The 125,543-nt window shown below is 49.8% G+C and overlaps 6 protein-coding genes across 7 annotated transcripts in view; 3 read left to right on the top strand and 3 right to left on the bottom strand.

Moving 5' to 3' along the window:
* STXBP1 (syntaxin binding protein 1) overlaps positions 1–37,472 on the top strand; it is an 84,310-nt gene extending 46,838 nt beyond the window's left edge. Inside the window, exons 3-19 of the mRNA XM_023730762.1 lie at positions 1,291–1,372; positions 4,478–4,554; positions 6,225–6,303; positions 7,571–7,674; positions 9,455–9,603; positions 11,546–11,630; positions 12,460–12,590; positions 14,719–14,826; positions 15,904–15,964; positions 17,332–17,397; positions 18,137–18,217; positions 20,193–20,331; positions 21,206–21,315; positions 24,078–24,179; positions 25,972–26,057; positions 29,393–29,547; positions 37,169–37,472. Coding sequence (XP_023586530.1) covers positions 1,291–1,372; positions 4,478–4,554; positions 6,225–6,303; positions 7,571–7,674; positions 9,455–9,603; positions 11,546–11,630; positions 12,460–12,590; positions 14,719–14,826; positions 15,904–15,964; positions 17,332–17,397; positions 18,137–18,217; positions 20,193–20,331; positions 21,206–21,315; positions 24,078–24,179; positions 25,972–26,057; positions 29,393–29,547; positions 37,169–37,251 — 1,698 coding nt within the window. The 3' untranslated portion in view covers positions 37,252–37,472. The remainder of the gene's footprint in view (positions 1–1,290; positions 1,373–4,477; positions 4,555–6,224; positions 6,304–7,570; positions 7,675–9,454; positions 9,604–11,545; positions 11,631–12,459; positions 12,591–14,718; positions 14,827–15,903; positions 15,965–17,331; positions 17,398–18,136; positions 18,218–20,192; positions 20,332–21,205; positions 21,316–24,077; positions 24,180–25,971; positions 26,058–29,392; positions 29,548–37,168) is intronic.
* A 19,057-nt stretch (positions 37,473–56,529) lies between these two features.
* CFAP157 (cilia and flagella associated protein 157) lies at positions 56,530–61,178 on the top strand. Its single transcript, XM_012555406.1, is given in 8 exon segments — positions 56,530–56,696; positions 58,220–58,491; positions 59,066–59,219; positions 59,690–59,957; positions 60,361–60,491; positions 60,702–60,852; positions 61,103–61,149; positions 61,151–61,178. Coding segments are annotated over 8 exon segments (1,218 nt in total).
* A 662-nt stretch (positions 61,179–61,840) lies between these two features.
* Positions 61,841–63,915, bottom strand: PTRH1 (peptidyl-tRNA hydrolase 1 homolog). Its single transcript, XM_004375824.2, has 5 exons — positions 63,786–63,915; positions 63,184–63,403; positions 62,838–62,937; positions 62,630–62,675; positions 61,841–62,522 (listed from the first exon to the last, which is right to left on the bottom strand). The coding sequence occupies exons 1-5, from the start codon at positions 63,879–63,881 to the stop codon at positions 62,337–62,339; spliced, it is 648 nt and encodes a 215-aa protein (XP_004375881.1). The 5' UTR covers positions 63,882–63,915; the 3' UTR covers positions 61,841–62,336.
* Positions 63,916–64,412: 497 nt separating this feature from the next.
* Positions 64,413–79,925, top strand: TTC16 (tetratricopeptide repeat domain 16). The gene is made up of 14 exons (XM_004375825.1): positions 64,413–64,430; positions 65,198–65,370; positions 65,674–65,764; positions 65,967–66,110; positions 67,452–67,552; positions 67,658–67,787; positions 70,070–70,284; positions 70,967–71,211; positions 72,251–72,392; positions 75,024–75,189; positions 75,729–75,871; positions 76,030–76,189; positions 77,740–77,827; positions 78,886–79,925. The coding sequence occupies exons 1-14, from the start codon at positions 64,413–64,415 to the stop codon at positions 79,923–79,925; spliced, it is 2,856 nt and encodes a 951-aa protein (XP_004375882.1).
* A 534-nt stretch (positions 79,926–80,459) lies between these two features.
* TOR2A (torsin family 2 member A) lies at positions 80,460–84,786 on the bottom strand. Its single transcript, XM_004375692.2, has 5 exons — positions 84,557–84,786; positions 83,655–83,920; positions 82,737–82,912; positions 81,160–81,287; positions 80,460–80,831 (listed from the first exon to the last, which is right to left on the bottom strand). The coding sequence occupies exons 1-5, from the start codon at positions 84,705–84,707 to the stop codon at positions 80,587–80,589; spliced, it is 966 nt and encodes a 321-aa protein (XP_004375749.1). The 5' UTR covers positions 84,708–84,786; the 3' UTR covers positions 80,460–80,586.
* A 2,131-nt stretch (positions 84,787–86,917) lies between these two features.
* Positions 86,918–120,068, bottom strand: SH2D3C (SH2 domain containing 3C). Of its 2 annotated transcripts, XM_004375694.1 has the most exons (12): positions 119,883–120,068; positions 117,334–117,811; positions 105,591–105,630; positions 97,961–98,089; positions 96,330–96,784; positions 94,553–94,677; positions 92,548–93,083; positions 91,536–91,651; positions 90,825–90,996; positions 89,897–90,008; positions 88,743–88,949; positions 86,918–87,531 (listed from the first exon to the last, which is right to left on the bottom strand). In XM_004375694.1, the coding sequence occupies exons 1-12, from the start codon at positions 119,917–119,919 to the stop codon at positions 87,356–87,358; spliced, it is 2,583 nt and encodes an 860-aa protein (XP_004375751.1). In that variant the 5' UTR covers positions 119,920–120,068; the 3' UTR covers positions 86,918–87,355. The 2 variants fall into 2 exon arrangements, with proteins under 2 accessions (XP_004375751.1, XP_004375753.1); XM_004375696.2 differs by lacking the exons at positions 105,591–105,630; positions 117,334–117,811; positions 119,883–120,068 and adding an exon at positions 102,316–102,536.
* Between the last annotated feature and the right edge of the window lie 5,475 nt (positions 120,069–125,543).

A 125,543-nucleotide genomic window follows, 5' to 3' on the forward strand; every position in this document is an offset into this window, starting at 1 on the left:
TCTGAGCAAGGCAGGGGCCTAACAGCCGCCCCCGAGTGTCCAGGAGGAAGGCGTGTCACTGTTCCCTAGAGCGCGTAGGTGGGTGGGTTTTGCAGCCGGACTATGAGCACCTAATGCTGTTGGCTGTAAGGACTGGGGGGCACCTCTTATTTATGGGCCGCTATCACAGGTGGCTAGGTGGCATGGGTGGAGCCACCAGTCCTCTGGCCCCTGATGTGGGTAGGTGAAGACCCTTCTTAATGGGTAGAGCAGTGTCAAATGTCAAGACACTTCACAGCTGAAGCAGTTGAAGTTAGAGTTCCAGTATATACCCTGTTGCACTGCGGTAATGAGGGCCTATGCTGTTGAGATGGGCCCACACAAGTCTATGCAGGGGGAAATGTACTCAAAGTCAGTGGACCCCTTATACCTGTGCCTAGGAAAAGGAGCTGTGCCTACCCTGGGTTCCTGGCTTAGGGGAGCCAGCCATTTATTTTTTCCCCTGTTTGTTAATTTGTTCACTCTCCAAGGTAGGGAGAATGGCTCAGAGTGTGTGACGGATCCTACTTCTGGCCCAGGGGACTCGGCAATTGCTGAAGCCATTCCGGGACCTGGTGCAGAGCGGGGAGCAGGGTGGTAAATGGGAGAGAGGTTTTTCCCTAGGGAGGATGTTTTTGATCCATACGGTAAGCCGTATGCAAGTACTTATCTTTCGTGGAGAGCTGCTTCTCACTGGTTCTGGGTGGCCGTGTAGAGTCTCTGGTGCTGGGTCTCTCCCGGTGCGGAAAATGTGCCTCCTGAGCATGGCTGCTTGCCTTCCTCACTGCTCACCCCCGAGCTGATCAGGCCTGAAGGGCTCAGGCTCTCACTAGGTCAGGTCTGATAACTCCTTGCTGCTTCTGAACCATCTCTCCCTCCCTCTGCCACTCAGTCTGGCTCCTCAACTCTGCCTTTGATGTTCAGGGCTCCTAGATTGCCATATATAATCGAATCACTTGTTTTTTCGGGTCTTTGTTGTAAGAGGGTCCACCGGAAGCATCTGACTTCTCCGCCATCTTGGCCCTGCCTCTAATTTTTTTTTAAGTTTATACAATTAAGTCAATGAGAGTAAATTCTAACTCCTAGAAGGTTAGGTTTGGGTGTGGGAGATAAAAGCTAGCAAGTATCTCAGCAAACTTCTTACCCATAGGAAATATTGTTCTCTCCATATTCTGCATTTCTGGGGCTCTTTTTGAAGTCTAGTGAAGTCAGCTCATGAGAGAATCTGTAGCAGGTGCCATACAGCCTGTAAGCAGGTCTCTTTCCTTCCAGGTGTTGGTGGTCGATCAGCTAAGCATGAGGATGCTGTCCTCCTGCTGCAAGATGACGGACATCATGACCGAGGGGATAACAAGTGAGCACAATCTTCTCTCTGTGTTTGAGTAATACTCATGCCTTCTCTTTATAGAGTGCTTTACTCTCCAGAGTACTTTCCTATTCATTATTATCTCTTTGACTTTAGATTCTTTCAGCACCCTGTGTGGAGGACTGTAAGCTCCTTGAGAGAGACCCAAGGCTATCTTGTTAATAGCTGAATCCCTACCACCTACAATAGTGCTAGATGCTCATTATATATTTGTTAAAGGATGAGACTGGAGGATCCCCAGAAAGCATGGCCCCCGGACTCTCTGTCAACCCAGAACTAAAACTATTCCTGAGGCCATCTCTTCAGACAAAGATTAAACTGGAATGTGGGAAATAAAATGATATTCGTGAAGAGTGTGCTTCTTAGCTCAAAAAGGTACATGAGACCAAGTGGGCAGCTCCTTTCCGGAGGTGAGATGAGAAGGCAGAGAGGGTCAGGAGCTGGTTGAATGGACACGGGAAATCCGGGGTAGAAAGGAGGAGTGTGCTGTCACAGTATAGGGAGAGCAACTAGGGTCACATAACAATGTATGTATAAATTTTTGCATGAGAGACTGACTTGAATTGTAAACTTTCACTAAAAGTACAATTAAAAAAAAAGAAAACAGCAACAACAGAAATGTATTTGTTAAAGGAATGCATGAAGAAAGGTTAAATTAGTAAGGAAAAGACAGGCCACCTGAGAGAAAAAATGGGCAAAAGACTTTAACAGACACTTAACAAGGGAAGAAATCCAAATGAAAATAAATATATGAAAAATACCCACCCTCATTAGTAGTCAGGGAGATGCAAATTAAAACCAGAGTGAGATACCACCAAACATTCATCAAATTTAAATATTTAAAGTCTGATAAGGCCAAGTGACTGTGAGGATGTGGAACTATGGGAATTCCTATCTGATGTAGTGTCCGTTGGCACAGCTACTTTGAAAGACACTTGGCAGTATCTAATAAAGTTGAAGGTATGCATGTCCTGTGAGCCAGCAAGCCTCTGGTTGGATGTGTGTCCTAGAGAACCTCAGACATGTGCCCAGGATACATGTGCAGGAATGTTCACAGAGCATTCATTGTTCATAGTAGCCCCAAATTGGAAGCAACCAAAATGTCCATCAAGAGTAGAGTGGTTAAATAAATTCTGGTATAGTCGCACAGTGGACTGCTGTACAGCAGTGAAAATGAACGAACTCTGACTACTCACACTAATACGAACAAATCTGATAAATGTAGTGTTGTGCAAAAGAAGCAAGAGACAGTATGCCTTCATTTAAAAATGTTCAAAACATTTAAGATTCAAAACCAGGCAGAACTAAACTATTTTGTTTTGGAATGCTGATACAGATGATGAAATCATAAAGAGAAGTAAGGATGCGATCAGGTCAGGATGTTTGTTACCTCGGAAGGGAGGAAGGAAGGAAATTGTGATTGGGGACGGATAGGCAGGGTAGGGTGAGAGCACTTCTGCAGTGCTTGCTGGAGTCTGTTTCTTAACTGGGGTAGTGGTTATACAGGCATTTGCTTGATAATTATTTGTATGTTTATGTTTTAGGTTCTTTTGAATGTATCTGTCCTTTACTCGAAAGTTATGCCCTCACTATTCTTTGGTGTTAAAATGTTGTTAAATTGTGAAATTATGGTGATAGTATATTATGGATTTTTTTTTTTAACTGATTAAATTCTATGTGAAGTATGTATATATCACAGCTTGGGTGTGATTCCTTCTTTTTTCTTTTTTTTTTATTCCTTAATTTTTAAAAATAAATTTCCAAATCCAGTTTATCTACTACCAGAAGCATAATTCTTTAAACTGAAGTACAGAATTTTTAGTGTGACTTCTTTGTGATCCAAGTCAGCTTTTAAGACCAGGCTTGCCCCTGTTTTGAGCTTTCAAAATTATTTTTGTTATTGAATTTTAAAACTATTTTTTCTTTATCAAAGCAACAAATGAACAAAAGTTAAGGGAAAAGAAAGCCAAATGGGGCTCACTAGCTTATAGCAGAGGAACAGCAATGTCCTGCCCCTTCCCCTTCTTCCCTAACCCCCACAGTCCATCATCCCAGAGACAGCTACTTTGCTCTTTCTTCTGATTATAGTTTCACTGTTTCATAAATGCTTATACTATTATCTCTTGATTCATCAGTATTAGACATTATCTATTGACTTCCTGTGGTAGATGAGGACTTAGCTCTGCCCCACCACACACACACTCTCACTCTCTCTCTCTCCCCCCCTCTCTCCTTCTCCCTCTCCCCCCTCTCTCTCCCTCTCTATCTCTCCCTCCTTCTCTCTCTCCGTCTCTCTCTCCCCCCCACCTCCCTCTCTCCCTCCACCCCATTTGGAGTAAAATATAAATATTGCAAGGGATACTTTTAAAGTGATGCTTTTATTTGCTTAAATCCTCTGCATAGGAGCAGTGGCACATGCAGTTGTATTGCTCTCTCCATACCCGAGGACAGTGCAGCATAGGTTAAGCATCCTAAGCTTTCTCAGATGGTGATTAAGATGATGATTATCCCCAAAGCTGTTCCTGCCAGGTAAAGTAACTGGCATAACCTAAGAGAAACAAGCAAACCAAAGCCCGTGATTTGCTTTAAAAAAATATAATGTTTAATCTTAACAAAGTATAATGTTTAAACTATTCCAAGAAGCAGTATTATGTAGAGGGTGTATTTGGAATGACTTCATTTGCTATCCAGAGAAAAATGATAAAACTATCCAGCTGTTGACAAACCCAACAAGGAAACTTGAAATGCATTGAGTTTACTTAGCACAGATGAAAAAAGCTGAAGGAAGAGGCAAAAGAATTGTCCTTGACAGAATGGGGTAGCATTTTCCGTTTTTGCTTAGAGGAGATCAAGGGATTTACTTAGACTGAAGTGGCAAATGGGAAGTATTTAGGGTGATAAGATTTCAGGTTTTCCAGTATCATGAACATGGTGAGTTCACGCCCAAGGAATGTTGTATCTTTAAGAAAGTTTTTCCCCCCACTGTAGATTTTTATCCATGCTAGTCTGAAGGTGGCCTGTCTATATTGCTTCTAGCTTTATGATCACTGTTACCTTTTCTTATTCACTATGGGCTAATATTCTGTTGTCTAGTTGTAGAAGATATCAACAAGCGCAGAGAACCGCTCCCCAGCCTGGAAGCTGTGTACCTCATCACTCCTTCTGAGAAGGTAAACCCTCCACCAGACAAGAACATTGGCTCAGGTTAGCGTGCCAGCGTGGTATCTGTGTGGCAGAGTGCTTGATATTTTTAGGTTAAGCACGCATTTAACACACTACTCTGTTTAAGCATACAATCCACAAATGGGGAGGGGAGGGGAAGGCAGGGCACAGAGAGGAGTGACACGTGTACTAAACTTCCTGAAAAATAACAGCTTTGCAGAAAGCCAATGTTGGCTTTCTATGGCACTGGGTCGTTCTAGTTCTTCGCCTTGCACTCCCCTCCCCAGACAGGAGATCCACTTTACCTAATTAGCGGTTCACCTCCAGAACTTTGATAAGGTAGTCCCTGGGTTACAAACGAGATCCGAGATCCATTACTGATTGTGTCTTTAAGAATTTGGTAGGTAAGTCAGAACAGGTGCATACCTTCAGTGCAAAAGGAAGCTGAAGCCTTTTCAGTCATTTAAAAGCTGCACGTGCAGCAAGTGAAGGTGATTGTGATGAAGCTTTGTTTCAGCAGGGGTTGGTTTAGTGGTTTCAAAATGAGGGCACATTTACATAACATTAAAGGGCGAGTATGAGTAACTCACACTTTATAGTATGTTGGACGTTTGTAACCCGGGGAGTACCTGTATTTTGTGCTTTCAGATTTATTTCTCCAGCATCCAGTTAGTGTTTAAATTTACCTAATTGTCTCATAATTTTTTATTGAGGTAAATTCACATAACATAAAACTATCTGTCTATCTGTCTACCTGTCTATATGTACTTTAACCATTGATTGGTTCAAATCAGCATCCAAACAAGGTTCCTCCTTGCTTTTGGTCGGTAGATATTTTCAGTCTCCTTTAATCTATATAAATTCCCTCAGTTTTCACACTTTTTCGCTTTTGAAAACTGGCTCACATATGAGTTCTTGCAGCTGCATCTAAGTTGCTGGAATTCATCATTATGAATCTCCTAGAAGATTTCTGACAAGTTTTCTCTTTTGTGGATCTCTTCTTAGGGAACCCGAGGTATAGTGGCTCTAGAGAACTGACATTATTATCCTGGGTGAGCAAAGCAGGCCTTGGTTCATCGGAACTCTTCAAGAGTCCTGTCAGTCCTCAGAACTAAGTTATGGTGGAACATGAATATTATAATTACACATCATTTCTGGAGCCATGGAGGCTGGATGAACCCCTGAAACTATTGCCCTGAGATAAATCTTTAAATCTTAAACCAAAAATGTCCCCTGAAGTTATCTTAAAACCAAACAGTAGGTTAGCTTAACTAGTAAAAAAAGGTCTGCCTTGAGCATTATGCTCTTTTAAGAACTATCTATATGGGATCAGATTGAACCCGAAAGACTAGATAGGAACCTTAGGGGGCCGGTGAATTTATGTTAATGAGGGAGGAACAACTCAGAAAAGGGTGAGAATGGTTGCACAACTCAAAGAATGTAATCAATGTCACTAAATTGTACATGTAGAAACTGTTGAATTGGTATATGTTTTCCTCTGTATATTCTCAACAACAAAATAAATAAAATTCAGGAGAAAAAAAAAATTGCACATCAAAAATCCCCTGCTATTTTGTGCAAGTAGCTTGCAGCCAGCTTGTAATTAGTTCAGCTCAGGAATAGGTCCCATTTGCCACTAGAATTGGATTCAGTCCCTCTTTTTTTCCCCTTCCTACAGTCTGTCCACTCTCTTATCAGTGACTTTAAAGATGCACCGACTGCTAAATACCGGGCTGCTCACGTCTTCTTCACGGACTGTAAGTATGGCCTAGGTTTTCTCCTCTGCCATTCTAAGTTAGCGTTCTGCACAGCAAGCCTGAACCCAAACCAAGTCAGATCAATAGGGAAGAAACAGGTTGTTGCCATGTTTGTCCTGATGGGTTATTTTTTCTTCAGAAGATAAATTACATGAGATGAAAATAAACACAAATACAAATCTACCAGGTCATGTAGTCCTTCCTGATGAACAGTAGCACACCAAGCACCTCTTTTAAGGACTAAAAGGTTTAATGCTGAGAAAAATGCTAGCCTTGGTATTTCATTGAATAGACTTCCAGTTATCACTATGAACTGTAGTGTTCTTCTTTCTTTGTGTGCGTTTCATCCTTGCTCACAGTGTCCACTCCTATCGGCTGACTCCTTGAATATTACCAAAAAGAAGTAGTAGTTTTTCAGCTACAAATAAAAAAGTCTGGTGGTCTTTGTATCAGATAGAACCTGCATGCTTGTCCTGGAATTAGTTTTCTTCTTTCGTGGGGATTTTGTGCATGGAGCCTAGTGGAGGAGCATCTTGGTCAATCTTGGTTAATAACAAAGAGGTGAATAGACCTGGATAGCTAAGGTGTATACAACAGTAACAGTTCTAGAGCGTTGTCTCTCTAGAAAAAAACCCCACAAAACTCACCTCTGAGAAAATGAAAAATTATAACAAAAAAATGATTTCATAGTCTTTGAATATGGGTAACAAAGACATCAGTTACATAGTATTACTAATAATAAACTGACAACACATTTCTGGAGCCTGAAGCCATTTGTTGGGCCCAGGAGAGTCATTATAAATTGTGGACACCACCACCAAGTGGGCCTCCTGGCTGCTGGATTCCTTAGAGGTTCTGGGGGAAATGCCTGCATCACATTTCCCAGTGGTTTTATTTTTCTTATTTTACTTATTATAAACACATTAGAGGTGTGGTGTTGGTTTATATTACAGGCCTTTTCCTTTCTCTATCTCTTCTGTTTTTTGTTGTTTTTTTTTAGTTCCCTTGGTATCAGAAAATGAATTTTATTAGCTCTCAGTATCTAAATTTTTATCTGTTGCCGTTTGTTCCTCTGTTACATGTTTAAGGTCTTGTGGTAGTTTCACATTCCTTTTATTCCCTGGAGGTAGTGGATATTTTATGATGGGATGGACTTTCTAGTTGCGTTTTAAAAAGCCTAATAAAATAGAGTCCACTGGACGTGCGTAGCCTTGAAATGAACCAGCAAGTGGACAGGAAAGCCTGCTGTCTTTTGTCATTCTTGCAGCTTGTCCAGATGCCCTGTTCAATGAGCTGGTAAAATCTCGAGCAGCCAAGGTCATCAAAACTCTGACCGAAATCAACATTGCATTTCTCCCATATGAATCCCAGGTGAGTCTGAGTAAGGAGTACATAGAAAGTCTGCATCCTAGTTATTCTATCAAGAATGCTGGCAAATTATCAGAGGTGGTGGGAGGAGGGTAGGGATTTAGTAAGGAGAGTAGACGAGGGAGAGTATCCTATTCCAAGTGGGCTGAATGACGTGTTGTGAGTGAATGTTTATGTAATGGAAACAGTATTCCTTAGGGATCTGCCCCATGTTCCCATCTCACTCTCCGATTATTTCCGAATTTTTTGTCAGCCATTGTGCCTTTCTTTGTGTGCATTTCATCCTTGCTTACAGTGTCCACTCTTATCAGCTGACCCCTTGAATATTACCAAAAACAAGGCAATCAGAAAAGAACATCAAAGGAGTTGAGGGGAAGGGATCGGACAACACCCATCTGCTGCAAAGAAGACTGTTTTTTTGTAGAGATAACCTCAGCTTGTCATGTGCTTAGAGAACAGATGGTAGCCTTCGTCATTAGCCATTAACACTTCCAGTGCCAAATGCAGCAAGAGCAAACCTCTCTCCCTGGAAAAAAACAAAGTTCTTAAACTGGTAAAGGTGAAGCCAGTTGTGTGAGAATATATAAAATTTATCTTATTATTTTAAGACTTGTTAAAATGTCTCCCCCCAGCAAACAAAGAAACAAAAACAAAAGCACTTTAATGCATTTTGTGGGGATAAAAGATGACTGTGGTATATTGGATCTTTATACATCAGCTTCTAGGCATCAGAAAGTGACCTATTCTTAGATAAGGAGGGATGGAAAAAAAATAGTGTTTAAAGGCTGTCTCTTTCCTTTCTCATTTGGCCTAAAGCCTATTCCCTGCTAGGAGGCAGGACATTTTTGTCTCTCTGTGTGAGCCCTGTCAATTCCTGGACTGAACAAAATCCAGCTTTAGCATATTCAACCCTATTATGTATCAGATATTTTTAAACAGTAATAAACATGTTGTTTAAAAAAAAAAAAAAAAACTTCAGGTTTTCTGAAAGATCAAGGTAGTTTATGTAAATAAGATTCTGAGAGAATACTGACAGTTGGTAGACTAAGTAGTTTAAGAGGGCATATTAAATTTCCAAACAACACCCCCACCCCCCGCCAAAGAAAGAAAGAAAAAGAAAAACACTTAGCACATACTACTGAGGAGAAGATATTGTTAAATCCATAAAAAGCGTCTTTATTTGCCCTTAGTCACAGCACAATTCTAATTTATCCTTTCTTTGTTAAAACTAAACGTACATGGCCTAGCAGGTCTTACTAACCTCTACTACTGTTTTCCTGGCCACTTCATTGTTCCTCAGACACTGTAGGCACCTCCCACCTGAGGCCTTGGCTGTAGCCGTTTTCTCCACATTAAAGGCCCCCTACTGGTAATAAACTCCTCACCTCCTTCAAGTCCTTGCTAAAAATGTCACCGTCTAAATGAGGCCTAGCATCCTCCCTCCCCTGCCCTCCTGGGCCTTTTTTCCCTGCTCTGTCATTTCCTCATACACTTAACCAGTTTCTCATACCATAAAATTACTTTTTCATTATGTTTATTGTCCGCTTTCCCCTACTAGATTGCAAGCTGCTGGAGGACAGGGATGTGATGTATGTATGTATGTTTTGGTTATTAATACTCCCAAGTGTTTATTTAGCACAGTGCCTAGCACATAGTAGACACTCAGCATGTATTTGTAGAATAAAGGACAACATGTTCTGTAGACTCACTACCAGGGTTAAAAAAACTCCAACAGCCTACCATTCTGGATGTAAACACCGTGTATACTTTTTCCTCTCCTCAGGTGTATTCTCTGGACTCTGCTGACTCTTTCCAAAGCTTCTACAGTCCCCATAAGGCTCAGATGAAGAATCCTATACTGGAGCGCCTGGCAGAGCAGATCGCAACTCTGTGCGCCACCCTGAAGGAGTACCCAGCTGTGCGGTATCGGGGGTAAGGCAGCACACCAGTGTGCCTTGAAGGGCATTCCATGTGTCTGTCCCTGCCACTTCCTCTGGGCTTACGGTCCCTCTGAAAGCTGTCTCAAGAGGGTCAAGAGCTGAACTTCTCTCACTTAAAATTATTCTTCCAATGTTTTTGTTATTTTTAAAATTTTATTGTGAAATATAATACACATATAGAAAAGAGCATAAAATATGTATGTTCAGTTACTGAGTATCGATCTCTTTTTAACCTTGTTTGAAAAACAGTCTTTGCAGCAGGAGATATTTCAAAATAAAACACAAAATCGGAATAATTCTACAAAGGACATATTCCTCAGATCTTATGAAGTCATTCGTTCATCACTTACTTGCTCTTGGCAAAGTACTGGGGAGGACATAAAGCTCAAGACACAGTCCTTGCCCTTCCTTAGAAGGTCCCTGATCTGGGAGGGTAGGTACGATATGCAAACAAGCAGCTGTGATATAGACCCCATGAGACCAGTGCCATAGGACAATGCAAGGTAAGCCTTTGGGGATCCAGAGTAGGGAGAGGGCCCTTTGAGCTGGCAGGATCAAGAACAGCTTCAGTCTAGAGGTAACATTTGAGTTGGGTCTTGAAGGATAGGATTTCAATAGATCAATGAGTAGAGGAGGGCATTTTGTGTGGATACTTTGCTCTTGCTATTGGTTTGAGCAAAAGTATGGAGTTGGGAAAAACATAGGGCAAGTGTATGGGGATCAGTAGTACAGCGTAGTGTTTGTGTAGAGCAATAGTATGAGATGAGGTCATTTCTGGAGGCCCTGGAATGCCAGATTTGGAATTATGTCCTTCATTTGGTTATCATTGGGAAACCTTTGGGGGTTTGGACAGGGGAGTGAAAGCAGTGCTCTGGGAGCATGAAGATGGGAGTGGTGAGCAGCAATCAGAGCAAGGAGAAACCAGACGTGGGGAGGCTAAGCAGGAGGCCACTGCCAGAGGAAGTGGGGCCTGAAGTTGGAGTAATGGGAATGGGGTAGGCAGCCAGGACCTAGCAGAGAGAGTGCAGAGGTAGACTTGGTGGAACTCAGAAACTGCTGAGAGATTAGAGGTAGGTCAGGAAGGAGTGACGTTCAGAGCATGGTGGTGCCAAGGACCATTTGCTGCACTTGTCCTTATTGCCTTATTGTCTACTGGAGCTTTTAGCCTTAGACAAACTGCTCCCTCATTGTTTCAACAGTGTCTGGCCTCACTCAATTATTAGTATTCACTAAAAACAACCTGGTAGAAGTTAAGAAATGGGGGCCGAGGCTCTCTCTTCTGACAGAGTAATGGAAGCTTGGAGCACATACGTGGGAGGGATAGGGCTGGGTATGGAGCTGCTTCAGCATTGAGGTTGGCAGGGTGGTGGGCAGCAGCCACACAGTGTAAAGTCAGATGGAGCCCCAGGACATGTTGTCAGGCTTAACTCCAGGAGAAGGTCAAAGGTTCTCACTTTTATCTTTCTGACTATGCTGGCAGAAATGTCACTTACCAACAAAACGAAACAAGACCCAAGGGAATTTGAATTGAGAGAAGTGAGAATCAGGAGGGTTAGGCTCAGGCAGCCTGATTATGGGAAAGGATGAACGGTTGGGGCCCTCTGCTGAAGTGTCGTTGCTTATGTTTAGCTGAGGCTGCTTGGAAAGACATTCTGTTTCCATTGAAATAGTTCAAGAAAAAAAAAAAAACTACAAACTCACTTTTTATGTTCCAGGCACTGAGCTAAGTATTTTATTTTCCCCCTTTTAATTATACGTGTAATATATAAATATATTCTCATTGTTAAAAAAAAACACAAGCACACACACACACAACGGATAAAGCTCTCGTCTCCCTTGACCCTCTGCATTGTCCTGCCTTCCTTCCTGGGGGCAATCAGTGTCATCATTTGGGTGCATCGGCGGCTCACTCTTTGTCGCTTCTCCTTTGCCAGGGAATACAAAGACAATGCCTTGCTGGCTCAGCTAATCCAGGACAAGCTTGATGCCTATAAAGCTGATGACCCAACAATGGGGGAGGTAAGCGTGGACTTAGACCACGTGTTTCTCTTGCCAGCTGACCCTAGTGTTTGTGTGACAGCCCCAAGGACAGCTCGGGTCTGCTGCTCACAGAGTGCATGTGGGTGCTGCTTTTCTTGCGTGTTGGCCTCCAGTGAAATGCTCAAAGTCCTTGCGGCAGTGACATGGACTCTCTTCAGTGTAACTAGGGTGACTGACTCATCTGCATTTGCCGGAAACTTTCCCAGTTTTAGTATGGCAAGTCCTGTGTCCCAGGAAACCCCTCAGTGTACTACAAAACCAGAAAATTGACAGGGATACAATCTACAGACCTTATTCAGATTTCCCCAGTGTTTACACGCATTCATTTGTGTGTATGTTTGTGTGGGTTGGTGGGGGGGGGCGTTTCCTATGCAATTTTATCATGCATTTTATGAATTCTATATATGTATGGATTCGCGTAACCACCACTACAATCAAGATACAGAGCTGTTCCATCACTATCTTGGTTTTAAAACTGAATGTCTGGGTCCTGGGACCCCCCTCAGCCTCAGGCAAATTAGGATGATTGGTTACCTTTTTGTAGCTGAACCTAGGCAGTGCTCTCCTACTCACTTTGGACCCTAGCCACAGTTTCCTGTCTGCTCCAAAGGACGCTTCTTATAAAATAGAAACATTGGATTCTAGTGTGGTTTTCATTGTCGTTCTTGTTTAGCCATAAATTTGGTGCCATTTTGGTAGGATTGTGCCTCAGAGCTCTCTTCCTGTTCCCCTGTCTTACAAGAAGAGTTGGAGGAGCTGGAGCTATGCACTGTGGCTTGTGAAAGTGTCTCCGCTCTTTCCTTCCCAGGGCCCAGACAAGGCGCGCTCCCAGCTCCTGATTCTGGATCGGGGCTTTGACCCCAGCTCCCCTGTACTTCATGAACTGACTTTCCAGGCAATGAGTTATGACCTGCTGCCTATTGAAAATGATGTGTACAAGTAAGTATAGTGTTACAGACCCTAGAGACGCTGCAGCTTTGTAAACGGACCAAAAATATCTCTAACTCAAATAGGACGTTTTTAATCCCAGGAAAAGGAGATGTATTAATACAGTCTTCATGATTAATCTGCAAATGTTTCTGTGAGTTCCCAAAATCCACATATTTCTAGCCAGATATTCTTGCCCCTTTCGGGGGAGGAGCAAGAACTTCAGATCTTTGGTTCACACTTCAGGTCACATCAGTTCCTGGCCTGCTTGGATGTGTTACTATGTTGATTCCCCCCTTTGATTTCTTACTTACAGTTCATACTTCTTAATTACAGCTCATGAAATATGATGCTGATAAAATGTATCCACAGGAGTTTCTGAACTTTCTTCGCAGAGGAGCTTTTTTTTCTTCACTATAAAGGACATTTTTCTTGGTAGCGATCAGCAGAAACCCGATTTCTAAAAACTAATTTTCCTTTTTATGGAAACAGTATTTGTTCCCATGTCATTTTATATTATTGACCATAAAGATAGTGGTTTCAAAGTGAAGTTTTTAAAAATATGAGTGAATCTCAGCTCTTCTCCTTTTCACTACTTTTAATTCTTGCTTTCCTCTAGATGTAAAGATTTCACATGTAAAAATATACTGAGAGTCTGTTGCAGCTAGCTGCCGAAGCTACAGTAAAACCTCCACAGGACTGCCTTGTTTTTCTGGGTCTGGCAAGCTTTCCACCTTTGACAGGGTGTGGTCTTACCACTTTTCTGTCACTCTCTATTAGTGTAAAATATTTGAGTTTTCCTTCTCTGACAGTTTCCCACCTTACACAGGTTCTGGCTTTTGCAGGTTTTACTGTATTTAGGTGTCAGACATTTGAGGATAGTACCCAGTCCCCTTCCCAGAGGGGGAGAAATATGATCTTTGCCTTTCCCCTTTAACTATAAGCCCATGTGTAACCTGACTTCATGCCCTGCACCATATGGCTGGCGGAGCTCATATTCACCAACCCTGAAAGTTTTAAAACAAAATTTCAAGTTAGTTGACTTTGATTAGAGCTTTGAGTCTCTTGCTGCCCAAGGAATTGCAGCCCATCTGTGCTGATACAGCTGACCTGAGTGACATCAAAGGGTCAGGTGGCTTAATATGAAATCATTCATGTGAACATCATCTGCTGAGGGTATGAGCTTCCTCTTCATAAACCGAAGAGGAGTGGGTGAATTTTTTAAAATTTTTTTTATAGTACTTTAGGTGAAGGTTTACAGAACAAATATTGTCTCATTGAACAGTCAGTACACATATTGTTTTTTACGACATTGGTTAACAATCCCACGACATGTCAACATGCTCCCTTCTCGGCCTTGGAGGACCTTTTTTTTTAGTAAAAATATACATAGCCAAAGATACACTGTTTCAAAAATTTCTGCATGTACAATTCAGTGACCTCGATTACATTCTTCCAGTTGTGCTGCTATTCTCACTTTAGATGAAGGTTTACAGAACAAAATAGTTTCTCATTAAACAGTATACATTTTGCCCTATGACAATGGTTAAGAACTGCACTACATGTCAGCACTGTCTTTACTCAACCTTGAGTTCCCTATCACCAGCTTTCCTGTCCCCTTCTGCTGTCTAGTCCTTGTCCCTGGACTGCTGTGTCTCATTAGTCCCGTTTTGTTTTACGGGGCTGTCCAATCCCCAGCTGAACGTTGCACCCTGGGAGTGACTTCACCACTGAGCTAAAAGGCTGTCCAGGGGCCATACTCTCAGGGTTTCTCCAGTCTCTGGCAGGCCAGTAAATCTGGTCTTTTTTTTGTGTATTAGAATTTTGTTCTACATCCTTCTCCAGCTCTGTCCAGAACCCTCTGTTGTGATCCCGTCAGAGCAGTCAGTGGTGGTAGCCAGGCACCGTCTAGCTGTACTGGACTCAGTCTGGTGGAGGCCGTAGTAACTGTGGTCCATTAGTCTTTTGGACTGATCTTTTGCTTGTTTTCTGTTCTCTTCGTTCTCCTTGCTTCCGAAGGGGTAAGACCAATGGAGTATCTTAGATGGCTGCTCCCAGGCTTTTAAGACCCCAGACGCTAGAGGAGTGGGTGAATTTTGTGGGGATAGCACGCTATACCTGAGTCACGTGTCCTCTCCAGGTACGAGACGAGCGGCATTGGAGAGGCGCGGGTGAAGGAAGTGCTGCTAGACGAGGACGATGACCTCTGGATAGCACTGCGTCACAAGCACATCGCCGAGGTGTCCCAGTAAGAGCACCCTTTCCCCCCGTTCTTCTGGGGTTAGACCTTTCTCCCCAGTCCCTGTTGATGATATGCATACTCTGGGCAGCTTAGGTGGTGCTGATCAGTGGATGAATTTATTGCTTTCGTGGAGCTGCCAACATGCTAGCCAATACTGATGCATCCCTCTGTTCTCTGAGCTTGAGTTACATACGCCAACTCAGCAAAGTTAGAAAATCCATTCTGTATTAAGGGTTGCTTTCAGGATTCTTGGAAAGCATTTGTAGGTCTCTCAGCAAAATGCTTTATAAACATGAAACACTTAAAGCCAATTTATTACCTTGAAAGATCCAGACCCCACTACATACAATGAGACTTTCTTTCATATAGCTGGTGTTTCTTCCTTACCTACTGTCATACCTAAAATTTCTGAGCAAAAAGTGATAGCTATCATACCTAAAATTTTGGAGCAAAAGGCAATACCTATATACTGAACTGTACCTTACTTTGATAATGTTTCCAAATGTTTCTAATACCAAGACATTGTTATAAAACTTTCAAACTATAGATGAGAATTCTGCTATCCCGGAAGGACACATTCTACTGCATGGAGTTGGTGATACCCTCAGGATATCCGCAAGGAAGAGTGAGAGCCTTGGATGGTTCTGTTGTTTAGAAAAGTGGTCTCCAAACCTACTCGATCGCTCAACTTTAAAAACCGTTGACCCACGTTTCCAGTATTTAAATTGATTTAGGAATTAAATGTATGCTTTAGTGTACTAGTGCATATATTTTATATCATACACCAAAAACATAAATGTGAAAAAGATAAGGTAAAATAAACACGAGTAGAATGTGCTAATATTTTCTTCTCTCTTCTTCACGAATCATATCGGGCACGCACTCTGGAGACCACTGGTTTAGAATATTAGAAAAACTACGTAGATCTTTCTCTTTTCTTAGAAAATCACTTTAAACGCATACCTGACTGGCAGGAAAGTTGCCACGTATTCCTAAAGGAAGAATATTGCATTGCTTATGTAGCGTCCACGTAGAGTCACTTGATACTGCTTTGAAACTTAGCTGCCTCCTTCTGTTTTATAGGGAGGTCACCCGTTCTCTGAAGGATTTTTCTTCTAGCAAGAGAATGAATACTGGAGAGAAGGTAAACCAATACTCATGCTCAAATGCCCTTTAAGTTAATTGCTCCTTTCTCCCTAGGAGCAGGGAGGATGCCCCCTCAGGACAGGACTAGGGAGTTAGGGAGATGATACCCCTCTCTTCATTTAATGTCATTTTTGTCTTATTCTGATGCAAGATTCAGATCTGGAGCCCCCATCTTTTGATATTATAGAGAGCTTCTTTTTGTTATTCTGAGGATTAATATTTACTCTTTGAATCATGATTCTTTTAAGCCAGAAGGGCTATGAAACCTTTTTTTTTTAGCTTACAGTAGGATTAAAATTGTTAACTTACCTAAGCGTCTCCTTTTGAGTTTTTATCAGAGGTTGCATACCCATCTTATCCAAGGGCAGTGAACTTTCCAAAATGCAGCTCTGATTGGGTTATTTCCCTGCTTAAAACCATTTAGTGACTTCCCATTTCCCTAGAATGAAGTCCCACTCATAGACATCCCTTGCAAGACCTAGGCCATCAGGCCCCACAGCCCTCTCTGTCTCACCTCTGCCTCACTCCTTCTTGCCCCCACTTCCCTGTACCCCAGCCGTGCCCAGTTTCTCTTGCTTCTGGCCGTTGCCTTGTTATGTCCTGGTTCTTTGGCTTAGACATCATTTCCTCACCTTCCCTGACCCCCTCCGTAGACTAATTTCAGTGCCTTTGCTATGTGTACCCGACAACCTCGTGACTCCCCTTGCATAGTACCAACGCCACTGTACTGTTGGCTCTTCTGCTTAATGTGAAGCTCCATGAAGGCAGAAATTCTTTTTTTTTTTTTTTTTCATTTTGCCCCTGTATTTTCAGTGCCTAAAGGTGCCTGGCATGTAGTGGTAATTCAATAAATTTTGTTGATAAATGAATAGGATTAGGTAGATCTCACAGGTGGAAAGTAAACAGATTCATTCCATCAGGCAGCATTCAGATTCCAGCCTTCTCTGACCATCTCTCTACAGAACCTAACACAACCTTTCTGCCTGGATGAAATGGGAGCTTCATGCTCAGATCGCTTGAGCTGAGCATGCGGAAAAGCGGTGTATAGAAGAAAAACCTTTTTTCCTGGCCAGTGTTATGCTGTCAGTAACTTTATAGTCCAATAAGTAAAACATATTTGTGAGATTTCAGAGTTCAGTTCCCCACCTATAATACGATTATGGTATTTGAATGAATAATTTTTTGAGCCAGGGACCTGGAAATCTACACACACATGATCTTGTGTTCAGCAGATTCATTTAGTTACACAGCTTGCAGTTGGGATGTCTGGTGCTAGCTGTTACCCTGTCTGCTCCCACCACCCTTGCACAGCCGTGTTAGAGCAGAGCCATTGGAGTCAGACCATACGCTTTCATTTCCTTGTAGACCACCATGCGGGACCTGTCCCAGATGCTGAAGAAGATGCCTCAGTACCAGAAAGAGCTCAGCAAGGTATGGTGATCCAAAGTGATCAATTTGGAGCTGTGAGTATAAACATCTTCAAAAAGACTTCTCAAAAGTCTCACTACACTCATTTATTCATTGAAATCCACAGGTTTTTAGTCATCTTTAATTTTTATTAGGAAAAAATGAAAGGCTGGGGTAGGCAGCTTATTTCTTCTCACTTTCTTTTCTCCTGTTCATCTTTCTCTCTCTTTATCCTTCCTAATCTCCTGCTGTTGGCAGGAGGCCTCAGGTCCTCAGCACATGACCTCTCCACAGGACTGCTTGAGTGTCCTCGCGACAGGGTCTGAGTGAGTGCTGAGAGAGAGAGCACGCACCAGGAGGAAGTCACAGTGTTTTTCATGTCCTCATCTCAGAGGTCACACCTACCACTTCCTCCCCACTAAGTCCAGCCCACATTCAAGGGCAGGGAATTAAGCTCCACCTCCTAAAGGGGAGGAGCATCTAAGAATTTGTTGGCATATTATAAAACCGTCATACCACCCTACCCCATAAATGACTTCTTCCTCTTAACTCTTTTAGAATGTGATTTTTATTCTCTTCTGGCATAACATTTTCTACCTTGTGATGTTTGTGCATCTGCTTGTACACACGTTTTATCTCCTTTAGGAGATTAGAGACTCCTTCGTGTCTACCACGGTGTTTTGTACATAGTAGGTGCTCAGTAGATGGTGTATGAATCGGTGACTAATTCCTTGCTCATAAACTTTCTCATTCTTTTTCCTAGTATTCCACCCACCTGCACCTTGCTGAGGACTGTATGAAGCATTACCAAGGCACTGTAGATAAACTCTGCCGAGTGGAGCAGGTAAGACATTTTCCTTTCATGGCAAGGCTTCTGCCATGTCCATTTACTCTGCTGAATTTAACCATCTGACCTTGAACATCCTGCAGAATCATAGGAAGTAGAGATGGGAAAGCCTACTAGTTCACGTTGTCTCACCTCTCTGGAGCCAGTGCAGTTCCGCTCTCAATGGTAGGGACTAGATTGGTCTGGAATGCTGTGCTGTTTGTATTTTGCATGTCTTACTTTTTCCAAAGGCTCCATTTTCCCTGGAATGGCCGAAGACAGATTTGTGGAGTTCTGAGCCCTACATTGGCAGGGTTGGCTAGATTTTATATTCTGAATGTGTTTTCATCCTGCCATGGCCACATCAGCTTTGGAGACCTAGAGGCTGAAAGAGGATAATGTGGTAGTGATCAGAAAACCTCAAGACTTCATAGATCACGATTAAGACTAAAAGTTGAGAGTTTGGGATTTGAGTTCTGTCTCTGTCACTGATTTATTTGATGTGCTTATTTCTTTCTGCTTTATTTCCCTCGTCTGCAAAATGCAAATAACAGCGCTGACACATTTTTCAGAGGTGTTGTGTGGAGTCACTAATCCTGGCAGTACATTCTTCAAGTGTGACAACATTATTAAACTGTTGGTCAGTTTCTAAGGGAAGGGGGCATTAAAATATTCTGAAGCTTTTGCTATAGCTCTCTTTTCACAGAAAAAGAAACTCAAGTTTTTGGTATGAAGCTAAGATTTAAATCATCTGGTTTGATGTAATAGCCTTAGCTTGGGTTTATAAGACCAGTCTATTTTATAAGAGAAAGTAGCTCTGCTAAGATCCATCAGTTTCACAGGTGATCTTGGCAAACACAAAGTGTCCAAAAGAACTTAGCCATCCAGTAAGTAGGCTATACTTAGATCAGTTAATATGCAGAGTCTGGGATTGATCCTTGGATGTTTAAACTTTTTTAGAGGTGCTCAAAAGTATTTGTTGAACTAGTTACGTTTCATTTGGTGTATAGAGAGTATTAGAATCAGGTCCTGCTGACCAAATGTCTGTTAAGGCTGGCAGTAGGACTGAGAGGTGAACGGCCTAAAAGAGGCCTCCAGCCTTTCTCTGACCTAGACTGGGAAGAGACCGTGAACATGAGATCATAATTTTTATGGACTCCTGGGATCTTGAGAGAAAAAAAGGGAGCCTTTAGGCAACCTCCATAAAAACTACAAAGGAAGTAGTAGCTGTGTGTCTCTGAGAATAAGACCACATGGTTTCTCGGTTTGCTGAAACTAGTGTGCTGCTTTCTCCGGCCTGTCGAGAATAGATCTCACCCTTGTTGACTCAGAAAATGGTGGCAAATAAGATTGGGCTTACTTCACTCTTTTATCTTCAGTTCTTTTGTCAGCCCTCTTCCCTTCCTTCAAATCCCTGGGTTTACATTTGCAGGTTTGGGAGCACTTTTTTTTTTCCTCCTTATCCTAAAAAAATGGTAGGAAGATTAAAAAGAGAGACTGTTCCTAGAGTAATTAAAACTCAAAAAGCATGTCCTTCGAAACTCAAAAAGCAGAGTGGAAAGAATCTAACCAGGCCGAGGCACCTTAAAATATCAAAGCTTTTCATATGTGGGAAGCAAATCCCTTTAAACCTGATCCCTCAGCAGGGCTTTGTGCTTCTGGAGGATTTACCAAGGTTAAACTTTTACCTGAGGAACTGCAGGGCGCAGGTACACTCACCTGAAAGGAACAGCCTACCTTTAAACAAAACAGCAAATCATTGTAGTTTCTGTTTTTGGAAAGCGAAACTCTGGAGCTTTCATCAATTCTCACTAATACTTTAGAAAATAATGTTAATTGCAGTAATCCTAATTACAGAACTAGAAGTACCTGTTTAAAGACCTTCCCCAAGCAAGCTACAAATCCCAGACGTTTATGGGTCACCAATTTTCTGATAGTTCCAAATATCCAGACTGTCCCCAGAAATGGGGCCAACAAGGTGTGTTGTCTGCAGGACCTGGCAATGGGCACAGATGCTGAAGGGGAGAAGATCAAGGACCCCATGAGAGCCATCGTCCCCATTCTGCTGGATGCAAATGTCACCACTTACGACAAAATCCGTATCATCCTTCTCTACATCTTTTTGAAAAATGGTAAGAATGGTGGGATTGTAGAGAATAGACCCTTTCTTGGGGAAAATGAGGCAGCTGGGAAAGAGAGAAACAAAGTGGAAAAGTAGTTTGAAAGATGTGGAAAGGGGAAGAAAGAGGGCATTATGTTAGAAAACCCTAGGGGTTCTTTACATTCTGGGAAATGTGATGTAGGCAAACCAGTCTCAATCCGAGGCTGAATATCTCCCAGTAATTCTAGAGTTACTAGATTGTATGGAAAATATAGAAGAGGGCAGGGCTGGGGAGAAAAGGAAGAGCTGACTGACCATAGAAATTTCTTAGAGCTGTACCTGCTAGATATTTTTAACTTGCATCTTGTTTGTAATCTGTGCCTTTAAATAATTGATTTTGACCCATATCATAGTTTCCCATAAGTGTCCATTGTGCAAAAGCTGGGTACTAAGACTCTCTTGGTCCAATTTGACTTGGGTGGGTGGGGGACTGATGGTATAGACCATGAGGGGGCTGTTGCTAATGGTCACAGCTTAGGAAAGAGTGGCTAGAGTCGGGGACAGATAGTATAGACCACAAGGGGCAGTTGCTGATGGTCATAGCTTAGGACAGAGTGGCTAGAGTGGATGGTGGGACCTGGGGGTTCCCAAGTTGTGTTGCCTCTGTTGATTTTCCAACTTCAGACAAGCCTTTTCTGCCTTAGTTTCTTCACTTTTATGCTTAAAAAATGAATCTCAATCTGTGTTTTATATTCACTTACAGTAAAGTTGATGTGGTAAACAGAATAATTTCCACTGATCCTGAAGAGGAGAAGGGGCATCATGAAGCCCAAAGCTCACCCTGCCTCTGATGCTCCCGTGTGCTGTGGTTGGGTTTTGATGATTGGGTTTTTCTGTCCTCTCAGGCATCACTGAGGAAAACCTGAACAAACTGATCCAGCATGCCCAGATTCCCCCCGAGGACAGTGAGATCATCACCAACATGGCCCACCTTGGTGTGCCCATCGTCACTGACGTAAGGGCTTCCTCTCAGCCCGCGGGCCAGCTTTCTGTATGGGAGAGGCAGAGGAGAAGCTGGCGTGTTTTATCTGTTTATGCTCTGACTTATTTAAGGCAGTTTATGATGCATACATATACCCACACTCAGCATCGAGAAATGAAAACAGGAAAAAATTAGAGTTCAGCCCCATCAGTATAACCTCATCACAGTGATAGAATTTACAACACATGAGGAGAGCACATATAATCTCATCATAGTGGTAGAGTTTACAACACATAAGGAAATCATATCAGGTAACACAATCATACAATACTGGGAATCATGACCTAGCCAAGTTGCTACACACATTTTTTGGGGGACACAATTCAATCCATGACATTCCACCCTTTGGCCCCCAAAAAATCACATCCTTGCAACATGCAAAACATATTCATCTCATCATATCACAGCAAAAGTCTTAACTCCAAGTCCAAAATCCAAAAATTCCTCTTCATCTGTGAAATCTAGAATACAAGCTATCTGCTTCCAAATGTACAATGGCAGAACAGCCCAAGCTAGACATTTCCATTACAAATGGGAGAAACTGGAGGAGAAGAAGGGATAACAGGCACCAAGCAAGTCAGCAGAACACATTACATTCGCCCTCAAGGCTTTGAAAATAATCCTCTGTTCTCTGAGACAATTTACACAATATCCTTGCCCTCCAGACTCTAGGTATTGGCCACAGTCTCCGGATTCTGAGTGGAGGCCCCTCAGCCCTGGGCTTCAGCTCCGCCTTCCAGGCCCACTGGGACAGCAACTCTGCTCCCTCGGCTTCAGGCGCACCATTCTCCTAGTCCATCGGAGTGACAACTCCACCCTTAGAAACACCAGGGGCCATGGCTCCACCCTTTGAAACCCCAGAGGTCTCGGCCATACCTTTTGAGACTGGGGCAGCTCGGCTTCTTGTGTTCCTTGTCTCTTCAGCTTCTGCTTCCTATGGCCTCTTGGCCCTCGGGCCTCATGCCCACATCTGCCCTACTGGGGCAAGTGTTCCAGAGCTCAGTAGCTCCACTGATTAAATGCCAGGAGGCACCCCACTCCGCCAGGAAGCCTGTGCACAGGCAGTCAGCTCTCTCGCTCCGTGTGTCGGCTCCGGTGCCATCTCACACTGGTCTCCTCATTCTGCTGCTGTTGGTTTTCTACCACTGCCCCTTCTCTGCTGCTGCAGGTTCTCTGCTGTTGCTGGTCCTCTGCCACTGCCGCTCCTCTATCCATTCACATTTTCAAAACCGTTTCCACATTTTAGGTATCTGTTAGAGCAGCACCCCACTCCCAGTGCCAAATTCTGTCTCAGTCATCTGGTGCTGCTCTAACAGGAATACCACAAGTGGATGGATTTAACAAAGAGAAGTTTATTCTCTCACAGTCCAGTAGGCTACAAGTCCAAATTCAGGGCTTCAGCTCCAGGAGAATTCTTTCACCATCGGCTCTGGAGGAAGGTCCATGTCATCAGTCTTCCCTTGGTCTGGGAGCTTCTCGGCGCAGGAACCTCAGGTCCAAAGGATGCACTCTGCTCCCGGCACTGCTTTCTTGGTGGTACAAGGTTCCTGTGTGTCTCTGCTCGCTGCTCTCTTTTATATTTCAAAAGAGATTGCATTAAGACACTAATCTTGTCAACCTCATCAGTATAACCTCATCACAGTGATAGAATTTACAACACATGAGGAGATCACGTATAATCTCATCATAGTGGTAGAGTTTACAACACATAAGGAAATCACATCAGATAACACAGTCATACAATACTAGGAATCATGACCTAGCCAAGTTGCTACACACATTTTTGAGGGGACATAATTCAATCCATGACATTCATGAAGATAGAAGTCAAGAAGCTAGACTTGCACATTCAGGAATTGTGCATGATCATTAAAGCTGAGCTGTGCTCTGAACCAAACCAAAGTAGGATCGCAGTCAGCTTCATTCTTCACATCCTTAGGTTATGCTGGCTTTGCCTTTGGGGACCTGAGACACAGCATCTTCTGTGAAGATGAGACTAGAACACTCAGAGTCAAGCAGTTGTGCCACTTCTCAGTCTTCTGCACTGTTGGTGATTCAGAACGAAGTCAGGACAGATTCTCTGGAGGTCAGACCACGCAGAGTTCTCTAGAAAAGGGTTGGTGACTCCAGGTCTCGAGGAAGAGACCTAAGCAGTCTTTCAGAGCATTCTGCTATGGACCTCACTTGTAGGAACCCCCACTGTGAGCCGGCTTTCTATAAGGAGTTAGTTCGCAGAACGGTGCTAATAAAGCTCAAGTTGCAAATGTACTCTTTTTAGAGTCTTAAAAGCTTTGTTCCAGAGCCACCAGACTGTAGACCTGGACCTGGCAATGGTAGTTTAGTATTTTAGATCCTTGTTCACAAGAAGGATCAAAAGGAGAATGGAGATGATTCATTCAATATAGACCAGGCTGTTGAGACTAAATCAAAGAATTCATCACACCCAAAGTAATGTTTTCTCCTATAATAGGAAGCAAACCACTTTTCTTTTTTTTAATTAAATGACACTTACACATCTGACCTACACTTGTCATTTTTCATGATTTTAAAGACCAGGTTTGTTCCAGGTTCCTAAAAGGGGTACATTTTGGGCTATTCTAGAGGAAACCTTCTTTACTTTTGGCCATTACTGACTCTGGAGAGAGTCCATGGGAGACAATTTCCTGGCAGCAGCAGGTTGTCTATTTCCCAAGTGGTCCCTGACTCAGACTAATATTTTGTGTGTTTGCATCCAGTCCACTTTGCGCCGCAGGAGCAAGCCGGAACGGAAGGAACGCATTAGTGAGCAGACCTATCAGCTCTCACGATGGACCCCGATTATTAAAGATATCATGGAGGTCAGTGAGGGGAGGGGTGTGGTGGGGGCATGGTGTCGGAGAGCCATGGCACAGGCTCTTGATGACCTAGATGATTCTCATGCCCCTGCTGTAAGGTGGCGGTGACCCCCCAGGGTTTTCTTTTTTGAGGATTTGCATCTAGTCTCCGAGCATCTTTCAGCTTTCATATGAATGCACACCTTGTCCTGAAGTGTTTTATGCAGAGCAGTTTCAAGAGACTGCCAGGCGCAGACCCCAAAACCCATGTCCGTGGCTCATGTCTTTGAGGATTTAGCTCTATATTATAGAGACCCCTTTATGAAGACCCCATCTCCAAAGGAGCCAGCACATCCCAGCATCACAAGGATCAGATGAGTAACATGCTCACGCCTCCAAATAGAGAGGATGTGAGTGTGCAGTTGGTGCTGTAGCTTTGAGTGATGCAGCACTCCCCCACCCCCAGTGGTGTGGCAGGGCTTCTGAAATGGACCCCGCCCCCCCTTCTCTTGCTGCTCCCCACCTCCCTCAGCCCTCCAAGCCAGCCAGACCGGGCCTGCCAAGCATCTTTTTTCATCTGCTCTTTGTTTCAAACTTAGTCTCTCCCCTGGAATATTCTTGCCCTTCCCTTTCACTTCCCGCGTCCTGCTTTCCTTCAAAATCACCGTCAGTGCTCATCATTTCCATCCACTGCCCCTCCTGTCTGACGACCCAGCACCACAGCAGCCCTCCTCTGAACTCCTGCGGCATTTGTCAGGGAGACTCTTTACGTGGATGTGTGCCGCGTATATCCCATCCCCTCAACTGATGTGTCCTCTGGCACAGTGCCCTGTGCACAGCCGGATTCAGTGTGTGTTGAGTGTAGCGTTGTGTCTCACAGCAACCCTGTAGTGTCACGCTCTTCCTCTCCTTGTAGCGTGAGGGATCACTGCATTGAGTCCTGTACTGCTCCATCTCTGCGGCTGGACTTGGAGATAATCTGTCCAAATCCCTCACTCGATGGTGAACAAACCTGAGGCCCAGAGAATGAAGGGACTTGCTGACAATCCCTTAGTTAATTTGTGGCAGGCGAGGGTGAGAACCCAGGTGTTCCTATTGAATTGTACACATATATAGAGTCAGCTTCCTATTTTTAAAACCCACAAACCAAAAGAATGGGTGAACATGAGACATCTAGCAACCAATTACATGTCTTTACTTGGTGGAATAGATAAAGCCAACCCCTCTGTCTCACCCCCTCCTTTAATCTCTGCTCCACTTTTCTACTTCCTCCCCCAGCCCCCTAAAGAGACATGAGTAGGCTTCACATGGTAGCTGTTAAGAGGAGTGTAGATTTCTAGGCAGTAAGGAGGTGGATAGCTGGAATCCACCCACCAGATAATGAGACCCTTGAAAAACAGGGTGTAAGGCTTTCTCTGCATCAGATATTGTGCCCATGCCCAGTTCCTGCAATGCTGACGGCAAGTGTCAGGAACTTATTAGACAGAATGCAACATTTATAACCTCACGTAGGATGTAAAAGAGAAAAAAAAGACTAAATTGGAAGAGAAGCAAGAAAATTAATGTGATTTTTTTTACTTCTCTTAAAGAGCAGACTACACACGCATTTCAGTGTAACAAGCGATTATTGAGCACCTCGTCCAGGCCAAGCACTGCACTAGGCACCTGGCAGCAGGCAGCAGGGGCACAGGAGCGCTGGCTGCTGCAAACCTGGCCGTGTTTTTTGCTGACTTGTTCTTTGAATGATCTCGTGTCAGTTCCCGTCAGCCCTTTCCAAACAGATGGCAGGCCTAATACCTGTTTCTTTGCTTTCCAGGACACTATTGAGGACAAACTTGATACCAAGCACTACCCTTATATCTCCACCCGCTCCTCGGCCTCTTTTAGTACCACCGCTGTCAGGTAGGTGAAAATCCCTGAGCAAAGAAGGGGCTAGTAAGTGAGGCCATCTCTGGTTGCATTTCAGCTGGGCAGAAGTCCTGTTGTTAAGTGGCATGGTCTGTCAGAACACTCCCATGGCATTTCATTGCACCCAGAGCGCAGGCCAAGTCTCCACAGCGGCCCATGAGACCCCTCACCCTCTGGCTTCCCATTACCCCTCTGCCTTAGTCCTTGCGTTCCTTCCTTCACTCACTCCACCTCAGCCACACCCATCTCCTCTCTCTTCTGTGAACATCCCAGGCACACTCTGCCTCAGGACCTTTGCACTTGCTTTTCCTGCTGCCTTAAATTACTTGTCCGCAGGCATATCTGCATGGCTCACTTCTTCATCTCCTTCAGGTCTGTAATCAAGCGTCATCTTCTCAGACCTTCACTAACCGCCCTTTTGAAAATTGCAGTACACAAATGTTCATAGCAACGTTATTCATAGTAGTTGAAAGGTGGAAACAACCCAAATGTCCCTCAACCAATGAATGGATAAACACAATGTGGTATTTCCAAACAATGGCATACTATTTGGCCATGAAAAAGAATGAAGTTCTGATCCATGCTACAACATGGATGAACCTTGAAAACATTATGCTCAGTGAAAGAAGCCAGACACAAAGGACAAATATTGTATGATTTCAGTTATGTGAAATGTCCAGAATAGGCAAATCAATAGAGACAGAAGGTAGATTCGTGATTGCCAGAGGCTGGGGGGAATGAGGGAATGGGGAGTGACTGATAAAGCATATGGGGTTCCTTTTTGGGGTGGTAGAACTGTTTTAAAATCGATTGTGGTGATGGTTGCACAGCTCTATACTGAAAACCATTGAACTGTGCACTTTAAACGAGTGAATTGTATGGTGTGTGAATTATGTCTCATTAAAGCTGTTACCAAAAAAAAAGAAAGAGAAAGAAACAAAACTGCAACCTCCCTCTCCCGCACTCCTCTCTCTCTTTGCTTTACTCTTCTCCTTAGAATGCACCACCATCTAGTGTCCGTTTGTATTTCTCTTGTTTATTCTCAGTCTCCCCCAACTAGAATGTCAGCTCCCTGAGGGCAGGGGCTTGGGTTTGTTTTGTTTGCTGCCGTGTCCTCAGAGCCTGGAACAGACCTGGGCACATAGTAGGTGCTCGGTATATACGTATTTTTATTAATTAAATGAGAAGAGGATGAATACATTATCTGCACAGAATCACATTCTCAGATTCATTCTTAATGGAAGTATAGATGAAAATGTGGATGCCTTGAATTTATTGGGTTTCTGCCATGTACCAGGTAATACTCAGGCATTTTGCAGTTTGGAGACATAAGTACACAAGGATCCATTACTTCTGTCCCCGGATTCCCCAACATGTGTGTTTTCTTGATCTTCATGGTGGTGACTTGCAGGGATGTGTTTTGGAAGCACTTCCTCTCGTTCTCCTTGCTGCACCCATCCAGAAACCTTCCCTGTGGTGCCCTCTACATGACGTCTCCGTGTGCCAGTCCCCGGGACTCCGTCATGCACATAATACATTTTGTTTCCAGGTGCTTTTCTCTGCCTCCCTTGCCTTCCTGGCCCCCAGTAGCATCTGTTACCTTTCCTGAGCTGGGGCTGCTGTACCTCAGCAGCCTCGGAGCCAGGGTGCTGCTCTGTTTTTCTTTGACAGTGAGAGCTTTTCTTGGTTCCTGAGGACAGTCAAGGCTGAACACATGAGCTTGGAACAGTAGGGTGGCCGGCTGCAGAGAGGGCGGCCTGTGACAGTGGTGTGACATGCGGCTCCTGGAGCTGATGCTGTGTGTGACGTGCGCCTCCCTTCCCCCCTCCTCATACTCTCTCCGCCCTTCTCTCATGCCCCTTCTTTGTGTCTTCACTTTCAGACCTTCCCCAGGCCTGGGCCTGAGGCCTGCCAGTGGCATCTGTGGCATTGTGCAGCCTTTCTGATGGCCGTGGAGGCTGTTTATTGCCAACCTTGCAGTAAAGTACAAAATCCCAAGTAATACCACAGCCAGGCTGGCTGATGAGACAAGAATGTCAAATGCTTGTACAGGGAAAGAAAGTGACAGAAAACCTCTTTGTTGGTCCAGTAATCCCCACAGTGCCTTCTAGATTTGGAAAGGGACTTTAATAACCTCAAACTCAGGAGGAAGGATAAAACCTTTCACCATCCAGAGGCGACTTGCTCTAGACTGACCAGCTCCCTTTGTTTTGGTTTGGTTGTCATTTTTATTTTTCCCATTTTCTTAGCCTGGAAGCAACCCATCTCGCATGGTTTCTGAGTCAAAGTAAAGACCTATTGTGGGAAGCCCAGGCCGGAGAGTGGCATCTCTGGGGAACTGTCCCCAGCACTGCCATGCCTTTCTTAAGTGGCTATTCCTGTGTATCTTTCAGGCGGCAGCTCGCTGTCACCACTTCTGGGAAGCCTTCCCCAGTGATGCCTGGACAGGGTTCGATGGTCCTTCCCTGTGTTTGTCCCCATGGCACTGTGTTCTTCTCCATCATAGCACTGATTCGGAGCAATTTCCTTCTCCCCACCCCCACCTGCCCCCACCTGCTCCAGTTAAACAGTGTGCTCTTGGGGGGCATCGGCAGACTCTCCTTCGAGTCTGCCCCCTTGTTGTAGCAGGACCTGGCCCGCATGTGGCACCCAGTACGTGTATCTTCAGTGAATCAATGTATCATCCTGAAGACAGATCTTAGACTCTGTCATCACTGCTCCCTGCCAGCAAAGTGTCCCAGACAAGCTTAGAAGCATGCACATGTGGGGTAGACTCTCTAAGATTGACATGCGGAGCACGCTGTTGAACTCAGCATCTTGAACTCTGAAGCTGGGTGGAGCTTGTCAGCTGCCTCCATGTGTCTTAGAGAGTGACAAGGTCACAACACAGACACTCATGGTGATTCTTTTCCTGGCAGCCATCCAAAAAACCAAACCCATTGCTATCAAGTCAATTCTAACTCATAGCAACCCTAAAGGACAGAGTAGAGCTGCCCCATAGGGTTTCCCAGGCTATAAATCTTTATGGAAGGAGAGTGCCACAACTTTCTCCCATGGAGCAACTGGCAGGTTCAAACCACCAACCTTATGGTTAGTAGCCGAGTGCTTTAACCACCGCGTCACCAGGGCTCCTCACCTGGCATTCATATGATTTGATAATTTGCATTGCCGTTCAATTCAACCAACACTTTCCAAGCATCTATTCTGCTTTGGGCAAATCACTGAGGTATAAAGTGATAAATGCTATCAGTGCTGATAAACATAGTTAATCAGTCTCTCTCTCTCTCTCTCCCTCTCCCCCTCCCCCTCCCCATTCTGCTCTCTCTCAGTGCCCGCTATGGACACTGGCATAAGAATAAGGCCCCAGGGGAGTACCGAAGTGGCCCCCGCCTCATTATTTTCATCCTTGGGGGTGTGAGCCTGAATGAGATGCGTTGTGCTTACGAGGTGACTCAAGCCAATGGAAAGTGGGAAGTGCTGATAGGTGAGTAGAGGGGTGTTTTCTAGAGGGAAGGGGCTGCTTCCTTGCACTTTGACTCCATTCCATGCTTTGGTGTTTTATTCTGTCTTCGATTCTCCGTGACCCTGCAAAATTTAGTCTCTAGGTAGATGTTTGTAGACGGCAGAAGCTAAGGGGCACAGGGTTCCTTCCTCATGTCTGCTTCATGTCTCTTGTTGAGAAGCAGCATCATGAGGGGGTACCTGATCATAGAGTCCATCAGGCCCGTGCTCGAGTTCGTGCTCTGCCACTGCCAAGCGGCGTCACCTGAGCAAGTGGTGCAACCTCTCCAAGCTGCAATTTCAACAAAATAGGGTTAATAATACCTACTTACAGCCTTGAGATAGGCCTTAGATGGGAGATGTCCAATTCCCAGCATTGGGCCTCATGTCCAGAGATGCTCAGTGAACGGGAGGTAAATTATTAGCCTCCTCCTTCACCTGTCAGTTGGAGATGGACAGACACAGTATGCGAGTAGATATGGCCCGAAACACATGGGCCTGACTACTGGACTCTGTTCAGGGTTTCCCCTGACCATTTCCTACCACTTTCTGTCATACCCTTTCTGGTGTTTCCTGTTGGTTTTCCAAAAGACTAGAGGAAGCAGCTCCTAGGAGTGGTTTAATGGAGGAGGGGAAGTTTTTTGTTTTTTTTCTTCAGGAGCTTCCACAATTTCTAGGGCTGGAAGAGGAAGAGTGAGTGGAGAAAAATCTTCCTTTCTGTCCCATCTTGTGCTTAACAAAGTGGAGTTGCACCTGCCCTGGATACGTCTTAACATTGATTGACAGAAGGCTGTCGACGTATATGGTGCTGGCCATGCTCTGTCCTTTCCCCTCCTGCCCTCAGTGGGAATGCATTCACACAGAGTTAGGTGGGAGGCCAGGATTCTTGGTCTCCCTTTGGAAGAGGGTGTGCTCTGCACCCAGGGGGAGATTATACACTCCATTGCCTCAGGATTGCTTCACAGGCCGTTTGCACATGAACCTCTACAGTGGGAAGGCCCTGAGCTGACCCAGCTGGGAACACTTCTCTGACACCGTGCCCCCCCCGCCCCCCATCCCTCCCTGCAGTAGGTACCTACTGCTGGTCATAGTCCCAGGCACAGTCTTCATCTCAATAAGAACCGTCAGTTTTATATACTCTGATTGGGGGTAACCGAGTCACAGTGCCCCCCCAAGCTATCAGAGTGAGCAGGTTCTACAGACCAGTCCGTATGGCTGATCTTGGGTACATCAAAATGGACCTGACGCTGCCAGCCCCACCTTCTTGGTACCACAAGCCAGTGGGGAGATTGTGCATCCCTCCTCCTCCCTCTCCAGACCTCCTGAAGCTTCCCCTGTCTGGCCACCATTCCTCCTTGTAATCAGTTTTTCCTTTGGTTACGTAGGCCCTGATGATAAAGCTCTCTGCTCCCTGCTTGCATACGTGTTGCATGAATGTTCTTGGATAACTGTGAGCTCAAACACAGCTTTCCTGGACAGACGCTGTCACAGTGAGGCTTTTAGTTTAATTGTTCCTCTCCATCTTTGGGCCTGACTTGAGATTCCCCATTGGGAGGTGGACACCTCAGGATATAAAATTGCCCATGCAGATTCATGGAGAGGCCTCGCCCAGACAGCCAACGTCCACTGTGTGTCCTCACCTGTCTCCTGCATGCCAGCCATCCGTGCCGCCTCTGTGAGTGTGAGTGTGTGTGTGCACGCACGTGTGCACCTCGCTTTCTCATTCCTCATTGGCTGCGCAAAATGTAGGCCTAAGTTGGCATGTTCCTGTAACGTACCTTTGTTCAAGCAGTCAGCTGGCCTCTGTTCTCCCACAGGTTCTACTCATATTCTTACTCCCACCAAATTTCTCATGGACCTGAGACACCCCGACTTCAGGGAGTCCTCTAGGGTATCTTTTGAGGATCAGGCTCCAACAATGGAGTGAGAGCCAAAGAAACAAAGTAAAAGCAGCTTATTACAGAAAAGAAACTCTTCCACTCTGAAGGGTTTTCTTTGATTATTCCGTCACTCTTTTTCTTTATTTTTCCCTTTTTAGTTTATTATTTATTTGATTTTCTTTCAACAAGAAAATGCTTGCAGTTCTTAACGCCGATTGAAAATGTGTCCAATGCTGCCTTCACAAACCCTGCCACGAAACTGTCTGGGCTCCGACTTGCCAGCTCACTCATGCCTTGGGTTACCCACTGCTCAGTCAGACAGCTGCAGGCCCCTGGGTTTTAAACTGAAAATGATAACTGCTGTAAACAGTCCTCAGAGAGGGAGCTGGAAGCTGAGGGATGACTGAGGCATGGTGCCCAAGCCTACCAGCCCTGAATTTGTGGACACCGAGTAGGCAACATGTAGCGTCCTGGTTGTGATGGTGTGGGAACTTGAGAGTGAGACCAGGGAGTGTTCAGGGGTGGTCCTGTCCAAGAAGGCAGAAATCCAGTGGAGGTGTCCATCAGAGCCTGATCGGAAGGACATCTTGCAGGGGGCTGGCTGCGCTACTGAAGTCAGGGCACCAGAATAGAGTCCAAGTCAATGGTAGTTAAGACATGCAAATACCTTTTTTCTAGGACAGGCCCTTATCTCAGGGAACAGTTTCTAAGGAGCGCCTGGGTCACAAGCCACCATGTACTTGGTGAACTTGAGTCATCCATGGAATGAGCTTTTGTCTTATGTTTCTCTGGGGAAATGGCGCTTAATGGTTATTTGTTCTTTTAGTAATTGCTTTTATTTTAATTCTCCCGTGAGATCCTTTCAAGAGTTAAATAATCACACCCCTCTCTCCGACTGCAGTCTCTGGGTAAGATCTGAGAACCTGTGGGTAGAAATCTGTTCTTAATTCTCTGTGTGGTTTTAACGAGTGTCTTCTCCTCTCCCCACCCAGTGTGTGCCTTTACCAAGCTCTGTTACCAAGAACCTGTTGTCTGTCTGGTAGATTATCTAGATTCTGTTCTTTTCCTTGTTCCTTCTTTTTCCGTCCTCATTTGTGTTGGGAACCTCATTGAATGGGTTTAAATGGCAGACTTATGCTGAACAACTTCGTCATAGCATTAGAAATTCCTTAGCTTCTTTACGCATCCTGTGATCTGAGGCCACATTTTATACTCCTGACTTTGTATACTCCATCGATGATGGGCCCTGAGAATGCCTCTCACACTGGGCTGAAACATGGCCCAGCAAGTCATAGTTTGCTGTTGGCAGTGAAGAGAGACTCGGGCTTGGAGCCAAGAGACTGGGACTGGCCTCCAGCACAGCCATGAGCACCCCGTGTGACTCTAGGAGGTCATTTCCACCTCCCGGCCACAGTACCTAGAAGGCAGGGAGGCTGGGTCTAGGCCCTGAGGCTCCTGCAAGCTCTGACAGTCTGTAATCCAATAATTCAGATTTGTGACTCAAACCATGGAATCTTGCCCACTCTCTCTCACTTTCTGATGAACCTCAGACAACGGTCCATCAGACCCTTGGCCAGGTACCATCAGAAGTATGCTTGTATATAAAGAGAATGGTGCTTCATCCAAAAAGGGCCTGTTCTAAAGGTAGGAGGAGGAGGTAAGCCTTTATCTCTCCTCCTCTTTTCTTTCCTTGGCAGAGGTAAGGAAAAGCAAGTGATTGTGGTCCAGGAAGGTGGAGCTGGTTATGGCCCAGGCTGTAGTTCTCACCCTGCCCAGGCTCGCCTTCCGCTAGAAAACAGGGCAAATAGGTGGTGAATGAAAGCAATTGTTTTAAAAAGCATTCCTTAGAAGCACCTTGAGAGGTTGTTCATCAGAGGCATCTGGTTCTGTGTGCAGATGGCAGGTAGGTGGACGGCATTTGTATCGAGGAGTATTTTAGGACTTCTAGAATGGCAGGTGTTCAGGAGAGACAGCGCTATGGCAGACTACCCGCAGGATCTTACAGAGTTACAAACCCAGGCCCATGGGCTCCTGTGAGGATGAATTCTGGAGCTCCTTGCTTCAGAAGATGTCCCTCCTTGGCAGAGTGTTTTTCTTTGTTTTGTATTCAGTCAGCAGAGAGAGTCTGGGCTGCCATCAGAGCAAAGAAAGACCAAATAGACTCTGGTTGTACATTCTTGGTTTCTGAAATGATTTGTTGACAGTATTGGATTTTAGAGAGTTTAGTTAAGAAGAACCAAGACACAGAGCCCTAAGGCCAGTGAGGTCAGAAAACAGATTAGAATCTGACTAGCGCCTTCTGTCTAGATTGTCCAGGTCACCAGCGAGCAGGATGGTGCAGAAAGTAAGGGAGCCTGGTGTTTCTCCTCCTAAGTGTCACTATTTGCAGTAACTTCCCTTTTAAGAGACGTTTTCCTGCTGGGCAGTGAATGAAAAGCCCTGCAGGCACTGTGCATGGGTGGAGCACGGTCTCCTCACCCTGCACCCGTCTTCTCTGTACTTAAGGCAGCTCCTCCGAGCTGGCAGGAACAGCTTAAGAGCACAGACATCACCGAGACTCACTGGGATCCCACTACTCATCTTTTGACATTTTCTAGGAAATGAAACTATCTGGTTAGATTTTTACCTCTGTGTGCTGGGTGGTTTATGTTAAAAGTACTAACCATTAGGGAATCATCCAAGAGACTGTCAGAGGCAAATGAAGGAGAAATCAAAGGCTGGATTAGACCTATAATACTTGTACTTACCTCTTGGGAGAATTTTTTTTTTTTTTTTTTGGTTTTTTATGTTAAACATTTTGCTTGATCTTAGATTAGGGTCAAGTAAATTTCATTTTTCAGTGAGACTGAAAATTGGCACTGTGTCCAGCAGTTGAAATGTAAGTAAAGTGTCCACTTGCACATCCTCTCCCATGACCCGGAGGCCATAGGGTGCCCTGAGTTGGGAGACTACAGGCACAGCTTCTGGACCTGGCTCTGCTGCCAACCCACTGTGACCCTCGGGACTTCATTTTCCTATCTGTGAGGTGAGAGCGTGGGCCAGGTCACTGTTTTCCAGACCTGGCTGATCACCAGACTCACCTGGGTTGCACTTAAGTGTACACATTCCCTTGTGCTACCTTGGATATTCCAAGTCAATAGGTCTGTTTCAGCCAAGTTCAAGAACTACTAGACCAGCTGAGCTGTAAAAACTTTTTTGATTTTCAGATTCTGTCAGTATAGAAAGAAGGATTTTGTCCTACCAGAGCTTGCTGGGCCTGGCCACAGCTTTGAAAACATGGAAACCTTCATTTGAATAGAACTCAACTTTGTTTTTGGTGACCACTGCTCACATTTCATAACCTTCCAGTTATGCAGAATAAGCGGGACCCCTCAGAGCAGTAGAACCCACTTGCTGCTCTGTGCCGGAGGGTCAGCCACCTGTAGGTTCAAAAGGAGAACATTTGCAAAATGTGGATCTTCAGTGTTTGTAACGATGAAAAGCTTGACCAAAGGTATTAGAACAGTACAGATTAGTGGATGGCAAGACTTGGCTTTCAGGTAATTTGGATTAACACCAGCTGGTCTGGTTCCTTTAAAGACACCAGGTAAGTTAAGGCCCAGGAACTTGCTGTTGCTGAGAGTCTGAGAGTCCTCACTGATTATCCCCAGTACTCTTGGTTCTGGAATTTTTCTTCTTTTAACCAGGACTGGGAACAACAGATGGTCAATGATCAGATCATAGAAAATTCTAGAGCATGGATACTGTCACCTCCTTTTGGCCTCCTTCGAATCCTGAGCTGCATGTAAGCAAGTGTGGGGAGCACTTTAGGATAGGCATCTGATCAGAGGAACTCCTCTTGATTTTTCCTTTAGACCGAGTCTGCCTTCTTGTTTCCTGGAACTCAGTCCAGGTGGCTGGAGAGGAGGGGGTGTTAGGACTGTTTTCTCAGGCATGTGCAGTTGTTGTTGCCTTGATTAGGAAGCCCCAGGGGACTCCCTGCACTGTGTATCCGGAGTCTGTTGTTCCGTGTGTAGACACACGGACTGCACAGAGCTGAGATTTGGAAGGCCCTCATTCTGGCAGTGGTTCACCGTTCAGAATGTGGGGCAGGTCTCATAACATTTATATCCTGTTTCCTCATTTGTAAAGCAGACTTTGACCTCTTTTAGGACTAGTAGGAAGACTGATAACCAGTTGCTGTTGACTGCAACTCACGGTGACCCCATCCATGTGTGTCAGAGTAGAACTGTGTTCCATAGGGTTTTCAGTGGCTGATTTTTAAGAAGTAGATTGCCAGGCCTTTCTTCTGAGGCACTTCTGGGTGGACTTGAACCTCCAGCCTTTCAGTTAGCATCCAAGTGTGTTAACCATTTGCACCACCCACAGACTCCAGGAAGATTGATAGGGCCATTGAAATGAGTGTACCTCTGGGGAAAAGACATACTCTTGAAACCTGAGTCACATTGGCTTAAGGAGCCTCGGGTCTCAGACCTTACGATCGGCATCTTTGGGAAGTAGCCAGGACTGTTTCCTCACTCAGAGCAGGGGCTGGTGGCTGGGGCATAGACCACGAAAACGGGCTTTACAGAAAAGGGCTTTACGAGTTTTCTGCCTCATCTCGACTGACCAGAAAGGTTAACACAGGAGCCTTCTGGCCCCAGGCCCGCAGTTCATCTCAGTCATGGGTCAGCTGAGCAAGTAGCCATCAAAGGCATAGGGACCCTGGTATTTGAGATCATGCCCAACAAGCCAGCCAAAGTGTTCTTTTGCCCACCCGGGGGTGGAAATCTGGCATCCGATGGGTCCCGCTCCCCTCCCCACGAAGGCCCCACTCCCTCGCCCACATCTCCAGGGAGGCACATTTTCAAGTACGGACGTCTGTTGTTGAGTTCTTCTCTCCCACCAGGATCTTTCTTTGACATGCGCACTGCTGCATGTGTGCAGTCCTCATGGTCACACACCGCCTGGTCACCCCTGTTCTGTTTGACAGTCCATGTCCAGACCACACGCCCCATGCATCGTTTGTTTACTGCACTTGTGGAGTTCTCTCTCCTTACGAAAAAGGCCTTCATTTTTTTTAATTTTTTAATTTTTTTGTTTTTGCTGTGGAAGTATATCTAATTCCATTAGCTTGAATTTTTGCAAGCATTTCTGATCTCTTATAATGTGTGGTCTCTGCAAGGTAAGGCCTCAGGTACCCCAGCCCTTTCCCTTTCACACCTGAGGTCCCACCCACCACGGCAGTACAAATCAGCTGGCTCCCAGAGGTCAGTGGACTCCCCTAGGGTGTTCTGTCCATCCTCTTCCTCCCTACTGGGCACCTTTCTTTCCACACACACACCCCCTACCAAGCCCTGCCCCATTCCCAATTGTTTCTCCCACCATATTGTTTGGAATTTCTCTCCCTGGCTTCACCTTGAGGTTCAAGAGAGAATTAGCAATGCAGCTGTCTTGGTACCTGGCAGATGGCGCTGAGCCCTGACCGAGAGGCCAACTCATCCCTCCATACAGCCTGGGACCCTGCCTGAGCCAAGGATGTGTGTTGTTGATCCACAATCCCTAAATATCTTCCAGGCCTATACTGACACAGCCCCCAGCCCCAACCCCCTCGGCTTCCACTAGACCAAGACCGGGGTGGGGGAGGGGGACAGATGCAGGTCTGGGGACCGAGAAGAGCAAGAAAGGAAAAAAAATGTTTGAAACTAGAACCCCCAAGCTCACTCTCTTTTCTGCCTCCCCCAGGATCCACGCACATTCTCACCCCACAGAAACTGCTGGACACGCTGAAGAAACTGAATAAAACAGATGAAGAAATAAGCAGTTAAAAAAATAACCCGCCCCAGCAAACAGTGCGCCCTCTCCCACCACGCTCCACAGCTCCCCCTCTGGCCGCCTTGTTACTTTGCTGCCCTCTCTCCTTCCATTGCCTTCTCCCTGGCTCTGCACGCCCTAGCCGCCCTAGCCCGGCACTGTCGCCACTGCATTCTCGTGTTTGATGATGCCCTCTTCTTGTCTGAAACAAAGAAAATAACGCATTGTGTTTTTTTAAAAGAGTATCTTATATATGTATCTCAAAACGAGAAATTCATGCGTAAGTGACGCGCTGCTGGAGACATTTTTGAACTGTTTAGAATGAATGAATACCTTCTCGCTATGATTTGTGGCTCTGTGACCTTGTACATAACCCAATGCAACATGTGGAAATTGCTTGAGTATAGAAAGCTAGAAGTTTGGATGTTAAAAACTTGTTTGGGGTTGTCCCTGTTCTTGTTGGGAATCATAGAGGTGTCTGTGTTCTTGGAGTATTTCAAACTGAGGATTAATGTGTTATCTTCACTCCAGTTCCTGTCCCTCAGTGCCTGCTTTCATCCACATAAGCCTGGACGTGAAGTTTAGGTGACATCTCATGAGGTTTGAAGTGGAATAGACCTTTGCTTTCCCCGGTGACTCATACTCCAGATGGTGTGGCTGTGGGTGGGGGCTGGGGTGTTGGGTACTGGCTGCCACCCTCTCCTTCTGCGGCCTGTCATGCTCTCTCCCTGGCCCCTTGCCACAGTAGTGTCATCCTGAAGGAAGTCATTCTCAGGTCTGCTTGAGTCATGATGCCCAGACAAGTGGAAAGCGAGCTCCCAGCCAGAGACCTTAATCTCTTGGAGAAGCAGTTCATCTTCATCCTATTGACCAGACTCCTTCCTTCCCCAGGCTCACCCCTAACAGGGCTCTTTTTTCTTAGTAGGTTCAGCTGGGTAGAGCTCAAGGGTCAGGAATGGACTAGAACAGAATGGGTTCTGGGGGCCCCTGGTCAAAGGGCCCTTTCCTATAGAGAAGGGTTCTTGGCCCTAAGACATCAAACCACCTGAAGACTAGTCCATTGGATTTATATAGACGCGACCCACCCAGCAAGCAACTTTTTGTCAGATTATCCCCAGTTTAAGATACTTCATAGTACTTTATTTTGTGTAGTTTGGGGTCATATGTCTTTGTGCTTGTAAGAGAAAAGGATCGTTTTACACTCTGTATAAAAAATTTGCTGTATAAAACTTAGCTCTAAAGCAAAAATTAAAGACGCCTATGCAGGAAGGATGTCTTGTCATCCTCAAGACTCAGCAGTTCTCCGTTTTCCGATAGTGAGCGCACCATTTGTTCTGCTGCGGTAGTCGTGAAATATGACAGTGGAAGTCACAAAAAATGTCCCACACCCAGCCCCCTTCCTGCCCTTTAACTCCTGCAAACCGAGTGTATATTACTGTCTCGTGATGTTATTGCAGACGTGGTGTATGCTAGTTCAATGCAGCCTTCTGCCTTCCTTTCAGATCACATTTCTTCCCTCCCCGTTAGGTGCATTGCGGTGTTCTCAAGGCTTTGAAATCTCCCCTTGGCACTCAGATTAGTTTTCGGGTCTCTTCTCTCTGTCTCCCTTCTCCCCCTTAAGATATCTTATTCCGCTAGGACAGAACTGTAGGTACTTGCATTGGTTTTGTTTCTTACTGTTACTGCCTGTTTTGTCCCCTCCCTTTGACCCAACGATGCTCATGCTTCAGGACCTTGTTTGTTGAACATGTTGGTTTTCCTTTCTCTGTTATTTATATAAAAATAATTTATCAAAAGGATATTTTAAAAAAGCTAGTCTGTCTTGAAACTTGTTTACCTTGAAATTATCAGATTCTCTATGTTTGAACGTATTGAAGCACAAACATGTATCATCTCTGTACCGTTCTGTACTAAAGCACTGGAGTCTAATAAATAAATCAGTCAGCGCCATCCACAGTGTCCAAGATGACTCCTGGTCTGGTTTTACTTGGGGGAGTGGAAGGAGAAAGGCACCTGTGGTCCACGGCAGAGGAGTCCAGCCACCTCCGGCCATGGTTCGGAATCTTCTTGATCCAAGTCACCAGTATTAGCATTAAGATCTACAGCTGTCTCACATTTGGGGATAATCCACAAAGCTTGTCTTGCGCCTCCAGCAGCAACAGATCATTTCCTGTAGATGCGGTAGTTCCTCCACTGCCCTGTTTTTCCTTATCTAGAATGTCTCTCTCCATTTCAGAGACTGCTCTGTCTTTGCAGATGCTCTGTACTCGGGCATGTGGTGACAGTGTATTAGATCATGCTGTTGGGTCACTTTATCAGTGTTCACTGCTCGCCTTCTCTGTTCCCTGTTGCCACAACATCCAGCCCCCATGCAGTGAAATTTCCACATTGGAAGCTGGTGGATGTCCTGCTGGTCTGAAGCCTATTCGTGACCTGGAGAAACTGCAATGAAGTTGGTCCAGCTTGGGGAGTAGCCCTTGAGTTAAGGCTGGGGTCACATTGGAAACCTAGAATGATGGGCACAGGGGAGTGGGGTTCTTTGAAGGAACTTCTGTTTCTACTTTTTTGTCCCCAGTCACTTTATCATTCAAATCCTGACCTCCTGCATAGTATTAAGAAATCCAACAACTCAAAGCCAGTTGGTAGAATATGCACCACCACAACTCTGCTACAGTCTTGTGAGACTTGTCTTGACAATGACTATTTATTGAGCTCCTGCTCCATGCCAGGCCCCTCAAGTACCTTGTCTATTATGTGGGGGCTCTTCCCATTTTACAGACGAAGAAGCTGAGGCTCAGAAAAGTGCAGTAACTCAAGAAGATCGCTCTAGCTGGGAAGGATCAGACACTGATTCTCTTGTATCAGTAATTACTTCACCAGTAAGAAAAATGTCCTGGAATGGGATCAAAATTGGAATTTTTAAATTCTAAATTGTTTTAAACCAAATTTACATTAAATAAAGCTAAGTAAATACTGTTTTCTCCTTCTTCCCAGCATCATCTGTGTCCCTCCAGGCCCTGTGGTAGTGGCTTTCTTTCCTCTCCCTGGTTGTTTCTATCATTCATGCAGCAAACAAGCCTTTACGCTCCCGGCAGGAGTCCTGGCTTTCCTGTGTTACACAGCACAGGTGGGGTCTGCAGGCCATTTCCCCAAAAAGTCTGCAATGGTGTTAAATATTCTTGGAGGGACAGAGGGTTCCCAAACAAACCAAAGGTATGGTGTTGAATCAAAAAGTAAGGAATCCTAAGATCAAGACAGGTCTATGAAATGAAAAAAAATTTTAGTACTGAGCAACAGTAATCAAGACAGTACAAGGATAGACATAAAGATTAATGGAAGAATTGAAAGTCCAGAAATAAACTCTTATATTTCCAATCAATCAATTTTCTGTAAGAGTGATAAGACAATTAAATGGAGAAAAAATAGTCTTTTCAACAGTCAGTCTATACAACAAGTCTGTATGTACGTGCAAAATAATGAAGTTAGACTCTGACCTCACAACATGTACAAAAATTAACTCAAAGTGGATCAAAGGTCTAAATGTAAGAGTTAAAGAGTAAGATTTAAAAGTAAGAGTTAAATATAAAACTCTTAGAAGAACCTGGTGAAGAGCCAGATGGTATCTGGTGGAAAACCAGCACTGTGAGTTTAAAGAGCCTGCAATGGCTGCCATCTAGGAGCTTGACTAGGTCCAGGTATTGATCATCGATGTGTTACTACCTCCAATCTCCAATCAAAAGGAGGGAATGATTTAGGAAATAATATTGGAGTTATTATTCCCTCTCCTTGAGCATAGAGAATGTGACCCAGCTGGAGCTGGGCTCACAAGGACTCACAAGGACACATCAACTGGGCCCTGAGGTATTAAGACAATAGCTAAGATAATGTTGGAAAATATGTTGCATTTAGTGAATAGAAATTTGTTGGACCAATGACGACCCTCCTGACTGTCATTACTGAAACCTGTACCAACGATTGTTAAGAAAGACAATTCAAAATGTAGGATCACAGTTTCTAGCCAATCTGAAAAGGCTAAGCTTTCAATGGTTTTGCCCATTTGTAATGTTAGTATATACTGATGATTCTGTAATGGTCTTTAGACTCAGGCAGACATGGCTGTGGCAGCATGCTTGTCTGTTTTCCCACTCTTGCCTATGCTGTCATATTTTTTGGACTCGTGCAGACATGGCTGTGGCAGCATGCTTGTCCATTTTCCCATTCTTGCCTGTTCTATAATATTGTTTGGACTCAGTAGACATGGCTGTGGCAGCAGGCATGTCCGTTTTCCTAGTTTTATCTGTTCTGTGTTATTTCCTTGGACTTGGGCAAACATGGCTGTGGCAGCATGGTTATCCGGTTCCCACTTTTGCCTTTTTGAATATATGCCAAATAAAACCTTCTTTTTGTTTCAAAAAAAACTCTTAGAAGAAAATATAGGTGTAAATCTTCATGGCCTTGAGTTATACAATGGTTTATTAGATATGACACCAAAAGCACAAGCAACAAAATAAAAATAGGTAAACTGGGCATCATCAAAATTAAAAACTTTTGTGCTTCAAACGACACCATAAAGTTAGAAGATAACCAAAAAAATGGGAGGACTATTTGGGAATCATATATCTGATTAGGGATTTTTATCTAGAATATATAAAGAACACTTACAAACCAAACCCATTGCTGTCAAGTTGATTCTGACTCGTAGCGACCCTATAGGACAGAGTAGAACTGCCCCATAGGGTTTCCAAGGCTGTAATCTTTACAGCAGCAGAGTGCCACACCTTTCTCCTGCAGAGTGGCTGGTGGGTTTGAACCTATGGCCTTTCAGTTAGCAGTCTAGCATTTAACCACTATGTCACCAGGGATCCTATAAAAATGGCGAGGAGGTGTCGTCATCTGACCTCCTCTAACTTCACCAGAGGAAAGAAGAATCAAGATCATCAGCCCAAGGCTGATTCCTGTGAGGTGGAGGTTAGACATGTCTCCTCTCTCCACCACTTTACTAATTCTGACACCAACCATCCCTCCCACGGCACTCAACTTCTCTGCTGGGTTCTATAATTCATTGCAATGGCCACACAGAACTCGCAGACAATACTCATGGTAACAGTTTATTAGGAAAGTAACAGGTTACAATCCAGGTTCAAGAATGCTCAGGATACAGTTCTTCCATCAGGACAGTCTTTTCCCAGCCATGCTGGCAGGCACGCCTCTCTCTGACCCTAGGCCTCTGCCCGACTCCAGCAAGTGTTACAAAGCTCTTTTAGCTCTGCCAATAAGTGTCCTGAGGCATCCCACTCCACCAGTAAGCCTCCTGCCCAAAGACTCAGCTTTCTTGCTGTCTCCTGTTGGTCTGTCCTGCTGGTCTCTCCTGCTGGTCTCTCCTGCCTCCATTTCTCTGCCACCACTTCTTGCTGTTTTCAGTGTTACAACTCTCTCTCTCTCTCTCTCTCTCTCTCTCGGTCTCCTGGTTCCATGCAGGAGCTTCTCAGCTCAGGGATCCCAGGTCCAAAGGACGCTCTCCACTCTTTGCTGTTCATCCTTGGTGGTAGTGAGATCCTCTTTCTGCTCTGGAATTGGCTCTCTTTTAAGCCTAGTGGGATGGCAAAACTGACCCTTCCCCTTGGTAGGCCATATTACCTTATTTGCACAGTCCTACCCAATCACTTGGGTGGGAGTTACAAGACCATGGTGAGAAAGTCCGTACAAAAGCGATTCATCGTACCACAGCTCCTTAAAGAAAGCTTGCAACTCAATAATAATAAAAACTCAATAAAAAAATGGGCAAAGGACTTGAGTAGACATTCCTCCAAAGAAAATATGCAAATGGTAAATAAGCACATAAAAAGATACTCAACATCATTAGCCATCAGGGAAATGCAAATCAAAACCACTTCCTACCCACTAAGATGGCTATAATAGAAAAAAGGCAGATAAGTATTGACAAGGATGTGAAGAAATTGGAACCTTTATACACTGCTGGTGGGAATATAAAATGGTGCAGCCACTTTGAAAAATAGTCTGACAGTTCAGTTGAACATACCATATGACCCAGCAATTCCACTTCTAGGTATATACCCAAGAGAAATGACAACATGTCCACACAAAAACTTGTACATGAATGTTCATAGCAACATTATTCACAATAGCCAGATGGTGGAAACAACCTTAGTGTCCATCCACAGATGAATGGATAAACAAATTGTGGTATATACATGCAATGGAGTTATAAATGGAGTTCAGTTACAAAAATAAATGAAGTTCCAATACATGCTACAACATGGATGAACTTTGAAAACTTTATGCTTAGTGAATAAGCCAAACACAAAAGGACACAAATTGTATGATCCCACTTATTGAAATATCTAGAATAGGCAAATTTATAGGCAGAAAGTAGATTAGTGGTTACCAGGGGCTGCAGGTAGTGGGGGGAATGGGGATTTATTGCTTAATGTGTATAGAATTTCTGATTGGGGTGATGAAAAGTTTTGGAAGCAAATAGTGATGATGGTCTTACAACATTGTGATTATGATTGTCCTTGTCCAGTTGCCATCAACGCAATTCCATCTTAGGGCAACCCCACATGTGTCAGCATAGAACTGTGCTCCACAGGGTTTTCAGTGGCTGATTTTTCAGATGTAGATCACCAGGCCTCTCTTCTTAGGCACCTCTGGATGGACTGAAACCTCCAACCTTTTGGTTGGCAGCAGAGTGTGTTAACCATTTGACCACCCAGGGACTCCTGTGATTATAATTAGTGCCAGTGAACTGTACACTTAAAAATGGTTAAAATGACCCATTTTATGTTGTATGTATTTTACCACAATGATAATAATAAAAAGCTGCATGGAGGAAACAAAACTCAGAACAGGCCTTGAAGGGTGGGAAGATTAGGATAGTGACAGGGAGATAAGTGAGCATCTCTAGGGGGTCGCTGTTAACCTCCAGCATCGCTTGAGCAAATGGCACTGTTGGCTGATGGGAACTGTCAGGGGCAAACGATGTGGATGGACAATTGTCAACACAGATGTGCAGACCAGCAGGTGCTTCCCTTTTACAACTGGACCTAACAGTGATGAGCAGTTTGAATCACCTCTTGGCAAGTGGGCTGCCTCAGTGAAGTGAAAGTGCTCGGAATGCTTGTTCTGTTTATCATTAAAATCCCCTGCCCAGAAGGAATGATCTTCCAGTTACTTGATGCTTATTTTGTGAGCCAAGGTCCACTGGGGCCAGAGCAGCAATAGCCCTGATTGTGTGCGCTATGAGGATGGGTTTTGGTACGTGAATGAGGGGCGCTCCTCTGAATACCAGGCTCCTTGACCGTGTGCTCCCAGAGACCAGTTGGCTGCGGACGGTTTGCTTCCTGATCTTATCAGTGTTGAAAGGCATCTATTCCTTTCATATTGTGCGTGTGGTCAAATTGCAACCCCTGGGTGTGAGAATATTCTCAGCATGCTGGGGAAGGCGCTCGACTGGAAATACGGGGAACACAAAGCTGAAAACTTTTCTTCCCAACACTGAAAATGCTACTTCTCTGTTTTCAAGGGCTTGTTCAACTGGTTTATCTTCAGGATCTTGAGTAGCCTGACCCTATCACTCTAGAGCCAAAATATTATGATTTCTAAGTCATATTTTAAAACTACATCAAATCCTGGAACAAAAACTGAAGAAACTCTTTTCAGAGCTGAAAGCAGCGGGAGAGCAGATTAGGATTGTGGGAGATTGCCCAAAGGCCACCGTACTTTGCTGCTGCTCCCCTTTCTCTGGGTTGCTTTGTGACTTGTTTTGACCACTAGAATGTGACGAGAGTGACTTTGTGCCAGTCCAGGCTTGGGCTTCAATAGGTCTAGTAGCTTCTGCTCTTGTGCTCTTGGGACCCTAAGACGGCTATATGAACAAGCTGGGCTAGTTTGCTGGGTGAAGACAGGCAGTCCCCGCCATCACCCCAGCCAACAACCAGCTACATCAGACATGTGAGTGAGGAACTTTGGGACGAGCTGGCCCCAGCTGAGCCGCCGGCTGACTGCAGACACAGGGGTGACCCCACTCGAGATCACACGAGCTGGCCCAGATCAGCTCATATTTAGCTCAGAATCATGAGCTAAATAAATGGTGGATGTCTTAAACCACTAAGTTTGGAGATGGTTTGTTACAAAGCAAAAGTGACTGTTAACAAGGATTTAATTTGCTGCTATCTCCCAAGTCAAACATTCTACCCTCCAGCTTTTGAGTGTGTGATATGCTTATTGACCTAGTGTGTGACAGAGCAAAGGATATTTCATTAAGGAACTGAATAGCCATGCTTGATCTGAATATCAAAAACTACCTGGCACATGCTGCCATTTCCCATGAATTAGAATGTTCCAATTCTGCAGAAATAAAGAGAAAAACAAAGCAAGATGATCTGACCCGCTTACTCAAGTCATTGATCCAGATGAATACCCTGCCCTGAGTGGAGAGTTGCAAACAATGCCTTTCCTCTCCTTGGTGGGAAACTATTCTAATTTAGTTTTATGTGAACTTTTAAATTATTTAAAATTTATTTTTCTTTTTTTAATTCTGTTGTTGTTGAGAATATACACAGCAAAACACACCAATTCAACTGTTTCTACATGTACAATTCAATGTCATTGATTCCATTGTTTGACTTGTGCAACCATTCTCATCCTCCTTTTCTGAGTCTGAGTTGTTCCTCCCGCATTAACATAAACTCACTGCCCTCTAAGGTTCCTGTCTAATCTTTCGAGTTGCTGTTGTCACTTTGATCCCATACAGATAGTTCTTAAAAGAGCATAATGCTCAAGGCAGACCTTTTTTACTAGTTAAGGTAAACTATTGTTTGGTTTTAAGAAGACTTCTGGGGATATTTTTGGTTTAAGGTTTAAAGACTATCTCAGGGCAATAGTTTCAGGGATTTATCCAGCCCCCTAAATTATTTAAAATTTTTTGGTGAATCTGAGCTTTTCCAAATTCTGATAAAGTTGGTGGACTGTGTGCATTCATTACCCATTACAGTAGACTCTCTAATTACCAGTAAAAGAGGCTTTTCTGATTCCCCACCCAACAGCCATTCTCCACCCCATTTTTCTTGTTAGCAGATCCTGATGCTGTTTAGACAATCCACCTCCCGGTAACATGGCTGCAGTCCCTTCCACCCATGCCCCCTGCCAGTGACTGGCTTAGGCACCAGCGTGGGCAATTTCCCAGACATAGGAGCCCTGGTGGCGCACTGGTTAAGAGCTATGGCTGCTAACCAAAAGGTTGGCAGTTTGAATCCACCAGCCGTTCCTTAGAAAATGGGGCAGTTCTACTCTGTCCTGCAGGGTCGCTATGAGTGAGAATCAAATCAATGGCAACAGGTTTGGTGTATTTGGTTTAGGGATTTCTGGAAGTGCTCCTTGCTGATAACAAGTGACCCGGGAAGGATGGGAGAGATGGCCCCTCACCTTCTCCAGGGCGTAGCCCAGGCAGCCTGGGATGCCTGGAGCTAAGCAGGCTTCTTGGACCCTGAGGAGAAGCACCAGCACATGAGCTGACAGAAGGAATGGGTTAAAGAACCCAGCTTCTCGGTGGTCATGCGCTTGCACTGCTGAATTAGCCAACTCTGGAGCTGCCGTAACTCCCAGCGGCTGCTTCCCCCAAGATCAACTAATTAACTGTCCCACAGAAGCCAAAAAGTCTGAGAAATGCATCGATAGGTGGGGCAGTCCCTAAGGAGGGTGGCTCTGGCGACGGGCAGAGTTTCTGCTTTGCTAAGTGGAGGTTGGCCGGAGCTGCCACCAGAGCGGCTTCCTGGCCGGCCGCACGTTCATGTCAAGCCATGTGGAAGCCATATTTAAGGACCTAGGTCTGCAGGCATCCACAGGTTTCCGCAGGAGACGGTTATGTGTGTTTAATATCGACACTTAGCAAGGTGATGAAGAAAAAGGCCACCGCTAATATCTGAAACCAAAAAAAAAAAAAGCTGTATTTGTTTCATGCTCGGCCAGGCTTTGGGACTTGTAAGACACAGTTTCCCTGATAGGGTTTGGGAAAGCTGGAATTTCAGGGATTGGTGGGCTTCTGCAGCCGGAGCGTTTAGGGATTGGTTGCCTTCGGCTGTGGGGGTGTGGTTACTGGAGTGAGGCAGTTGATCGGCTGACTTTCCGAAGTGTGGTTGCTGAAATGATTACTCATTGATTAACCACATTTAGAACTGGTTCTGGTGGTTACTTGTTACTTTGGCCACAGAGTAGTGTTTTCCTAAGAGGGTGGGCACTTTATATTCTCAGTATTTATCGTGTAATGGTTATGAGCACAGGCTTCAGAGTTGAGCCTGGCTTTGACTCCTGACTTCCCTGTGTGACCTTGACAAGTTAGCCCTGCTTGTCCAGTTTTCACATCGATCTAATGGGGATGATATAAGTGTCTCCCATATAGGACTTCTGTGTGAATTAAATGCAATAATCTATGTAAAGCCCTTACGATGTGCTTAAAAACCCAAAAAACCAAACCCCTTGTGGTCCAGTTGATCTGACTCATAGCAACCCTGAAGGACAGAGTAGAACTGCCCCAAAGGATTTCCAAGGAGCGGCTGGTGGATTCCAACTGCCAGCCTTTTGGTTATCGGCCAAGCTCTTAACCACTGCACCAACAGGGCTCTGATTAAAATCCAATTTGGAAACTGTACTCCTGTTGTTGATTAGATAAAAGGCAAGCTCTTTCTCTTGCCTAGGAGACTTGTGTGGTCAGGCCTGGCTGCCTCTCTCAGCTGCAGCCTCCCTGGCCTTACCAAGCTTGAGGTGTTTCCCCTGCCTCAGGGCCTTTGCACCCTCTCCCCACCTCCCTGGTGGCCCAGTGGTTAAGGGCTTGGCTGCTAACCAAAAGTCAGCAGTTTGAATCCATCTATCAGCTGCTCCTTGGAAACCCTATGGGGCAGTTCTCCTCTGTCCTATGGGGCTGCTATGAGTTGAAATTGACTCGAAGACAGTGGGTTTGGCTTTTGGGTTATATGGGATCAAAACAACAACAGCAACTCAAAAGAGTAGATAGAAAACCTAGGAGACAGTGAGTTTATGTTAATGGAGGAGGAACAATTCAGAAAAAGAGGGTGAGAATGGTCACACAACTTGAAGACTGTAATCAGTGTCACTGAATTATACATGTAGAAATTGTTGAATTGGTGTGTATGTGTATGCTCTGCTGTGTGTATTCTCAACAACAAAATGAATCAATTTAAAAAACAAGAGGAGAGTGCTGACACGTTGCAGGAATGGCAACTAATGTCACAAAACACTTTGTGTATGAATTTTTGAATGAAAAACTAATTTGTGCTGTAAACTTTCACCTAAAACACAATTAAAAAAAAAAAAAAAAAGAGTTGGGTATAAGCAGGGCAGTGTCCTGCCCAGGAATTGGGAGTGTCAGCTGGGTTCCCCCAGGGGGCTTGGTCTCTTTATTTCAGAATTGATGAACTATTTTAGTTCTTCAAAAATTTGTTTGCTTACATCTTTATTTAAATTGTCAAATCATTGTCATGTTTATCGTCACAGCAACCATTTTTTTTAAATTGTGCTTTAGGTGAAGATTTACAGAACACATTAGTTTCTCATTAAACAATGAATACACATACTGTTTTGTGACGTTGGTTGCCAACCCCACGATGCGTCAACTCTCTCCCCTCCTTGACCTTGGTCCCCATTTCCATTCATCCAGCTTTCCTGTCTCCTCCTGCCTTCTTGTCTTGCCCCTGGGCTAGTGTGCCCATTTAGTCTCATATACATGATTGAGCTACGTGCATTATTGTTTGTTTTACGAACCCGTCTAATCTTCGGCTGAAGGGTGAACCTCTGGAGTGACTTTAGTACTGAGTTACAAGGGTGTCCAGGGGCCATACTCAGAGTTTCTCCAGTCTTTGTCAGACTAGGAAGTCTGGTCTTTTTTGGTGAGTTAGAATTGTGTTCTACATTTTTCTCCAGCTCTGTTGAGGCCCCTGTATTGTAATCCCTGTCAGAGCAGTGGGTGGTAGTTACTGGGCACCGTCTAGTTGTGACCACAGCAACCATTTATTGTGAACTCATCAGGTGCTAAGTACTAGGCTTTTCACACGGGCCCTTTACATGCTTTCTTTTCTCTCAGGCTCCTCATAATCACCTGTGAACCTGCACTCTTAAAGCCCCCATTTTTCAGATGGAAAAATCTAGGCTGACAGATGTGAAGCCACCTGCCCAAGGTTCCAGTACTGGTTAAGGGGTGGAGTGAGATTCAAACCCAGTCCACATACTGCCTCCATTCTTTTTTTTTTTTTAAGAGCTTCATTGAGATACAATTTATATACCATATAATTCACCCATTTAAAGTGTGCAACTCACTATCTTTCAGTATATTCACAGGGTTGTGCAACCATCAGCACCATCTAATCTTAGAATATTTTCATCAACCCCAAAAGAAACCCTGTACCCATTAGCTATCATTCCCCATTCCTTCTGCCACTCACACCTCCTCCCAGCCTCTGGCAATCACTAATCTACTTTTTGTCTCTGTAGATTTGCCTTTCTGGACATTTCATACAGATGGAATCATACAGTATGTGGTTGTTTTGTAACTGGCTTCTTTCACTTAGTGTAATGTTTTCAAGGTTTATTCCAAATTGTGGCATGTATCGATACTTTATTCCTTTTTATTGCCAAACAGTATTCTATTGTATGGATATACTACATTGTGTTTATCCGTTCATTAGTTGATGGACATTTGGGTTGTTCCCACTTTTTGGCTGTTGTGAATAATGCTGTTGTATGGATATGTGTGTTCATTTCTCTTGGCTATATACCCATCAGCAGTGAGGGTTCCAGTTTCTCCATATTCTTGCCAGCACTTGTTAATATCTTTTTGTTATTACAGCCATTCTAGTTGGTGTCAAGTAGTATTTCATTGTAGTTTTGATTTGCATTTATCAGAGGATAAGTAAGGATGTTGAGCATCTTTTCATGTGCTTATTGGCCACTTGTATATCTTCTTCGGAGAAATGTCTATTCAGATCCTTTGCCCATTTTTGATTTGGATTTTTTTTTTTTGAAGCCCTGGTGGCACAGTGGTTAAGAGTTCGGCTGCTAACCAAAAGGTCACAGTTCAGATCCACCAGCCGCTCCTTAGAGACCCTATGGGGCGTTTCTACTCTGTCCTATAGGGTCGCTATGAGTCGACTTGAGGGCAACGGGTTTTATGTACTTATACATACATACATACAAACATACATACATACATATATATACTTCACTGGTTTTGCTTCTCTAGAGAACCCAGCCTAAGACAACATCCCTTATCAGATATATGATTTGCAACTATTTTCTCCCACTTTGCGGGTTGTCTTGTTACTTTCCTGACGCTATCGTTTGATGCATGAAGTTTTTAATTTTTAAGTCCAATTTGTCTATTTTTACCAACAACCTGGTTTGCTCAGTTGCTTATTTGTCTAGTTACTTGGCTGAACAAATTCTGTGAAGCCTAGTTCCTTCAGTGCACAGGCTCTGATGTCCCAGCTCAGATTTTTTCCTCTACAGGTCACTTCTGGGTCAGCATAAGCCACTAAATGGTCAAAGATTGTGATTAAGCCCCTTATACATACTGTTAGATTTTTACCCTTTCCCATTGGGGGTGTGTGGCTTGGAGGCTGCTGTCACAGTTCAGGTCGTTTATGTGTTTTGTCCCATGTTCAGCCAGGGGCTAGTAGCTTGGAGATCCCTTCTCTGATCCTTCTGGAAAGGGTGCGGCCTTGGGCATACACACAGACTTCCTGTCTCCCAGGGACAGCTGTGACATTATCTTTAAGTCTGGATGCCTAGGAGTCACCCCGGGTCAGAGTAAGCTTATTGTTCAGTGTTTGCTCAGTGTTTGAGCCCCCTGTGCCAGTGGGGTTTCAGCTCTGTGTTGATGGGTTTGCATGTGGCTTGGAAATGCTTTCAAGTCAGCCCCTGTCCTGTTCTGATTGCTTCTGAGTGGGTGCAGCCTAGTGCACAGCCTTCCTGACCCTCAGAGTTGACTACGATCCCAGGAGTGCTCCTCTTGGCTGTCACTTTCCTTGGTTTTCTCTGTTAAACGTCTGCTGCTCTGCCATTCATTTCATGAAGCTACCAAAAATCTGTTGCCCTCAAGTCGATTCCGACTCATGATAACTGGAAAGGACAGAGTAGTAGGGTTTCCAAGGCTATAAGAACCACTGCGCCACTGGGGCTCCAAGTCTTTAAGGAAGCTGACTGCCATATCTTCCTCCCATGGAGCAGCTGGTGGGTTTGAACCACCAACCTTTTGGTCAGCAGCCGAGCTCTAAGCCACTGCGACATCAGGGCTCCAGCCTCCTCTTAACTGCTTTCCACAAAGATCTCCACTGTTTTTTTGTTGTTGTTGTTTTGTTTTTATTTCTTTATTGTGCTTTAGGTGAAAGTTTACAGCTGAATTTCTCATTCAAAAATTTATACACATATTGTTTTGTGACATTGGTTGCAATCCCCACAATGTGAGAGCACGCGCCTCCTTTCCACCCCGAGTTCCCTATGTCCACTCATCCAGTTCCTGTCCCTTCCTGCCTTCTCGTCCTGGTTTTGGACAGGAGTTGTCCATTTGGTCTCGTATATTTGATTGAACTGAGAAGCACGTTCCTCACGTGTTATTATTTTTTTTATAGGCCTGTCTAATCTTTGCCTGAAAAGTGGTCTTTGGGAGTGGTTTCACTGAGATAGCAGGGGTCGGGGGGGTGACACACACATAGACTGGCTAGGTCCTCCATTGTTTTTGACCATGCCCTTAGGCATGGAGTTTCCCAAGCTCAGATCCAAATAAAATCAGTCACCACAGATGGAGCTGTGGAGCTCTTTGTCCTCATGGCCTGCCTTTCCCCAGGGCAAAAATCCCTGTGCCATTGCACCAGAGCTGGGGACAGGACTTACTTTTCCTGGAGTGACACCCACTCTACCAGAGGGCACTGGTGGGTGGCAGCACCTGGTCTTCTCGGCTTGCCCCTCTCAGTGTGGCACCTCCATATTCTCAACCTGTCACCCTAGAGTAGTTTCTGCCCTAAGAGTGTGGGGCTGGGTGGGGCAAGGGAGACTGGTCGTCTCTGCTGCAGCTGCTGGGAATAGAGCTTCTGCAACGTAGGGCTTGGGGGTGGGGAGAAGGAGAAATGGCAGCAGCCTGCCCCTTCCCAGAGTGAAACCGTAGCCCCAGACTGGGAGCTGGGAGCAGAGACAACCCTGTCTTCTTGGCCACACCTACCTAGAGTAGAACACCCCATGTAAAGCTTCTGTACCACAGAGCTGGGGGTGGGGGTGGGGGGTGGTAAGGGAACTGGTTGTAACTCCAACGCCACTGACTCTCACTGTTCTTATGGAAATTTAGTAGATTTCTTAAATGAACGTTTCTCCATTTGCTGTACACCTCAGGACAATTTTCAGAGACTCCAAATGATTGTTTATTTGTTTTATAATTCTCACCAGTTAAATTGTTGTTTTGCTGCGGAGAGGGTCCACCGATCTCCTTGTTTAGCCATTCTAGAAATCCCACCCTTTGCTATGTTATTCAATCAGTTAACAGATGTTTACTGAGCACCTACTATGTGCCAAGCTTCGTTTTAGGCTCTGGGGATGAGACAGATGAATGAGACAGACTGGGCCCTCATGAGTTCACAATAGTGGAGGGCAGATATCATCACACACACATACACACACACACACACACACACACACACTGAATTAATCCCTGCCATGTCACGTGCCCTGGTAACGCAGTGGTTAAAGTGCTTAGCTGCTAACCGAAAAGTCAGTGGTTTGAACCCACCGGCCGCTGCATAGGAGAAAGATGCGGCAGTCTGCCCCCATAAAGATTTACAGCCTTGGAAACCCTATGGGGCAGTTCGACTCTGTCCTATAGGGTTGCGATGAGTCGGAATCAACTTGGTGGTAATGGGTTTGTTTTTTGGTTTAGGTAACATGCTCTATAGAGGCCTGGCCTCCCTGTCTCCCTGCGGCCTAGGCTTCCTTCCCCCCAGAACCTGACACTCTTTCAGAGGTGGCAGCGCCCCGGCCCGACTGGCCACCGTGGGCCAATGCTGCACTCTGGTGAGCTGTGGGTGCTGCAGCAAAGACCCGGCTGCTGGAGGGGCTGCTGGCCTTAGTGGTCCAGCAGCTGGTCCAGTAGCTCCAGGCGCACCATCTCCAGTCCCAAAAGGAGGACACAGAAGGCAGTTCAAGATGGCCTGTGGCCCCAGAAAAGGGAGCTTTGTTGAGGATCCCCAAGAAAATCCCAGAAAAGGATATCCCTCCAACCTATCCCCACCACAGGGAGACTGGCCTAGTAGTCCCACTTGTCACTAGTGCCATATGACTCAGCCACACTAATAAGCCTGTCCCTGCCCCGAGGAGCAAGCCTGGTGCTCAGAAATGAGCAGAGTACAGGTCTCAGAGCTGACAACACCTGTGAGCTCCAGGCTGCCTGAGGGGGCTGCTGGCCACACCGCCCAGTCAGGCTGGGAATTGAGAACTACCCTCTGAGATGGGTAAAAGAAAGTAGAAGTTGGGGAAGAATGGGGAGAGAGAAAGGGCAGCTGGGGGACACTGTGGGGAGCCCTTGCTGAGCTAGACTCCTATTGGAAGAGCTGCCCGCAGAGGAGTTGGGGGTGCGGATCCAAGGAGCATTTCTTTGGGCTGGAGGGGCAGTCCCACTGCCAGCTCCTGGGTCTTGGTCACTGGGCCAGGCCTCTCTCCTCTGGGGCCTCAGTGTCGCCACTCGGCAGTCCTGGGAAGGCAGAGCTCACTGTACTGCTGTGGGGCTCCACCAAAAAATGTTCATGCAAAGGCTCAAGCCCGTGCACAAGTGTGGGGGACTGTTCCGCTCTGCCAGTCATGTTTCTGCCCTCCCAGTCTGCTCTAGTCTGCAGGGAACAACAGACACGCTGGGAAAAAGACCTCCACAGGCACAGGGTACCGGGGTGCTGGGAATTCCAGAGGCTGCCCAGCCCACAAAGCAGGCTGAAGCTTCACTTACTTGCTCTGCCAATGGCAACATTGGCTACCACTTATTGAACGCCTACTGCACCCCTGGGCTATGCCATGAACGTTACAGACAAGGTCTCACTCAGTCCACAGAACAGTCTTTGAGTGGTGGGTACTGTTACTCTCCCCATCTTATAGCTCAGAGGTTAGGCCACTGGCCCAAGGTCACACTGGATATAAGAGACGGTGCCCTAACTTGAGCCCCCTTTAACCAACCACTGCTCCAATCAGCCTCATTGGCCAATAGTGAACACCCACCCTCACCATCTCCCAAAAGCTCTCATCCTCCTGCCGCCACCCAAGGATCCTACCATTCACAAGATCTAGCTCCTCAAACAGGCTACATCTGCTGAGGTACGGATGAGCTTCCCTTTTTCTATTCACCAGACTTTCAGGACAGAGCTATAACCAAGCACTAGGACAATATGTTCAATGAGGACCTGGCCGCTGTCCCAGTGAGCACCTGGGCCAGTGGTGGACAAGCAGGCTAACAGGCAGCTGGCAGAGAGCTGAGGGCTAAGGGACAGAGAGGTGTGATGGATCCCTTTTGTGTGGACTTTCTCGCCATGGTCTTCTAACTCCCACCCAAGTGATCGGGCAGGACTGTGCAGATCGGGTAATTGTGGCCTACCAAAGGGATTGGTCAATTTTGCCATCCCACTGGACTTGAAATGAGCCACCCCAGAAGTGGGAGAAAAAGGATCCCACCACCACCAAGGAAGAACAACCAGGAGCAGAGAGCATGTCATTTGGACTGGGGATCCCTGAGCTGGGAAGCTCCTGGAAACAGGAGACAGAGAGAGAGCTTTAACACTGAAGGCAGCAACAAGCAGCAGCAGAGACCTGGCAGCAGGAGGCATGGTGGGCTTCCCAGCCCACAGAGAGAGAAAGCTGAGTGCCTTTGGGCAGAGGCCTAGGGCCAGGGAGAGGGCGTGCCTGTGAGCATGGTCGGGAAGAGGCTGTTCTGATGGAAGAACTCTATCCTGAGTTTACCTGAACCTGAACTGTAACTGTTACTTCCCTAATAAACCACATAATCATGAGTATTGTCTGTGAGTTCTGTGTGGCCACTGCAATAAATTATTGAACCGAGCAGAAAAGTAGAGAGTAACGTGGGAGGGATGATTGGTGTCAGAAATGGTAAAGATGGCAGAGAGAGGAGGCGTGTCTGACCTCGGCCTCACAGGAATCAGCCTTGGGCTGTTGATTTTGATTCTCCTTACCCCTCGTGAAGTTAGAGGGAGTCAGACACCGCCCCCCACGCCATTTTTACAGACAGAGATGGAGAAGCAGAACTGGTTGGGGCACACAGCTGCCAACCAGGGCATCTGGCCAGCGGACATCTCCCACCTTCACTTCCCCCAACCCCCCAGGCTGTTGCCACCCAGCCCAAAGCCACAGAATGGGCCTTGGTTTGCCCAGGGTGAGTGCTGGGCAGATGCACCACTTGCACCAAGTTTTGTGAAAACCTGAACTAGCCACTGGACAGGGATGTGCTAGGTCCTGGGACTCCAGCACAGAAGCCTCTGCTGGTAAATGTCCATTTCTTACCATACTGCTCCCCACACCCTCTGCTTTGGGTGAAGTGGACAGAATGATGTGCCTGCATCACCAAATTGTTAGCCAGATGGTCTGAGGCCTCAGGGGAGGCGCTCTTTGGCCTGGGGCCAGGTGACTGGTTTCCGGTCCTGGGTGGCTTAAGGAAGGCCCCACACTTCTCTGAGCCTCCATCTTCTAATCTGCACAAAGAGAATGGACAGTAATTTCTAGGGCCTAATACTCCCCAAGGAAGCCCTGATGGTACAGTGGTTAAGTGCTCAGCTGCTAACCGAAAGGTCAGCAATTTGAACCCACCAGCCACTCCAAGAGAGAAAGATGTGGCAGTCTGCTTCCGTAAAGATTTACAGCCTTGGAAACTGCATGGGGCAGTTATACTCCATCCTACAGGTTCACTATGAGTCGGAATCGACTTGAGGGTAGTGGGTTTGGATGATTAATATTCCCCCTGTCTCTTATTTCCACTTAGGGGAAGAAGGGGTTACCTCAGAGCCCAAAAGAGTGCCCCCAAGAGCCTAGCATCCTGGTCTCAGACATGGTCAGTTGTCTGCCTTGGAGGGGGAGGCTGGTCACCAGTGCACAGCCCAGCTAGGAAGAGGGCAGGGTCCCTTTAAGCCCAGCCTCACGCCCTCAGCTTGTTGCTATGTATGGAATCAACTTCCTTAGCAACCATCTAGCCTTTTAAAGGGGCCCTCCAGCAGTGGTTGCTACCAGCCATGGCTCCCAAAAAGAAGACAACCAAGGGGGGCAAGGAGCTCGAGATCAAGAAGAAGAAAGGGGGGAAGAAGGACCCCAACACAGCCAACATGGAAACAATTTTCGACGCGGAGACACGGGAGTTCTACCATATCCAGATCCGAGACCTGGAGGATAGGCTGGCCCGGTGGGTGGATGGGTGGGCAGGGAAGGGAAGCTAGTTCTGCTGTGGCAGTGCCAGGTCCTGGTGGGGGTCAGGAACCTCCTCAGAGGTGGCCGCTGTGCAGCCTTGGCCAGGAGTCCCTAGGCCTATGTTCTGACCTGGGCTCTGCCACTGGTCTTTCATGTGATGCCCAGGACCCGCCCTACCCCCAGCCTCAGTTTCCCCATAGGTAACATCAGGAGGCTTCGAGATTTTGAGGGAAAATGGATTCCTCATCCCATTTCTGCTCCCAGAACCCTCATAGCAATCCCACAAAAGGACCTGAGGTCATCCCCATTGCACAGGTGGGACTGAGGCTCAGCAGAGAAGGGAAGTCACCCCCAGAAAGAGGAGGCTCCAGGACTGAAACACTGGCCTCCCTGACTCCCCCAGGCCAGGCTGCTTCCTAAGTGAGCTGAGGCTCATCACACAGTATCAGGCCAGGTCTGCACTCCACAAAGCAGCTCATTCATCTCCCTACCTCCACAGTGCTCTGCATGCAGTAGCCATAAGTAAATTATAAAACATCTTGCAAATAACTTCTATCAATGATTCCACTGAAAACCAGTAAATCGATTATGTGATGCTCTTAAAACTTCACAAGCTTCCCTCGAGTTGAAAGAACAGATAGAATGTATTTGAGGGAAATCCATTTGGCAGACAGTTACTGGGTACATACTATCTGCCAAGCCCTCGGCCCCGAGAACACAGAGGTAGAGGAGGAACACGTCTGCCAAGTGGAGGACACACATACGTCAGATCCCAGTGGGATAGGGCCATTCTAGAGGAGGGCATACAAGAGAGGGCCACAAATGTGCAACACCAGGGTTCATTTGATGGAAAAGGGTAAGGAAAGGTCACAGTAGAGGGGAATGCAGGTGCAAAGGCTTGCAAATGGGAAGTGCTAAAGTGTTAGGAAAGGGTGCAGAGCTGGCCAACCATGGCAGCTGGCACTGTGGTTAAGAGCCTTGGCTTTGGGGTCACACTGACTTGGGTTCAAGTTCTTGTTTTGCTACTTACTAAGTACGGGTTCCCTTCACCTCTCTGAGCCTCAGTTTCCTTGTCTGTAAAATGGGCATAAGCATCATAATACCTGCTTCTTACCAGTTGTTGTGAGGACTCAGCAAAAATACTGAGCACCTACTATGTGCCAGGCACCATCCTAGGTGTTGGGGACACAGCTGTGAGCATAAAAGACAAAGGCTCTGTCCTCAAAAGCTTACATTCTAGTAATGTAATGAACATAAAGTGCTTAGCACAGCACCTGGCACACGGTGAGGACTTCATAAAGTGTTGGCTGTTTCAGGCGGCATGGTGGGAGAAGAGGCTGGGTTCAGATGGGGAGGAGCCTCGAATGCTCCCTTAAAGAGGGAGGGGGCGTGTGTGGGGCGGGGGGGGAAGGTCCGGATGGGTGGACCCAGCTGTACTGGAGGCCTGGCTTGCCTGGCCCCACCCTGGGGACCACCCCCTCATTGCAGACCCCAGGACCTGTGCCCCACCCACCCCAGGTACCAGAGGAAGTGGGATGAGCTGTCCGTGCAGGAGAAGCTGTTCCGCCAGGAGTTTGAGCAGCTGGCCAACAATAAAAAGGAGATTGTAGCCTTCCTCAAGCGCACACTCAACCAGCGGGTAGATGAGATCACCGACCTCAATGAGCAGCTCCAAAGCCTGCAGCTGGCCAAGGAGATGGAGAAGGATGCCTTCGAGGCACAGCTTGCCCAGGTGCGCCACGAGTTCCAGGAGACCAAGGACCAGCTCACCACGGAGAACATCATCCTTGGTGAGGGGGGCCTGGCGGGCCAGCCTGTGGGAAGGCACACACCACGACTCTTTGGGCTCAACTCCCAGCCTTACCACAATCTCTGTGGCTTTGGGCAAGTACTTCTCCTCTCTGACCCTTAGTTTTGAGTAACAACAGCTCATGCTGCTTTGCACACATTCTCTTCCTTAATTGTCCCAGCAATCCTACAAGGCAAGGAATACTATCACCCCATTTGTAGATGAGGAAACACCTCAAAAAGGTGAAGTGTCTTGCCCAATATCATCCAGCTGCAAGGCCTGTTGTGAAGCTCAAATGATGTCATGCATGCCTGGCCCAGAGGTGTTCATATGCTTTTCGTGAGGGGGGCACAGTGTTGAGGGAGGCTTCTTGGAGGGGATAGAACCTGAACGAGTCTCCGTAAGATTAGTGGAGGGGAGCATTCCAGATAACAGTGGGCACAGGCATGGGGGCAGGCCAGGGCTCCAGCCCCCCTGGATCAGGAAGCACAGGGAGGACGGGAGGACTTGGAGGAAGTAGAGGGAGGGGCAGAGACTCCAGAGGCATCACCAGGCCTTGTACCCTGCGGCGGCAGTGGGGAAGTTGGCAGCCTTGGAGGAGTTCCGGCTGCAGAAAGAGGAGCTCACGGACAAGTTCATGACACTGGAGGACCAGCTGCAGAAGCAGGAAAACAACTACAAGGACTACGTGTACAACCTGGAGAAGAAGTCCGTGCTGGACAAGGACAGGTGGGCAGGCCAGGTGCTGGGCCAGCACCCTGCGGGGCCTTTATCACTGCAGCCAAGCACATCCTAGACCTCCGGCCTCAGCTTCCCCTGGCTTCTAACTGGGGGGATTGGATTAGGTCACTGGCTCCCCAACCTGGCTGACTGCTCCCCAGAATTGTGACTGGTGATTTATGGAGAAGTGGGAAAAAAGTGAATAAGCTCCCCAGCCTCACGCTGGCATTGGAGAACCTCTGGACTTCGTTTCGCCACTTTTTGTGATTTAAATTATATTTAATAGGTAATAATACATTGATATGGTTCAAAATTCAAAAGATACAAAAGGGTCTAGAGTGAAACAACTCCCGCCCGTGGCCCCGCGCCCTCCCAAGGCCCTGCCTGCTAGGTGCTCTGGGGCTGCACAGGAGGTGAGGGGTGCTGGGGCCTGCACCCACACTGCCTGGTTCCCCCTTACTCCCTCCCGTCCTGACCAGACTGAAGAAGGAGATCATCCAACGTGTGAACCTGGTGGCCAGTGAGTTCCGCAAGGTGGCCAGTAACCAGATGTGGGAGACCACAAAGCGGGCCATCCAGGAGAACAGCACCGTGTCCATGCAGCTGGCCAAGCTGTCCCGGCAAGGCGTGCAGCTGCTGCAGGAGAACGAGCAGCTCCAGAGCACCCACGGCAACCTGTGCAAACAGGTGGAGCTGCTGGAGGACACCCAGAAGGTCATGGCCAGGCACAGCAGAGGTCACCAGAAGGTGCGCCTGCCCGGCCCTTGTCGCAGGGTGTTTGGCACACAAAGCAGGAGGGGACCCTAGGGGCCCTGCTCTGTTGGGGGAAGGGAACAGCCTGGCAGTGTAGACCTCGGGCTGGAAAAATGGGGAGAGGCAGCAGTGAGGGGAGGGGCCCCCCTTGTGGGGCTGCAGGATGTTGGGCCCAGCTCTGGTTTTTCTTCATTTGCTTTAGAGCCCCCATAACTTGCTGGAGTGGAGCCTACCCCTCGGAAGCTTGAGGCTCTGCCCAGCAGGGGTGCTGGGCCCCCCAGCTGGTTATTCCCTCTCCTGGGGTCTCGGCTGGCCTCTGTACAATAGGGCAAGGAGCTCTGACTGGGTCTGATGCTGGGGAAGCAAGGCTGGCTGAAGACCCCTGCTTCACCTGCAGATCATCCTCATGCTGACCGAGAAGTGCCGTCAGCAGCAGCAGGGCACAGTGGAGGTGGAGAAGCTGTGCCGACTGCTGGGCCACCTGGAGCAGAAGGTCCAGCAACTGCAGAAGGACAACCAGACACTGAGGTGGGGCCCAGGGGGGGGGGCTGGGGGGCAAGCTTGAGCTCAGTCCCTTGTTCATCACATGATACGGGTCAGTGACTTTCCCTCTTAAGAGGAGCCTCATCTGTCAGACACTCTGAGGCCTGGGGCTGGATGTTGGCCCCGGTGGGCTGCAGAGAAATGGCAGGGCCCAAGGAGGCAGGAGGGCTGCTGACAGTCCCATCCTGGACCCAGAAGCCAGAAAGAGCAGCTGAATCTGCAGATGGAGCAGCAGCAGGCCAAGACACAGCAGCTGCAGCAGGAGCTAACCAAAGAGCAGAAGGTTCGGGCCAGCCTGGAGACGACCCTGACCCGGGCCACCTCCTTCCTACAGGACATTCTGCACGTGAGCAGGAAGTGGTGAAAGTGGGAGGCTGGCCAAGGGCAGAGGCTACTGAGAGAACAGCTTGGGAGCTCTTGGAGGAGGCTGGGCCAGGTCAGAGGCCCCTTCTTCCCGAGAGACCCCTGGCAAGCCCATCCTCTTCTGTTTCTGGATGACCCCTTCAGTGTCTCACAAGAGCTGGGTTCCTTCTCTCAGGAACCCGAAGGCCTTGGGCCTCAGTCCTCCCATTTAAAGGATGGGTCTCACACCACAGTCAGGGAGCACTTTGAGAAAATGGGCACTGGGGTTGCAGTTTCCTGGAGTGGGTGTCGGGACCACTATGGGCCTGACTCCACGGGCTCACCCCTGACCCTGCCGGCAGATGCACTCAGAAGATCAGGAGGATGGGGACTTCAATGTGGTTTTCCAGCTGCAGCGTAAAGAGATGCTACAGCAGCTGCTGGCCATGCTCAGCTCAGCCATAGCCCTGAGTCCCCAGATGGCTGTGTGTCCCCACTGGCAGACCCATCCCCAAGGCCCACCCAAGGACAGGTGAGCAGGTGGCCCTGTGTAGCCTCGGAGAATGCAGTCATGGGGAGCAGGGCAAAGGGAAACAGCCATGGGACATGTCCAAGGACTGTCCCCAGCCAATCACAGGCCAGAAGCCTGGTTCTCCAAAGCCTCTCTGAGCCTTAGCCTCTTCATCTGTGAAATGGAGGTGATGACATCAGCCCCCTCCCTACAGCCTGCCCAGCACCCAACTGCCCAAGATGGGGTCTCCGCTGCAGCAGCTGTCTGGCATCACACCCTACCAGCCGGGGGACCTGGGCCTGGTGCCACACCGGGCCCACATCCCACCCAACCCCCAGGACCTCAGGCTGCTCTCACACACCACCCGCGTGGGAACCCTCCGGGCATACAGCAGCCCTGAGGTGAGGGTGCCAGGGGCCCCAGGGGCAACAAGGTGGCAGCCAGCCCTGAGTGTGAATCAGGGCTCTGCCACACTGCAGCTGTGTGACCTTGGGGATGTGGCTGGACTACTCTGAGCCTCCATTTCCCCTGTCTGTAAAATGGGCTGAAGAAAGGTGTGCCAAGGCCTCAATCCACGAAGGCATACTTGGGCGTCCCCTGGGAGGGGGCCTGCTGGACCTTGTTATCTCCTCCCTCACAGGGAGGGGAAGGGTGGGAGCCCCAGAGGAGACCTCAGCTTCCAAGCCTGCATCTTTAATCTTACAGGTCCACGGCTTCAGTTATCCAAAAAGGCTCAAAAAATTCAGTCTTCCTGAAGTTTGCTTGCATCCTAAGTAGGATAGTGAGAGAAGACTAACCCCTTACCCCAGAAATGGACCATTGCGGCCACAGTCCCCCCTTTATTCCATAGGCTGCCGGGAGCAGCCCAGAGGAAAAGAGTTATATAAAGAGTGGATACCACAGGTTGGCATGGCAGCTCTGTGGACATGGCTGAGTATACGGGCATTGCAGTCAGGCTGGCAGCCATGTCCACGGCATCAGATGCCCAGCATGGGTCGCCCCTGGCTTCGCTCACGGATATGATCTAGGAGCAAGTCGGTGGCGCGCTCCAGCAGTGGAGGCAGCAGTTCCTGCTCAGCCGGGGAGAAGCAGCCCAGCACATGAGCCTGTACCGCGTCAGGGTGTGTTGGGCGTCCAATGCCCACCCGTAGCCGCGGCATTGCCTGTGGGGGAGACAGAGAGGCAGAGGGAGCTTTGGTGAACTCAGAGTGTCGGGGGACCCAAGCTGACACACCAGCCCCAGTGCAGGACAGAGTGGGGGCAGACTCACGCTGGAGTTGAGGCAGCTAATGCAGGAACGGACTCCATTGTGGCCCCTTCAAGAGATAGGGAAAGGGCAATTAGTGCCTCCTGGGGGTCAGTGCCCTTCCACCCCTCCCTGCCCCTATCCCCTGCCCAGACTGAGGTCAGCACCCCTACTCTCACCTGAACTGGCAGGCCAGGGTCCCTACCCCACCCTGACTGATTCAGGGCCTCACCTGGCACTGCCCCCCAGCTTCAGAGCCAGTTTCCCCAGAGGCTTGTCCAGCTCATCGTGCACCAGGTAGACCTCCTCGGCAGTCAGCCCGAACAGCTCCGCTTGGCACAGGGAAACAGTGGCCCTGGTTACTTCAGGATCTGTCATAGGGGCCCTGTCGCCACTTTTGGCTCCCATAAAGTGGGGCTGGAAATAAACCCCACTTCACATATAAAGAAACTGAGGCCCCTACAAGTACCCAAGGCCATGCGACACTTGGAGGGCAATAGGGAGGTCTGGCAGCCCAGATCCCCCTCTGGCCCCTGAGCCCTCGCGGCGGCTCGCCCACCCCCGGTAACCTCACTCACCGGCTCGGGCCACGCTGCGTCCGTTGGCGTTCATAAGCCGCCGCGGCCGGAGCAGAACCACCTGGGCATCCCCGAGCGGAGCCAGGGCGAGGTCGGCGGCGCAACGCCGGTCGCGCGCCCAGCTCTCCGCCACACCCAGCCGCCGCGCCAGCTGCCCCAGCACTGCTATGCCCACGCTGTGCCGCGTGCCAGGCAGTCCGGGGTTCCCCAGGCCGGCCACCTGCAGGCGGCACCGGGGGAACTGAGGACTGTTAACTCTCCCCACCGCCGATCTCACAGCTCTCGCTGGGACCCAAGGCAGAGGAGGGGAAACTGAGAGCAAGGGCTGGGATGGGGAAGGGGAGCGAGGAGAGAGGCCCCAGCACCCCCCGGAGACTCGAGAAGGCTGAATGGAAACTGGTGCCCCGCGGACTGGGCTGGCAGGGCGCTCTGATACAGGAGCAGAGTTTCTGAAGAGTTTGAAGCCCGTGGTGGTATTGGACCCATTTTCCAGATTCAAAAAACAAAAACTGAGACAAGGAATTTGGGGGACTTTGTAGGGGAGACAATGGCAGAACTGGAGCCCCAGGAGTTCCTACGTCACCACCCCCGACTCCACTCACCAGCCACCGCTTCCCCGGGGGTCGAGGCTCCAAAACACACCAGCTCATGGCCCTACTCATCCACAGCCCAGAGCCCAAGAGGCCGGGCGGCGGCATGGTGCCCCCATTCACGGACTGGACCCCGCCCTCTGACGTCAGCCAGCCCACGGCCAATCGCCGTCACCACCTGTCCAGAGGCGGCCGCCGGTGCCCAATCCGGGGCAAGCTAGGCGGCCGCCATGCTTCTGAGGGGCGGAAGCGGCTGGGCGGGTGGCGTGTCCGGGCCCCCCTGCGCACTCCGTTACCGCGGCCCTGTGCGGTTTGTTGTGAGATTCGCAGAGCCCTTGTTTGACCTCCAGCGTGGGAGGCGGGAGCCTTGTCCTGGCCCCCATTGTGGCCCTGCCTCTGTGTGGAAACCGGGCAAGTCCTTTTCCCCTCTTTAGGCCTCAGCCTTTCTAATAAAAGTTTTCTAACCTTCTTCCGGCTCAGACAGCTCTTGGATTCCCGGGGGCGTGGCCAAATAGGCGGAGCCTGTGGGCGTCTTGGAGATGGCACCTAGCAACATCAGAGGTGGGAGCTGCGCTACCGTAGCGGGCCGCGAGGAAGCTGGCGCGGCGCCCCGAGGTCCTGGAAGGGACATCATGAGTCATGACTGACTCCAGCGAGGTGCGGGCTGAGAGAAGGCCAAAGCAAGGCCAGAGGGCCAGAGTAGAAGAGACCAAGACTGGGTCCGCAGGGAAGGTTTTAAGTACAGTAGAGGCAGCCTCAGTGTGCAAATTAGAAAGTCCCTGGCTGCGGAGCAGAGAATGGAGGAGTTGGGACGTGAGACAAGGAGAGGTGGCCGGAGCAGACATCCTGGAGGAGATGGCATTGGCCCAGACGAGGAGATTATACAGGAGAAGAGGAGGGATCTGAGAGATTTTAGGAAGTGAAACAGACAGGACTCCAGGACTGATGGGACATAGGTTTCTGGCTTGGGTGGCTGGCAGGGAACGAGTCTTCACTGAGGTGGGAGAGCCTGGGGCAGAAGTGGGTGAGGTGGTCAGTCTGGGCCTGCTAGGGGTGAGGTTCTGCAGGACCCGGAGGCCTGTGGCTTGGGATGGGCCTGAGCTGGAGTGTCAGCAGCTGGAGGTGGGAGCTGAGGAGGATCAGGAGAGCAGAGGGTTACTGTGAGCAGGAGGGCCCCGACCCTGGCAGTAGGAAAGGGACAGAGACAGAAGCAGGACTAAAGAGGCTTGCCTGGGTTGTGTGAAGAGAGAGATAGGCTGGATCATCCCTAAGGGGAATGATGCTACCGGATCCCAGATGGCATCTCCTACCTAGTCTCAGTCTCCACTCTCTCCCCCGTAAAATACCTGGGGAGAGTGTGTGAGTGGGGTGGGGATCTGGTTGTCTCTGAGGCCTGCTCCAGCCTCACTGTCCCTTGGCTTTAGGATGCTCTGGAGCTTGACGAGGATCCCTCACAGCGCATCTTAAAGCCACGGGTGATTTCAGTCCCAAAAGGGACCCTGAAGCAGATCTTTGGGACCAGCCAAGTGTTCCAGGACTTCGATGAACCCAAACCAAAGCCCAAGGGGATAACGGTGCCCCTCAAAGTCAGGCAGTAGTGAGTGACTACCTTGCCCAAGGGTCCAGGTTCCTGCCCTGCACAGCCATTGACCTGCTGTGCAGTCTTGGGCCAGTTACTCTCCCTCTCTGGGCCTCAGTGAAATCAACTATGTAATGGGGCTCTCCCACCTCAGCTGATAAAAGGCTGCCAGCTTGGGTGACCTCCAAGAATGCCAGCCTGCCCTCCCTGGGTCTCTGTCTATCCCCCCTGACTCTCCACCCAAAACCCCCGTCCCCATATGCCCTGGGTTCTTCCAGAGTTAAAGCCAGCCCCTCTGCCTGTATTCCCCTTCCCTGGCAGCTACTTCCAAGGCCAGACGTGCTTAGAGCAAGAAGACTGGGAGATGGCCGTGCTGTTCTTCTCCCGTGCCCTCCACCTGGATCCCAAGCTGGTGAGGGAGAGGGCCTGATGGGCACGGGCAGGTGCTGGCACACACTTCCCCTCACTGTAGCACCTGCCCATGCTACTCCTCTCAGGGCCACCAAGTCCCTGACAGTAACTGGGTGTCAGGGCTCAGGGAGATAGATTCCTCCCTCTCCCTTGAGGGGTGGGTCGTGGGGAGGGGACAGCAGCCTGGGTCCTATCGTCCTCAGGTAGACTTCTATGCCTTGCGGGCCGAGGCCTACATCCAGCTCTGCGACTTCTCCTCAGCTGCCCAGAACTTGCGAAGGGCTTATTCCTTCGAGCCAGAGAACACCAAGTACCAGGAGCGGCTCACCTTGGTGCTTTACCTGCAGGTGCCTGGAGCTGCCCCAGGCCCATTTGAGGTCTCCACCTCACCCCTGGGCCTCGTGGCTCTCCCTCTAGTTGTGTGTGTGGCGGGGGGTCCCTTGCGCCTGGAACCAGCTCTGTCTCTGTGGGGACCTCTTCGCCCCTGTGTCCGCGTCCCACCAGCTGAACTCTCTCACCACCTCTCCCACCTCCTGAGTTGGTTTCCCAGCAGGGCTGGATAGAGTCTTGCAGCATTGTGCAACAGAACTTTCTGTGACGATGGAAATTATCTACTCGGCACTGTCCCATATGGTAGTCACTGTTGTTGTTCTTGTGTTCCATCAAGTTGATTCCAACTCATAGCAACCCTATAGGACAGAATAGAACTGCCCCATAGGGTTTCCTAGGCTATAATCTTTACGGGAGGAGATCTCTAGGTTGTTCTCTCCCATGGAGCAGCTGGTGGGTTCGAACCTCTGACCTTTTGGTTAGCAGCTGAGCACTTAACCATTGCGCCACCAGGGCTCCTTATGGTAACCACTAGCCACATAGAACTAGTGAGCCCTTGAAACATGGCGAGTGTGACTGAGGAACTGCATTTTAAATTATGTTTAATTTTAATTAGATTAGATGCAAATTTATATAGCCATATGGAGCTGGTGCCTGTCGTATTGGACAGCACAGATCTAGAGTCTAGAGGCCCCAAGGACTAAAAAAGTTAACAGCGCTCCCAATTTACGATTAAAAATAAAAACAATATTACACCATAAAACACCAACAAAATCTTGGTTTTTTTCTCATTTTGACAAATTTGATGTCTTTTAAAAAAAGTCAGCTATCCAATTCTTAAAAAAAAAAGTCCAGAAGGGGGCCCTAACCACTTGCTTAATCTGTCCATTGGGGGCCCTGAGTCCTGCACTGCTACTTCCTGTGTGACCTTGAAGAAGTCTCTTCACCTCTCTGAGCCTCAGATCCTTCATTTTAAATGGGCATAATAGCTCATAGCAGTGAGATAGCGAGTACAAGCTTCTCAGCACAGCGCTCGGCAGCCGAGAGCATCAGTCTAAGCTGGAACCTACTACTGTTGGCTCTACCATTCTCGTCTCATCTCCCATTTTTCCTCTTTTTCTCTGTGTGTCTCTGTATTGCTGTCTGTCTCCCATCAACTGTGTATTACTCACTGTCTCTTGCTGTCTCTCCCCAGCTCTGTATCTCTCTCCAACTTTGTCTGTGTCCCTCGAAGTCTCTTCCCAGGTCTAAGTCTCTATCCCTGTCCCTTGCCTCTCTCCCCTTCCTCCACAATGTTGTCCCACAACTGGTGGTTGTAGCTGGGCTGGGGTCACAAGCAGAAGTGACTGTGTCCCCAGGGCCAGTGCCTGTTTGAGCAATGTGCCTACCAGGATGCCCTGAACGTCTTCTCCCAAGCCTCTGAGCTCCAGCCCCAGAAACCCTGCTTCCGCTACCGATGGTGAGTGCCCAGCTGTGTCCCTGCTGGCCCTCATTCTCCCAGCTAACCCTTCCTGCCTCCCCTTCCCCGGGCAGACAGAGTGGACACTCTACCCTCTACCCTCAGTATGGCCTGTCTCCTGGCCCTCAAACGGCATCGTGACTGCCTCACACTTGTCACCAAGGAGCTGAAGCATGACACGACCAATGCCGATGTCTACATCCTCCGGGCCAGGCTCTACAACTTCTTCCAGAAGGTAGCTCTGGGAGGGCAGGCCAGCGTGAGGCCTTCACCCTAGCCTGGGAGCCCCCAGCACCCTCTGAGATTACAGGAGGCTGCGTGGCCATCCATCAGCACAGAGGTCACATCCCCACAGAGCAATGGGGCACTGCCACCCCTGGGCAGAGGCCCCCAGCCGGTCCTGACCATTTGGTGTCCAGTCGGGCAATTACTCCAGCTTTACTCAGCCCTGGTTCTGTGTTAGGCCTGTGCCGGGCCCTGTGGAAACCACAAGGTGAGAGACAGGTGCATCCCGGCCCTCGAGCAGTTCACAGTCCAGGGGAGGTGTCCCTGGGCAGACAATTACACAAAGAATGATTGAAGCACAATTGTGTCACCATATGGGGTCACCATGTGGGACATACCCAGAGAACTATTAGATGAGGCAGCCCATCCTGCTCCCCTTCCTCCTCTCCTCTCATTCCTTTTCTCCTCCTTCCTCCTCCCCTCCCTTCCTTACTCGCCTCAGTAAACATTTCCTAAGCACCCTCCACTGCCCAGGCCTGGGCTGTGCATGGGGACTGAGAGTATAGGAAAGGACCTGGGGGCCAGGGAGACTTGACACCACAGGGGAGGAGGCGGGGAGCGCAGGCAGGAAGGAGACTGCAGATGTGAGAGGACATCAGCTCACCTGAGAGGTTCGAAGAGCCCCAGGGGCAGTGGGAGCCTTGAAAGAGTGCTCTTCAGTGTAGGGAGCTTTAGAAAGACCCCTCAGCTGCCGTGGATTGTGTGGGTTGGACAGGGCAAGACAGGAAGCTGGGAGCCTGGGAGGAGGCTGGGCAGTGGGAGAAGTCCAGTGGGAGAGGAGGGGTCTGGTGGGGAGGGCTGGAGGATGGCCACAAGGGATCAAGGTCCACAGTCCTTTAGAAGTCAGGACCAGAGATGACTGGGTGTGGGTGTGAGCGAGAGGGAGGCATTGAGAACACCACTCAACAACAACACCCAACTTTCAGGAGGGGGAGGAACAGGTGTGGACAAAGTAGGGCAGAGTTTGCCTCAGTTCACCAGGTGGGGGCATCCTGTGGGTGGTTGGAGACTTGAGCCTGTAATTCCAGAGGGAGGGGTCCACTGCCCTTCAGGAGTGGCCTCAGGGGTGAGGTCCACCCAGATGCTGAGGGGCTGGGCTTCTGTGTCCCGCAAGTGACTCAAAGGGCGTCTCCTTCAAAGGTATGAGACTAGTAATTGTTGATAATTATTGTTGACTGTTGTGACTTCAAGAAGCCCTGGTGGCACAATGGTTAAGCACTTGGCTGCTAACAGAAAGGTTGGTGGTTTGAATCTACCAGCCGCTCTGCGGGAGAAAGATGTGGCAGCCTGGTTCCATAAAGATTTACAGCCTTGGAAACCGTATGGGGCAGTTCTACTCTGTCCTGTACGGTCACTATGAGTCGGAATTGACACGACGGCAACGGATTTTGGGTTGTGATCTTAGCTGTCCCCTGTGAGCGCCTACTATGTGTCCTAAGCATTTTACCACGTTTATCTTGAAGGCTCGCGGTAGCCCTCTGAGGTAGATATGACCCACTGTTCTCTTCACAGATGAAGAAACAGGCCCAGCGGGGTTGGATGATTTACCTAAGCTCACACAGCCAGTTCACAGTGGTGCTGGCCTTGAACCCAAGTGTGCCTACTCCAAAGCCCAGCTCTCAGGCTCTCCCTGTCCTGATTTCCACTCACACCTCATGGCCACACTCTTTGTTCTCCTCGCCCTCCATCCAATAACCCTACAGGACACAGGGTAGTTCCTAAAACTGTTTGTTGACTGACTGACTGACCTGCGCTCCAGAAGAAGGCATTTGCCTGGGGATGTTTTCTGGGTCTGTTCTTGGTCTGAGTTGTCTTGTGCTTAAAGGTCAGGGGTGAGGGGAAGAGTGAGTGGGGAGGATAGTGAGGATACAGCCATCTAGTCAGGAGGCCACATACTCCCATTTCGTGTAAGCCTCACAGAATCCTCTGAGGAGGTGGCATCTGCAACCCCATCCTGCAGCAGAAACTACCAAGGCTGAGCAGGGACCTGGCTCACCTGAGGTCACATCTGGGAAGGGGCCGGCAGATGGGGTCGGATTTTCCCACAATGCTCCCTTGCCTCCTTCAAGAGGCAGAAAAGGTGGAACAGTGGTGTGGGGGCACTGAGGAGCGGTGGTATGGTGCCAGCCTGCCCAGAGAGAGGCACCTGCAGCCCGGATCCAGATCTTTCCCCCCTCGCCCATTAGGCCTGCACCCCTGATGCCACCCCACCCCCCACCCTCATCCCCATAGCCCAAACTCTGCTACCAGGACCTGCACAACAGCTTGCTGCTGGAGCCCAAGCACCCACAGGCCAAGGCACTGCTGAAGACGATGGTGAACCAGGCCCAGCAGGCACGCCAAGATGCGGGGATGTTTGCTGTGCAGGGCGACATGCAGCATGCGGTTCAGTGCATTAACTGCGCCATCGAGAACAGCCCTCTGGACCCCAGCCTCTTCCTCTTCCGGTACTGGGTGGGGAAGTACTGGTCTCAGGTTCCAGGCCCTGCCCTGCCACAGACTTGCTCTGTGGTTTCAGGAGAGCGCCTGACCTCAGTCTTCAGTTTCCCCATCTGGCCTCTCATAATCCCATGCTACCTGACACAGGGGTGGAGGCATTGTGGGAGGTGGTCTTTGCTACTGTCCTTGGAGGAGGAGCAGGCAGCAGCCTTCCAGTTAACCAGGAGTCTAGAAACCCAGGCCTGCTGAGCCCCCAGGAGGATCAGTCCAGCTCAGTGGCAAGGCTTGGGCTTGAATTCCGACCCTTCCAGGGTCTTACTGTGTGATCGGGGCAATTTAACGTCTTTGAACCTGGGTTTTCTCATCTAAACAGTGGGGGTAAAAACATTTGCTCATGTATATCAAGGTCTTAGCATAGAGGCAAGCACACATATGGTTCCCACAAAGAAAGAGGGAGGCTATCTTGGAGAAACATAAAATTACCAGTGATAGCAGGTTATCTGAGCACCAAGCCAGGGCCACCCACCCAGGCCAAACCTAGTGCATGAGGCAGGCACCCTCACCACCTCCATGGGTCAGAAGGAGAAAGTGAGCCCAAGCAGGCAGCGACTTGCTCGGCCACTTAGCCAGTTGGTGGAGTGCCTTTGGCCTTGATGTCCCTCCTCCTGCCCACCATGCCCTCCCCGATAGGGGCACCATGTACCGACGGCTCCGGGAGTTTGATAGCGCTATAGGGGACTTCCTGAAGGCACTGGACATGGCGCCTGAGAACCAGGAGGACATGGTACGGCAGATGCAGCGTCAGCTGCTGCTGGCCTACAACGACTTTGCTGTGCACTGCTACATGCAGGGGGCCTACCAGGAGAGCGTGCTGCTGCTGAACAAGGTCCTCAAGGACGAGCAGCAGGAGAAAGGCCTCTACATCAACCGTGGTGGTGAGTTGAGGCTGGGCCCGGGGCCAGGTAAGCGCCCTTCGCTAAGGCCCAGGCTTGGCATTTGAGGCCCCCTGGCTCTAACTATTCCTCTGTCCTCATCTCCCACTGCTCCGTTTCATGAGCTTGCAAAATCCCGGCCATTCCATCCTCCATGCCTTGGCCAAGGCTGTGCCTCTCTCTGGGATGCCCTCCTCCCCCTTCTCCCTCCCTCTACAACCTCACCTTGTTCCCCTCTCTCTCTTCCTCCCTGCTCAGCGGCGCTGACCCGTTGCCTGTGCCCTTCATACACTCACACTGTCACTCCTGCTCAGGACTCCTCCCCCTCCACCACATGCACACACACCCCTGGCTCATTCCTATCCTGGTTCCAGCACACACTTCCCTGTGGAAGTCCTCCCTGCTGCCTCCTGCCTCCTGACCTAAAGCACACACCTTGTCATTTTCCTTTGGTGCACTTACCCAGTTGCAATCATGGGGCTTTGGGGTGATTATTGCTTTAATGTTTATCTCCCCAACTAAGAGCTGAGATCCTTGGGGTTGGGCTTGGGCTCCCAGCTGTGCCCCACCACTCTGAGTGTCGTCAAAAGCTGGAAGGAAGAAAGGAAGGAAGGAGGAAGAAGAAAGGAAAAGAGGGAACACTTAATAGGCTCAGTGTCCCAGGGGCACACTTTGGGAAACATTGCCATAGACAAACTGGTCACCAAAAGAAATCCAAACCTGTCGAGTTGATTCCAACTCATAGCGACTGTATAGGACAGAGTAGAACTGCCCCATAGTTTCTGAGGATCAGCTGGTGGATTGGAACTGCCGACCTTTTGGTTAGCAGCCAAGCTCTTAACCACTGCGCCTCAAAATGCTCAGAATTGGACAGCTAGGGAAAGGTGCCCAAATGCACAGAAAACTTTTTGAGGGGCCTGCGACTGCCCATGGTGTTATCAGCCACCAGTTTCAGACTCTGCACCACCCTCCCTGGGAGTGGGCTGAGGTTCCTGGGCACTGGGAGTTGGGGGCCGACTCACTCCCTGCCCTTGGGCTCCAGATTGCTTCTTCCAGCTGGGCAACCTGGCCTTTGCTGAGGCGGACTATCAGCAGGCGCTGGCGCTAAGCCCGAAGGACCAGGGCGCCAACCTACGCATGAGCCTGCTGCAGGAGAAGATGGGCTTCTGCGAGCAGAGGCGCAGGTGCGGAGGGGTCCTCTACTCCTCCACCCCCGGGCCCCCGACCCAGTCCCTGAAGTGGGCGGAGCTGGAAGGGGGGGAGGGCTGGAAGGAGAGCGGAGACTGGAAGGGATGGGGCTGGGGGGGCGGGGCCTGGCATGAAGACTTCTGCTGGGGTCCCTGGGCCAAGAGGCTTTTGCTCTCCCGGTTATGTGTCCTAAATATCGATTTTATTTGCCAAGTTCGGTAAAAATCTTTCATTTTTTTCCCGATTATTATAGTAATGCATGCTTTTTATAAAAAGGTAAGGATTCGGTAATATAAAACTTGGAACGTGAAAGTTTCTTCTTATACCTGCCTCCAACCCCCATCAACATAAGTTCGGTAAAGATTCCTCCAAACTTTTCTCTATGCACACGTTAACAATTACTCTCATTTTACAAAAGTGGGATCATGATCTACTGTTCTTTACTGAACTTTCCAGGGCATTGCACGTAGGACTGCCTCATTCTCTTATTGTTTGCATTCTATGGATGTACCACAATTGATTTCTTTGGACAATTATCTACTGATGAATATTTGGGCTGTTTCCACTTTTTTATTGCAAATAATGCTGTAATGGGCATCCAGGACATGCATTCTTATGCATTATGCTGTAGGTTAGATGGCTGGAAGTAAAATTGTTGGGTTAGTGAATGTTACCAATTTAATAGATAATATCAAATTGTTCTCCAAAAAAAGTGAACCCATATAAACTTCCTTCAGGAGAGGAGAGCCTCAACTTCCCCAAATGTTGTACAGGATGTTAGAAATCTTAGGAAATTAGTAGAGAGATACTCGGGTTTGACACGCAAAACTCATTTAGTTTGTTGCAAGGTAGTCATGGCAAGCCGTGCAAGTAAGATCTCACAACGTTCGTTTAGAACCAGAGAATCAGTATTAACAATTACAGTATTAGTTCAATGGTTAGAGTTCCAATCTTTAGACTTCAAGCTTTTACCTTTAACCAGAGGTCTCAGGAGGAAGGCTTAACCACGGCTTGAACTTGGTGGAAGTCCCTTGTAGACAGATAGGGTCCAAGGTCAGCAGCTGCGGACAGAATCTCAGTTCTGTCTCTTCCTTCTCTCAGTAAGTGAGCAGAAATTTAAGGTTCATATGTGAATCTGTCACCTTGACTGCACCCAACAAGAGCCAGTGAGACGTCAGAGACTAGTCTGTCTTTTCTCCAGGGTTAGAGAGTAACCAAATGACACATCTTCTCTTCAAGGGTAGAGATTAAAGAGGTTGTTTAGATTTCTGTTATGTTTTCCTGTGTCACAGCATGCTGGGTCAAAGTGAACTTACAGGTTGTTTACATTCTTTACATACATCACATGCTTCTATGTCTCAGTCCAGAAATTTTCTAAGTAACTTTCTTAGAACTTATAGGTTTCTAATGATGTATAATTAATGTGAGCCTCGTAAGTGTAGACATTCTAAGTTCATATTATGAGTGTTTATACATTTGTATTTTGAAAGCATAACAGTGACTTATACCTTATGGGATTTGAGACCATTATAGAAACACACGGAACACCAAACCTCCCCAGCATGGGGTGTGATGACTATTTTTCAACTCTGCTAACCTAATAGACCAAAAAATGCTCTCTTGGCTGATTTAATTTACATGTTTAAATTGTTAGCACGTGAAAAGGGCAACATTTGCCCAAAAGCAAAGATGAGAAGGCATAAAGGGGTAGAAAATCAGGATGAAAGGAATTGGGGACCCTAGGGCGGAAATTGGTGGAGTGCTGACACATTATAGGGAATGAAACCAATGTCATGGGACACTTTATGTACAAACTATCAAATGAGAAACTAATTTGCTCTGTAAACTTTCACCCAATGCACAGTAAAAAATAAATAATGAATAAATTGTTAGCATAGCCCAGCATCTTCCATGTGCTTTAGTGCCCACTATGGCCTACGCAAGCAGCCCTGGTGGCATAGTGGTTAAGTGCTCAGCTGCTAACCAAAAGGTTGGCAGTTCCAACTCACAAGCTGCTCTGTGGGAGAAAGATGTGGCAGTCTGCTTCTATAAAGATTACAGCCTTGGAAACCCTATGGGGCAGTTCCATCCTGTCCTATAGTGTTGCTACGAGTCAGACTCGAGGGCAATGGGTTTGGTTTTGCTTTATGGCCTACCCAAATCTTTTGCTCATTTTGCTATTGAGTTGCTCATTTAAAAAAAAAATGGTTATAATAATTTTTTGTAGGCTAGGAAAATTAGCCTGTTGTCTGCTATCTATGCAAAATATATTTTCCCTATTTATTGCTTTTCTTTGGGGTGTTTTTGCTAGTCTATAACTTGGAATTTGACTGTTGAGTAGTCAAATTATTAATTTTTTTCATTTTTAGTTGCTGGGTTTATGACATTCTCAGAAAGGCCTTCCCAACCCCAAGATCATAAAAATATTCACACATGTTGTGGTTTCATTCTAGCATTTAAGTTCTGGGTCCATCAAGAGCATAGCTCATGGAAGGCCAGCAGTAGGCATGGTGGAGAAGGGGGAACAGGGACCAGCGTGATTTTCTCCAAAACTCCCGGGGGTCCAACACTGCCCCCCACTCAGGTGGGCCAGCTCACGGCAACCTGGGGCCCGCTGTGTTCTGCAGGCAGTTCCACAAGGCGGAGAACCACTTCTCAGTGGCCATCCAGCACAACCCCCAGAAGGCCCGGTACTACCTGCAGCGGGCCAAGAGCCGACAGCTACTGCAAAACTTTTTTGGGGCCCGCCAGGATGTTGCCACTGTCCTACTTCTTGAACCTAAACAACCACAGGTGGGTTCCTGCAGGGCCAGGAGGGTGGGCTCCAGAATCTATACTCCTGGCCACCTAAAGATACACCCTGTCCCTAAAAGAAATCTGGTCTTATTATTATAATAACAGTTGAACCGTTACTGTGTGCCAGACACTGTTCTAACCACTTCAACTTGTATCACCCTGTTAAACCCTCCTCACCATCCAAAGGACAGGCAATACTATTTATTATCACCTGCAATTTACAGATGAGGAAAGCAAGGCTCAGAGAAGTCAGCTCCCTTGCCCCAGGTCCCACAGTTTAGAAGTCAAACCGTCATCTGTCTGGCTTCAGAACCTGAGGTTGGACTCACCCTCAAGCCTCCCTCCTGGAATAGTTCCTTTCCCATGGTCTCCTGCTACTTCTGGGGCAAGAGGGTTCAGTCCTTTAAAAACAATTTGCAAAACCCTTCCCTCTTTGGCCCTAAGAAGGGCCAACTAGGAATCTGGGAGGGTGGGGCAGTACCACACCAGCTGCCCTCTGCCCATACCTGGCTCTGGGTCACCCCCTTTCCTGACAGCTGCTCCCGCTGATGACCAACCTCTTCCCGGGCATGTCGGTGGACGATGTGCTTAGCAGCCATGTGGCCCGCCTGGCCAAGCTGCAGCTGGAGCGGGCAGTGGAGAGCAGTCCACAGTCCAGCATCCCAAAAGGCATTGTGGGGTAAGCTCCCTGGGCAGGGGCCATAGGCCAGGGGTGGGAACCAGCTGAGCCCTAAGGCTCCTCTGGCCCCACTGCTTCTTTGGGCCACTGTCCACTCCCTTGGGATGGCACAATGAGTCAGAGAGACTGACCCAGCACTCCGGGCCATCGCTTGGCAGATTGCTCAGGGAGCGGGAATTAGAGCGCCAGAAGGCCCGTGCCCTGCATCGTGAGTGGAAGGTGGAGCAGCCTTACTCCGAAGAGCTGCAGGCCACCCACCAGGACCTGCAGGAGGGCCCAGAGGAAGAAGCTGAGGCCCCGGAGGAGGAGAAGGAAAAGGTGAGTGGGCCACATGCCCTTGAGGTCCAGGGCATAGTGCACTCAGGCCGAGGGCTGAGGGATGCCGGCCTGGTACAGGCTGGCTTCCAGGCCCAGCTCTGCCCCCTCTCAGATGTGTGACTCGGGCTGGGGACATCTTGCTGTGAGATGGGGATGGGAACATCAAGGGGTGCCCCTGGGGGAGGGTGCATGAGGAGGTGGACACCTTGCAGAGAAAGGCCTTCCCACACTTTGCTCACGCTTACCTTCACATGTTCTGTTGTCTGCACTGGCCACTTGTGCCAGAATTTTCTTCTTAAATTCATTTCTAAAAACTTTTTGTTGAATGTAACATAAATCAGAAAAGTGCATAAATTCTAAGTGCACAGCCTGATGAAGTTTCACAAACTGAATATAGCAAGGCACCTTTATCCAGATCAAGAAAGGGCACATTCCTAGATCCCAAGAACCCCCTCATGCCACCTTTTAGACCTCTCCCCCAACCCTGCCCTACCCCACAAGGCTAATCACTGCCCTGATTACTAACTACACACACGAGTTTTGCCTGATCCTCACATAAATGGACAAATACAGTGTGCCCTCTTGTCTCTGGCTGCTCCACCAAACATTATGTTCGTGGTTATGAGTAGCAGCCGATTGCTCATTCTCATTGCTGTACAATATTCCATTGTGTGATTACCCCACGATTTATCTATCCACTCTACTGCTAAGGACAGCTAGTAAATTTATGTTAAAGAACACTTTTCATAACTGAAGTAAATGGAATATGCTAGCTGTACCTTTTCCTAGCTCACATTAGAATAGACACTCAACTATAAATCTTTCATCTCTGTGCCCCTTGAAATCATTGTTGGCCCCCTCACTCAGGGAGATATTGAAGGGAAGCATGCAGAATCCAGAGGACAGGGCTCAACATGAAGCAGACACCTGGTGTCCTAGCACTCAGCAGCTCAGTCCACCCGCCCCTCTAGCTCTTGGGCATCCCTCACTGTCCCACGCATAAGACTAGGCCAAGGAGACGAGCAGCCAAGAGTGACTGTGGAGTCCAGCAGACCTGGATTCAAATCCCAGCTTCTCTACTTCTTAGCCGAGTGGCCTTGGGCAAGTTGCTTAAGCGCTCAGAGCCTTGGTTTCCTGATCTGTGAAATGGCAATTGTTCTCTCCCAGATGTGTTGGATAAAATGGGAAAAGGCACGTAAAGCATGTAGAAACTCTCCAATTTCTCCTAACCATTCACCAGGACACAGCATTTTACAGTATACATAAGCCTGCCCACATTTAGTGAACGGGTTGAGACTCTAATTTTCATTCTGCAGATAGGGAAACTGAGGTCCAATCAGCCCCTTGAACCGTTCCTGTTTTGCCTGGCCACTCCTTTCCTATGTGGTCTTCACCTCTCCATGGCCCCATCCAACCCTAACCCTTGAGGAGCACTAAGCTTGAGGAATGACTACTAAAGGGTCGCAGGGCCTGCTGGCCTTCCAGAGCTGTGACCGCTGGTCCAGGGATCTCCCAGTGCGTGCGACTACCCAGCCTGTCTCCTGTCGCAGGAGGAGGAACCTGAGCAGCCCCCTGACAAGGGGACATCCCTGTCCAGCAGCTACATTGACCAGACCTCCTCAGGCTCCATCTTGGGCTGTAAGTCCCCAGTGTTTCTCCCAGGTCTGAGTAAGCCAAAGCAGCAGAGCAGGGAAAGATCAGGGGTCAGAGACTCTGGTCTGGGTGTGAATTTGGGCTCCGCTGCTTACAGCCTTGAGACCTTGGGCAAGTGAGTAATAATCCCAGCTCTGTAGGGGTTGTGGTGAGGACTCAGTGAGGTGGTGCCCAGCACAGAGCCTGGGATGCCAAGCCCCCCTACGAAGGATTTCACAGAGGCTACTGGCTCCACCCTTATTCCCCTCAGGCCTGTCCCTGAAACAAGCCCACAAACCTGTGCTGTTCAAGGGGCTTTCACCCTCGATTCTGCCGGGCACCAGCCGGGAGGGGACAAACATGTAGAACTCAGGAATGTTGCTCCATAGTTCCAAGGGCTGATGTGAGCAGTCCATGGTAGAGACAAAAATGGCAGTGCCCTAGCCTCCTTCCTTCCATGCAGTGCAATTCCACTGATGTAGTGAGTGCTGCCGGCCAGGCCTGTGCCAGTCACTGGCTACAGGGATGAATGGCACAGGCCTTACCTTGGAGGAGCTCTTGGTCCTAAAGGGAGGGAGGCACTCAGGTAAAAGGACAACCACACCACAGCTCAGACATACAGTGAGAAGGCAGTCCAGAGCTGGGAGTGCACGAACCTCCTTTTGCAGGGGTCAAAGAGGGCTTCTAGGACCTGAAGGAAGCGTAGGGGTTAGCCAGGTGTGGGAAGGGGTGGGCAGGGAGCCCAGAGCCTGTGGGCTGTTGGTTGTGGCTGGAGCACAGAGGGCAAAGTGGAGGGCAGGCACTGGGCAGGTGGGGCCTGGGTCCCTCGGGTAGCTCCCCCTTATCTTATAACCCTAGCCCACCTGCAGGCTCGGTTTGCCCAGGGAGGGCCAGGCTGATGTATTCTGATAGGCCTTCCCCTTTGGTCATGCAAAGCCTCGGGGGAGGGGGTAGGCAAGGATGAGGCCTGGAAGCCCCCTTTTCCGGGAGCTGTCCAGGGGAAGCAGCGCAGGCCATGGAATCTGGAAGAGGCCTGACAGGTGCTCCTGGCACATCCTCCCCAGTCATAGCCACATCCACCTCAGAGACAGAGATGTCCACTATCTGCCAGGAGTATAGGAGCACTTCGGCCACTGCTGTGACATTCTCTGACTCCTCACAGCTGAAGACTCAATCCTCAGACTCTTGGACAAATGTGGAGGACAAAAGTCTGAGCCAGAGCCCCAGCAAAACCAAGGCTGCCCTAGGGCCGCGCTGGAGCCTCGGCAAGACTGAAGACTCCCAGGGTCCAAGGCAGATGCCCAGCAAGACTGAAGGGACTCAGGACCCAAGGCAGAGACACAGCAAGACCGAGGACACCCAGGGCCCAAGGCAGAAGCCCAGCAAGACCAAGGAAACCCACGGCCCAGGGCAGAGGCCCAGCAAGACCGAGGATACCCAGGACCCAAGTCACAGACCCAGCAAGTCCAAGGACACCCAGGGACCAAGGTGGAAGCTCAGGAAGGCCAAGACTGCCCAAGGCCGGAGCTGGAGACCCAGCAAGTTCCCCACCCATGGCCACACCTGGGGACTGAATCAAAGTTCCAGCAAGACTAAGGATTTCAGTGACCTAAGTCTGAGCCCCAGCAAAACAAATGTTACCCAGGGCGGGAAACAGAGGTCCAGCAAGGACGATACTGCCCAGGAATCGAGCCCAAGTCCCAGCAAGACGAAGATTTTCTGTGACCCAAGTCAGAAGCCTATCAAGGCTGAAGCTGCCCAGGGCCAGAGCCAGAGACTCAGCAAGACTAAGGGTGCCCAAGGCTGGAGCTGGGAACCAAGCTCAAGACCCAGCAAGACCAAGGCTGCCCAAGGCACAAGCCAGAGCCCCAGTAAAACTAAGGCCATGCACAGCCCAAGCCAAAGTCGCCACAAGGTTCAATCTGCCCAGAGCTGGAGCCAGGGACCAAGCCAAAGTCCTAGCAACAGTGATTCCATCTGGGGAACAAGTCCGAATCTCAGCAAGACTGAGTACACCTGGGATCTGAGCTGTAGTCCCAGCAAAACTGAGGCCACCCAGGGCCTGAGCCAGAGCCCCAGCCCCAGCAGGAATATTGCTCCCTGAAGGGGCCACTGAGCCCCACACTACTTGCTGGGGAAGAGAGAGATTCTACCTCTACACACTGGTACCCTACCCACTCAGCAAAGCTGGCTCCTCCCAGAGCAGTTAGAAACTTCAGCCAACATTCGTCTGGTTCCACGGCTAAGTTTATTTTACTTGTTCTCTTCTTTTACAAAATTAAAAACTTTAAAAAACAGGCTTAAGTAGCAGCTTGAGTCCCTTTACCCATGGGGACTAAGAAGTCCCAGCCTGGCTCCATGATACTGGGACAAAGAGTGTGGGTGGGTACGAGGCCAGTGCAAGGGCTAAGGGTAAATAAACTCAGGAGGGAGGGTGTAGCCACATGCCACAGTCCCTGAGTTACAATTCACATTTTAAGAAGGCTCAGGCTAGAGGTGGGGGGTCAAGGCTCAATGAGGTCCTGGGGTGACCAGAGGTTTCCCTGCGGAAGGCAGTAGAGGCCAAGACACTCTCAAACCAGTTAAGAGCCAGGGCCTGCTCTGGCCCCGGGCCATGGCCTAACCAACACCTTCTCTATCTTCACTCTTCTGTGCTTTGGGTCCCACTCTCCAGGAGGCTTGGGACAAAGGTCCTTCTGCCAGAGGCCCCAGGGCTTTCCTAGATGGTCTGGCTGGGTGGGGGAGAGCAAAGATGCCACCCTGAGTCAGAGGAAGAAGGCGATTCTAGAGGCCACGGTCTTGCAGCCATTGGAGGAGAAGAGCTGCTCGTCCTCAGGGAAGAAGGTGGTGCTTTCCAGCATAGCCTGGACAACCTCATCCCTTGGCTCCAGGCCCAGCTGGGCCAGCTCATTGAGTACGCAGTGCCGCACATGGTGCCGCTGGAGTGGGAGGAAGGGCACCACGGCATCCAAGAGGTGCTCCTCCACGATGCCTGAGCGCCAGAAGCCATCTACAGGAAGGGATGGATGGGGAGAAGGTCCTATATGTCACACACAGGGAGAAGCCCAGGTCCCCCATCTCCAAAGGGTAGTGCAGGTGTGATGCTGGCCCTCTCAGCCACCTTTTGGGGTAAGGCTCAGAGAGGCTGTATGATTTGCCCAAGGTTACAGAGCAAGGAGCACCAAAGTCTGGGTGCTGAACTACATGGTCAGTGGGCAGAACATCAGACCTCGGGAGATACCTGGCCCACCCTGGTGACCTGGCCAAATGGGTCTGGGGGTGAAGCCCCAGGCCTGCCTGACGCTGCCCCTGGGATGGGACTCCAGGGTGGAACTCACGCTGTGGGTTGTCCAGGACAGCCCGGGAGATGGCCGGCTCCAGCTCCTGCAGGCGAATCTCCTCACGGTCCCGGCGGCTGCGCCATGCCTCCAGCACTACCTGGTTGATCTGTTCGCCACCAGTGTTGCTAAAATGTGGGGACCCGGGCTGAGACTGGGACTAACAGGGTGTAGAATTTGGCCCAGTGCCGTCTAAACACAACCTGAGCCTGGGGTCCAGCACAGTGCTGGCAGGAGCCAAAGCCACTGAAAACACTCCACAAGGACCACTTTCCCTCTCTGGATCTTGTGTCTATAACCACGATCCCTGTAGTCCACCTACATATGCCCTGCACTTTGCAGTTTACACAATACTTTTGTGTCTCTTAGCTGACTTTTCCTCACCCAACCTCTAAAAGGATGTTGTTGTTGTTAGGTGCTGTCAAGTTGTTTTCAACTCATAGAGACCCCATGTGACAGAGTAGAACTGCCCCATAGGATTTTCTAGGCTGTAATCTTTTTTGTTTGTTTATTTTTTAAACTGAACTTTAGATGAAGGTTTACAGAACTACCTTCTCATTAAATAATTAGTACACATATTGTTTTGACATTGGTTAGCAACCCCATGTCAATACTCTCCCTTCTCGACCTTTGGCTCCCTATTACCAGCTTTCCTGTCCCCTCCTGCCTTCTAGTCCTTGCCCCTGGGCTGGTGTGCCCCTTTAGTCCCATTTTGTTTTATGGGCCTGTCTAATCTTCGGCTGAAGGGTGACCCTCAGGAGTGACTTCATTACTGAGCTAAAAGGGTGACCAGGAGCCATACTTTTGGGGTTTCTGCAGTCTCTGTCAGGCCAGTAAGTCTGGTCTTTTTCTGTGAGTTAGAATTTTGTTCTACATTTCTCTCCAGCTCTGTCCGGGACCCTCTATTGTGATCTCTGTCAGAGCAGTCAGTGGTGGTAGCCGGGCACCATCTAGTTGTGCTGGACTCAGTCTGTTAGAGGCTGTGGTGGTTGTGGTCCATTAGTCCTTTGGACTGATCTTTCCTTTGTGTCTTTGGTTTTCTTCAATCTAGGCTGTAATCTTTATAGGAGCAGATCGCCAGGTCTTTCTACCGTGGAGCTGCTGGGTGGGTTTGAACTGCCAAACTTTCGGTTAACCATTTGTGCCACCAGGGCTCTGGATAGAGAGGCATTAATATTGGCTCTGCTGTTCAGAAGAGTAAACAGAAGCTCAGAGAGAGATGAAGTAATTTGCCTGAGGAAACACAGCTAGGACTCTTGAAAATGGGACTAGAACTCTTATCCTTCATTTCTCAGGCCTGTGTCCTCTTGGCCAAGAAAGATGGAAAACTTTTTGACCCAGCAGGGCTTCCTCAAAGAAGTGATGAGGATCAGAAAGATTAGCTTTAAGAATATCAAAGGAGAAGTCAACCACCGAGAATGACAATGCCACCAACAAGAGTGTCAGAAGCCTTGGGGAGGCCTGACTGGGCCCAGGGGGAATAGTACTGCTATTGTGGGACCACAGGCCAAGAACAGATAGCTGGGACTTCTAAGAAGTGTCCCCCCAACTGTGCCCCCTGCAAAGCTGGACCTCACCTGATGAAGATGAAGATGGCTTTGCGATAGTTGGTCCCATACACGACCCAGGAGGAGCCTAGGAAAGGTCGCAGGACCTCCATTAGGCCTGGAGGCAACTTGTCCATCTCATCGAAGAGGAAGAGAGAGCGACTGCAGGCAGTGAGGTTCCCCTGGATCCAGCTCTTAAGATCCTTCTGCAGGGTAGAAGTAGGAGTTCAAGCGGGTGCTGAAGACACTACCCCAACCCCAAACTTCTTTCCAAGGCAAGAACTGACCCTTCACAGGAAGATATGGTCTTCCAGAAAGTACTAACCCCTTAATGGGACTGATGGTGAAACTGTGACCCAGACAGGGACAGGAACTTGCCCATGGTCACACAGTGAGTCAGCAGGAGAACTGGGTTCAACCCAGGGCTCCCACCTCCCTGTTCAGGGCTCCTCCCACACCACCTATTGCTTTCTATAAAAGGAGAAGGCTCTTTCCTGCTCCACGAACCTTCCCAACACTGTTGACAGCTGAAACAGATCAGTCTGGGAAGTACATTGTGACCAAGGACAATAAGAGTAGGAGCTAATATTAATTGAGTGTTTACTGAGCCACGATGGGGTTAAGTGCTTGACAGGGAGAGGATAATGCAGACTGTTTCGCACACATAAGTGCTCAATACATGATGCCTGCAATTACATAATCACATGTCTCTCACAACTATGCCAGGTAGATACTGCTATCGCCCTCCAGAAATCAAAGCAAGAACTCCCTGCCAGGTAGAATGGTACCATCCCAAGCCCTGCTCAGGATGGGTCCTGAAGGCTGAGCCTCCAACTGGCTATGTGGCCTGAAGCAAGAGGCTTCCCCTTTCTGAGCTCAAGACTCACTCCATAAGGACTGTAACCCCACAGCAGGGCAGAACAGTGGCCCGTGACACGTCCAGCCTACCTTATAGCGCTCGATGTGGCTGGGGTGGGGGAAGTGGATGACGGGGGAAAAATGGTGCACATGGGGGCTTCGTAGGCCACCCCGGAAGAGGTAGTGTGCCAGCAAGGAGCTGACATAGGACTTGCCGGTGCCTGTCCAGCCATGCAGGGAGAGGACCAGCGGCTTTTTGGGGGCCGGGTCATGCACGAAGGCCTTCAGCGCCTTCACCACCAGCGCCTTGGCTAGGTGCTGACCGGCCAGGTGCTGGGCCAGATCACACTCCAGACCTAGGGCCAAAGAAGGACAATGTGAGAACCAGGGACACATCCCCACCAAGGAGGAGATTTTCAAGGGGGAACCTGGTCTAGGGACCCCTGTGTTCTGGGACATTGTTTACAAGCTGTCTATGGAAATGAGGTGGAAGTGAGGCCCTCAGGGTCTCTGGCTGCAAGCACCAGCTTCAGGCTTGGCTCAGTTTGGCAGCGCCCCCATTAGGCGGTCCTTCAGATTGCACTCAACCTTAAGTAGGTTCGTGCTGTCTACACGGTATGCCTCAGACCCCCACCCATCCCCAAAGCAAGCTATTCCCTTGACCGCCAGTCCACTCTTTGGATGCCTAGAACGTCCCCACAAGGGCTCTGCTGTCAAAGGCCCTCTCTCCACGGGCAGGGCTCTGCTCAAGCCCCAGTAAGCCACCCCAAACCCTCTCCCCAGCCCCGTGCCGGAGGCTCTCTGGTTCCCTCAACGCCGGGCCCACTTCTGACCCTGGCCATTCGGACGTCTAGGGATCCTGCCCCTCGGTTCTACCCTTAAGGTCCACAGCTGCCTCGGGTCCACAGCTGCCCCGGCCCCGAGGGAACCCCGGGGTCCGAGCGCTCCCCCGTATGCCAGCCCCTCTGCTCCGGACTCCCGCGGTTCCTCACCCTGGAAGTCGGGCCGGAAGTCGCACTCGCAGAAGTCGCCGAAGTTGCAGCGCAGCGAAGCCAGGTCCCAGGCGGCGGCCGCGGCTGAGACCAACCCGAGCAGCCCGAGGAAAGAGCCCCAGGGCCAGCAGTCGCGCGTCGCAGCCGCCATCCAGGTGAAGCCCGAGCTCTCTCGGGGGATGTCACCTGCCTCTCCCGAAAACTACAACTCCCGGCGTGCACTGCTCCGCGGTAGCCACCGTCCTTCGCCTACAACTCCCGGCTCCCCTCTCACCCCTTTTAAACACCCGCCCCGTAGTCCTGCAGCAGGACCGGAAGGCGGCCTCCAGGGGGAGCCCGTGAACCGTCCAATCAGGGGCGGCAGGCCGTATTTCCATAGTCACGGTAACTAGACGACCAGCCTTTACCCGTTGCGGTCAAGTAGATTCTGACTCCTAGCGACCCTGTAGGACAGAGTAGACCTGCCGCATATGGTTTTCAAGGAGCGGCTGGTGGATTTGAACAGCTGACCTTTTGGTTAGCAGCAGAGCTCTTAACCACTGAGCCACCAGGGCTCCAGATGACCAGCATAGTAGCTCAGAAAGAATAAATTATTATGACCACAAAGGGAAACGTAACAATAATAGCAAAAACGTGTACTGCACCTTATACCTTGCAAAGCACCTTTTCCATGCTCTGTTTTTTCTTTTTCATCACAAAAGAACGCTTACTAATAACTTTTGGTGAGCACCTACTATGTGCTGTTATTATTGTTAGTTGCGGTGGGGTCCATTCTCGACACGTGGCAACCCTATGTCTACGGAGTAGAGCTGCACTCCAAGGGTCTTCAGGGTTGTGACCTTTTGGAACCAGATCGTCAGGACTCACTTCCGAGGCACCTCTGGGTTGGTTCAAACTGCTAACATTTCTGCTAGTAGTCCAGAGCTCCAGCACTTAACTGTGTCATCCAGAGACTCTTTCGTTAGTGTTAGATGCGTTATATCTTATAATATGACAATAGTACCTACCATGCAGAGAAATGGTGCTATTTCAGTGAGATACAGACACATAAAGGGCTTGGGCTCAGAAGGTAATCAATAAATGGTCATTGGTAATCCATTATGTATGAAAATGGCTGTCTCTTACCAACAGCAACTATGTGCTAAGTGCTTTAAAATCAACCCTAACCAAAAAAAAAAAAAAAAAACCGTTGCCATCAAGTCGATTCCGACTCACAGCACCCTATAGGATAGAGTAGAACTGCCCCATGGGTTTCCAAGGAGCTGATGGTGGATTTGAACTGCTGACTTTTTGGTTAGCAGCTGAGTTCTCAACCACTGAACCACCAGGTCTCCAAAATCAACCCTAGGAGAAACCAAAACCAAACCCACTGCAGTGGAGTCAATTCCAACACATAGCAACCCCATAGAATGGAGTAGAATTGCCCCATAAGGTTTGAAAGGCCGTAAATCTTTATGGAAGCAGACTACCTCATCTTTCTCCTGCAGAGTGGCTGGGGGGTTCCAATGGCCAACCTTTTGATGGGCAGTTGAGTGTTTTAACCACTGAGCCACCGGGGCTTCTCATCCCAGGGGATAGGCTCTGTTATTCTCCCCATTTTACTGAGGAAACTGGGAACACAAGAGGTTAAACCTCTTATCCAAAGTCACTCAGCTAATAAACAATACAATTAAACCCAAGTCTGGCTGCCACCAAAGATCTAATAACACTAAGTTATATGTTATCTAGCCTATCTTTGTCAAAGGATTCAGAAACAAAGGACCCTAGACATTTTCAATTCAGTGAACAGGCTCCCCAGGCCTGTTGCCTACTTCCCCACCAACTGGAGTAAGGGAACCAAGACAACTGCCTTCATGGCCCACCTCCTCACCCCACCCCATCCGTATACACATACACAGATTTCTGGGGCCACATTTCAAAGCCTGGGAAGACATTAATAGCTCCCGTTCTTATGGAGAGAAAAGGAAGTAACTCTAGTCTTCCCCCTTCTGCTACTGTGAGGGAAAAGTACGTTCTCTCTCCAGTCTTTGGTTTTCAAAGAGACTTTCCACCACCAAACATCTCAGATCCTTGGTTGTGTGTTTGTGCAAATTATTGCTGTGGCTTCCTACAGCAGGGAATAGGGCAGGAGTGGGGGTCAGGCCAACCATCTCTCCCACTGGGTTGGAATTAGCTGTGAGCTAACTGGTGTGTAAGCTCCTCGAGCGCAGGGACTGGGTTTTAGTATTTGCTGTAACCCTGGCTCCTGGCTTAATCTGGAATGTCCCAGGTGCTAAATAAATATTTGCTGAATAAATGTTTCCACTTTTCACCTAAGAAAAGGTACTTCCTTCCTCCCCAGGGCCCCGTGAGAGACAGAAGAAAGAGTCATAAAAGTTTATTATATGAAAGAAAAACCATGGCTTCTGTACATCTATTTACAGAACAGATAGTTATTTACAGCAAGATGGAGGCCTTGGTGGTGGTGGTGGGATGAGGGAGCAGATGCCTGGGGAGGTGTGAGGAGGTGTGAGGAGCCTCCCATGGCTCAACAACAGGGAACCTCGGCAGGAAGATGAGAAGCAGAAGCTGGTGGGAGGAACAGGAGTTCTGGTTCTTCCTGAAGAGAGACTCGCTGAGCTTGTAGCAGATGGGACAGAGCCCAGCATCCATGCAGGGCCTTGGAGGAGCAAGGGAGATCCTGGAGTTGAACCCAGAACATTCTCGGATGATCACAGTGTCCCTGGGGTGCTGTGAAAGTCAGTGCCCCTCTCTGCCCCGATGCTGCCCGCAGCTGCAGAGGGGGAAGGTCCCTGGAGGTCACAGCTCGCTGGAGCGGACGGCAGGCTCCAGTTTGTGGGACAGGGCAGTGAGGACCTTGTCGAACTTCTCATAGCGTCGGGCCTGGCTGCTGCTGGCACCCTGGCTGCCCCAGAGGAGGCGCATCTGGAACTCCGTGCTGAACACCTCCAGGAGCTCCGGCCTGGCTTGAAACCCTGCAGGGTAAGGGCACAGAGGTCAGGGGACCACCATCATCCTGCCTATTATACCTCTCAGGGCTCTACTCCTGGGGGTCTCCCCCCAGCTCCATCAGAGTTCCCAGGTTTGTTGAATGAACATAACCGCATAGTTTAGCACCTGCTCTCTGACCTAAAAGAGGCGCCCTGGTGGTGCAGTGGTTAAACTCTCAGCTGCTAACCAAAAGATTGGCGGTTCGAACCTACCAGCCACTCCTCGGGAGAAAAGACCTGGTGATCTGCTCCTGTAAAGATTATAGCCTAAGAAACTCTATAAGGCAGTTCTACTCTGTCTTACAGGGTCACTGTGAGTTGGAATTGACTCAGTGGCAAAGAGTTTTGTTTGGTTTTGGTTTTCTCTGACCTACTATTCGGAATATAGAATTTAAAAGTGACTAGAAGATTAAATATTAATGTTAACAATTTTTCTGAGATCTTGGGTAATTTTTCTTTTCTTTTTTGAATTTTCCTATGAATTTTTTTTCTAAAAAATATGTATAAATGGTGTAATTAAATGTAAAAAAGTATTTTTTTTTCCTGAAAAATAAAAAGGCAGAAAAATGTACACCAGAATGTTCACAACATTTACCTCTGGGTAATTACATTGCGAGTGATTTTTTTTTTTTTAATCTTGTGTTTGCTCAGCTGTAATTTCCAATTTATCTACGGTGAATTTTATGACTTAAGTATTGCCTAGGACAGTAAAAGATTATCTAAAGCCACTTTGTCTCTCTTTGGTCCTTTCATGAAGGGGAGTTTTACCTTTTAACTAGACTGTGAGCTCCTTGAAGGCAGCTCAGGTCTGTCTCAGCGTGAGGACCCAAGGCCAAAGTGCTTTGCAGACAACCTTGTAAAGTAGGCCTGCTAAAATGCCCACTTCACAGATGAGGAAACTGAGACTCAGAGAAACTAAGACACCGCTAAGGTGCCCTTTGAATGATCTGTGTGTCCTCCTACCCCAGCATGGTGCCTGCGATTAATAAATGCTTGTTGAATTAATGAGTGAATAAAGAGAAAGGATGAGAAAAGGGTGACAGGAGACAGGGTGGGAAAGAGAGGGATGGGGAGAAACGGGTGGACATTTGGAGAAAGTGAGAGCAGCAAGTCAGGTGGAGGGAGGCCCAGGCCACAAGATCAGTGACTGTCTTTCCCCATCTTTCTGCCCCTGCCAGATGCAACCCATCACTCACCCTGCAGCTTGACCTCAGCATTGGTGTGGTACAGGCCTCCGTGGTGTGCCACCATGCGGGCAGCCTCCAGATGGGCCAGCACCACCTCCACGCCGTGCTCCGTGTTGTCCCAGGGCTCAGGACCCTCAGCTGGGGCCGAGTCACACTCCAGCAGTGTGATGAGTGGCAGCACATGAGGAAACGTGGTGTTGCTCAGCGGCGGGCCTTCTGCAGGGAGGGAGACAGCAGGCACTTAGAGATCCTCAAGGACCCAAACATTCACTGCGGTCCTAGAAACTGAGTTGCAGGAGGGAAAGGAGCCCACCTGAGGTCCCAGAGAGAGCCTCCAGTGCCCCTAACTCCTGGGACAAAACCTTCCGTACAGACTCCCCCGTGGAAGGCAGCAGTCAAGAAATCAAACAATTTGCATTGGGCAAATCTTCTGCAAAAGACCTCTTTAAAGCGTTAAAAAGCAAGGAAGTCACTTTGAGGACTAAGGTGCTCCTGACTCAAGCCATGGTATTTTCAATCGCCTCATATGCATGTGAAAGCTGGACAGTGAATAAGGAAGACTGAAGAACTAATGCTTCTGAATTATGGTGTTGGTGAAGAATATTGAATATACCATGGACTGCCAGAAGAACGAACAAATCTGTCTTGGAAGAAGTATAGCCAGAATGTTCCTTAGAAGCAAGGATGGTGAGACTTTGTCTCATGTACTTTGGACATGTTATCAGGAGGGAACAGTCCCTGGAGGACATCATGCTTGGTAAAGTAGACGGTCAGCAGAAAAGAGAAAGACCCTGAACGAGATGGACTGACACAGTGGTTGCAACAATGGACTCAAGCATAACAATGATTATGAGTATGGCGCAGGACCAGGCAGTGTTGTACGTAGGGTTGCTATGAGTCGGAACTGATTGGACGGCACCTAACAACAACAACAATAGATTCCCCCAGCTGAACCCATAGCCCCAGCCACTCACTGCAGCCTTGGCCCAGCCCTGACTCAGCTTACACATTTGCCAGATACGGAATGTGACCTAAGGGAGGATAGCTTGCCTAGAGCTCAGTCAAGCCCTCATAGTCCACACTGGGAGAGTCTTTGCCGGCCCAAGAGGGCTGAAACCTGTGGGCTGGCTGTCCAAGGTCACACAGCAAGGTTGGAGAGATACCTTTGCCTTCATTGAGGCTCTTGAGAAATGGCTTGAGCTTCTTCTCATACAGGATGGCGCCCTCTGTGTGTCGCTGCCGCAGGGTCACCCATGTCTGCTCCAGCCGGGTGATCTGGAGAGACCAGACTGTGAGCAACCAGCCAGGGAGGGGCTGCAGGGGCCACTGGCCACAGGCAACTACACTGAGTGGAAAGCCAGCATATGAATCATAATAATTCTTACTGTCACCATTCATGCACCAATCAGAATGCTGACTGCTTTTCATATGTACCTCATGTAGCCCTTGCAACAACCCATTTTACAGATGAGAAAACTAAGACTCACAGGAATGGCTTGGCTTGCCCAAAGTTATTCAGAAAATAAGTGGTAGAGCTGGAAGCTGAACCATGGACATTGTCTCTGGGATGCTGTTATTATTTGTTAGGCATAGGAGAGTCACTGTAGTGTGGGTAAGGTTCAAGCTCAAGTAAAACACTTGTCAAATTCTGACTCTTTCAGCCTGTTACAGTGTGGTCTTAGGCAAGTTACTGCTCTGCCTCAATTTCTCCATATATAAAATGGGGACATAAAAACATCTACCTCATAGTGTTTGGAGGGATCAGTGCTTGTAAAGTGCTCAGTGTAGCAGCTAGTACATGGTAAATGCTCACTAAAGAGAGCTGTTTTACTGTTATGCTTTAAACTCATAACGTTCCTCACTCATCTGACAGATGGGGGAACTGACAGCCAGAGAAGGGAAAGGACTTGGTCACCCTCTCAGGGCAGGTCAGCAGCTGGAAAACTCAGTTCGCCCAGTTGCCCTTTCACCAATACTGCCTAGAAAATCACAGCTCTTCCCAATTGGATATACAGCCATCGCAAAGAACGTTATCTCAGGGCTGTTCCAGACAGTCTGCCAGATGCCCTGCTCTACTGGGCCCCTCAGTACCTGAGCCATGTCCAGAGCGCCCATGACCGCGGCGAAGCTGAACATGTTGCCCATGGTCCCCCGCAGCTCGGCCGCCAGTTGGATGGTCTTGTGCAGCAGCGCCGCCCGCTCCTCAGCGGAGCCGGCGCAGCCCAGGATGTCCACCGCCAGCATGATGGACATGGTGTGGAACCTGTCGGAGAGGCCGAGTCAGAAGGGGCGGGGCCGGGGGGGGCTGCCCCTTCTGGTTGTTGAGCAGGGCAGAGGCAAAAGTCAAGAGGTTGTGATGCGTCAGTGAGACTTGGGAGGTGTGGCCAGAATGGCGGCTTAAGGCTTTATGATTGGTCTGTATGGGTCGGGGGCGGGGTCATAACCCCTGCGCATCAGACTGAGGGGCTTGTGATCGATCTGTGGAATTCCGCAGGCAGAGCTGTTTAAGAACGAAGGAAGAGAACACAGACTGAGAGGCGGGGTGAAGGTTGATGGGCTATGACTGGTCAAGGGGATGCAAAACATGAATACGGAGATAAAAGACTCAGTCTTTGGAAAACCAGGGTTGCATAGGGCTGAATATTGAAAAGTTGTGATTGGTCACTAGGATTAGGGGGCGTGGCCAGTGCCCCCGGGGAGCCTGGCTGAGAAACTTGATTGGCCAACCGGGCAGAGCAAAAGGTGAGTGAGGTAACCTGTGGGGGTTCCCTGCGGTTCCCCAGGTGCTGGTGCTTGCCTTACCTTTCCAGCAGGTCTAATCGTAGCTGCCGGCCGTGGGGTAGGGTGAGCAGCTCCATGCCCCAGCGGACTCCCATTAGGGTCTGCATCTCCTTGGTAACGCCCAGTATCCTAGCAACCTGCAAGGACGCCCAGAGGGTTGATTAATTTCCTGTCACGGATGGCCCAAGCCATCTGGGAGAGAAAGAGCTTTATCTTGGAGGACAACCTGCAAGGCCCGGTTTGAATCCCAGCTCCGCTGCTAACCCTCTGGCAAGGATTCTACCTCTCTTGAGTAAGCCTCAGTTTCTCCATCTGTAAAATGGGGGATAAATGGGAAGATGCCCAGAGGTACCTGGCATGTTAATTATTCAATTAAGGTGAAGGACCAAGGCACCCTTATTCCAGAGGGCAAACCTGAGGCCCAGGAAGAGAAAGGGCTCACGGAGCAACATCTCTGTCCTGTCTCGTTTCTTGCTTCCCGGGCTATGAGGCCAGTGAGACCAGGAAATCAGTACCCCCAAGCTACAAAGGGAGAAACTGAGGCATAGAGTGAGTTGGGATCCTCAGATGACCAAAGACTCACACAAAACAAAGGCACAGGCTTTTACAATTTATAGGCCAAGGTAATGGATTTTTCCTTATTTTTCTACTAGGGGGCTTGGGGTGGGCAGTCAGCCCTTTTATATTCCCTGGACCAGCCGGCTGACTTTCTTTCAGCAGCCTCATTATGGGACGTCCAGGTTGGTGCCCCAAGTGTCCCAGGGAGCCAGACACCAAGACTGCCCAGTTTCAGTGCCAAACTGACACCTGGAAGGAACAAGAATGTCTTCTTTTTTTTGCTTTTTTAAAGGAGAAAATGGAGGCCCAGAGAGGCAAAGTGAGCAGCCAAGAGTCACACAACAGGTGAAGGACAACCATGAAGCTAGAATCCAGGCCCAGTCGCTATACTGGGGAAATGTGGAGGCCAGCACCTCATCACTCTGACCTCTGTCCCAAGACCAGAGGACAGGTACTGCCAGCATCTAGCACCTACCAGGCAGTCAACCTTGGTGACATGCCGGGCCAGCGTCCGGGCGTCCACCTCTGCCAGCAGCTCCTTGACTTTCTGCAGGAGGCCCACCTCCAGCGGCCGGTTGTCCTTGGGGATCAGGAGTGACTGGAAGGTGGCTGGGTTGAAGGAAGAAGTGGCTTCCACAACGGGGACTGTGAAGGCCCTGCCCCAGTCCCCCTCAGAGACCCCATTTTCTGACAGTTCCTTTAGCTTCTCCCCGTAGCTCCTGGCCTGCCGGCTGGAGGCCTCAGCTGCTGCCCACTCACGGCTGCCACACATGGGAGGCTGGAGCTGGCAGTAATGGCCAGAGTCCGGGTCACTGTAGCTGCTGAGAGATGGGGATGGGGAGGCCTTGCAGAGGCTATGGGAGGGGCTGGCATGAGGGCCCTTGTCCAACTCCCCAGTAGGCTTTGGGGCACTTCCAGGGCACAGCTGGGGCTCGCTGGAACGGCGGGTGACAGGAGAGGCAGGCAGCACTGTGGCAGAGGGGGCCGCAGGGGTGGCATGGACACGGGTCACTGCAGAGAGAGAGAGGGAGAGGACTGGTTACTGGGGCCCCTCACCAGTGAGGTCATCACCCCCTCCCCAAACGGTAGGCTTCACCCTACAGGGGAGCACCCCTGCCTCCCCACACAGGGTGGAGGCCAGTCCCAGAAGACTCTGGCAAACTGACCAGCCCTTGGTGATACTCTGAAATAACGTGGCCCCCCAGAGTTTGCATACCAGAGCCCTAACAGTGCTGAAGCCCTTGAAGAACCACTGAACTGCCTGAAAGAACTTCCAGTGATTCAGGGAAACTAAGCACTTGCTGGAGTTCATTGTGCCACATGGAATTATCTTTCAAAGAATTAGTAATAATGATTTATTGAATACACATTGTGTGCCAGAAGCTGGTTACATGCTGGAGATACACTGGTCAGCAACAGTAAAACCATCAGCAAAAATCAGAGATGACATTTATTGAGCTCTTGCTGCCTTGTCTGCACATTAGTCCATTTAATCCTTTCAACATGTCTGTGAAGTAAGTACTTTTATGATCCTCATCGTACAGGTGAAAAAACTTGAGGCTCAGAGAGGTGAACTGACCTGCCCAAGGTCACACAGCCAGCAAGTGGTGGAGCTGGGATTTAAAACCAGGTGTTAAGTCCTGACTCCTGGGTTATTTTATTACTCCTCATTACTTAGAAATTATAATTTCTGGCAAGTGTTTTTATAGTCAGGGGTGTTGTTTTGATGGCATGTTTGTAGTTTTGACTGAGTTGATGACCCTATATTTAGGGAAGGATTTGTGATGACATGTACAGACAGCAACACTCCAACAGAACGCCTCTCCAGGCAAAGGTTCCTCCTGGAACTGCCCCTCTCTCACAACACTTTGCCTGCCATGTGGACAATATGACCAGTTGAAAACTCCCCCCTCCCCCAACAGAAATTAACTAATGGCATGTTTTCTACAATAGAAACTTTCTTCATATTAAAAAACAAAAAAAAAGGTACAGCCGAACTAATTTTGTTTGAGCCGGCCACTTGGAACCATGGAGCTAAGTCACTGGAGTTCCAGCCGAAGCAGAGCCAGCAGAGAGCCTACATTCAGGAAGAGCTCGACCAATGCGAGCTGAGTATTATTGCATGGGTGAAATTCACAGCATCTGAGACCAGGCCCAGCAACACAGGGCCCCTGTCAGACTTCACTGCATCCTGAAGAACACACTGGAAATCCCCTTCATGCACAGTGCCTGGTATCCAAAAGGGACTTAACAAATCATTGTTGAATGAACAAGCCACAGATAGGTCGACATCAGTAGTTCCACTGGCAGATTTTTAGTGTAAATTCTTGTAGGGCATTGCAAAGTTGTGTCACTAGAGAGGCAAAAACACAATTGTACACCAGCTAACAGAAGTCATCAAAGACAGTACACACGTGTGCACACAGAGTCAGTCCACCTGAACGCCCCCGCCCTGCCCCTCCCCTCTCCCTGGGCCATACCGGTGCTGTAGGCGGGGGAGCTGGGGCTCTCGGAGATGGGGGACATGGGCGAGTGCAGGTCTGGGATCTGATCCATGCTGAGTGCACAGTTGCGGATGGATTCCCGGGGGTGGGGCAGTGACGCACTGTGGAGCAGACACCTTCATAAGCATGGAGCCTGGGGGGCAGCCAGCCCCGGTGACCCCCACCTCTGCCTCTATCCTCAATCCCTTGAACTTCAGAGCCAGAAAGGATTGGGATTATCAAGTCCTACCTTTCCACTGACAAGTAAAAAGAAACTGAAATCCAGAGGAGAAAGCGCTTAACAGGTCACACAGCAAGTCAGGAGCAGAGGTGGGAACCGAGGCCTTGACTCCCCAGCAGGACTTTGGCCAGCACATTCCAGTCTTTGCTTTCACTCACTCGGTGTCTGTTTAGTACCTTCAACATATCCTGCTCTCTTTCTCCACCCCTACCCAGCATTTCCCTCCCACAAGGCTGAGACCAGCCTAAGAGGCTAGGCTTGGGGACACCAGGCTGAGCCATGGCTTCTCAGGCTCCTCTGTATCCCTCCTGTCACTAGAAGGAGAAGGGAGGGGGCTCAGAACCCCTACTAGCCCCCATGTTGCTTTTGGACAAATTAGTAAATCACATCCATCCTCTGGTGCCCCCAGCTTGATGAGCCCCCAGTTTAATGAACAGAGGGTGGGCTGGATTTCAGCTCCCTTCTGCCCCCTGGACCAGAATCCCTTGTGCAGTATACAACCTACACGACTCCCTTCCCTAAAAACTTTGCCCCCAACTTGGAGAACTGTCTGGGGTCAGGGACAAGCCAGTGATTGGGGAGCCTGAGGGAACCCAGCTGGCCAGCCTGGCCCTTCCTCACTGCTTCCGCACCATGCTCAGGATACCTTGGGCACACATGACTGTGGCTCCTGGCGCCATCACAGCCACTGGTTCCAAAACACAGACCAAGTGGCTGCTAGCCATAGAATATCCATCCATCAATTCCTCAGCTGGCAGCCCCCAGCCTAGACCCAAGGAGATGGGGTTGTGGGGGCCTATCCAGCTGCTGGGGGCATAGGTCACCGGGTCTCTGCAAACAACTGGGGAGATGGTAGCAACTAGGGGCACAAATTTTGAAGTCAGCAGACCTGGGTTTGAATATTGGTCCTACCATCTCCAGCAAGTGGCTTCCCCTCTCTAAGCCTGTTTCCTTATCTATAAAGTGGGGATAGGACCTGCCTCCCTGGGGTAAGTGGGGGTCGGTAAGATCAGACACAGCACTAAGCACAGGACTAGGCGCACAGTAGGGCCTCAGGACTGATCAGCTGCTGTGGGTTTTCCTGAGATCTTAAGCCCTGGTCTTCCTCTGCAACTGGGAGTTCTTAAAATGTTGCTGAGAACACTCCATTCCCTGTGCCGAGGTTTCTATACTGCAGAGGCCTCTGCTGTGATGCCCACACTGGCCCAGCTGGGTGGGGTGGAGAAGGGTGGCAGGGCCCAGGTCCCCTCCCAAGGATAGGACAGCAGCCAGAGCTCCTCCTAAGCTAGAGCTTGGGTAAGAGCAGTTTATGGTAGGAACATGAGGGTCAGAGAGGAGAAGTGACAGGCTAAGGACACTCCGTGTGGTACTTCCTGACCTTCCTCCTGTTCTTTCCTGCACAGACATTCCAGGAGAATAACTTCACCTCGTTCAGCGTGAACAGGGCCTCCCTTTTCTCACCAGTGCTCTTGTTACCAACACCCCCATTTGACCAGCAGGGAGAATGAGGCCTAGTGCAGGGTCCTGGCTTACCTAGTGGGGCAGCCATCACCGCGGGTGAGCTTGTCAGCGGTTAGCCCGTCGGTCATGGTGATGCTGCGCCGCTTCATGTGGCTGCCCTTCGGGCCCGAGGGGCTGGCAGGGCTGGCAGCCTTGCCACTGCCCTGGCTCAGGCCATAGCTGGCCTCAAGGTAGCGCAGTGGGAAGGTGCGGTTGACGGGGCAGTAGATGATGGCACCACTCTGCTCTGACACGGCCTTGCGGCTGCCCACATGATAGCGCACAAGGGCGGGCACATGATCGAAGCTCTCCTGCTCGAACAGGTACTGGATGTGGGTGTAGCTCTCACCCGCCTTCACTATCACCTTGTTGATCTTGAAGTGCAAGGCCTGGTTGCGCCAGCGGCACGTGAGCACGTAGTCACCCAAACTGGTGAGTGAGTCCCGGATGAGGAAGTCACCGTTGCGCTGCACCAGGGTCTCGGAGACCTGCAAGGGGACATGGTGAGGCTGGAGTAGGACAGGGTCAGGGAAGGCCAGAGATCCAGGCCTGGGGGACACAGTGAACAGAGACATCTGAAGCTTGACGGGGACACAATGACCCAGATTCAGAGGAGGCACCTCAGCCCAGGGTCTAGGGCACAGAGGCTCAGGAATGGGAGGACATCAATACCCTGGAATGGAAGTCACAAGGCCCTGGGGCCTGGAGAAGTTTGAGGGTCTCTGTGATCTGAGACCCAAGTCTCAGATCCATTCCTTCTCGGGCTCCCGTTGGGCAGAGAGAATTCCACAGCCTCATTTTTCCAATCACCCAGGACTCTGGCTGTCTTGGGCCTTTGCATCCTCAAGCTGTTCTCTCAGCCTGAGGCGCCCTTCCCATCCCACCCATCTACTGAACTCCTCTCCATCTCTCAAAGGCCTCCGTCTAGCAGACAGAGCTGCTCCCTCCCCAGGACCCCTTCCTCAGGCTCACCGGCACTCATGCAGGATGCTTCATTCTTGAACTTCTCACACCAGCTCCTCACTGCCTGCCTGCTGTCAGATTCTGCCCTGGGCCACAAGCCCTCTACGGAAGCTACCACATCTTTTATCTCTGTGTCCTTGGTGCCCAGCACAGAGCCTGGCACAGAGGTGGCACTTGACAAAGATTTTCAGTGCAAATGAAAGAGGGAACAGATGTGATCCAACAGCCCAAGTCTGTGCCTGTGAAGTCACCTCAGCCCAGAAACTCAACTTTGCCAAAACTGAGTAGCCTAAGACGGGTACTTCCTAGCCAAACACAAGAGGATGATATATAGACCAGTAACAGTAACAATACAGGGGCCAACATTCTTTTGAGCTTTCTATGTGTCAGGCATCATGTTAAGCACTTTACATGCATTATTTCATTTAATTCTCACAGCAAATCTTTGAGTTAGGTACTATTAGTTAGGTACTATTAGTATGCCTATCCTACAGATGAGGAAATTGAGGTTCAGAGAGGTGAAGTGACTTACTCAAGGTCACACAGTCAGTAAATGGCAGAGCTAGACATCATCGCAGTTCACTTTGATTGAACCTGCCAAGCAATACGCCAGAGCCTCTTGGTAGCTGGGGCCAGTGCTGGGGCCAGCCGAGGCAGTAGGCGGAAGGTCATACTGAGATCCCAACTCAGGGCCCACTCACCTCACGGGGAATGCGGCCATGGTACCAGGCATGGCTGCGAAGATCTGTGCTGCTGAGTTTGAGTTCCTCCTCTAACTCCTTGTGTAGTTTCTCTGGCGATGAGTCCAGAATGTACTTCTCCTTAGAGAACTGGGTGGGAGACAGCAAGAGTTGGGATCTATCAGAAAAGCTCCCTTCTTCTTCCCCTCACAACCTTACCCCCTCAAGTGAACTCCTTCCATCTTAGGACTCTGGGAACACTGAGGCACAGGTGCCAGGAAGACCCTCACTCAAGGGGCTTGCTGGGATCCTGCACTCCTGGCTCTCTAGAGCAGCAGGAGTAAAGAAATCTCAATTCTTTCCACCAAACTGTGCCCAAAGTGTGCCAGGCCCCATGCTATGTGCCAGGGTAGATGCAGCAATAAATAAACCCAAACCCTCAAGGAACATCCCAATTTAAGAGAAGGCAAAAGCTGATGTGAGCATCCAAGCCAACTGAGGTCAGCACCACAATACTGGACAGCGGCAGAGAAGAGCCAGGTCTATTTAGAAGGGAGATGATGAAGTCTAGGTGGTGAAGGGGTCAATGAAGACTTCCTGGAGGAGGTGGCAATAACACTAACTATATGCTAGGGACATCAAGGCTGTAGCTGATCTTGAAAGTGGGGTCAGGAGGGATTTCTATAGGTGGATGGGGAGACAAGGCAGAGGTACTTCAGGCAAAGGCATGGGCTGTCTGGGCAAGGATACATTCTGGGAAGGTGAATTATACAGTTAAGCGTCAGGGAGGGCCCATAAACAGGGCCACAGAGGCCCTCACATACAGACAAATGTCATCTGGGTTGCCCTTTACAATTCCCCAATCCCTTGCCCCTTGCCTTCTCAAGCAATCCTGTCAGGTGGGGCAGTTGAAGCCCAGCAGGGAAACCCATGGTAACCCGCTAGAGATAACGCCCAGGACTACACTGATCCACCTCCCCAAGAAGGGATGTTTCTAGTTCCCTGGTTCCTGTGGCCTGGGAGTTAGAGGCTGACAAACCCCAAGGGCCCTAAGGGCAGGGGCAGTGGGAGGAGACCCCGCTGCCAGCTAAACCCCCACTATGGAGCCCAGCCCAATCCTAGCTGTGCCAAGTGAGTTCTCTGGGCCTCAGTTTCCTCCTCTGTGCAATGGAGGTGGTGTGCTCTGCCTAGCCTACCTCACAGGCTTCCTTATGAGGAGAGCCTCTATAGACGAAGAAGCACTTTGCAAATAACAGCACCCATGCAGCTGTGAGGGATCAGTAGCGTTAGATGACAACCAGCATGGTAGTGCCTGGCTGGACCCAGGTACGAATACTGCCTCACAAGCTGTGTGGCCTTGAGAAAATGACTTTGCCTTTCTGAGCCTCAGCTTCCTCATCTGTACAAAGGGTTTGATGACAGAACCTGCCTCACAGCATTGCCAGAATAAAAGGAGAGAGAGCGTTCATCTCTCTCTCCAGAGCACTGCTCTAGCACACAAATGCCCTTGTCACTGTGAGAACATGAGACATTCTTTTCCCCTCCATTCTCCCAGCTCCAGGCCCCAAAGATTGCTCAGCCTTGACAGAACCTTGTCTGGGTGCCCCAGGACAGATCGCAGGGCTGGCCAGGAGGCAGGGAAGATGGTGGGGGGTGGGGGGCTAAAGGGCCCAACTTCAGCCCAGGTAGCATCTCTCTCCAGGGCTCCCTGCTCCTCAGAGTCCAAGGGTCCTCTGGTCCACTCCCTGTCTCTTCAGCTCTTCCACAGATCTCAGATGCTAATTCTGCAGCTCCACACTTCACTCCTCTGCTCGCACACTGCCTCAGTTTATGCCAATCGACACTGCTTCTAAGACCCTGATTCCCAGCTTCAGAGAAATCTAGAATCTCTGACTCCATTCATTCAACAACATTGACTAAGACCCACTCTAAGTCAGGTCCTCTGCCAGAGGCCAGGACCCCAAGATGACCAGGACAGGTAGACCCTGTCCTGGGAGAGCCCATGTGCAGAAGCAGGACAGACACTGACAAGCAATGACAGGTTTTTGGAGTGTTCTGTGATACCCAGAGAGCTCTGGGACCAAATGAGAACTCCCTTCTTCCCTCTGCCCCCATCTAGTCAGGGGCAGGGGCAGGGAGGGCTTCTCTGAAAAGATGTTTCCACTGAGGCCTGTAGGAGGATTGGATCAACCAAGCAAAAGCATCAGGGTGGGGAGAGCAGGAGGGCAGGGAAGAGCTTGTGAGAATACAGTGGTAAAGTTTGGGCCCTGCGGGCAGAGCCAAGGGCTGGGTGGAAGGGGGAGGATGGGTTAAAAGCTTCAAAGGGGCTGGGGAGGAGGGGTGGCAGGCGCAGGTGTGGCAGGGCCTTGAGGCTGCCTAGGGACGTTGGAGTTTACCCAGATGGCTAAAGCAGAGTCACAGAAGATTCTTTTAAGTGTTGGGGCAGAGTTTGATCTGCTGTGTGGGCTGCTTTCCAAGCAACAGCAGGGCAGGGTAGGGCGTGGAGATAGCGAGTAGGGGGAGGGCACTTAGATGGACATTGGTTGGGTTAGGGGAAGAGGACTGAGGGGTCAGAGAGGACTGCCAGGTTGAGATCCTGGAAGGGGCAATGAGACACTCTCTGAGGTGGGCAAGGCTGGGGCAAGAGCAGCTTGGCAGTGGGCCCATGAAAATTTGGGCTGTGAGGGGCCTGCAGGGCTCTGGGGACAGATGGCGGGGGTGGGAGTGTGTACAGGTGCTCAAGCGGGTGATCAGAGGAGAAGCAGGGTTTATCCAGAGTCTGAACATCCTCTGTCCATGGTAAAAACCGATGGGAGGGTGGGGAGGACAGGGAGGGCTCAGCTGGGCTGAGATTTGGGCCTTCTCAGATACCTACACTTCTCTGAGAGGTCCCCTATTCTTGGGGGGTCCCTGGCCTCCCTCCTCACACCCACTGGGCCTCCTCACCTCTCATACTACACCAAGCCCTGGGAAGGGGGAGAGTAGGGGGTCACAGGGGGAAAGGGGGACCATTACCCTAGCTTTTGGGCCCTTTTCCTTGACAAAGAGCATGCATCTGAGAACTTCTACCAGTTCCACAGCTAGGGGCATGAGGGATATGGGGCAGAAAAGGGGAGGGGGCTGTGTGGAAAAGAGCTTGGCCCTAAGACTTTGCCACCGTGTGATCTTGAGCCAGTCACTTCCCCTCTCTGACCTGGGTAACATCTGTTAAAGAGGAGGAGAGATTCGAGCTCCTTTTTTCCAGCCCTAATCAATAGTCAGAGAATTGGGGAGGGGGGTGGTTCTCAACACAGCCAAGCGCATCTGTCTGAGGACTAGGAGGATGGGAAACCCCAGGGTCACTGTGCCCTCCCCTTCACCCTCGCACGAGGGTCCCCAGCTCCCAGAAGTGGAGCGGGGAGTGTGGGAGGGGATGCGTTGGGGTGCTAATGCAGTATCCCTGAGCTCGGCGCGCTGCTATTGGCCAGAGATGATCTCACCGCCTGGGCCTGCGCGCGCCTGATTGGCCGGTGTGAGGATGCTGCGCTCCGCCGGAGGGGGCCGTCATTCAGGCGGGCTCCAAGCTTGTGTATGTGTGTGAGCCCCGGGAGCGCAGAGGTGACGCGCCCGGCGTCCCCCAAGGAGCTCGGGAGGCAAAAGTGCTGAGACCCTCGGTCAAGGTCTTAACCCCTTCCCACTGCCCTGCGCCCGGCAACCTCCCTCTAGACCCCTGGGCATCCCAAACCCAAGTAAAGCCATCCCTAGAGGATGCTCCGCAGAGAGGCGGGGTCCGGGTCTTCCCCTCCACCCGCTTCGGTTTAACCCTTTCACCGCCAAGGCGCCGTTCCGCACTGCCCCGCCAGCTGGGTTGCGGGACCTTCTTCCTAGGAGTGCCCGAGCCCACCTAGAGAGCAGGGGTGTGGAGGGCGCTGTGGTCCCAGCACTGGCACCTGCGGCATCCCCTCAGGTTCCCGCCCCTCACTCAGCCTTCAGACCCCAGCCCAAAGACGCCCGGTACAATGGGGAACCCTATTGCCCGGGTCAGCTTCAGGGGCCGGAGTGCTCGCTGGAGGACCGACAGGACGCCGGGGACTCCATCTCCCCGCACCCAATGCCCCAGCGCAGCTCCCGCCTGCTACGGAGGCAGTACCGGAACGGCATCCCCAGCAACCCCAAGTCCCGGGAATGACAGCCGGACCCTCAGCCTGCGGAGTGTCTGGGCGACCAGAGGTGAAGCTGGGGCGACCCCGCCCCCTCCCCTCCCTCAGCCTACCGTCCGGCCGGAACAGACCCTGTCAGGCACCGCGGGGTTGCGGCTCCCCAGCCGTTAGTCACCAGGCGGAGCGGCCAGGGGTCCCAGCCCGGCGCGCCCAGCAGTGGCCAAGGCGCCCCCTCACCTGCACCTGCACGAAGGAGCCGCGGTAGAAGCAGCAGGCGGCGGCCGACAGGGCGCTCCATAGGCTGCAACGCTCTGTCATGGTGGGGCCAGGAGGCCGGGGCCAGGACGGTGCGGGGGGACCGGCGGCCGCGGGGCAGGGGCGCGGGACCGACCGGGCTGGGCACCGGCTGCGCGTGCCTCTTGGCGGCGCGATTACCTCATCGCCTTGTCAGGGGAGGAGCAAGGAGGCGGGGCGGGGAGACCCCACCCTCCAGCCGGCCAGGAGAGGGGAGGGGGCCATTGTTCCTCCCTCTGCCCGCCCCGCTCCCCGCCCCTCGCCCCAAGTGCTTCAGCCCCGCCCGCTCTGGCTGCCCCCGAGGTACTGGGGGCGGAGGGAAGGACCTGCCAAGGAGGGGTAGCCTTGGGAGGGGGGATGGGGTGGGAACCCCTGGGACGGTGAGGGTGGGGTCCTGCCTCTCCCACTCGCTGCGCCCCTCACTGACCAGAAACGGGCTGAGACTTTGAATTGAATCACTTCTAAAGCTGGAAAAACCCCTGTATGTGTTTGACCAAATCCTTTGTGGCCTCAGGAAATCTCCTAGAGCCCAAGATTTCTCATCTCTGATATGAAATCAGAGACTCTCTGCTGGGAATCTCGAGATGGTCTTCTGACAGACTAGGGGTACAGAGAGCCAGTAAGCTAAATGGTTAGGGAAGCCAACCTGGGTTCAACTCTTGGCCTCTTCCCTAACTAGCGGCGCCCCACCCCCACCCCAGCCTCTTCTCTTGGAGCCCCAATTTACCATCTGGGAAATGCATCTGGAAAATGCAGCTAATACCTATGCTGACCTCACAGAACTCTTGTGAGCACTGGCTGGGCTGATGCATGTAAGTTGCCTGGCATAAAGTAAGTGCTTGATAAATGCACGCTATTGTTTTCAAGCTTAGTGTCTTAGCATCTGGATTTTTTTCCGAGAATCGTAGGCTTTTCAATGCAAAGAGAGCTGGCCTGACTCTGTATCAGTCTGGTCCAACTTCAAATTCTTCTGACAAGCTGTGTGACCTCAGTCAGCTGAGTCCACCTTTCTGGGCCTCAGTTTTTGCTTTTCTTTTGTTTCTGTAAATACATCTGAAGCTCTGGAACCGGGAATTTTAGGGTCTTGGAATTCTAGAATCCTTGTCTTAGAATCAAAGGATTGATTCTCACATCATGATCTGAGACCCCTGGAGTTCTGGATTCTTCAGAGATGAGTACCTCAGGGGATGAATGGACTTTTGGAAACTGAGCATTGATTCCAACTGCCATCTGAGGCTTGAAGCTAAAACTAACAAGGACTTCATCCTCTGGGGGATTGTTTGAATCAGTTCCACTGTTATTAGTTCTTTTATAATGTTTTTTAAAAAGCTACATTGTTTAAACCCATAAACTAAAGGAAAAAAATATAAAGCTAACAGTCTTCATAGGGATCTCACTACCATCAGTGATGGGACTCTCACTACCTTGCCAGGCAACTGGGATTTGTGGGGTATTGAAATATGCCCCCATGTGTTCCACCCAATGTCTTTGGTGCTGGTTCTCCCTGAGACCTCCCTCCAGGTATGGTGTAAAGACTCTGAACGAGGACACAGGGCCTGGATTCCAGGAGTAGCTACTGCCTGACTAGCTGCGGCCTTGGGCTGCACTCCCTGGGCTCCCCCAGCTTGCTTTCTGCCTTTGCCCACACTCTTACCTCTGCCGGGACCACTCTCCCACCCATCCCCACTTATCCTCAACTCCTTTCCAACTTTTCATTCAGGGAGAGGATGTCAGTGAATGTTCCCAGTCAACTACGATGGCCTGGCTTCAATGCCTCCTCCTCCAGAAAGTCTTCCTTGATCTTCCCTCTCCCCAGCTGAAAGTCATCCCCTGCCTTCGGAGCCTTTATGATGTGGGGGAGAGCAGCTCTGAGCACTCCACACTCAGCCTCATTACTAGTCACTTACAGTTTTACAGGCAGCATCTCAGGATAATGGAATGTCCCTGGGGTCAGGAACCAGGCCAGCCTGCCCTGTTCCAGGCCTAGCTCCCTCACTCATGGGCACAGGCTAATTGAGCCCATAGCAACCCTGGACTGGAGGTGCTGCTGTTATTCCCATTTCACATCGGTGAACACTGTGGCACAGAGAGGTGATGCATACACCCAAAGTCACACAGCAAGTACACGGCAGATCTGGGAACTAAATCTGCAAAACACAAGCCCAAACCATTGTGTGATTCTGCCCTGGTCCCACATGGCCTGGTGCTCCTTGCCCTCTGCTGTGTACTCAGTCCTCAGCATGGGCCTGGCTCTGGGGGATGTTCCTGGTATCAAAAGGCCAAGGGCTTTGTACATGGTCTTGTCATCAGAAAAAATTGGTCTGCAATCCCAGCTCCAGCCCATAGTAACTGTGTGACTGCACTTTTCGGAGTCTCAAGTTTCCCATCTGTAAATGGGCTTAACGCCTTCAATGCCCATTGGTAGGGGAAGAAGTCAAAAACTTCCCTCACGTAAAGAGCCTGAGACTGTCTCCCCTCCAGTGCCCAGCAGCCAGCAGAGGGCTCTGCATACAGTGTTGTGTGCCATCGAGTTGTTCCAACTCATCGCAGCCCTCTATGACACGGTAGAACTGCCCCCATAGGGTTCCCTAGGCTATAATCTTACCAGAGCAGATCGCGAGGTCTTTTCTCCCACAGAGCAACTGGTGGGTTCGAACTGCCAACATTTGGGTTAGCAGCTGAGTGCTTAACCACTGCGCCACCAGGGCTCCTTGTACACAAAGTAGACACTCAAAATGTGACAAGATTACTGTTGTTATCATTGTTATTTTAAAACTGCTTTTTCAACATTCCCACTACCAAGGAAAAATTAAGCTTTCCAATATATGTGAGCTGCACTCATTATCTGTCGATAAAGAACTGAGTCATCCTTTCCTGCTCCCACGTCCCAGCACCCAGCACATGGTAGATGCTCAAAGACTGGGTGGGATTCGAGGGTCACAGCCTCTGCATGGTGACACCCTTGGGTGGAGTACAGTCTGGCGGTGACAAGCATTGGGATGCCCTGAGTTTGGGGCCAGGAGAGAATGATCACAGATGTGGGGAGAAGCTACTTAGGGTGGAAACAGACCCCAAGCACTGCCCAAGTCCCTAGACTCTCTCCTTCTAGGAACAGGCAGTAAGGTCTGGCTCCTAACAGGGTTCCCAAAAAAGGGAGGTGCTCTGAGCTCTCCAGTGTTCCCGGACCAAACCCCAACTCCCGGCCCAGCCCCTCCTACCTTCACGTAGTCCCCGCCAGCCTCCGGCTCCCCAGCAGCCCTGGAAAGAGAGAAGAGACGTGAGCATCCCCCTCCCTACCTGGGCCCCTGGCTGCCAGCCTCTGCCCACCTGGCTGGGGCCAGTGCTGGCCCTCAGAGCCCAGAGGGCTCACCCTGAAGGCAGGAGGGGGCACTGCAGCTTTTTGGAGTCTGCTGGCCTGAGTGCAAACCCTGCTCCTCCACTCTCCAGCTGTGTGTGCAGCTCTGGGCAAGTCCCTTCACCTTTCAGAGCCTAGGTCTCCTCATCTGTAAATCAGTGATTAGTCTCATCGGGTTACTGCAAGGACTCAGGGAGCTAATGATGTTAAATGTTTAACCTTGTGCCTGCTTCCTGAATCACTTTCTTTACCTGGCTTCAGGACTCCATGCTCGCCTGGTTCCCCGCCCCACCTCACCACCCCGCTCCTCCTCCTCTCCCTGACTAAATGTTGGAGGGCCCCAGGTTGGGGTTCAGCACTCCCAGCACACTGCTGAGCCACTGCTGGTTATGGAAGGCTGGGGAACTGATCCCCTCTGCCTTCAGGGGTCTGGAATGGAGCCTGGGGTGGGGGGCCAGAGGGGTGGCTGCTGCTGGCCACCTTGTCTGTTCTCCCAGAGTGCCAAACAAATATAATTCTTCTCCACTGTGAGCCACCTCACCCTGCCCATGGACTTCAATGCCATCAACTCTAATACAGCCTGGACCTACCCCTTCAACGCCAGACTCATAAATCCAACTGCCTTCTTAACATTACCCCTTGGATGTCTGAAGGCATCTCGAACTTCTTATCAAAAGCAAAACTCTTGATCCTCCCCACCCTGCGTGCTCCCTACGCCGTCTTCCCCATCTCAGTTGATGTCAGCTTCATCCTTCCTGTTGCTCAGGCCAAAAACCTTGCGGTCATCATTTCTCCTCTCTGTCTCTCGCATTCTATATCCAATCCATCAGGAAGTCCTGCTGCTCTGCTTTCAAAATAGATCCTGATCACTTCTCTCCATGTGTCAGCCCCAGCCCTGGTCTAAACCATCTCATCATGGAGCACACAGCAACCTTCTCAGCAGGCTCCCTGTGTCTGCTCTCACACTCCACAGCCAGTTTCCATGCCACTGCCAGACTGCGCCTGAGATTAAAATCTAAACAGATCATGGCACACACACCCCAACCTTCCAGTGGCTCCCATCCCTCTAAGAACAAATTCGAAACTCCTTTCTGTAGCTCGTAAATGCCTGGGCATGTAATTTACCATCCAAACCAGAACTGTTCTTCTCTAGATAGTAAATTGGGTATCATTATTATCCCACAACAACAGGCATAAACTGGGTCGTATGTTCCCCAACCTGTAAGGCTCTGTGTAACCTGGTGCCCAACTGGCTGCCGCACCAACTCCCCAACATGTCTCCCTCATTCTGCCCTAGCCATACTGCCTTCCTTGATAAGCTTTTTCCTGTCACTGGACCTTTGTACCTGCTGTTCCCTCTGCCTGGAATGCTGTTACCCCAGATCGTCATGCATCTCACTCCTTCCTCCCACTTCATTCAACCTTGCCATCGAGTCGATTCCAACTCATAGCAACCCTATAGGACAGAGTAGAAATGCCCCATAGGGTTTCCAAGTAGCAGCTGGTGGATTTGAACTGCTGACCTTTTGGTTACCAGCCGAGCTCTTAACCACTGTGACACCAGTGTTCCACTTCATTCAAGGCACTGCTTAATTTCATCTCCTCAGAGAAGCTTTCTCTGATCACCCTACCTAAAATAGCCCCGTCCTCCTTCACTCCCTGTTCCCAACCCTGCTTTATTTTCCTTACGGCTCTTCCTTTCACCTGAAATTACCACTTCACATCTATTTATTTACTGTTATCTGATGCCTCCATGAGACTTTGTCTCATTTGCCATCAAACACCCATCTTCCAGCACAGTGTCTGGCACACAGAAGGAACTCAATAAATGTTGCTTAAACAAACCCCGTTGCTGCTGAGTTGATTCCAACTCATAGCGACCCTGTAGGACAGGGTAGGACTGCCCCATAGGGTTTCCAAGGAGCAGCTGGTGGGTTTGAACTGCTGACCTTTGGTTAGCAACTGAGCTGTTAACCACCACCCCACCAGGGCTCCATTGCTTAAATGAATGCATGAATAGTAAACACTCAAGCAGCGTTAACCACTATCATTATCATTAATTCTGACCAGCCTGGGCCCCAGTTCTCTGGCCTGGATAGGCCACGGTCTTCCCATCTGCAAAATGGGGGAGGGGAACTTGAACATTGGGAAATTGCTTCTTCAAATACAGAAACCCAATATTTAAAACAAAAGAAGGTTGAGCTAAAAAAAAAAAAGTGGGTAAAGTATTCTTAGGGCAGAATTCCTCCCTGAGATTTTCCCAAATCCTGAGGTCAGGGGCTCCTCACTGAGAAGCTATCTGACAGCCTTCCCTGTTCTAGGGTCCAACCACAGTCCCTTAAGCTGCAGCTTAGCTGAAGTAGTCTTCCAAAGACATTGAGGTTCTTTTTGTCCAGGAGCAGAGCGGGTAGGGTGAGGTGGGGTGGGGACCCCTCCTCCTGACCATCTCCACCCATTCTTCCCGGGTGAGGTGTCCCATCCCAGCATTTCCGGCCATTCAGGCCCGGAAATCCTACCGCTGCTGGGAACATACTGGCCAGGACACTGGGATCGCCCCAGCACTTCCTCCGGCTTCCTGTCCACTTCCGTTCAGGCTCCCAGGGGCAGGAGCAGAGCCTTGGGGAGGGGTTGGCTACACCAGGGATTAGACCAGAGTGGGGTGGCCAGAGCCAAGGAGGGTACTCAGGACAGATGCCTGGGCCCTGGAAGCTCAGGGCCTGGGGCCTCACTCCAGCCCCCATCGCCTCGTCCTACAACACTCAGAGGTTTCCAAGACATGATGTGACATATCTACTTACAAGCCACTGCCATCATTCACCTGGACTATTGCCACTATCTCGTCACTGGCCTCCCTGCCTCCAACTATGCCCCCTGTGACTTTTCTCTCTCCAGCAGCCAGAGAGGTTCTGTTAAAAGTCAGATCACATCCTTCCTCAGCTCAAAACCCACTGAGCTGGTCCCCAATTTCACTCAGAGTAAGAGTCAAAGCCCTCATAACAGCCCCATACAAACTGGCCCCTCATCACCTCTCCAACCCCATGTTCAACCATGCTCCTCTCACTTAAAACGCTGCTCCAGTCAAGCTGGGCTTCTTGCTGTACTTTGTTTTTTCCACCTCAGGGCCTTTGCACTTTCTGTTCCCTCTGCCTGGAATACTTTTCCTCCAGATATTCCTCCCCTCCTTCAGGTCTTTACTAAAGTGTCCCCATTGATTCATTCCCTGGCCATCCCATCTGAAAGTATGACCTTCTCAACCCTCCTTATCTCCCTTCTCTATTTTATTTTTCTCTTTGGCACTTTATCTGACATGTACTTTATCTCATGTATTAACAATCTCCTCTTACTATAACATCAGCACCACAGGGGCAGGGACCTGTGTCTAGACAGTGCTGCGCACACAATGTTGTTGTTGTTAGCTACCATGGAGTTGGCCCCTGCCTCATGGCAACCCCACGCACAACAGAATGAAGTGCTGCCCAGTCCTGTGCCATCCCCATAATTGGTGGTGGATTGGACTGTTGTGATCCATAGGGTTTTTATTGGCTGATTTTTGAAAGTAGATAGCCAGGCCTTTCTTCCTAGTCTGTCTCAGTCTGGAAACTCTGCTGAAACCTGTTCAGCATCATGCAGCACACAAGCCTCCACTGACAGACAGGTGGTGGTGGTGCATGATGTGCATTGGCTGGGAATTGAATCCAAGTTTCCCACATGGAAGGTAAGGATTCTACCACCGAACTACCAGTGCTCATTATAGGCATCCAAAAAATACTTTCTGAATGAATGAACAACATAGTGGCCCCCTGAAGCCCTGAGGACAAAGTCTAGTCCTCTTGTCCTCAGTCCCCTGTGAGGGCCTCTGCTAGTCATCCCTCCTCTCTCCTTTCACTCTTTCTTGCATTCTTGCCTTCTTATACTTCCTCCAGAATTCTGCTCCCTCAGCCTCTGGGCCTTTCCACATGCTGTTCCCTCTGTCTGGCATCTTCCCTCTCACCTATGGCCAAAGTAATTCCTATTCAGCCTTCAGAACTCAGTACTCAGTTTGCTTGGAGATTTCTGGAAAACTGTCCCTTCCATTGTGATGATCAAATCCAGAAATCAAAGCATCCATTTTTAAAAACTCAGCTCCATTAATCGATTTATTTATTCTTTATTTTTGGACTTAAAAGGCACTTCTCCTCCAATATTAATGGTGAAATCAATTAATAAATAATAGTGACAATTCAGCTAAATCAGTCCCCTTAATTAGCTGCATTAATTATTTAAATAACCAACCCCTTTAATTGCCTGTATTAACTGATTTGTTCTGATAACTGATACCACTTATTGCATACATTAACTTAATTAATTGGATTAATGAGCAGTAATTAGAGCCTATTAGCCTTTCTTGCCCAAATGCACATTTAAATCTGAGCTTCACCTTCAGGGCTTTGATCCTGGCCCAGAAGGAAGGGGTGAGCTTGCCCCAGGAATCCTAGAGGAGAAAGGTTGGGGAGAGGCCACTGTCCTGTTCCACCTTGGCCCTCCCTCACAAGGATTGAGGCCTGCTGCCTGCCTATCCTCTATCTATCCCCCAGTTTGTTCTCTTGGACCTCAGGGTCTGGTCATATGGCTCTGATGGGAGACCTCCCCAACCCAGGGGCAATAGAGTGCCAAAAAGCTCTGCCAGATGCTTCTCGGCTCTCCCACTGCCCTTCCCCTGCCTTCCCCTTTCTAAGGCTCAACTTCCTCATCTGTGAAGTGGGCAGATTATGACTATCTCCCCAGAGGGGCTGTAAGAATTATATGAGAAGGAGAGGTAGAAGGTTCCCTAGCCTATGTGGGGTTGTCCTCGCTGCCCCAGCCTGCACCCAAGAAGATTACTATCCTGCCCCTCCTGGGGCTGAAGCTTCTTCCCCTCCTTCACTCAGACCTTCTTAGCTCACTTACAGCAGAGAAGCACCAGGCACCTGCTCTGAGTTACTTAGTCCTTAAAGGCACTGGGCAGAAAAGCTAGGGTGGAAAGCCCCGCCTCTCCAGAGACACCCAGCCATGGGGCCTGTGGGACTCCCTGCTGGGAAGGCTCTTAACTTTAGCCCCTGCTCTGCCCACCCCCTCTAAAATGGGCCACCATTGTCCTGACAACATTCCTGCTCATTCTCCACCATTCCAGGGCCTCAGTTTTCCCGACTGGAGTGAGCTAGCCAGCAGGAGCTCAAGAAATGGCATTAATCCTATGAGGAGAAGGCAGGCCAAGCCTTTCTTCCCAGGACAAAGCTGGGGATTCTGAGTCCCGAGAGGTGCTGAGACTCAAAACCTGCCAGGGAAGAGCATTTACTGAGTGCTGACTGAATGCCTGTGATCTTGAAGCCCCACTTCATAGGGGAGAAAACTGAGGCTTGTAACTTGTCCGAGGGCACACAACTGCTCAGACCAGAACCAGGTTGGCCTGACATTAAATTCCATTCTGTTCCTTGCATGTGTGGGCTCCCCGGGAAAATGGGAACTACTCCTGGTAGGGATGGAGAGAATATGGGGGAGGGGAGGGCCAAGAAAAATACTACTCAACTAGACTAGGGGCTCAGAACCAATGTCAGGAAGAGGAAATGGGGTGGAGGGGAACAGAAAAAAGATCCTCTGGGGCTCCGGAGAGAGCCCTTGGCTGGGAAGCAGGAAGCTATGTGATCCTGGACAAGTTCCCCTCACTAGGCCTCAGTTTCCTCTTCTATAACTTAGATGTGGTGATAACAGCATGAGCAGCTCCTATTTACTGGACTTCCTTGAGCTAAGCCCGGGATAAACGCTCTACCTGCCACATCTTACCCAGTCCTCACAACAACCATGTGAAGCTGGTACATTATTGTCCCCAATATACAGATGGGAAAACTGAGGCTCAGAGAGGAGAAGGGACTTGCTGGAGGTCACAGAGAGAGTCAGTAGGCCTCTGAGCTCCTAGCATATCCCACTCCTGTCCTCCCCAACCCTCACCCCACACAGGTGAAGGACACAGGTTCAGCATCTGGCAGACAGTGTCCCCTGGAAGTCTAGGGGGATATGTGGCTTCAGCTGGGGAGGGAGGGCAGTCCATCCTTCCCAAGCCAGCCCAGTTCCCACAGCCCGAGGCATCCAGGGGTCTCGGGGACTGTGAGAAAGTCTCCACAGGAAATGAGAGCCAGGAACAGCTGGGCCCCCTCGGAAGACAACGACCAGCCGCCTGGAGCCTGAGGAGGCTGAACAGGCTGGGCCCACCACAGCCCCCACCCCTGGTGGGTAATCGCTACCAGATGCCCGGCAGCTGACGTCACTCCACGGGGCGAGAGGGTCGTGGGACTCTGGGAAGAGTTGGGAATTCTTGGACCAGAATCAACATTCCAGAAGAAAATGGGGGGTGGGGGGAGCTCCTGGCCTGTTCTCAGTGCCTGGTACCATGGCTGCAGCAGAGGCAACACGAGGTGACCCAGCTCTCCTATATGGTGCCCCTTCTCCAAGTTTCGGTTTCCTTCCACACAGCTAGAGAGCCCCTTGGGAGGGGCCTGGGTCTCTGGGTGGGAGGCAAAGGACACTTGGGCGAGACACCTTGAAGTAAAGTAGAGCTGTGCTTAGATCCTCCTAAAAGGAGAGGTCCTCTTAAAACATAAGTCAGAGCAGGTCCCTCATCTCACTCAGAGTCAAAGCCAGGTCCTCACTGGGACCTTCCAGGTCCTACATTTTCTGAACCCATTTCCTTTCTGGCCTCACCTCCCACACACCCCCTGTGCTCTCTACAGCCACTCTGGTCTCTGCAGTTCCTTAAACAAGACAAGGATGCTCCCACCTCAGGGCCTTTGTACATGCTGTTCCTCAGCCTGGTACACTCTTCCGCAGATAGCAAGGTGATTTGTTCCCTTATCTCCTTTGTCCAAACATCACTTTCTCACTGAGACTTTTTTCCTGGCTAACTTTTCTAAATTGCCACGACCAGCCACCCTCATCCCTATATAACCAATCCCTCCATTTAATTTTAATTTTTCTCCATAGCTCCTTTTCCTAGATAACTCACTTATCCTGCCTACCATCTGTCTCCTCCACATTGGAATGGGGACTCCATGAGGGCAGGGTTTTGTCTGCCTTGTTCACTGTTATCTCCCCACAACCTACAACAGTGTCTGGGGGGCATAGCTGCATCTCAGTGAATATTAAAATGAATAAAATTCTAATTCACTAACTATAAAATATCAAGCAAGTTAATAACCTCACTAAACCTCAATGTCTTCATTTGTAAAATGGGGCTCTTATTACCTACTTTCCAATGGGTTATGGGGAGTCATTTGAAGTAATGGTAGAAAAAGCTTTAGATTTTTACATGCGGAAAGTGAAATGTGGCCTTGTGGTTAAGAGTTTGGGCTTGGAAGTGGGTCAGATCTAGGATCAAATCCAGGCACTGGCACTCTGTGACCCCAGGAAAGTCCCTTTCCCTCTCTGAGCCTCGGTTTCCTCACTGGTAAAATGGGAATAAAGGCTCCACCTCAGGAGTTGGCAGGGACCGTGTGTTAGACAGTGCACTCCAGGTGGGCTGGCCGGTTGTGAACGGGTTATGATTATCTCTGGGGCGAGCCCTGGTCTGCTGATTCCTGTAGGGGAGCCATTTGGGGGCCTCCTTTCTCTCTCTGGGTGTCCGTTTCCTCCTCTGTAACAGACTGACAGGGAGTGGGAAGAAGGCTGCCAGTGGCTCTCTGGGACCTGCCGTTTCCTTACAGAAGGCTGAGGGTGCTTGAGGAGCAGTGAGGAGCTAGGCTAGTGCTCTCAGTTTTGGTAGCTGAAGGTCCTTCATCCCTGTGCTGTTGGCCTCTCCTCCCTCCTTCTTCCTCTTCCTCATCCCCCATGATCTCAGCAGGGAGCAGGGCACCAGGAAACTCCTGCAGCCTCACCTCTTCCCCTTCCTTCCTCCTGCTCCAGGTGCACCCTGTTTCCCAGGGGGTATGGAGGATGACATCATCTCCCCCAGCTTAGGTTGCTCCCTGAGCAGCCACTGGGATGACCCCTCAGGACCCACAGGAAAGGAGACCCTAGTCTTACTCAGAGGTAACTCTTCAAAGGCCGTCTTCCTCAAACTGGATGGATCCTCAGAGACTATCTTTGACTCATCTGGAATGCTGAGGAGACTAAGGCTCAGGGTGAGGCAGAACTAGCCTGAGATCACCAGATGAGGCAGCTCTCCTGACTCCAGGGCGCAGGGCTGAGGTACAGGGCTCCTGGAGAAAGGTTGGGCAGTCCCTGGCCTGGTGGGCAGGTGAGACACTGGGTCCAGGGACACCAGCAGAAGGCTCAATCTGGTCTGCTAACCCCACCACCCTAGGATTCCCAGAGACTTGGGGTGACTGGTAGTGAGGCAGAGTCTCTCCATTTCCTCAGTCAGCTCCAGGCCAGACCTGATGCCAGAGGCACTTCCAGAAGCACCAGGACCTCTGCCCAAGAGGGGAGAAAGGCTTGGGTTGGGTCCTAGGCTTGGCATTCTCAAGGTTCCTAAAGACTACCTTCTCAGAGGCCCTGACCCTGCTGTTGTCCAGTCATTAAGAGCATAGACCTAGAAGTCAGAATTAAAGCTGTTTCTGACTTTCTTTAAAATGAAAAAACCAAACACGTTGCCATTAAGTCGATTCCGGCTCATAGTGACCCTACAGGACAGAGTAGAACTGCCTGATAGGGTTTCCAAGGAATGGCTGGTGGATTCAGACAGCCGACCTTTTGGTTGGCGGCCGAGCTCTTAATCACTACGCCGGCTGCGTCAAACTGGGCATGTAAACCTCTCTTTCCTCATCTGTAAAATGGGAATGATGATAGTACCTCATTCCTAAGGCTGTTGTGAGTAGGTGAGCCGATGCCCACTGTGCGCCAGGGCAGGGCGGGGACAGCGTTAAACCCAAGGAAATATGGCTTAGAAAAGTCCATGACGCTAAACCGGTACCTGGGTTTGTCAGCTGCACTCCCAAACCCATTGCCCTCCAGTCGACTCCGACTCACAGAGACCCTATAGTACAGAGTAGAACTGCCGCATAGAGTTTCCAAGGCTGTAAATCTTTACAGAGGAAGCAAACTGCCACAACTTTCTCCCGCGGTAGCAGCTGTTGGGTTCGAACCAGGGACGTTTGGGTTAGCAGACAAGCACTTAACCACTGAGCCACCAGGGCTCTGTCAGCTGTCCTAGGGGCTCGGATTTCCCTCTCAGACTACTGCTGTCCCCGCCGGCCCTCCTCCGGCCCAGCTGGGTCACTCACCCTCGAGGCACCAGCGCGGGGCATCTTCGGCCCACTGCAGTCATGATTTCCCCGCGGTCGCCGCCAGCAACACCCGGACCTCCTCAGCCCGGCGGCTCCCGCCTTTCTCTGGCCACCGAGCGGCGGAGTATCAGGCAGGGCCCGGGGGCGGGTCTGACCTGTAGACCACGCCTCCGGGCACGCCCCTCCGGCCTCTGCTGGGTTCCGCTCCACCGCCAGCTACTCCAGCAGAGAAAGCTGCGCCGCAAACACCGCCCTCCGCCTCCTGTCTCGTTCCGCCCTCTACCCATGCGTCCGCGTTGGGGGCGGGGGAGCCACGCCCGCCGTTGCACAAACCCCATCACCATCCACCTCTCTCCGTCCGGCTCCAAAGCTTGCTTCCCCAACGGTCCACAGCTACAAACGGGAAAGGACTCGCCCCCTAGACACGCCCCTTCGTCCCACCCCGCTCCCCCAGGCTGTCCGCGTTGCTGGATGGGAAGGACCAGGCTCCTAGTGAACATCTCAGACTGCGGGGTATATCAAACCCCCACAGGCCCATCAGGCCCTCACCTCTAAACACACAATGCTTACTCCTCCACGCCCAGATGAGCCAGATTTAGAAGGGTTTGGCAGGAGAAGGGAGCCTGGGGCAGCCAGGGATGGTGGAAAAGCATTAGTTTCATTAATCATAATCATAAGCATTCCCATTCACTGAGCATTTCGGTGTGCCAGGCACTGTGCTAAGATTTTGGAGGTATATTACCCTTGAATCCTCACCACAGCCCTATGAGATAGGTGATATCATTATACCCACTTTTCAGATGAGGAAACTGAGGCTCTGAGAGGGGAACAGACTTGTCCAAGGTCATGCAGGTAGTAAGAGGACGAGACTGAACTGGTTTCACTGTGTAGCTTTACAGGGTTCCACTCCCCAATGAACAGGGGTCTACACCACTAGATTACAGCCCAGTGCACAGAAGCTGTTTGATGTCTCAGGGGAAGGCCACTCAAGAAAGGTCCCAGAATCTACCCTAGAGTTACTTTTGCTCAGCTGGGTTTTTTCTCTTTATTACAGCAGGCACTTCTGACTGGTGTGGTTTAGTCAAAAGAACCTGGATGATTCCTTTGGTTGGGGGTGACAAGTCTCCCAGAGGCATGAAAAAAATGGCCCTAGGCTTAGAAGATGGTTGGTACAACGTGATGGATAAGTGTAAGGCCACAGAAGGCAGGCAGATTCCAGCTAAAATCCCAGCTCTACAACCTGGGCTGAGTCCCTGTTTTCCCATCTGTAAGATAGGGCTAATAACAGAAATTTCTACAGAGTTTTCAGTGAGATAACATTTGTTTTGAAACTCAGTAAAAACGCTTACTGAAGGGGAGCTATTGCCACATCATCATTATTTGTATTTTTGCATGAACTCAACTCATTCTGTGTTATGGATTGAATTGTGTCCCTCCAAAAAGATATGTGGAAATCCTAACCCCTGGTACCTGTGAATGAGATCTTGTTTGGAAGTACCGTCTTTGAAGATGTTATCAATTAGGTTAACATGACATTATACTGGAGGAGGGTCCTAATCCAAGATGAATGATGTCCTTATAAGGAGGAGAAGACAGACAGACACAGGGAGACAGAGGAAGGACTCCATGTTACGCTGCAACTGCAAGCCAAGGAACACCTGGAGCTACCAGAAGCCAGGAGAGAGGCATGCAAGTTTCCCTCTCAGAGCACTCAAAGGAATCAACATAGCTGATACCCTGATTTGGACTCTAAACCGCCAGAACTGTGAGACGATAAATTTCTTGTCTTATAAGCCACCCACTTTGTGGGATTTTGTTACGGCAGCCTAGGAAACAAATGCACCCTATAACCAAGTTAAGTTGACAAATAGTTTTTTAGATCAGGTTAAGCAATGTTGTCCAACAGAACTAAACACGGTGAGGAAGTTGGGGGTAGCAAAGGACGGATCCATGACGGGGGTCAGGGCTGGCCCAGCAGCTGAGTGCTCATGCTGGAGACTGTCTACAGCTTTGGAGTCTGGTGGACCTCAGTTCAAATCCTAACTTTGTCATTAGCTAGATGTGCCGCCTGCCTAGGGCAAATGACTTCCCCTCTCTGAGTCTCAGTTTCCGAATCTGTCATATGGAAATAATAATAGTACCACCTCAATGAAGTTTTTTTTTTCTGAGAATTAATTACAAGTGAAAATCTCAGCACAGAGCCCGGACCGTAGTAAGCACTTGGTTAACATGTAAGTTTCTTTTTCTTTTCCTTTTCCTTTTTTTTAACCCAGATATGTGTGTTGGTGGGGTCCTCTCCAGGGTTATATCAGCAGGAGGCTGGAAACACCATCCCTGTAGGTCCCACTCCACCCGCGCCTGGTGGGGACTTACCTTTCTGAGGGCACATCCCTGGGAGCACTCTCCTCTTCCATGTCTACTTTAGGGTCCTCAGGCTTTCTCGTGGGGCCGATCTCCACTGCTGATGGATTGGGCTTAACTGCTGGGGTGTCATCCAGGGGAGAATTGGCCTGCACCACCACCTCCTTGACTGCCTCCAGGCCTGGAGGGTCTGGCAGACCTCGGGATACCAGGTGGGGCTCAGGACCCACCTCTTGAGCTTCCCGGGCAGGCTGTTGGTCTCGAGCCCTCTTGGTGTTGGGGCGAGGCATGGTGCCCATATGGCTGTACATGTCACTTGAGCGGGCATAGGCCGGGGGGCTTTTGGGAACTGTCACCATGTCATCTTGCGTGGCTTCAAAGGTGTTAGGCTGCAGATGGGATTGGATGCTTATGGGGGATGAGGAATGTCGCAGAGTGAAGGACCGGGAGAGGCTGGAGAGACTCCCAAAGCCCTTGAACTTGAAGAACTCTGGTAGGGGTGGGAGGAGCAGAGGAAAAGGAATTAATGACAATGCTAGCAACAACACTAATAATAATAAATATTTTCAGTACCACTTACTGAGGGCCCAAGGAGGTTGGAGGGCTTCATTGAAACCCCCTCTGATCATTATCACATTCTCAGGAGGTGGTATAACACCATGGCTTTGGAGTCACACAGCCCTCGGCTTGAATCTCTGCTCTTTCACATCCTGGCTGTGTGACCTTTGGCAAGTCCCTTGACCTCTCTGAGTCTCATTCTCCATATAAGTAAAGTGGGAGTTATAATACCTACCTTCTTTTATAGCTGTGGGAGGATTGAAGTAAAGCATGTAAGTAACATGCTTAACAGGTAATGATGACAATGAAGATAATGATGATGGTGATCATTATTGTGATAAATACCTTTGCATTTGTCAAGCATGCTGCCTGCATTACCTCATTGAATCCTCAGCATAACTCAATGAGCCAAGCTTAATTTCCCATTTTCCAGATGAGAAAATTGAGGTTCAGAACAGTGAAATGAACTGCCCTGGGTCACACAGTCAATAGGTGAAGCATGTATGTGTAAGCGTGGGCACCCGTGTGTGTACATGTGTGTGTGTTGTGTAGGAGGGGCACTCAAGTGAGTCTCTGTGCACCAGGGATGGGGATGAAATGTAAAGGGGTGTTGGGGGCCTGAGGGTTGCACTCTGCGGTTCTCTGCTTCCTGTGAGCTGAGCCCACATTCCTGACTCAGGCAGCAGTGCTCAAGTGATACCATCTCCTCACTTCCGCAGGAGTGTTTGTAAACTCCCTTCTCTCCTCCGCCAGCTGTGGGACTATCCGTCCTCTCAGCCTCCCTTCTAACGGCCCCCAGATGAGCAAAATGGAAAAACTAGCATTTTCCACTTTATCGGCAACCTCCACCTCCTCAGGTCCTCACAGTCACTTTGGGATATAGGTAAGACACCTCCCATCAACAGAAAGCCCAGAGACAGGAAGGGACTTGCCCAGGGTCACATAGCAAGGCCATGGCTGAGCCTAGACCACGGCCCAGTCTCTGGACTCCTGGGTCAGATCTTCCCTCCCTGCCCTGCCTACCCCCGCCTGGTATTCACTTCTGTGTCCTGAGATATGCTGTCAGAAAATGCTGATGCTCTGTGCTCAGACAGCTGCCCTGCGGGGTAGACATTGTACCCATGGCCAGAGGGACAACCATCAACTGCCTCCTCTCTCAGCACAAATTGTTTTGTCTCCTAGGCACTCGGGCCAGAGGCAGTAGTGGGGCACAGAGGGAAACCGAGGCCTAGAGTCCAGGGGTGCAGATTCTAGCCTAGCTCTGTGGTCCCATATGACCTCAGGCAAGTCTCTGGCCCTCTCTAGTCCTCTAGTCCCGACTGTAGGATGTGGACATAACCCTGTATTCTACTCCCCCGCCTCCCGCCATGGTGCTGTCAGATCAAAGGTTTCAGGGGACAGTGGAAGTTCACTGGACCAGGAGGGGACTGAGCCGGGGCAGAAGAGGGAAGGGTGGGTGTGGCCCCTGGCCCAGGAGCCTGGTTAGTAGCTCTGGGCTCTTTCTCCACCCAGGTGTTGTGTCCCAGCCTCACTGCTGGTGGGGACATGGGACAACATCCCATGGTATCCCCCCTCCCCCAGTAACTCCCAACTTGAGATCAGCAAGGACCCAGCCTGGGGAGGGGAGAGAGGGAGGAGGAGGGAGATCTCTCCCTGCCCAGCCATGAGGTTAGACAGAGTCAGAGACAGAGATGGGGCGAGATGGAGAGACCCAGAGGCGGGGTGAGGAAAGACAGAGAAACAGAGATGGGCCAAAGAGACAGAGACAAGAGAAACACAGAGATGAAGTCAAGCCAGCTGGGGAGAGAGAGAGAGAAACTGGGCCAGAGTGATGAAGAGACAGCAACGTGGAGATCCAGAAGCAGAGACCTCCAGAAAGAAACAGAGAAGGACAGAAAGAGAAACACAAATGAGACAGAGGGACAAAGAAACAGATGCAGCGAGAGGCCCAGACAGACAGACGGAGGGATGGAGGACAGCACAGGCGGCAGTCTCGCACTCACTGAACTTTTTGCTGGCTTTTCTGGGCCCCTCTGTCATCCTGGCGAGCTGTGCAGAGCCCTGGGGCAGCAGGCGAGTGGCCACTTGAGGCTCTGGACATCAACAGTGATGTGCCTCCCCACCTCCCCTTCCCCTTTCTCAAGCCCTCTCGCTGGCTTCCTCTGTGTATTTTTAAACTAGTGAAACTCCCACAGCCCCACCCTCCCCACCCTCTCCGCAGGGGGCGGGGGCCCGGGCCTCCCCAGTCCCAGCCCCTCTGGGTTGCCTCATTGGTCTCAGCAGCAGGGAACAGGGGGAAGACTGCAAGCCCGTGGGATCTGGAAGGTCTGGGGAGCAAACCACAGGCTCTGGGAATGGAGCCCACTGGGCCAGGGGCCACCAGAGGCCTCCAGCAGCTATCAGGGGGTCTTGCCAGTGAGATGGGAGGGTACGGGGAGCCAGGTCTGCATGCAGGGCAGTCGTAATAAGCCTTGGTACCCTGGCAACTGTGGTAGGAGAGTCTGTAGTCAGGCCTGTGGGCTCTGGGGCCACTCAGACCCCAGTTCAACTCTTGGCTGGCCACTTGGCCACCTTGTGATCTTGGTCTGGGGAACTCACTCGCTGAGCCTCAGTTTCTTCTCTGTGAGCAGGGTCCAGTGCTTGGCACAGAGCCTGGCACAGATTCTATGCCTACCAAGGCATGGTCACTTATCAGGGACACAGTAGTAATTTGGTCCACCACACCCATTGTACACAGAAGGGGAAACTGAGGCACAGACAGGCAGAGGGATTGCCCCAGGTTACACAGTAGGTCAGTGGCACAGACTGGGTTACAATTTGCCCTTCCGGGTCCCTTAACCTGAGCTCAGTGCTTTCTCTACCCGACAACCTTCCCTTATGTACACGCTCATGTGAGCAGGACAGAGATGAGGAAATGCAACCTCCCCTCAAGCAGGAGAGACACCTGCAGAGGCTGTCAGCAGTTGCTCGGGTTGGGGCGGCAGTAAAACCAGGGGTTTGAAATCCCAGTTCTATGTGTGCAGACAAGTTACTTCTGCCACTGAAGCCTCAGTCACCTAATCTCTAAAATGGGTACGAGGTCTGCAGTCAACCTGCAGAGGCTCTGGCATTGTTTCATTACTATTTTGGCCTCCAGACTGGCAACCAGGCCTGTGAGGGAGGAAGTCCAAGGTCAAATGGAGCTGCTTCTTGCATCCTCCATAAAAATAAGGATGACGACTAGTATCTTCTAATTGCCTACTGCATTCCAGCCACACGGCTCAGTCCTTTGCTCTAAGAGGTAAATGATATTACTTTTGTCCCCATTCTACAGATGTGGAAACTGAGGCCCCCGAAAGTTAAGTCATCTGGAGTTGGAACCTGCTTGGTCCAGCCACAGAGCCTGAGGTTTTAACTGCTACATCCATGGCCTCCCCCGACCTCCTGTCAGATAGGTGATGAGCCTTGGTGGGAGAAGGGTCTGGATGAAACTTCTTGATGATGTGAGGGTGAACAGGAGCCCTGAAAGGGAAAGGGATAGATCCCAAGAGGCCAAGGCAGCAGGGTTCCAGCTTGCAGATAGGCCTGGATGAGTCCAGTGGTCAAGGCTCAAATGAAAGGAAGGGGTTTCTGGGCCATGAACTTGGAAGAAGAAGGTACATCCCCAGCTCTTTCTACTGAGTGCTGACAATGTGCCAGGTATAAGGCTGGAAGCCTCCATGATCCTGCATTTGAATCTTTACAACAGATCTACCATGCAAATTCCGGTACTGTCCCTATTTCACAGATGAGGAAACAGGCTATCCGAGGAGGAGCCGACTGGAGAGACAGAAATCTAGGTGTCCAGCCTTCCAGGCCAGTGCCCTTTCCTGTCTCAGGTTGATGTCAGAAGATGGAGAGGGCCCCATGGCCTGGCAGGAGCCAGGGGGTCTTCCTAGCAGAAAGCAGGGGGTGGGTCCCCTAGCTCCTCTCCCAGGATGCAGTTCCAACACAACTTGGGCTAACTTCCAGGGTTGTGTCATCAGCTGGTTCTGGCTTCCCCACCCAGCCTACAAGTGACTTGCTGTGTGATCCTGTGACTTACTTCTCTGGGCCTCAGTTTCCTCATCTCTGAAATGAGGTCACAATAACCCCCATCTCCTGGGGTTGCTGAGAGGATGAAAGGAGCAAATGCTAGCACGTCGTGGGCCTCAGCAAGCACTGGCTGTTTTTGCTGTGAAATGGGAGAGAGACAGGGAAGGGGCAGATTGGCCCAGGCCAGGAAAGCCTCGGTGGGTGGGTGAATGGTGTGAGCCACAGCAGGAATCGCTGCTTTGGCGGATGCTCCCCCTCAGTGCTCAGGCCGGCCTGCCATTGGCCGGGGCGCCAGGGCAGTTGCCACTGTCCCTGGGAGACTGAATGGAACTCAGTGTGGCGGCTCCACCAAGCTCAGAGCCCCCTTTGTGCCGCCTCAAGTGGCCGTTGGGAGTGCGGCTGGGAACCTGCTGACGGGTGGCTGTCCCACAGGCCCTTCTCAGCCCGAGCTGGAGGCCAGCCCCGCCCAGCCCAGGCTTCACAGCCCTGAACACACTAACTAGCGCTCTCCTGCCTCCAGGCCTTTGCCTGGACTGGACCCACCCTGAGAATGCTGCTCTTCCCTCCACTGGCTCAATCTTTTGATTCCTTCCAGTCTCTCCAGATCCGGCCTGAGCCACAGTGCCCCCAGGAGCCCTGCTCTGATTTCTGTCCCCTTTCCTTGCCCCTCTCCCCCAGTCTATGACTCAATTGCCTGAAGCTTGGCCAGTTACTATCAGGAATTGGAGACCTAAAACTTCATAGTCAAAGGCATTGGACTCAGGCAAACCCAAGTTCAGTCCTCACCTGTGTGACCTTGGGCAAGTCATGTCTCCTCTCTGAGCCTCTTTTCCCTGTTAGAAGAATGGAGCAAATACAACATCCCACCCAGGATCTTGTGAAAGTGAAATAAAAACATGCATACTGAGGTTATCGTTCTTATTACATTCACTTGTGTCTTTATTTACACTGTTCCAAACAGAACTCAAGCTTCGTGGATGCCTTACCCATCCATATTGGCCCCTATACCACAGGTGCTCAATAGATGCTTTTCCCTGGGTTGACCTGGTTGCCTGGTACTGGGGACAGTATAGGATGATGGTTAATGACCCTGGACTTTGAGAGTGAATAGACCTGGCTTTGAATCCCAGCTCCATTGCTTCCTGGCTGAGCGGCTTTAGCCAGGCCACTTCACCTCTCAGACCCTCAGCTTCCTCTTCTATAACCTGGGCCCAACAATAGCACCTCCCAGGAGAGGTGCTATAAAGTTTCAGGGGATAATGACACATGTCAACACACGCCAGACAGAGTCAGTGCCCAGCCAGTGTGGGCAAAACTTCCATGGTTTTACAGGGCTGTGGACATCACCAGCCATTCTGTCTTGTATCCCTCTACCTAGTGATCCCTTATCTTTCTGGTCGCACAAGCAGCCAAAAGCAGCCCAGCCCAGGAGCCTGTCTTCTCTATTCTCTCCACATCTCTCCATCCCATTCTTACTCTGGGGTGCGAAACAGCTGGTCCAGGCCAGGGTCAAAAAGCTGTCCAGTAGCTCCCTCTCCTGCTCTGTGTCTCAATTGCCCAAACTGTTAAATGTGCAGCAGGACAAAGGACTCTTCAGAGCCTGGTCAGTAGGTCGGCCAGCAGACAGTTACTGAGTACCAGCCACATGCCCAACCTTGCCAGCTTAGCTAATCCGTGGGAAGCAGGAAACAAGCAAAACAGAAGTCAAAGTTAATGAGAAATTGTTTCTGGCTGGAACCCTAATTTCTTCTCACTTTTACCTGAGTTTTGCCAGTTTTAGTGGGTGGCAGCCTTCAGAAGGGTTCCTGATCCCCCCTTGCCTGCCTTCCTCTCCCAGGGAGGGCTGAGGGCTCAAAGTTCCAAGAGGAAGTGACTGACGGATGTTGGGGTTCAGGCCAGGGTAGGCTGGAGGTGATGACACTACCGGAACCTCTCTGAGGTCTCTGCCCACAGGACGTGGCTTAGGGGAGGCGTCGTGGGAAACATGCAGTGGGCCCTGGCCTGAAAGTCTGAGCACGGCAGCCACACAGACCCATGGCAGACACCCCCATTGCTACTTTGCCTTCCCCCACCTCCCATCCTACCTCCAGGCCAGCTTGTCTGTTTCATGGCTCTGCCCTGGCTCCACCTCCAGTCTGGATGGGCTGGGCCCTGACATGGGTAAGGGCTTGGGCTTTATGCCACGCAGACCTGGTTCAAATACCAGCTTGGCCACTGGCCAGCTGTTTGACCCTGGGCAGTGACGTCACCTCTAAGTCCCAGTGTGTACAATAGAGTTGAATATAGTACCCACCTCATATGGTTGAGTGAGAATTGAGATAATTCTCATACAGTGCTAAGGGTAGGGCTTGGCTCATTTATTTTCCCTCAATAAATGTTAATTACTATAATTATTATCTTTGCCCTCTCTGTCCTCCCCCACCCCCAGATTAGCCAATGGGCTCCCTGTCTCTAATAGTTCATCCATGAAGCTGGCCCATCACTCTCTGACACATCACTCAACTGCATAAAACCCTCACAGCCTCCACACTGCCCTCAGGAGAGGCCTCCCCACTCCTCAGACAGACCCTTAAGGCCCTCCCTGGCAAGGCCGTGCCCCAGAACAGGGCCTCTTGGGACACCAGGATCAGCAAACCCATTCCTGCCTGCCACAAGGAGGCTTCAAGGCCAGGCAGTGTAGGGTAAGAGCTGGGGAGCAATCCTGAGCTTTCTGTAGGCAGAAAGGGTACTGGGAGAGGGGAGGAAGGAGTGGGGAGCACAGCCCGGAAGGCAGGAAAGCTTAAGGAGTTAGGAAACAGAAGAGAGATTCGTGTGGCCACGACCTAGGGAGGTGAGCTGGAAAGAGCCTCGAATATCACAAGACAGCAGAGGGTTTGAAGAAGGCAGGGAATACATGCAGACTCCACTCTGGAATAATCTGTCAGGTGCTGTGAGGACAGAGGGAGCCAGACTGGGATGACCAGGATTCAGGATTCATTTGCAGAGGGCTGTAGAGAAGGGGGCAGATTGAAGGACACAAAAAACGACATTTGTAGAGGACATAGAAGAGACAGCTTTGCTAGGGGCTGGTCATTGGGCAGAACTGGAGGAAGAAATGGAGGCTCCTAGTGCTAGGAAGATACCAGGAAGATGCTGGGGAAGGCATAATTTGGACGGGGATGGGGGAGGTGTACAGCCAGGAGTGGGATGGTGGGTGAATGGTGGGCTTAGCGCCTGGCACGAGGACAGCATACCTCAGACAGCATCACTGCTATCCTCCTGAGCGTACTGTAAATAGCCTGAGTCACAAGAATCCTCTGCAGATTCAGAGACCAAGTTAAGTTCCAGCTTTGCCACTGTGTGACCTTGCGCAAATGACCTCACTTCTCTGAGCCTCAGCGTCCTCCTCTGTAAAATGGGTTAGTGATCCTGACTATGGGGGCTGTTGCCAGGATTCAGCGGGAGCGCCCAGCACTTCTTGAGAACAGTAGGGTGCTCAGTAAGTGTTAGCTATTTTTATGGGCCCAACCGGCTCTGGTGCAGCACGGATGGGGTGGGGGTGCTGTGGTTCTTATTCCTGCTTCCCAGAGAGCCAGGGGTCCCGGGCCCAAGGCCCGGGCCTTGCTGGCTCC

This window comes from Trichechus manatus, unplaced genomic scaffold (assembly GCF_000243295.1).
Source record: "Trichechus manatus latirostris isolate Lorelei unplaced genomic scaffold, TriManLat1.0 scaffold00038, whole genome shotgun sequence".
Taxonomy (NCBI): domain Eukaryota; kingdom Metazoa; phylum Chordata; class Mammalia; order Sirenia; family Trichechidae; genus Trichechus; species Trichechus manatus.

What these genes read in the sequence shown, in the direction of transcription:
- SH2D3C (XM_004375694.1), bottom strand. Translation starts at nt 119,919, where the DNA reads ATGACAGAGGGGCCCAGAAAAGCCAGCAAAAAGTTCA. An exon ending in ATGGCCGCATTCCCCGTGAG is followed by an intron (nt 96,785 to 97,960) that starts GTGAGTGGGCCC and finishes GTCCCCTTGCAG; the next exon opens with GTCTCCGAGACCCTGGTGCA. An exon ending in GGTGATGGCTGCCCCACTAG is followed by an intron (nt 94,678 to 96,329) that starts GTAAGCCAGGAC and finishes TCTGCTCCACAG; the next exon opens with TGCGTCACTGCCCCACCCCC.
- PTRH1 (XM_004375824.2), bottom strand. Translation starts at nt 63,881, where the DNA reads ATGCCGCCGCCCGGCCTCTTGGGCTCTGGGCTGTGGATGAGTAGGGCC. An exon ending in CCCCGGGGAAGCGGTGGCTG is followed by an intron (nt 63,404 to 63,785) that starts GTGAGTGGAGTC and finishes TGCCGCCTGCAG; the next exon opens with GTGGCCGGCCTGGGGAACCC. An exon ending in TTAGCTGCCTCAACTCCAGC is followed by an intron (nt 62,523 to 62,629) that starts GTGAGTCTGCCC and finishes TCTCCCCCACAG; the next exon opens with GCAATGCCGCGGCTACGGGT.
- TOR2A (XM_004375692.2), bottom strand. Translation starts at nt 84,707, where the DNA reads ATGGCGGCTGCGACGCGCGACTGCTGGCCCTGGGGCTCTTTCCTCGGG. An exon ending in GCCATCTTCATCTTCATCAG is followed by an intron (nt 81,288 to 82,736) that starts GTGAGGTCCAGC and finishes CCCACATTTTAG; the next exon opens with CAACACTGGTGGCGAACAGA. An exon ending in TGTCCTGGACAACCCACAGC is followed by an intron (nt 80,832 to 81,159) that starts GTGAGTTCCACC and finishes CCCTTCCTGTAG; the next exon opens with ATGGCTTCTGGCGCTCAGGC.
- TTC16 (XM_004375825.1), top strand. An exon ending in TCCACCTGGATCCCAAGCTG is followed by an intron (nt 65,765 to 65,966) that starts GTGAGGGAGAGG and finishes TATCGTCCTCAG; the next exon opens with GTAGACTTCTATGCCTTGCG. An exon ending in CGGAGGAGGAGAAGGAAAAG is followed by an intron (nt 76,190 to 77,739) that starts GTGAGTGGGCCA and finishes CTCCTGTCGCAG; the next exon opens with GAGGAGGAACCTGAGCAGCC.